General features: G+C 22.5%; 32 protein-coding genes across 32 annotated transcripts; 21 read left to right on the forward strand and 11 right to left on the reverse strand. All coding sequences in view use genetic code 6, as the record gives it.

The window, feature by feature from the left end:
• Window positions 1-670: 670 nt before the first annotated feature.
• On the reverse strand, window positions 671-5,769 carry TTHERM_00325570 (phospholipid-translocating P-type ATPase, flippase family protein; the record flags this gene model as incomplete). Its single annotated transcript, XM_001026419.1, has 6 exons — window positions 671-1,523; window positions 1,601-2,220; window positions 2,478-3,448; window positions 3,504-3,793; window positions 3,961-4,323; window positions 4,841-5,769. 6 exons carry the CDS (start codon window positions 5,767-5,769, stop codon window positions 671-673), a joined length of 4,026 nt encoding a protein of 1,341 aa, XP_001026419.1.
• Window positions 5,770-7,373: 1,604 nt separating this feature from the next.
• TTHERM_00325580 (2-oxoisovalerate dehydrogenase subunit alpha) lies at window positions 7,374-9,355 on the reverse strand (the record flags this gene model as incomplete). Its single annotated transcript, XM_001026420.3, has 6 exons — window positions 7,374-7,724; window positions 7,925-8,094; window positions 8,246-8,357; window positions 8,406-8,491; window positions 8,543-8,837; window positions 9,074-9,355. The coding sequence occupies 6 exons, from the start codon at window positions 9,353-9,355 to the stop codon at window positions 7,374-7,376; spliced, it is 1,296 nt and encodes a 431-aa protein (XP_001026420.2).
• Window positions 9,356-10,127: 772 nt separating this feature from the next.
• Window positions 10,128-11,307, reverse strand: TTHERM_00325590 (enoyl-CoA hydratase/delta3,5-delta2,4-dienoyl-CoA isomerase; the record flags this gene model as incomplete). The annotated part of the gene is made up of 4 exons (XM_001026421.2): window positions 10,128-10,475; window positions 10,636-10,711; window positions 10,769-10,842; window positions 10,975-11,307. 4 exons carry the CDS (start codon window positions 11,305-11,307, stop codon window positions 10,128-10,130), a joined length of 831 nt encoding a protein of 276 aa, XP_001026421.2.
• Window positions 11,308-13,722: 2,415 nt separating this feature from the next.
• On the forward strand, window positions 13,723-14,862 carry TTHERM_00325600 (integral membrane protein DUF6 containing protein; the record flags this gene model as incomplete). Its single annotated transcript, XM_001026422.3, has 1 exon — window positions 13,723-14,862. The coding sequence occupies one exon, from the start codon at window positions 13,723-13,725 to the stop codon at window positions 14,860-14,862; it is 1,140 nt and encodes a 379-aa protein (XP_001026422.1).
• Window positions 14,863-19,122: 4,260 nt separating this feature from the next.
• Window positions 19,123-24,117, forward strand: TTHERM_00325610 (kinase domain protein; the record flags this gene model as incomplete). Its single annotated transcript, XM_001026423.1, has 1 exon — window positions 19,123-24,117. The coding sequence occupies one exon, from the start codon at window positions 19,123-19,125 to the stop codon at window positions 24,115-24,117; it is 4,995 nt and encodes a 1,664-aa protein (XP_001026423.1).
• Window positions 24,118-25,548: 1,431 nt separating this feature from the next.
• TTHERM_00325620 (integral membrane protein DUF6 containing protein) lies at window positions 25,549-26,556 on the forward strand (the record flags this gene model as incomplete). The annotated part of the gene is made up of 1 exon (XM_001026424.3): window positions 25,549-26,556. The coding sequence occupies one exon, from the start codon at window positions 25,549-25,551 to the stop codon at window positions 26,554-26,556; it is 1,008 nt and encodes a 335-aa protein (XP_001026424.1).
• Window positions 26,557-29,532: 2,976 nt separating this feature from the next.
• TTHERM_00325630 (integral membrane protein DUF6 containing protein) lies at window positions 29,533-30,573 on the forward strand (the record flags this gene model as incomplete). The annotated part of the gene is made up of 1 exon (XM_001026425.1): window positions 29,533-30,573. One exon carries the CDS (start codon window positions 29,533-29,535, stop codon window positions 30,571-30,573), a length of 1,041 nt encoding a protein of 346 aa, XP_001026425.1.
• Window positions 30,574-31,819: 1,246 nt separating this feature from the next.
• TTHERM_000325631 (kinase domain protein, putative) lies at window positions 31,820-33,086 on the reverse strand (the record flags this gene model as incomplete). Its single annotated transcript, XM_012800677.1, has 10 exons — window positions 31,820-31,907; window positions 31,965-32,045; window positions 32,096-32,164; window positions 32,232-32,321; window positions 32,376-32,465; window positions 32,522-32,611; window positions 32,658-32,741; window positions 32,797-32,837; window positions 32,892-32,947; window positions 33,041-33,086. The coding sequence occupies 10 exons, from the start codon at window positions 33,084-33,086 to the stop codon at window positions 31,820-31,822; spliced, it is 735 nt and encodes a 244-aa protein (XP_012656131.1).
• A 1,391-nt stretch (window positions 33,087-34,477) lies between these two features.
• On the forward strand, window positions 34,478-35,215 carry TTHERM_00325640 (tetratricopeptide repeat protein; the record flags this gene model as incomplete). Its single annotated transcript, XM_001026426.1, has 1 exon — window positions 34,478-35,215. The coding sequence occupies one exon, from the start codon at window positions 34,478-34,480 to the stop codon at window positions 35,213-35,215; it is 738 nt and encodes a 245-aa protein (XP_001026426.1).
• A 1,746-nt stretch (window positions 35,216-36,961) lies between these two features.
• On the forward strand, window positions 36,962-37,447 carry TTHERM_00325650 (ribosomal protein L7Ae containing protein; the record flags this gene model as incomplete). Its single annotated transcript, XM_001026427.3, has 1 exon — window positions 36,962-37,447. One exon carries the CDS (start codon window positions 36,962-36,964, stop codon window positions 37,445-37,447), a length of 486 nt encoding a protein of 161 aa, XP_001026427.1.
• An 805-nt stretch (window positions 37,448-38,252) lies between these two features.
• Window positions 38,253-38,876, forward strand: TTHERM_000325651 (glutathione S-transferase, amine-terminal domain protein). The gene has a single exon (XM_012800678.1). It carries the CDS (start codon window positions 38,323-38,325, stop codon window positions 38,641-38,643), a length of 321 nt encoding a protein of 106 aa, XP_012656132.1. The 5' UTR covers window positions 38,253-38,322; the 3' UTR covers window positions 38,644-38,876.
• A 1,105-nt stretch (window positions 38,877-39,981) lies between these two features.
• On the reverse strand, window positions 39,982-42,084 carry TTHERM_00325671 (hypothetical protein; the record flags this gene model as incomplete). The annotated part of the gene is made up of 1 exon (XM_001471003.2): window positions 39,982-42,084. The coding sequence occupies one exon, from the start codon at window positions 42,082-42,084 to the stop codon at window positions 39,982-39,984; it is 2,103 nt and encodes a 700-aa protein (XP_001471053.2).
• A 2,376-nt stretch (window positions 42,085-44,460) lies between these two features.
• On the forward strand, window positions 44,461-51,102 carry TTHERM_00326680 (tetratricopeptide repeat protein; the record flags this gene model as incomplete). Its single annotated transcript, XM_001026431.2, has 15 exons — window positions 44,461-44,592; window positions 44,717-44,884; window positions 44,946-45,116; window positions 45,187-45,579; window positions 45,750-46,187; window positions 46,327-46,787; window positions 46,855-47,251; window positions 47,306-47,403; window positions 47,894-47,991; window positions 48,436-48,502; window positions 48,559-49,391; window positions 49,487-49,751; window positions 49,830-50,149; window positions 50,408-50,565; window positions 50,629-51,102. The coding sequence occupies 15 exons, from the start codon at window positions 44,461-44,463 to the stop codon at window positions 51,100-51,102; spliced, it is 4,473 nt and encodes a 1,490-aa protein (XP_001026431.2).
• A 950-nt stretch (window positions 51,103-52,052) lies between these two features.
• Window positions 52,053-52,472, forward strand: TTHERM_000326682 (hypothetical protein; the record flags this gene model as incomplete). The annotated part of the gene is made up of 1 exon (XM_012800679.1): window positions 52,053-52,472. The coding sequence occupies one exon, from the start codon at window positions 52,053-52,055 to the stop codon at window positions 52,470-52,472; it is 420 nt and encodes a 139-aa protein (XP_012656133.1).
• A 1,872-nt stretch (window positions 52,473-54,344) lies between these two features.
• TTHERM_00326710 (transmembrane protein, putative) lies at window positions 54,345-55,178 on the reverse strand (the record flags this gene model as incomplete). The annotated part of the gene is made up of 1 exon (XM_001026434.2): window positions 54,345-55,178. One exon carries the CDS (start codon window positions 55,176-55,178, stop codon window positions 54,345-54,347), a length of 834 nt encoding a protein of 277 aa, XP_001026434.2.
• Window positions 55,179-56,781: 1,603 nt separating this feature from the next.
• TTHERM_00326720 (small-conductance calcium-activated potassium channel protein) lies at window positions 56,782-59,036 on the reverse strand (the record flags this gene model as incomplete). The annotated part of the gene is made up of 5 exons (XM_001026435.3): window positions 56,782-57,135; window positions 57,274-57,367; window positions 57,425-57,772; window positions 57,825-58,290; window positions 58,472-59,036. 5 exons carry the CDS (start codon window positions 59,034-59,036, stop codon window positions 56,782-56,784), a joined length of 1,827 nt encoding a protein of 608 aa, XP_001026435.2.
• Window positions 59,037-60,847: 1,811 nt separating this feature from the next.
• TTHERM_00326730 (hypothetical protein) lies at window positions 60,848-62,563 on the reverse strand (the record flags this gene model as incomplete). Its single annotated transcript, XM_001026436.3, has 1 exon — window positions 60,848-62,563. Exon 1 carries the CDS (start codon window positions 62,435-62,437, stop codon window positions 60,848-60,850), a length of 1,590 nt encoding a protein of 529 aa, XP_001026436.3. The 5' UTR covers window positions 62,438-62,563.
• A 1,810-nt stretch (window positions 62,564-64,373) lies between these two features.
• TTHERM_00326740 (hypothetical protein) lies at window positions 64,374-66,161 on the reverse strand (the record flags this gene model as incomplete). Its single annotated transcript, XM_001026437.3, has 1 exon — window positions 64,374-66,161. The coding sequence occupies exon 1, from the start codon at window positions 66,027-66,029 to the stop codon at window positions 64,374-64,376; it is 1,656 nt and encodes a 551-aa protein (XP_001026437.1). The 5' UTR covers window positions 66,030-66,161.
• Window positions 66,162-68,157: 1,996 nt separating this feature from the next.
• Window positions 68,158-68,376, reverse strand: TTHERM_00326750 (hypothetical protein; the record flags this gene model as incomplete). Its single annotated transcript, XM_001026438.1, has 1 exon — window positions 68,158-68,376. One exon carries the CDS (start codon window positions 68,374-68,376, stop codon window positions 68,158-68,160), a length of 219 nt encoding a protein of 72 aa, XP_001026438.1.
• A 2,644-nt stretch (window positions 68,377-71,020) lies between these two features.
• On the forward strand, window positions 71,021-71,194 carry TTHERM_00326760 (hypothetical protein; the record flags this gene model as incomplete). Its single annotated transcript, XM_001026439.1, has 1 exon — window positions 71,021-71,194. The coding sequence occupies one exon, from the start codon at window positions 71,021-71,023 to the stop codon at window positions 71,192-71,194; it is 174 nt and encodes a 57-aa protein (XP_001026439.1).
• Window positions 71,195-71,849: 655 nt separating this feature from the next.
• Window positions 71,850-73,349, forward strand: TTHERM_00326770 (transmembrane amino acid transporter protein; the record flags this gene model as incomplete). The annotated part of the gene is made up of 1 exon (XM_001026440.3): window positions 71,850-73,349. One exon carries the CDS (start codon window positions 71,850-71,852, stop codon window positions 73,347-73,349), a length of 1,500 nt encoding a protein of 499 aa, XP_001026440.1.
• A 1,557-nt stretch (window positions 73,350-74,906) lies between these two features.
• Window positions 74,907-76,334, reverse strand: TTHERM_00326790 (hypothetical protein; the record flags this gene model as incomplete). Its single annotated transcript, XM_001026442.2, has 1 exon — window positions 74,907-76,334. Exon 1 carries the CDS (start codon window positions 76,227-76,229, stop codon window positions 74,907-74,909), a length of 1,323 nt encoding a protein of 440 aa, XP_001026442.2. The 5' UTR covers window positions 76,230-76,334.
• A 1,332-nt stretch (window positions 76,335-77,666) lies between these two features.
• On the forward strand, window positions 77,667-78,017 carry TTHERM_00326800 (transmembrane protein, putative; the record flags this gene model as incomplete). The annotated part of the gene is made up of 1 exon (XM_001026443.1): window positions 77,667-78,017. The coding sequence occupies one exon, from the start codon at window positions 77,667-77,669 to the stop codon at window positions 78,015-78,017; it is 351 nt and encodes a 116-aa protein (XP_001026443.1).
• A 1,451-nt stretch (window positions 78,018-79,468) lies between these two features.
• TTHERM_00326810 (transmembrane protein, putative) lies at window positions 79,469-79,819 on the forward strand (the record flags this gene model as incomplete). The annotated part of the gene is made up of 1 exon (XM_001026444.1): window positions 79,469-79,819. The coding sequence occupies one exon, from the start codon at window positions 79,469-79,471 to the stop codon at window positions 79,817-79,819; it is 351 nt and encodes a 116-aa protein (XP_001026444.1).
• Window positions 79,820-81,294: 1,475 nt separating this feature from the next.
• On the forward strand, window positions 81,295-82,541 carry TTHERM_00326820 (alpha/beta hydrolase family protein; the record flags this gene model as incomplete). Its single annotated transcript, XM_001026445.3, has 3 exons — window positions 81,295-81,907; window positions 82,100-82,381; window positions 82,444-82,541. The coding sequence occupies 3 exons, from the start codon at window positions 81,295-81,297 to the stop codon at window positions 82,539-82,541; spliced, it is 993 nt and encodes a 330-aa protein (XP_001026445.2).
• Window positions 82,542-83,378: 837 nt separating this feature from the next.
• Window positions 83,379-84,586, forward strand: TTHERM_00326830 (alpha/beta fold hydrolase; the record flags this gene model as incomplete). The annotated part of the gene is made up of 3 exons (XM_001026446.3): window positions 83,379-84,003; window positions 84,127-84,405; window positions 84,489-84,586. 3 exons carry the CDS (start codon window positions 83,379-83,381, stop codon window positions 84,584-84,586), a joined length of 1,002 nt encoding a protein of 333 aa, XP_001026446.1.
• Window positions 84,587-86,404: 1,818 nt separating this feature from the next.
• Window positions 86,405-88,354, forward strand: TTHERM_00326840 (Serine/Threonine kinase domain protein; the record flags this gene model as incomplete). The annotated part of the gene is made up of 1 exon (XM_001026447.4): window positions 86,405-88,354. The coding sequence occupies one exon, from the start codon at window positions 86,405-86,407 to the stop codon at window positions 88,352-88,354; it is 1,950 nt and encodes a 649-aa protein (XP_001026447.3).
• Window positions 88,355-89,308: 954 nt separating this feature from the next.
• Window positions 89,309-90,771, forward strand: TTHERM_00326850 (ser/thr phosphatase family protein; the record flags this gene model as incomplete). Its single annotated transcript, XM_001026448.1, has 4 exons — window positions 89,309-89,437; window positions 89,484-89,782; window positions 90,018-90,204; window positions 90,265-90,771. 4 exons carry the CDS (start codon window positions 89,309-89,311, stop codon window positions 90,769-90,771), a joined length of 1,122 nt encoding a protein of 373 aa, XP_001026448.1.
• A 627-nt stretch (window positions 90,772-91,398) lies between these two features.
• On the forward strand, window positions 91,399-93,792 carry TTHERM_000326867 (sperm-tail PG-rich repeat protein; the record flags this gene model as incomplete). The annotated part of the gene is made up of 11 exons (XM_012800680.1): window positions 91,399-91,486; window positions 91,573-91,663; window positions 91,720-91,804; window positions 91,893-91,966; window positions 92,021-92,290; window positions 92,422-92,814; window positions 92,864-92,932; window positions 92,982-93,115; window positions 93,282-93,405; window positions 93,458-93,690; window positions 93,749-93,792. Exons 1-11 carry the CDS (start codon window positions 91,417-91,419, stop codon window positions 93,790-93,792), a joined length of 1,587 nt encoding a protein of 528 aa, XP_012656134.1. The 5' UTR covers window positions 91,399-91,416.
• A 1,159-nt stretch (window positions 93,793-94,951) lies between these two features.
• On the forward strand, window positions 94,952-97,283 carry TTHERM_000326868 (hypothetical protein; the record flags this gene model as incomplete). Its single annotated transcript, XM_012800681.1, has 2 exons — window positions 94,952-95,346; window positions 95,450-97,283. The coding sequence occupies 2 exons, from the start codon at window positions 94,952-94,954 to the stop codon at window positions 97,281-97,283; spliced, it is 2,229 nt and encodes a 742-aa protein (XP_012656135.1).
• Window positions 97,284-99,196: 1,913 nt separating this feature from the next.
• On the forward strand, window positions 99,197-106,606 carry TTHERM_000326869 (C1-like domain protein, putative; the record flags this gene model as incomplete). The annotated part of the gene is made up of 1 exon (XM_012800682.1): window positions 99,197-106,606. One exon carries the CDS (start codon window positions 99,197-99,199, stop codon window positions 106,604-106,606), a length of 7,410 nt encoding a protein of 2,469 aa, XP_012656136.1.
• Window positions 106,607-108,020: 1,414 nt separating this feature from the next.
• Window positions 108,021-108,659, forward strand: TTHERM_00326870 (hypothetical protein; the record flags this gene model as incomplete). The annotated part of the gene is made up of 1 exon (XM_001026450.1): window positions 108,021-108,659. The coding sequence occupies one exon, from the start codon at window positions 108,021-108,023 to the stop codon at window positions 108,657-108,659; it is 639 nt and encodes a 212-aa protein (XP_001026450.1).
• Between the last annotated feature and the right edge of the window lie 470 nt (window positions 108,660-109,129).

Raw genomic sequence — 109,129 nt, forward strand, 5'->3', positions numbered from 1 at the left:
AACCCCAACCCCAACCCCAACCCCAACCCCAACCCCAACCCCAACCCCAACCCCAACCCCAACCCCAACCCCAACCCCAACCCCAACCCCAACCCCAACCCCAACCCCAACCCCAACCCCAACCCCAACCCCAACCCCAACCCCAACCCCAACCCCAACCCCAACCCCAACCCCAACCCCAACCCCAACCCCAACCCCAACCCCAACCCCAACCCCAACCCCAACCCCAACCCCAACCCCATTATTCTTTAAATTAAAGTTGTTCATTTTTAAAAAACTATTACTTTTAATTAATACAATCTTTATTTTTTCTTGAAGTTTCTAATAAAAATTTAAATTCTTATAATGTAATGTTTTTAAAATTAATGGTTAACCACTGAATTATTTTCTGCAAAATTCAAAAATTTATAAATTTTGAAAGAAAAAAGGAAATTAAAAATATTGTGTTTTATTTTTTGTTATATATTTTATTTATTATTTATTGATAAATATATAAAAATAAATCTATGATAATTAAAACGTAAGACTTTTATAATAATATTTAGAAAATCTATTTGAAGCCTTTAATATAAGAATAAACAATTTTTGATAATTTTAACAAATATATTTATATTAAATGAACGAAATAAATAAAATAAAATAGAATTTATATGATAGATTTTAATATTTATCAAACATTTATTTCCTTATTTTAAGCACCACCGTTTAAGTTTAGAGGCTTTTCTTTTTTGAATCTATTACTGCTAATTTTTTTTTCTTATTGTGGGCTTTCATCTTCTGAAGACTCGTTTTCAGATTCTACTGTATCATCTGGGTAGTCACCCTTTAAAGTCTTACGAATTTAATAAACATTAACGTTATCTTCATACAAAGGCTTAAAGGTCTTATCACGCAATTTAGCCTTATCTCCTTCTTTTTAATATCTTTCTCTATACTCGTCAGCAAGTTTCATAAAGTACATAAAGTCTTTATAAATAACTAAAGAATAATCTAAAAAGACTGTAGCACCCATAACTAAAATAAATACCAAATAGAAATAAGGTTAGCTGAAGATTCTAGTTAGAATATTATAAAGGTCGTAATTAAGATAGTAGTTTGCGAATATTTCAAGCAAGAAATAAACTAAGAAACTTAAGAATTAGATAATATATCCTACGGAAAAACTTGTATTTTGGTGAATGATCACTTTGAAGTTAGCTACAAATATGGTCAACATGAAAATTACTTAACCAATCTAAACTAAATCAGCTATATGATACAAATCCAAAACGGAATCTAAAGAGTACATCACAAAGTAGTAAATGATAGCTGCATGTGACAATCCTTGACCGAACCAAAGAAGGAATTCTTTGTAATTGAGGAATACTCCTTCAATACCAGTCTTATACAAATGAGGAGATTTAACCAATACTTTTGAAGATAAGTTTCTGTCTAAAACTGCGAAAAGAATAATAGGGAAGGCTGTAAACATAGCATTATACATTTAATAGATATAAATATCATATAAATTTGATCCAGAAAATCTATTTTTTATATTTAAAACAGTTAATAAAATAAATAAATAAAGAAATGAGTAAAAATTAAAAATACAAAAATTTACCCTGAATTAAAACCAAAAAAGATGAGAGGACACAGATACATGGTGTTTTTGTATAAATTGTAAAGGATAACTATAGAGTTTCTACGATAACACTCTCTTCCATGATAGAGCAACAATCTTCTTAGAATCTTGAACTCACCGATAGCATAGTCACTAGAACGAGCAGCTTGCATACCTTCTAAACCTTTAATACCTATACCGACATGAGCTTCAGTAATCATATTTACATCATTTGCACCATCACCAATGGCGAGAGTTCTTTTACCAAATCCTTCCTCTGATTTTCTATAAATAGTTACTATTTCCTTTTTTTACTTTGGAGAAACTCTACAAGCAATAACACTCTTGCATTTTGAACCAATACTAATTAATTTACTTGATAATTCCTTTTCTTCCAATATAATTGTTAGCATTTCTCCAGTAACAACTAAGCAATATGTTTATTTCTTATTCGAGGAAACTTCTAAAAGCATATCCTCCATTTATTTTAAAAGTGGGGTATCCTAATTATCTATGCATATAACTTTATCAGTAGTTTCTAAAACTTTAGTTGATAAACCAATATTGATGGCTGTTTCTTTTTTATCTCCTGTCAATATCCAAAATAAGATTCCTGCTTCCTATTTAAATTAAATGTTTATTAATCTTAAATTTCAATAAAAATTAATCTCAATTTTTTTCTTATTTAAATATTTCTTAAATTAATTTTTATAAATTTTCAAAATTGTTTGTTTGATTTTTTTTCAAGTTTTTTTTTAAGATTTTCAAAACTTCAAAAAAAAAAATAATTAAAATTAAAAGAAAATTTCTTTTTTTGTTTTTATATTTTTTAACTTTTTTTCATACAATCAATGATAGAATAAAAAAATTGTTTTACTTTTAGACAAGAAATAGTTCCTTCTACATCATCCTATAGTTTATCTTCAATAGCAGTTGCACCTACTATTTCAAGATTTTATTCTATTTCATCCATTAGGGTATTCATTCTTTCTTCTCTGTTTTAGAGAGAAGAAGAGGCTTATTTATAACGAGCATCCCAATTATCAAATTCTTATTGTGTTAATTCTCTTTGAGCTAGAAGCAAAGTTCTTAATCCAATTTTAGCATATTCATCAAGGCTATACTATAGTTATTGGACAAATTCGAGTCCTGATTATGTTTCACTATAGATTTACTTATTCACTCTTTTAAGAACAATCGAGTCAGCACCTTTAGTAAGAATCATGATTTTATTTGTCTAAAGATCTTTAAGTATAATAGACATTCTTTTACGGTCACTGGTGAATTCCAAGACATGGTAGGTTTAGAATTTTAAGGTTTAGGTTTTTTAAATATCTTCTTGGGTAAACATTTAGTGAGGCATATAATATTTCTTTTAATGGTTGTTGATAGTTATTACATCTTAGGCATCAGAACCCATATATTCAAATCCACTATATTTAGCAAAGTTTACTAAAGCTAAATCATCAGGAGAAGCTGCTTAATATTCATATTCCTTTTAGGGTGTATCTTGTTAAATTTAGCTATCTTAGTTTGAGGTTCTCTTTTAAATTGTATCTGAAATCATTTAAGATAGTCTTTTGGCATCTTGGGTATCTTATTCTTTTTCGCTAATAATAACTGAGTGGCAAAGTGATAGATGGAGTAAAGCAAAATTAATCTAATCATATTAATCTTCACTTGGATCTTCGATTATAGAGTAGAAAGCGGGATCATGGAAATTTACATTGGGTATTTTCTTTTATTCAACTATTTCTTCTTTTTTATGGTGACGATCTTGCATACTACCATATGAAATTCCATTAACAAAAAGACATTTAAAGTTCATGATGTTGCAAGTTAAGGTACCTATATTATAAATATATTTATTATTAATAAAAAATAATCATTTTCAATATTTTACCTGTTTTGTCAGAAAAAATGCACTAGATTTAACCTAAATCTTCATTAAGATTAGAAGATTGAACAGTTGGCTCAAACCCATTATAACTTTTCATTAATTTTTCTTTAGAAATGACAATAGCTTGCATAAAACGAACCATTTCAAGTGTTACCAATAAAGCAATAGGTACCATATTTAAAATAGACATTAACCAAATACCACTTGTAACAACTAAACTTAGAATAGGAGTTTCTTCAAAATCATCTGATGTTATATCCAAATAAACTAAATTGTCTTTTTGGAATGAGTACCTTTTAAATATTAAAATATTCAAATGAAATAATTATTCAATTAAAAATAATTAAATTAAATTTAATTAAATTTTTTATCAGAAATTATTATAAAAATCTTTCTTTTAAAAAAGTACAATTAGATAAATTAATTTAGAAATAGTAGATAATTATTTAGTAATAGTTACCATATGATGTAATATACTGCTCCGAAAAGACATAAGAAGAATTGGATGATACATACTACTAGAATGTACCTGCTCATTTTTTTTTCGACACTACTTTATTTAATATCTGGGGTGTGAGCGTTGAGCATGATTTTTGTTTCGTGACCTGTGTAGATAACTATACCATAAATCCATTTGGTATTTCTCAAGACACAGCCTCTAAGCATAATATTTTTTTCATCAAGACTAACTTAATTTCCAATAGGTCTATCAGTTTGTTCATCAACAACTGAAATGTTTCCATTAAATTTGTATAAAAGTGGATTTGGGCTTTCATAATTAATTTTAACTTTCTTATTGAGAAGAGATCTGTCATCTGGATAGCTAAAAAATTAAAAGAAGACTTATTATTAATATTTATTAAATTAAGCTTAACATTTTTAAAGATAGATATTTCTTCTTAAAAACACATTTTAAAACTTGAGAAAAATTTAGTTTTTTTGTTTTATTAATAATATTTGATGTAAGAGAAGGTATTCAATATAAAAATAAATTAATTTCATTTATTTTTTTTCATAAAATAATTTAATTTCTCATTTTTTTTCAAATGCATTTTTAATAATTTTTGCTTTCAACTTTATTTCAAAATATAAAATTTGAGTTATTTTGGAAAATTTAATGAGCATATTTATTAATTAGAATTTGTATTCTAAATCATTCAACAAATAATTAATTTTGCTTTGAGTATATTGATTGACTATAATAGGAGTATTTATTTGTATTTTATTTATTTATTATTTATTACTCATTTTCTTTTTTTATGGTGATTTTGAACTTAATGTATTTTTGATATTTTTTGGGTAATTAAATCTTGAGTTAAATGATAAAAATAAAAAATTACATGTTGTTAAGAATGTCTTTAGTAATAAATTTAGGCTTGAGATTAGTTTCACCATCTAAATTTTTTGTTTCAACAAAACAGCTGCCTTTGGGATCTGAGCAGCGCAAGACAATTATATCAGCTGGTATTTATTCATTTTAACGCACTTTTATTAGGTTGCCTACTTTAAGATTCTCGCTATAGGTATCTTAGAATTTACCTGATCCGCCAAGAGTTAATCTCGATGATTGACGGAAAGATGCATCTTGAATTTTAACAGCCTTATGAGTCATGTAATGGTTTTCGTCTTTGTCAGAGGAATGTCTTTTAAGATCTTCAAGTATATCTTTAAGGGCTGCAACAAATACGATGAAAAGTAAAGGAATATAAACTGTTGGTAGTTATTCTGAGTTAGAGATTGGCTTAACCATTTAAAGTAAACCCATAAGCAAGAAATAAATATTTGAGACTTTGGAAAATTGCTCAAACATATTTAGAGGTAAAAAGGAGATAATATTATATCTAGATGTCTTAATCTTGTTGTTGGGATATAAAATAACTTCTTCGCCTACAAAGATTGATCTGCCATCAGTATTTTCTTCCCAATTTACATCTTTAACATCAGTTAATTTTTCTTTAAGAGCTTGATAAACTGATTTTCTGGGCTTTGTAGCTAGGGATTGGGAACGTAATCTTTATAACTCTTGTTCATCTTTGCTTGACTTGCGATCACTTTAATTTCCAATTGAAGAACCTTGATTATTGTATTACTGTAACTCATTTACAATATTTTATACGTTTTGATTATCATGTTAAGCAATACTATTAGATTTCCTTTCTTCATCATCATTTATACTTAGATTTTTTTACACCATATTTTGATCCAAATTATTATGGCTCGAAATAAGCGGTTATTTTAAATTAACTGCATTTTCTTTTTTATCACTCATCTTTAACAAAAACAGAGTATTTCAGTTAAAAAAGCTAAATTTAACCTAATTTTTTTGTTTGTTGTATATTCTATGTTAAACAAATAATTACTTTTATTTCTTATATTTTTGATACCTTTTTTTATAAAGTTATCAATTAACAAATTAATTTCTCTTTATATATTCAATCCTCAAATTTCCCGATCATTGCCTTACCAAGGATTTCTTCCTAAATTAGTTTACAATCAAAATTGAAGTTTATATAGCATTCAAAGTGAACAAATAATCATTAACTCTTTATATAAAATATTTGAAAGAAGTTGAAAAGTGTAATGATTATTTGATAAGCGATGGTATTTATGCTCAAATAAAATTAAATTTATGCTCATAAAATTTTTCAACTCTTCTATGTATTAACTAACTCCAAGAAGTTTTATTTAAGTCAAAAAGACATGCTATATTTATTAAACAAAATGCACGTTTAATTATGCTTTTTATATTTTTATTTTTATAAATAAATTTACAGTTCTTAATTTTTGGTATGCTGTCTGATCAGTGGGATATTAATTTTGATTATTTTTTATCTAGTTTATAAAAATAAAGTAATGAATTAACATGCATACAAATGAAATAGATATTTTTTTATTATCTATTTCAATATTTTATTTATAAATGCAACAATTTTACTATCAAAATAACCAAAAATATAATTAATAATAAGCTAACTAGACTTATTAATATATAAATAAATATTTAAGCCATTTTCTATTTTCTTTAGTGATAATGTAAAGAAATAAAAGCAATTCTAATATTCTTTCTCATTCTTTTTAATCTATGAAATATTTTGAATTATTGATCGAATCATGATAGATAGAGTGGATAAAATTTACATAAAATATCTTTTTTAAAATAATTTAGTAAATAAAAAACAAATTACTAATATTTTGTTAATAACTATGTTACCTAGATTTTAGCTATTAAATTTAAATTAATTAAAAAAAGTTAAAAAAATGCAGATAAATTCTAATTTTATTTATAACCTGATCAGAGGTTAAATATATTTTGATTAAATCCAAATAAAAATAAATATTAATAGAAAATTAAACTTACAAATTTTAAAATAGAGAGTAATGTGTAATTCTTCTATTTGAAATATAAATACAAATAATAAAGAAGTAGATATGTGAACAATACAATATATTTTTTTTTAATTATTAATTAATAAATTATCATAATTTTTTAGATTATTAGATGCATATTTGTTGTAATAAACACCATAAAATTATTTTTCTTAGAATTATTAAATATTATTTAAATCGAAATAAATAAATTACATTAAATATTCTATTTTAATGTTTTTATTTCTTACTTTTTTCTTATTTATAAAATAAATATGTATGTAATAATATTTATCAATAAAATAATTAGAATCCTTTATGAAAAATAGAATAATTTGCCAATACTGAATGAATGAATAACTTATTCTAATTTGATATAAATTGATAGGATACAAACTTAATTATTAATTTTTTATAATAAAAATCTATATTTGATATGCATAAAAATGTTAACATTATTTCTGAGTAAATTGCTTGATTTATAGCCTACTTGCTTCATTTAATTGTTCAATTGCTAGCAAACTTTTGTAAGTTGTAGTGTTCACCGTATTCATTTAAATGTTATCTAAGTTCTTCCTTTTGTTCCTTTAAATTAGGAGTGAGTTAGTCATAAACATCTTCAAATAAGGTATTCCAAGCAGGTAACTTTTATTCGTTTGCTTCCTTTAATGCAGCAATAATATCTTTCTTTATAGCAGCACGTACTTCCTTATCCTTGGCTTCATCGAAGACTCTTCTGCCACTCTTTTTCAAGTAGAGACCTAATCTGGTGATAGGGTTGTTAGTTGATTTCCATGAAGAGATTTCATCTTCTGTTCTGTACATAACAGAGTGATCACTTGTGCTATGATCACCGATCTATTTGTTTAGTTAAAATAAATTTAATACTTGATGAAATCTAAATTAAAGATTTTCTCATAATTAATTAGCATAAATAATTTTATAAAATAATATTAAATTTTATAGCAATTATTAAAAAGTTTTTTAAAATTCCTTTTTAGCTCTAAAGTTTTGGTTTATTTCTAATTTTTTGAATGAATTTGTAAAAATTTATTTACTCTGTAAGTCATAAATTCAATAAATGCAGGAGCTTTATTAGTTACAATATAATTTCTAGCTTCCTTAACAGTATGATAAACAGCAAGAGCGTCATTACCATCAACTCTGTAAGTTTTAATTCCATAACCAATACTCTTACCTGCAATACCATCACCTCTGTATTAATCAACTATATTTTTTAACACATTAAAATTATCAAAAAGCATTCATTAAATAAAATATCAATCATTCATTCTATCTTTTTTATATCTTATTAATGAGCTTTAATTAACTCTATTTTGAAAGACTTTCTTAAAGTAAGTTAGTTATTATTTTTTTACCTACTGGAGTTGAGATAGCATATTTATTGTTTCTGCAAAGGAAAAGAGTTTAGCATGACAAAGTAGCAGCAAAGTTCAAAGCAGCATGCCAGTCACCTTCAGAAGCAGCACCCTTTAATAAAATATGATTTAAAAAAAATAATCTGTAAATAAAAATTACTTCACCAAAATAGGTAGCAGCTACTTTATTTTCGCCTCTCAATCTGTATCCATAACCAGCACCACTTGCTTAAGGTACCTAAGTTGCTATATAATAAATTTATTTTATTATTTTATTTTATTGTAAATTAATTTTACTTAAAGGGGAAGACACAGTAACAAAATTAAGAGCCTTAGAACCATAGTGAACAGGCATTTAACGACCCTTACCAAGATCGTGAATGTTACCAATACATTAGTTAAGCATATCTCTAACAGTATATCCTCTGTAAATAATAGTACCTTATTCTCTGTATTGAGGGAAAACTAAATCTTCAAATTCAAGAGCGGCACCAACACCAACAGTAGTGGCTTATTCACCAAAGGAAGGCATGTAGAAAGAAATCTTACCTTATCTTTGAGTCATATTTAAGATAGTATCTATTTCTTCAACCTAAATTATTTAGAATTAAATTTGAATAAAAAATATTTTTTCTCAACAAAAGTAAAATTTAAAAGTATGAAAAAAAAATAATATTTCAGATAACCCATTAGCATTTTTAAATTCGTTTAGACATATTTTCTTTTTACAATTTTATTCTCTGAGATATATTTTTTTTATTTTTATAATGAATGTTTGTTTCCATCTTTTGATAATGCATAAATTAAAAAAATCTTTTAATTAATTACTTGAACCATTGTGTCAAAAATCTTGTTCAAGATTTCATCAGGAATATTTTCATATTGGGGAGCAAGAACACTTCCTTACAAATCAATAACTCTAAATGTGGGAATAGTATCTGGTTGAGAAGCTGCGCTGAGTTAATGAGTGTAAATTTCTTCGTTATCATTGAAGGTTTTATGATGCTTGACATAGCAGAAAGCACGCTTGCTTAAATTTTAGAAGGAATTGGTCTTCAAAGCGCTTTGATATAAAGCGAATCTACAAACTTGTCTGAAATTCTTGATCATTTTTGTTCTCTATCTAACTAATTAACTAATTTGGATACGAAATGCTAAGATTTGAATATCTATTTTTAATTTTTTGATATAGTTGATACTATCAATTTATATTTAATATTTTTTATTTTAATTAATATTTGTATTTCTTCAACTTGATAATAAGATATATTTGATCGATATGAAGCAAAATATCGAATCATCAAAAGTAAAAAAGATACTTATCTATTTATTAATTATCATTATTTATTGTCTTAACACTTTATTTAGTTTGATTCCAAAACATTTATTTTCAAATGGATACATGTTTTTATTTCTTTTTCTTAATTACTTGATAATGAATGAATGTTACCCCTCCTTTTATTCTTGCTTGATTGTGCTTAATTAATCAATTAATTATTTTCCTTTTTTTAATTTTTCAATTTTCATTTTAAAAGGTTATTCATACGTAATTTCTGCTTTTTTGGAAGATCTTTTTCATCACTTTTTTTTGATATTTGGTTTCTTTGACACTCTTTAAGTGCTATTATTTTTTCTTTTAAAATTCTAGTAATTGAATTTGCCTTTATTTTTATCTCAAATTTTTGTTAAGTTTAATAAAAAAGGTTATTCACCTATAAATACATCTAATTATACGAAGAAACAAAGAAATTTCATCAGATTACATCAAAAAGTTGCAAACAGGCAAAACACAAAACTAAAAAAAAGCATTTATTTTATTACAAATTTATTTTACTTGTATTCTAAATTTACCAAAAGTAAAACTCTTTTTTAAGTGTTTAAATCATAATTTTGGGAATACTGCTTTTTTCTTAGTCAAAAACGAAGTTACAGATTCTTGCATATCAGATGTTTATATCATAGCAGCATTCACTCTAGCCATATATTCAAGATTAGGAATTACTGCTTTGTTAACATCGTGGTTTAAGGCCTATTTGATTGTCCAAACTGCAACAGGGCTCTTGCTTGCAATAGTTTGAGCAACTTCAATCAATTCTTTAATCATAGTTTCTTAATTTTCAGAAACTTTAGAAACAACTCCAAGTCTCAAAGCTTCATCTGCGCTAACAAATCTTCCAGTATATGTTATTTCTCTAAGCAAGCTGTCATTACCAGTTTATAAAGGAAGTCTCTAAACATTTAAAATAAAAATATATTAATTTAAACTTTCCATAAATATAAATAAATCAATTTCTTTCAAATTCTTAATTTATAATGTTTTAAATTTTAAAAATAAAAACAATTTTAAATAATGAATAACAATTAGTATAATAAGATATATAATTATTTACTTAAAGAACACCAATATCAGCACAAATACCTATATCAACTTCTTTAATTGAAATTTTAACATCTTTTGTACAATATCTAAATTATATTGATTATTTTAATCATATTTCTATTTTATTAAGATATAGATTATACCTAATGTCAGCAGAGCATGCAAAATTTATTCCTGCACCTACACAAGCGCCATGAATACCAACAAGAACAGGAACCTATTGAAAAATAAAATATTAATAGTAAATATTTATAGTTTCAGAGATCTTCTAAATAATTTTTATATAAAATTTAAAACCATCAAGCTAAATCTTTTAAATTTTAATCTAAATAAAGCTCTATATTATTACTCTGCATCTATTTAAGGTATCAATGGAATGTTGAAGAATTTTGATTGTTTCGTAAAGTTTAATTGTTTTTCTAGCAGTGTCATCTGATTCAGGCATAATAGCTTAGAAGGCTTCATTTAAATCTAAACCTGAACTAAAATGTTTTCCGTTTCCAGTTAGAACTACAGCTCTCAATTCTTCCTACTTATTTAAAAACTCAAATGCTTAAGGTATTTCTTCAAACATTTTTGGATTAAATGCATTCATTCTATCTGGACGATTTAATTAAATATGGAAAACATGAGGTGAAACCCAATTTCCAGATAACGTTTCATATTAAGGCAAAGCTGCCATCTTTCAAACAATTTATGTAAATTATTATATTAATAAATAAAGCTTATTAAATTACTTTTTTATTAAATAGAAAACAATTGCAAATCTTTAGTATAAGAATAATAAAAAAACTCTTAAACTATTTAAATGACGCAAATATCGATTAATATTTGAATTACGCCCTATATAACACATATTGCTGAATTGGAATCTTAAAAATAAAAAAAATTAAAGATATTATCAGTAATTTAGTTTGTTACATTTGAAAAGAATTAAAGTATCATTTCTAGAAAACTAATTCATCAATAGTATATATTTTTTAATATTAAAATGAAAATAATAGCTTATTTGCTTTAATCTACAACAAAATTTAGCAAAATAGGATAATTATGAATGATATTGAGTAATTTTTTTTATTTTTTTTAAATTAGAATGTTTTGTTAAATATATATTTATATAGAATAAAGTAAATTACAAATAATCCTATTTCTTGATTACTTAAGAAAAACATTTGAATGAATATAAAATCATAGCAACCAAATTATATTTGAATGTTTAGCTTAAAACTATAATAATGGCTGTAATTAATTAATACAGAAGTAACATCATATTTTAGCTCGTGATATAAATTATTCATTTTGTTAAATAATTTTAATTTTCCTAAAAATAATTAGATTAAATTAGAAAAAAGTAAAATTTATAATTAATTCTATATTAAATCTAGATTAATATTTCAAAAGGGTAAATATTTAATTATTAATTAGTTATTATATTATTATAAATCTTATTTTATGACAAAAAAATTAGATTAAATAATTTAATTAAAAGTATGTTTTATAAATTAATATTGAAATTAAAAAATTTTATTAACACAGTTTTTGAAAAATATTCTCCTCTATCAGTGTAAATAAAATATAATAATCTAGAAAGCAATTATAAATTTAAAAGTTATATATCTATTTAGTTTATTTTATTTAATATTTAAAATTTATGCTTTGATAAATAATTAAATAAAATTAATTAATGATTGATAACTAGAAACATAAAGTAAATTAAGCTTTATTAAATTAATTTTTTAGCTTTTGATATTTAATATCAACTTTTATTTTCATAAATTATTTTATCTATCAAATTTTTATCATTTGAAAGTAATATTTTAAGTAAAATATTATAATTAAATTATCATTAGTTAATAATTTAAATATAATTTAATTGATAATTGGTACTAAGAAAACAAAGCTTTATTATAAGTTTTAAATGAAAGCAAAAAATACTTTTAAGATTTCAATAATTTAATAATAAAATATGTAAAGATTTATAAAACTCATTCGTTAAAAATATTTTTTTCTATCTTTAATTCTACTAATAAAGCACTTAATATACAAGTTTTATTAATACTTAATAGAAAGTTATTTTAAAAAATCAAAATTCTAATTAAGATTAACAGCAAAAATAAATATAATTTTTTAGTTGACAACTAAAGATGAAAAAATATTATTAATTTGATAATTAATATTATTATATTTTAGTAATATTATAAATAGATGTGATAAATATTTAATGACAAATAATAAATCAATGATTCTCAAATAAAATTTGAGAAAAATAACTAAAATTTGACTATATGAATAAATAAAAGAAATATTTAGAGTAATACAATTAAATAAAGAAGAAAAAAAAACTACTTTATTCATGTTTAAAATTTTTAAAATTTGTTAATTTTTACTTTTAAATGTATAAAGAAAATAAAATAAATAATTCTTTATTGAATATGTGATTTCTTATCATGAATAACAATAGTATAATTGTTATTTTTTGAGCATCAATCAAATAGAAAGCTTTTAAAATATATGAGTAAATTTAACGAATTAAACAAATATTCTTTGTTTACAGAAATCAAATTCAATATTTCTTTTATTAATTATGAATTAATATTTATGTTACCTATTTTGTAATTTTATTTTAAAGAAAACTAAAGAAATTTCTTTTTAAAAGTTAAATGAAATAACTTATTTTTGAATATAATATCTTTAAATTTCAGTTAAGGCATTCATTTTTAAATCTAATTTTTATTTTTAAAATAACCGAAAGATGGCAAAACAAACAAACACAGTTATTATGCAAATTTTATTAAAATTGTATTTCAATCAAAAAAATTTATATTATTTATCTTTAATACGCATCAAATTTTTGACAAAAGAATGAAGCTATTTAAAAAAATTAGCTATTTATTAATGACTTTTGTTGAGATCAGTCAGTGATGCTATTTGAATAATAGAGCATAAAAGCTGTGAAAATTTTAATTTAATACTTAATCTAAAACAAAAATGTAAATTAAAATTTTTTTTAATTCATGCAATAATATTAGATTCTTATAATATAAAATAATTAATTAAAAAAAAAATATAGTCAAGAAAAATCTATCAAGTATTTGAAATGCCAAAGACAACTCATGGTATGGCTGCATATTAAGGTGAGATTGCAGCTTTAGTATCATCTTTAGCAATAGCAATAACTCCTTACTTTTTTATTCATGGATATTCTTAGAAGTGCTCTCCATACATTCTCAACTTCTGGAAGGGACTAATTTCTATCTTATTATTTATAGTATTACTTATAGCCACGCAATAGTAGTTGTTTCCTGAAGACTCATTTCGTACATATGCTTTACTTATAGCTTCAGGTTTTTTTGGTATTGGTTTAGGAGACACTTTTTATTTTTAAGCTTTTGAGACATTAGGCCCTAGGTGGGCTGTTTTACTTGAAACCATAACTCCTTCATTTACTGGAATTATTTCATATATATATTATAGCACAACATTGACTGTTTTGTAATGGATAGGAATGATTATCACTGGATTAGGAATTTATTTAGTTGCTCATGTATCTGATCAATAAAATATAGAATAGGAGCAGTTAGAAATTAATTAGAAATAGTAAGACCTACCAATTTAATAAATAATTCAAAAAGATCAGCAAGCAGACCTATATAAAACAAGATTAGATGAAGATATGTAAACACAAGATCAAATTGTGTTTCATAATGAAAATTCAAGCAAAATCAATATTATAGCTAATGAAATATTGGTAAAAGATAAAACTTGTTAGATTGAATTAATCAATCAAAGAAATAAATATTCAAAAGAATTCTTATTAGGAATCTTGAAAGGCCTTGGGTTCGCTTTTTGCCAAGCATTCGGAATGGTTTTTGCCCATGATGCAGCTGTTTCTGGAAAATTTACGCCACTAGAAACTACTTTTTTAAGGGTGTTAACTGGTTAGCTATACGTCACTCTAATAATGGTTTTTACTTGCGATAGACTCCATTGGCCTAGTAAGAATACTGAAGAGTCACTTTATTATCTTGCAGGAATTGCATCATGTTCCATTTTAGGAATTTGGGCATAATAAACATCTCTCAAATTTATCAGACCAGAAGTTGCTCAAACAATAATAGCTACGTCTCCTTTATTTAGCTTGTTTATTGGATGCTTGAGGGAAGACAAAATCCATATAAAAGATATTTTAGGTTCTTTAATTTCTATTATTGGAGTTTCGATGGTTATATGGCTTTGAATTAATTCATTTAAATTAGTTTGATTGTATATTTCGCATTACTAAAAAGCTGATTTATTTCTCACTATAATTTTGTGATAATTAACATATTAATCAATATAGCATAAAAGCTTTTATTAAATAATAAAAATAATTTAAATAAATATTTGTTGATTGATCAACACATAAAAGCAATTTTAATAATATTTAAATATATTTATTAAAAAATGAGAAATTAAATGTATATTAAACAAATAATTACCTCTAAAAATGTTTATTTTATATTAAAAATAATCCTTAATTTCTATTTTTAGCATAGATAATTTAATAAATATTTTTATATTTCAAAAACTTTTATAGTAGATGACAACTTATTTTATAATTAAAACTTATAATAATGAAATTAAGAATATTTACATTATTTTTTTTAATACTATTATGTCTATGATACACTTTGATCTCTTTATTTAATAGTTTGAAGTCAATTAGTGATTTATAAAAGTTAAATAAAATAAATACCTTCAAATTAAAGTGAAAAATAATTTTTAAAATAAATAAAAATAATGTAATACCATAGTATATTTTAAATTAATCTAATAATTAATGTTAAGCTAAATATTAATTTTACATAAAAAGGTTAATTATTAACACTTAATTTAGTTAAGCCCGGATTTAGTATCTATAAAAAGTTAAAAAATACTCAAAATAAATTTCAGGTATGTATAATATTTTTGAATAGTTGAATAACAGATATTATAAATGTTAATAAAAAATGGATATTAAAAACTTTTATTACAATTACAAATATTCATTTGAATTTCATTATTATTCAGGAATGAATATTTTTTACTTTTAGATAATCTCTTTCAAAAATGAAATAATTTATTAAGTATCAGTGAATTATATTCAAATAATTGATAAAAGGCTTATCAATTTTTTTCTATTTATTAATTAAAAAAGTAAAGTTAGTTAGTTAGTTATATGTTTTTTTATTTATTAATTATGTAAAAAAGCGTTTCCTAAAATTTTTGTTCCTAAATTAAATAATATTAACTATTTATCTATATTAGAAAATACTTACATAAAAGATAACAAGCTGATATTTTAATTATGTATTTTTTTTTATTTTAAAAAATAATTTTGAGATTAAAACTCATATTTAGCATAGTTAGAAAAAAAAGAAAGGTAATGCAGTTATTTTTAATCGAATATTGGTTAAAAAATGTGAAAAGTGGAGGATTTTTTTCAACCAGCCTTACAAGAAAGATTTAACGTATTTTACTCTTCATGTATTAGGTTTATTACTGTTCAAATAACATAATGAAGAGTTCAAAATCTAAAATTCACTAATAATTTTAATTTAGTGTATAACAATTACAATATAAAAGTGATTGATTCTTTTTCATAACAAGATTATTCTTAATTTATAATTTTAGAATGAAAATAATTTAAATAAAAATTATGAATAATTAACCATAATTTAATTGTTAAAGTAACAAACAATTTTTATCATCATTTAAAATTTTTAAAGATATTTAAGACAATTATTTATCCTTATTTATTAAAAACCTATTTTACAAAAAAAAAAAAAACATAATTTCATTTCAATAATAGTTTTTTTACAACTAAACCTAAAATAAAATATAATTATTAATTAAGATAGGAACTGTAGAATGAACCTGATTTTTAGATAATTCAAGCTTAAGCTTGAATGCTGAATAAAAATTTTATATAAGTTATTTTTTTTAATTTTATTTTGATCTTTTGATTAACTCATATATAAAATAATGGATTAAATTGATTAAAATTGGCAAAATAATAATATATTCATATTGTAGCATTATTTGAAAAACATGACTTAAAGTATTAATTTCTACTTAAACAACCCTATTAGATTATAACCATCATCATATTTTGAATTTTACAATAAAATTAATTCTAATTTAAGAAAACAACGAAATCAAAAAAGAAAAAAAAACAATCTATATATAATTATTAAGGTCAATAAGTTAGTTAATTATTACAAAAATTAATATATAAAATAAATAAATAATAGTAAAATTAATTATTTTGTAAGTAATAACTAATATCTATTGATTCATAGAAATGCTAACAATTGAATATTATTTTTTAAAAAAACCTCCTTCAAATTAATTTTATATAAAGTGTAATAAATATTTTACTTAAAAGAATTTTAAAGAGGGTTATTAAATAAATTGATATCAACAATATTTCTTTTTTTTTTAAATATATTTATACGCATCTTCATAATTTTGCTATTTATGTTTGTAAATTTTTAATTTCTGTTTTTTGTTTCTTTTTAAGAGTAGAGTTAGTTGAATAAAATCGAAAAATTTCTTCTTTATCGAAAAAAAATAAATAAATCAAGTTCTACCTTAACTAAACCAAAAACTTAAGAAAAAGCTGTCTTTTCTTTAGAGATTATCTCAGTTTAATTATTTTTTGTGATTAAATATATTCTCTTTAATTATTAGTATTCATTTTATGGCCTGTATAAAATACTTAAAACAGAAAAATAATAGAATTAAATAATATTTTACTAATTAATTATTCTTTATGAATTCATTTTATTTTACTCTTTTTATTCAAAGATCAAACTTAAAACAAAAAAATATTATAATCTCTTGCTTTAAACTAAATTATGATTATGAATAGCTTTGATGCTAAGATAAATGGTAAAAAGCTAGTAATCTACATAAAAATTATTTAATTACGATATTAGCATTAATAATATCATTAAACTTTTATCTGTAAAAGGATTTAAGCATGCTCGCTATTAATTGTTCATAACTTTTTTTAAAAAACTCTACCATTCTAAACAATTATTTTAGCTATCTTAGTAGTTCTTAGTAGTTTTTCAGCTTTTTAAAAACATGCATAAACTGAAAAAGCTAAAAAATTGCTTAAATTTAAATTTTAGTAAAGGAATATTTAATAAGACACTTCTTTATTATAAATATTCATAATTTTTATCAAGCTATGCTTCATTTGTATTTAAGTTTTTTAACATCAAAAATCTAGCGGAATTTTTTAATGATTTTTAAAGTTTCTATATATAATGAGGATAACTAAGTGAATAATTTATTTTTAAATATGAAATAGAATTAGCTTAACTATTTCAAAAAAATACAAAAGTATCTTATAGTAAAATTGTTTATACAAAAAATGAAATTCTCTCTAAACATTTTTAAAATTCTTGTTTACAACTTACATTTTTATTAATTTAATTATGTTAAAAAGAGATAAGTGATTATCAATCGACACACACCTAACTTTAAATAATCGATTTAGTTATTTGTTTTATTTTGATTTTTTAATAATATCACTCTAAAATTATCGACTATAAATCCAATCACTCTTCTTTTTCTTTAAATAAAAACTAATTCTTGTTTCAATTAATAAAAACTTCAGAATCCTAAAATTGAATTAAGTCTTTATATTCTTGTCTAAAAGATGATTTTTGATTGATCCTTTTAATAAAATTAAAATTTTAAATAAAATGGATAAAAAATATATTGAAGATTTAAAAAGGAATCACTTATTTTATATATATTAATTATTCAGTATTAAAGTTAAAAAAAAGAATTTAAAAATTATTTTTAAGAGTATTTTTACCCAAATAACCCAACATAAAATTGTCAAAAATAACTGGAGATAAATTGTAAAATTTACCTTTGATAAATAATTTGAAATAAATTGGAATTATTTTTACAACTCTTTTGAATAATTATTGTTATACAAATTAGAACATTTTTTCTATTTTTTTCCTTATAAAAAAAACTGAATCAAATTAAAATATTGATTAATAGAGACAAAGAAAGTTTGATGTAATTTGGGAAGAGAAAAACTAAATTCAAAAAAAATTAAGAGTAGATATGTATTAAAAAATATTTGCCATTATAAAATAGATTATTTTTATCTAAAATAAAAATTATTGACAAGAAAATAAGTATTGATAAAGGTAAAACTATGCCCAATATTATGAAATCGAAATATATGCCTTTTACTCTTCCTATCGTTTGATTACATATAACAAATAATAAAATCACTAATTAAGCAGAATTTATTAGATTCGTTTCAGTTTAAAATTTTTTTAAAAATTGAGATTAACCAGCTAAATGAGCTTTTAAAAATAATATGCTCATCTCCTAATTAATCTATTAAGTTTTGTATAGATTTAAAATGCTCGGAAATAAAGAAAAACTAAATATAAAATTTAAATAAAAATAATAATATTAAACTTCAAAGTTGATAAAAAGAATGATTAAAAGCAAATTTTATTAATTCTTAATTTTATTGTCTGTTAGCTTAATCTATTGCTAATAGCCATAAAACTGGCTCTTCTCGCCTTAGTATAGTTATATTATTAATGCGAAAGATCAGCAAAGCTAATTTTCGAAAATCAAAGTGAGTACTAAAACTGGACTTATATTTGTCTCATAAGGTGATGCAGGTATAATGGTGGTAGATCCCTAATAACAATTTTAAGTTATTGCTAGTTTTGCTACGACTGACAACATCATGGGGTTTACTTAAACCAAAGATTCTAATTACCTTTTTATGAGTAACAATGGTTATCTAACTGTATTCGATTTTTCCGACAGAAAAAACTTTGTTTAAGTAGCCTAAGATACTAGTAGAGTTTTCATTGTTGATGTAAAAATGAGCCCAGATGAATAAAATTTGTACATCTTTTAGATTAACGGAAATGTGAGAATACTAGATATTTCTACCAAAACATCGCCTTAATACGTTGGAAGTATTACTTGGTAGAAAAGTTAAATATATACAGGGTTGGTTACTCCAGATGAAAACTTTATACTTTTATGCCAAGATAGCTATGGATTAGCTATATTTGCCTTAAATAAATCTCCAGGCTCAGTAACTGGTACTCTAGCTGCCTCATTTCCAGGGCTTACGCAAGGATATTCTCATAACGTAATACTAACTCCAGACTCAAAGTACATAATAAATTTAGACTAAAGAAATGGTTTAAGCATTGGAGATTTTACATAGATTACTTCCGCTAATCCTAGCAGTTATCCTTTGACTGTAAATTACTTCTTAAACTAGTGGTGGCCATCTAGAGTTACTATTCCTTCTCCTTATTCTTTTTGTTTAAGTAATGATGGAAACTTTCTTTTCTTAGGAGTTAGATCTATAGGTATTTATACTATAGATATAACAAATAAACAAGCCCCAAGTGTTTATTAATGGTCATATTTCCCATTCCATGGAAACGCAATCGCACTATCACCCACTGGTAATTACCTCTATTTTTCTAATGCTGTCTCTCTAATGATTTTCAGAAAAACTGTTCCAATAATCGGGTAAAAATATGTTAGTCTGTATAATACTCTTCAAACAAGAGGTTTTGATAAATCTAACACGAAATTTTATTGGAGATGTGATTATGACCCAACTAGATAAGCCTACATTGGCGGATTTAATACTGATGGTCTGTGGGTATTAGATGTTAGTGATCCAACCTAATTTAATATTTTAAAGCAACAATATAAACCACCTGGCCAAAGCGCTCCTATTGATTCATTTTACTTTAAAGATTCGCACAAAACCCTATTAGTTTCAATGAACGATGGAATTAACTTCTTAGCTGTTATTGATGCATCTGATTATACAAATCTCTAAATCATATAGAAGGTTCCTTTAGGATAACCTTTCCCTGGTTACATCAAAGATGTTGATAGCAACAATGCTGATACTCTATTAGGTTTTTCGATGGATAGGACTATAGTTTTTGTAGACACTTCAGTCTTAGGAAGCTACTTTGTGCTAGCAATTTGGAATTTTTTACCTTCTATGAAAGGCTTTACTACTGGTGTTATGATATCTAGGAGTGAAAAACATTTTGTTGGTGCATGTAGAGGATATGGATATTTTGTACTTGATATTTAGGACTTTAATAACATCTAATTGGTAAACTACGTTAATTCTAATGGTGCTGAATAGGTTTACATGTCTGTTGCTTTTGCATACCAATATTACTTAGTAGATGGACTTGGTGGTCTTTATATAATGGATCAAACTAAATTACCAGAGTTAGTAGCATTTTCTTAAGTTGTTGTCGATGGATGGACAAACGATGTGACCTACTTAAAAGGTGAAAAAACTGTAATCATTTCAACCTTACAATAGGGCATGATTTATTTAGTGGATATATATGACAATAAAAACCCCTTCATAGTCTCAAGCTTTTAATATGGAGGTCAAAATGGACTTTTCACTTGTGCAACTGATGATTTCACAAGATTATTTATAAACAATAATGTCATGATGAGGTAATTACCTATGAGTGTCACTGCTTATCTTCACACAGATTATATTTAGATTTTAGGATATAGTCCATAAGGAGATATGCTTTTTACAATTATCAATGACCCTGATAATTTTTAATTTTCTGTAGGCTAAACTATAAAGATCAATTTATGTTATCTGTATCAACCATTAGATTTAGTTGTAAGTAGAGTATAACTCTACCAAAAATAAGTAGCATATCCTTTACCATACTGGATATCATATAATCCAGTTGAAGTATCATTGCAAATATAAATATTGAAAGAAGCAGTAGATCCAACAAACCTTGACCAGCCTTTATTAAATACTATTGTATTAACCTCTCTAAATCCTCTTAGTAGTAGCGATTTTACATTCACTGTAGGCAGTTGCTAAACTAATTCTGCTCAAGCAACTTCTATTTTTAATTAGCTTTAATCAGCTGGTACTATCGATGAAAATAATCTAGTTTCTCCAGATTTACACTATGACGACTATGAACAAATTACATTTTCAGATACTACCCTTTTTCCTAACACTAGTGGTGCTTAAAAAACTTATAATACCTGCGTTAGTGGCTTAGTGAAGTTCGCACTTTTGAATTCTATTCAGTTTACTCCAATCTATATGAGAATTTATCCTTCATTAGACCTTATTTTAGATAATTCTACCTAAGATTACATCTCAACTCAAGCTCAAATAGTTAATATAATTATAGAAATACCGAAATTTTCTGGTAGATTCATCTATGTAAACTAACCTTCAGTGAATATTTAGGTTAACCAAGAAGCAAACATATTAAGCATAACAGGGTTATTAGCAAATGTTAATTCATTTTTGAGAAAAAAAATTATTATTTTCCCAGTACCACCTTTGAAATACTCTTAAATAATAGCAACAGTAACCGTATCTGACTCTATGAATTATCCTGTCGTAAAAAATCTACCTGTTTCATAATTCCCATTCTTAGTGTAAAAGTAAAATATTGAAGTTAACCCCAAAAAAACTCTACAAAGCTAATTCAGTGATAATATCTTTATCTTAACATAATTTGGTTTCACCATAGATCCTTAGTCGTTTATAGTTCCTGACTTTAATACAACTATTACCTATAAAGTCCTAATCAGTAAAAACAACAAATTTTAGCCTTTTGATAACACAGACTGGCTTTAATACAATTCTGATGGATAAAACTTTTATGGTAATCCCCCTTAAACTGCTTTTTAGAAAAGTTATACTGTTTAAGTTACTGCAAGCGATGGATTTACTAAAATTTCAGATACTTTCACAGTGCATGTAAATCAGCTTCCTGTTCTATTTGTAATATAATGGATAGCCACTATTCTTGGTCCTTTGACTGGAGCATTAGGTGCCTATAAATTTAGAAATGTATTCTACAACATCCTTTACCACAAGAAAACTAGATACAGTACAATATTATGTTAACCAAACGAGTAATTTTACCTTAAAATACCACTTATCTTCAATGAACAGAAAGCTGCTCGTCAAATAATCAAGAGCTTACTAAAGATACTGGAACATAAAAAAATAACATATAACGATATTGTTCTAAACAAAGTCGATAGTGGTTCTTAACAATTAAACTAAGTTTAGGGATAAAATCTTAGAAAATTAGTCTCACAATAAAGTTAAGTTATTTTTGATGGCAGTGTTAATGATATTTATTCTTTGAGTTAATTTATGAGAAAAAAACTGCCTTCCCTTAAAAATTCTAGTAAAAAAACTAAGATAGAGGTTTTTTACCTGAAATAAAATGGAGATTTTAATTTTGAAGCACTTAAATAGGATCTCACCACTTACGATATTTAGTTCATTCTAAATAGTGTTTAGACATCCACTAAAACCTTAAAAGAAGATTTTGAAGATGAATATAGTACAATGGGTATTTGTATTAAATACCAATTAGTCAAGTCCTTAATCAAAATGGATTAAAAAAGTTATCAAATTTACAAGTATATCAAAAAATACTCGCTTCTACTTAATCCTTAGTTATCAGAAAGCGACTGGTACAAATACTACCTATCAATAGAATCTAATGAAGACTTAGATAAGTAAGGTCGTATTTATACATTCCCATTTTTATCACTCAAAATCAATCAATTTTTAGAACCATTCATAAAGCTACGTTTGATTGATCAAGAAAAAATATCAATCTTAGACTAAGAAAATATTGGAGATATAGAAAGGTAAAGTATCTACAATTCAGTTTCAAGCTAAGGAGTAAATTTATATCTTATAGAGGAAGCTATGAGGGGAAAAGCTTTTGGAGTTACAAATAAAGCATCTAGCTCGATATTCCCTAGCTATGGAGAATCAGTTCATCTTGAACCCTATTAAATTTCAAGTTTAGTTGCACTCAGATATGCACCAGGAGAAAGTTTGAAGTGGCTATAAAAGCTTTTAGGATTAGACTATAAACCTTATGGTCCTAAAGGTAACATGCAGTTACCAAGTTGGCTTACTTTAGATATGCAGTAAGGGTTAATTCTCATGAAAGGAGTACCAGAATTGTAGAATGTTGAGGATATTCTTATCAGAATCTATACACAATCTTAATGTATTATTAGACACTTTGTTCTAAGGGTAGAAGAAAATCAAGCTGAGGTCAAAAAAGTTAGAGAAGAATCTCATTCTAGGCATGAATATTCTAAAAAGGGATAAAAATAAAGAAGGAAAAATTCTTAGTAAATTGAAGGATCTTAATAAGATTCCCAAGAAGATCTTTATAAAGATCCTAACGGCTCTCCTTTTTCTAAAGTTTTACCTAGACCTAGTATATTTTTATCTGCCTAAACAAAAGGTTCTCCTTAAACACCTTTATATTAGATGGATGGTTTTAAAGAATAGAGTTAATTTGTAGTAAATAAATCTAAAGATAAAGATAATCATAATGAAGGTGATGATGATTTAATGAAATAAATTGAGAATTTAGAATTGTGATCTATATTATTTTTACATTCGTATTAAATTTTTAATTGATAACTTACCTACTCACTTACATATTTAATCTACCTTAAAATTTTGTAAAACAAGTTAAAATTTAATAAATTTTTTATTTTAAATTAGAAAATTTTTAAAAATAAGATAAAATTATTTTAAAAAGCCATAAAAAGCACTTAATTTAATTTAATAAATATACATCAACAAAAAAAGTAAAGAAAAGATAAATTTTTATTCCTATTATCATTTATTGTGTAAAATATATCAAATAAAATTGAAAAATATATCATTTATGATAATAAATAGATTCTTTCAATAGTTTTTTGAAAAATAATTATTAAACTTAATATTTTAGCAACTTTTTTTAGCTAATATTAAAACAAAATAAAATCATAAAGAATAAATTTGACAAATTTATTAAAGAATCTTAGCTAATTTTAATTTAATATTATAAATATATATTAGAAAGTAAACAATATTAAATTATAATAATTTAAAATTAAAATAGATTAATTAAATAGATATGTTATTTTATTTAAAAACAAACTTATTTATTTTCAAATTAATTAAATTTTTTCTCAGTAAAAATATTATTTTTGTTAGTATTTAATTTAATCTTTTATATATATCCTACAATATATTTATTCTCTTCTTTCTTCATTATTTTCCTTTAATATTTAATATCATAAAATAGTATATGGTCCTTTTGAATTATTTTTAGTTTCCAAAATTAGAAATAAACATTTTCAGGCCGAAGCCAATTATATTTATTTTAACAAAACATTTGGAAGATATTTTAATTTATTTATCTTTTATTATTTTTGATTTATAAATACTATATATCCTCAATAATTAAGATATAAAAATAAATTTCTCACAATAAATAAAATATTATGAGTAGTTTAAGGTCAAAATCTATAAAACGAAAAAATATAAAAAGGAGGATTTTGTGTATATTATTACTCATTATTTCTAGTATATTCATTAACTTTTCGAACATTAAAAAAAAGTGTACCGAATATTGAAACTATTGGATAGATATATTAAGATTTTTTATTAACAAAAATAAATGAATTATAATTGTGTTTAAGTATAAAAAGTTTAAAAAAATATGAAATAGGAAGATTGAAAAAAAAAAAGATATCAAAGTAATAAAAGAATATTTTGGATAACTTGTTTTAATAGCTACTTAAGAATTAATTAGTATGTGAATTATTTTGATACAAAAATAACAATAATGGATAATTTATAAAAAAATATAATAAAAATTAGGACTAATCGACGAAATTTCATTTTTGATTGCAAATTTTGCTGAATTGAAGGTTTAATCGCTACTAAAATCAAAAAATATCTGCCAATAAATATTATTTAATTTAATTGATTTAAATTTTTGGTAAATAGTAGGTAAAAAAAAATATATTATACAATATCATGATAGAAGGAGCAATAGCAGCATTATTTGCAGCATTTAGTTATGCAACCTCTTCTAATATTTATTCTTAAGTAGTCAAAACATGCACTCCTATATAGCTCAACTATTTAAGGGCTATAACATCCATAGTTATTATGTATTTTATGCTTTTGCTCACTGCTGATTCTATACTACCTGATGATTCATATCGTAATTACTCTTTGCTTGCTGTTTCTGGTTTTTTGGGAATAGGTATAGGTGATTGTTTTTATTTCAAGGCATTAAGTATTTTAGGAGCTAGAAAGACTATATTACTAGAAACTATGGCTCCTCCTTTTACTGGATTGATTTCCTTCTTTTATTATGGAAAAAGCCTCTCATTTTTTGGTTGGGTTGGTATATTTGTAGTAGCTTATGGTGTAAACATGGTTGTGAATGAATAATAATAAAAAGAACCTTAAACAGAAGCAGACTTAGAGTTATAAGTAGAGTTGTAGTCGTAGAATACACTTGAAAATACTCCTACAGAGGATAAGCATCATGCTTTTAACAAATAAAATTAAAAATAGAGTGAACAATAAATTGAATTTAAAGAATAATTATTTGGAATAGCTTGTGGAATTGCTTTTACATTTTGTTAAGCTTTAGGTATGGTCCTTTCTCATGATGCTGCCTAATCAGGAAAGCTTAGTTCATTACAGAGCTCTCTATTAAGAATTATAGCAGGTTTAGTTTGCTGCATTATTATCATCTTCTTTAAAAAAGATGAAAGCTATAAATGGCCATTTGATACTAAGGAAAAAAATAAGATATTTTTATTAGGTACTTTACTTGGTCCTATTTTGGGTATATGGTGTTAGTAAACTTCACTTTTATATACAAGACCAGAAATTTCATAAACCATATTGGCAACTACTCCTTTGTTTGGTCTAGCCATAAGTTGGTATAAAGGAGAATAAATGAAAGCAAAGTACTTTGTTGGTTCAATAATTGCGATTTTAGGTGTTTGCATAATTATTTGGGGCTGACTTGTTTAATAAACGCTCGGCTATTCATTCAAAAAATAATCTAAAACATTCTATATAATTTCTAGTAATAATAAAACTAAATTAATAATCAACAAAAATAAATAACTATTTTTCAAGAAAATCTACAATTAAAATAGAAATTCATTAAAAATAATACTTGATAATATATTCAAATTAAATACATTGTAATGTGTAATATTTATATTTTTATATTTTTATATTTTGAAAAATTGATAATCATTTATATTTTAAACTCAATTAGTTTCAAATAATATTTTTAAAAAATTAAATTTACTAGAAGATTTTATTTTCAGCTCTATTTTATTGGTTAAGAAATTATAGTTACACTAATTAATATAAAATTTAAATAAAGTTACTTATTTTCCATTTGAAATTTAAAATATTTATTTATGTTTTTTTATTTTCTCTGATTACTTTTAATCTGCCTTTAAGATAAATTAAAAATATTTTAAATATACTGTGTATCCTGATAATGATCTAATAAATATTCATTAAACAGGAAATATTTAATACTCACTTAATTTGAATCTTTAAGTTTTTAATAGCATTCAAGGTGTGATAAAAATATGAGGATTTACAGTAAAAAAGAGCTTAATAAGATAAATTTATTCCAACCAGATATTGGTAAATACTCTTCTGTTTTACAAATAATAAAATATTTATAGTTTTTGTACCATTTTAATTTAATACTTATTTTATTGAAATAAAAAATATGTCTTGTATTAAAATATTTTGCTTTTATCTTTCTTAAGATAGTAAATTTATTAAATTAAAAATCTTTAATAAATTAGTTTAAAATATTTTATTTATTATTTAAATTGAAAGTCAAGTCCGTTTTAACATATTTTATTTGGAGTTAGTTATGTAAGATAAATTATAAAAAAAATTAATTAATATTAATTTTACTTAACATTTTTGCAGATTTATAATGAATAAATCAAAATAAAAGGTAATTCAATTTTTATACATTAAATAAATTAGTATAAATATAAAATTAATGTTATTGAAATTTATATTGTTTAAAAATAAAAAATAAAAAATATGAGTAAAATAAAAAAATAATTTAATATTATTTAAAACTTAACCTTTTTAGATATCTTTTTTTTTAATTAATTTCTGTTTTTTTAATTTATAAATCTTTTTTGCTGAGCTTTTTGAGGTTCTATAATAAATTCTTCTCAAGTATTTATTTTATTTATTAAATATAATATTCACATAATTTTAATTATTGCAACTTTAAAATTTTTTTTTCTATTCAATCAAAAATTGAAATGATTAAGGCAGAATATCCTTCAGTTTTCAGAAACTAATATTGAGAGTTATTTAATGGACTTTTTAATGAAACTTAAAATTATGTGATCTAATAATTAATATGATTTTTATTTATTGTTTATGCCTAAAATATTTTCCTTAGATTTTGTTAATCGATTTATATCAAAATAAATTGTTATTTAAATTCCTTTGTAAAAGTAAAAAAATAAAAAATTTTCAGATTTAATTGTCCTTACTAACTTGAAATACCTATCATCATGAAAAGGTAGGAAAGAAAGTACTTAAGATACTTTTTGGTATAAAAAATTCATTTCTTAAAAGCTTTAAAAGATTATTTATGATAACTTCTTTAATAATTTTTTCAATATATTTGATCATAGTATTTGAAAGATCAAAAAATTAATACTGACTTTATTTGATCCATAAAAAGTTAAGTACATTTATATTTTTAAAATTGTCGAATAATAGAAGTAAATATTTTTGTACTGCGTATTATTAACGTTTTTAATTTAATATTTGCTATTATTTATATACTTTTTTTAAAAAAATGCAATAACTTACGTATTATTGACTTAACTCAATCAAAGAGAAATCAAAAGAAAAATCTGGTATATCAATTAGTTATTTACATTTGTAAGGTTTTTTTGTTTTCCTAAGTTAAATCTTAATATTATTTAACCTAGAAATAAGACGGCTTTAACAAGTATAGTGATAAAAAATAAGAAAGAGTATAATCATGCTATAGTAATATCATAAATAAAAATATTTTATGAGAAGTCATTCCAAAAATATTTATTTTCCTGAAATTTATATGTTAGATCAAAACTTGTTTTACCCTTGATTGATATTATATGTAATACTGTATTGTAATATTTTTTTTAATTTAATAATTCACAGAAGTAGAGATTTATCTAAATCAATCATTATTTTTTGATAGTTAAGCTGTAAGAAAAGAGTTGAATAAAATTTTTAAAATACAGTAAAAAAACGGTAAATAGGTAAATATTAAATAACATTATTATGTGTCTAAAGTAGGATTTAATTTCTAAAAAATTTTATTTTTGCATGTAAAAATATTTGAGAAAAAATAAATAGATTTGATTTAATAAATTTGTCTCTTTTACAATAATTTGATACTTCATCTAAAGAAGATATGTATATATACTCAAAATTTTTGTTAAGGTTTTTTTTCAAATTAATTTTTTCCAAAAAGATATCAAATTTTTCTTTTTTTGAAAGAAAAAAGTAAATTTTATCATTATAAAGTGATACTACACTTAAATGATATTTTCCATCTAAAATTATCAAAAACTCATTTTTATTTAAAATAATTTTGTCTTTTAAGATTTTTACTCATTTTTTATTTGTTTTTTAAACTGTTTGTTTATCTATTTACAATTATATAAAATTCAAAATTAGCTTAATTTCTTGAATTCAAGAATTCTGAAGAAAAAAAAAATTTTCAAAAAATTTTAGAGAGTAAGTTGTAATCGAAAGAAAGCATCTTACCCACCAGAAATCATAGGTAAATTGGTAATGATACGTATTTTTGTATCAGTATGTAGTACTAATAATATTAAAGTGATTAGAGTTATATGTATAAATATTGCACCTAATATTTAAGTTTTCATTATAATTATTTAATTCATCTTAAAATAATAAAAATAAAATTTTCCTTAAATAATGTCTTGCCTAGGTGAAATGGCTGCAACTCTTGCAGCAATAAGCTATGCATCTTCATCTAATTTATATTCACTTTCTTCTCTTTAAAAATGCTCTCCTTTCTTACTTAATTGTATGAAAGGTTTGATTTCAGGTTCTGTTATGTTTTTGCTTCTTACTTTCTTTGCTGATTAAATATTTCCTTAAGATACCTTGAGAAATTACCTTCTATTGATACTATCTGGTATTTTCGGTATTGGTATAGGTGATTCTTTCTATTTTAAGGCTCTTAACCTCTTAGGTCCAAGATAAACTATCTTGCTTGAAACACTTGCCCCTCCATTTACTGGCTTGATATCTTACTTTTATTATGGATCCACTCTTAGTTTAATTGGGTGGATAGGAATATTCGTGACTGGCTATGGAGTTTACATGGTAGTAAACAAAGGAAATGACGATGAATCAAACAAATAGGATGTTCTTGTTGTTGAAACATACTAAAATGATATTGAATAGGCAACTCAACTCTCTAATTAATCAAATGAGGGTTCTGATTTTCACAATGTCTCTCCAATGCAAAAGCCATTACTGATAACTAAATCTGAAAAATCTATTAATTATTGCACTAAAGAATAATTTTGGGGCTTAATTAATGGATTAGCATTCACATTTTGCTAATCTTTAGGTATGGTATTTTCTCATAGTGCTGCGGGATCTGGTTAATTTACTTCTCTACAGAGCTCATTAGTAAGAATGATAGCAGGATTGCTTTCTGTCATTATTATAATGCTTTTTCAAAGAGAAAAGTTCTACTGGCCTTGTGAAAATAAATAAAAGTCCTATTTCTTTTTAAGTGGAATAGCAGTTGGACCTTTCTTCGGCATCTGGTGCTAGTAAACCTCTCTACTTTATACGAGACCTGAGATAGCCTAAACAATTATTGCTACTTCACCACTTTTTGGGTTAGTTATAAGCTGGCTCAGAGGCGAATAAATGAAAGCTAAATATATTATTGGTTCTATAGTATCAATAGTAGGAGTAAGTATGATCATTTGGTTCTGATTAATAAAAACCTAAAATATTACTAAAAAAAATGAACATTATTCTTTGAAAAAAATTATATTTATAAAAGAAAAATTTATTTATTTATTGTATTTTAATTATTAATTATTTTTGTATTTTATATTATATATTAGTTAGTTAAATTTTATTGATAATTATTGTAGAAATATTATTTTACTCAATTAAATTTTCTTTTGAATATGTTTATTTCTAGAGTATTCTTAAAAAGTTATTAATGAGTAGTACTAAGAATAATAATAAGTACTAATAGGAAAATTAAGAAACATTAAATTAATGATAAAAACAAAAACGAAAAATATTTATTTATATTAATCCTATAAGTATATTTTAATTACAGAACTAGCTTTACTTTTATTAGAGCAATAATAAATACACTGCCTAAATTTCTTTTTATATTTTTTTAATAAATTTTAAAAAACGTAAATTTACTATTTTAATTAGTCATGTAAAGTATCTAATTCGGCATCAAGATTATTTATTTATTTTTGTTGAATTTAGTTAAATCTTAGATATTTTATGAAAAACTTTCAAACCATTTAATATTTATACAATATGATTAATATTTTTCTATATTTTGAGTTACAATATTAAATTATAATTAAAGTTGCTTACTTTTTTTTTATACATTTAAAAATATTTAATTATTTATTTCTATTTCATATGTATTTGAGGTCTACAAGTAATAATTTTTTTTTAACAATATAAAGTTAGCCCATTAATTATTAGTTAAATTATATTTGTTCTTTTCTTGGAATGGATATTTTAATTGATAGAAATAAAATATTTAAAGTGAACTCAGAGATTAAATTAAAAGTAAAAGATACTAAGAAAAAATTATTATATTAATTTGCTAGTAATAATAAAAATAATAGCACTAATATTAATATAAGTAAAAAATTGAAGTAGTTGTTAAAAACAGTTAAAATTTAATAACTAAATGAAAGTAATAATAATACAACTAACTGGGTTTTGTAGGTTTTAAAATATTACTGGTTTCTGATTATAAAAGCTTCTAAAAATTTTTATCAAATTTTCATCAATAATTCCAAATTTTAATAATAAAAGTAATTATTTAGATATTAAAGTAAATATAATTAAACAATTAATTTTTGGTAAAAAAATAATTTCTTATAAAATTACTTTTTTTGATGATAAATCAACATATTCAATAATTATTTATTAATTGATAAATTATAGTACAGATAAACAAATATTTTGATTTTAATCAAGAGAGACGATATTTGACTAATCTTTTACATTTTCTTAGATTTCTGTTGAGTGTATTTATAATTCCTTATTCATAAATATACATCCTTTTCAATAAAACAAATTAATTGTGGTTTAAAGAGTATTTTTTATAAAAAATTTACATTTGTTATAGGTGAATAGAAATAAAATAAAGTATCTTTAAATTCCTTATCTTAGCAGTTAAATTTGAAACATTTAGTTTGCTTTTATATAATTTTGAATAGTAAATAAATTTTGAAATTGAATAATTTACTGCATATCCAAATCTAAAATTTAAATATTTTAAAGGTTATGAATTTTGTCTAAAAGGGGACTAATATCACTTTATTTATATAATATAAAAAGTTAAAATAAATAAAAAACTATTTAAATTAAAAAATTGATCATACTAATAGGCAATTTTTAACTTGAAAAGACCTTTCATCTCAATAATTCCTTCAGCTATCATACTAAATCCTTGTTTATGGTCACTATTCTACCTATAATTAATTACAAAATGTAAAGTTGAATATTTTAATACAACCAATTTCTACATTAAGTTTAGGCTTAAATCTAAAATGGTAGTGCATTTCTTCAATGAATTTCCTAAGCATAGCATAGACATCTCAGAAAGTTAGATTTGACTATATATAAATAAATTAAAATGTTTAAAATCATTTTTTGTTTGAATTAAAAATACCTTAAATTTAAATTAAGAACACTCAATTTTATACATTTAGATAACGATTGGCAAATCTATTCGAATCCTTTATGTTGAATATAGCCTTTACTAATAAATTTGTGATTAAATAAAACATAAAAATGTTAAAAAAAACCTCAAATCGATTTCAAGAATGATCAAATTTTTGCAAAGCGATAAATCATTAACTAATTTAGGTATTTCGAATTGGTAAAGAGAGCTATTTATCAAAAATAGTATTAAAATGAGACTTTAAAATTAAATATAAAACTTACTCAATAACAATAGTTTTAATAAAATTATGATTGCTCTAAATCTATTTTAAATCATCAATGAAGTAAATTTTATTCAATTAATAAAGAATTTTTACATCCTTGAGTTTGTAAATTTTGGAGTACTTCATCTAATGTTGAAATTCTCCATATTCTAAAATTAAAAATGAAAAATCCTTAATTGTATTTAAGTCATTTTTAATTTTAAATTAAAGTTATTTAAGTTGTTTTCTATCAAATTATTTACACAATAATTGTTCTCTTGATAAGTATTCTTTGTTTATGCATTCCATTTTTTTCAAACTTTATTTATATTGAGAAAGTTTAATTAACTTTTTTGTTTTTATATTAAAATATAATTTTTTTAGTCAACATTTAAAATTTAGTGTTAATAGATTTTAAAGATATTTATTTTATTTAAAATTTTAATTAAGAAAATTAATATTATTGCCTAATTAGCCATTTTTTTTATAAAACATCATTTATTATTTAAAAGCTTGAAATTTTTGTTATTAATATTTACATAATTAAAAATTTTGTTTAAAATTTGAAGCAGAAAGTAAAAAAACTTAATATTTTTAATGAATAAGTAATCTGATATTTAATTTACAATAAATTATGGCATTCAATTATAAATTGAGGTGAAAAATAATTAAATTACATTGTAGAGAAATAATCTGAATAAAATTTTGAAGTTTAAAGCTTAAAAATCTTATTTGTGAAATATCAAAATATAAAATACTAGTGTTTTTACTGAGTAAGTAATAAGAATAATCTTTTATATTGATCAGAAGAATTTTTTTACTTGATTAATTCTAATAAAAAATATTTTAACGAAATACTAAATTTTCCTGGTTGATTAATCTAAAGTGGCAATTAAATTAAGAAAACTAAATTTTTCTAATTAAAATAGAAAGTAAAAAATTTTATTCTTGGTCAGTAATAATTAAGTAGCCTAATTTGATTAATCCTGATAAAAAATATTTTAGTAACAAGGATATTTATAATTATTTATTTGCTAATTAGATAAATTATTTTGCTGTCTACTTAAGCTAATACCCAAAATTATTCACAAACATTTTGTTTAAGTGATGATTTTTTGATTTAAATAAAAACTCTAAATTATGAAAAAGGTAGAGTTTTTTTTTTACTGTTTATGTAAAATTTTACGTGGGAAAAAGTTTATTTTTATTCAAAAAGAATTTTCGAATTAATATTATTCTTTTTAAATTTTTCTGAAAAAGATAATTTTTTATAATTTATTTAGTTTAAGTGTGTTAATGAAGGAATGATAAAGGATTTTGTTAATACATATAAAATTTTTATTATAAATCTTAGTAGAGATTACTTGAATTTATTTAATGTGGGGATTGATTAGCGAGCTTTCCCGACCAAAAATTAAAGTTAAATTTGTTAGTTTTTGCTAATCAGAAATGATAATTAATTATTATAATTCCATATAAAAGGATTAAGTGGCTAAATAGATTTATTGAATTTAAAATAATAAATTAGATAGATTACTCTGAATATTAGCTGCAGTATTTATCCCATAAATAAGTTAATACAAATCATTATAAAAATTATAAATTAAAATACAATAGTTAACCAAAATTAATTATTAAATAGCTAAACAAAGGTTAATAAGCATAAATAAATATTAAACATTTATTCTTAGACAAATTAAATGGTTGACTCCCCAGCTGACAGAGAAAGAATAAAAAATATTAAGGGTATAGCTGTTAAGCATTTTGCTGCAAAATAGAATGCACAAGCTATTTTCATTCTAGAGAAGTTGCTAGCTTTCGCTCCTAAAGATGATGAAATTTATCAAATGATAGCTTAAAACTATTCTGATTAAGATATGAACGAAGAAGCCATTCATACCTTATAAGAAGCTATTAAAAAGATAGGACCTACTAAGCGTCTCAATTATAGTCTTTGTGTCTTGCTAAAAGATGACGATTACAACCAAGATTAGTTCAAAAAGTATCTTTAATAGCTACTTTAGTTAGATCCAAATGATATAGATACTCTCTTCTTGTAAGCGAGTGTGATGTAATAAGAAAATTAGCTTCTTTAAGCAATTGAAGTATACAAAAAAATTCATAGTTTGGACAAGAACTGTCATGTTTCTCTTAGAAACATAGCCATGAACTATAAGACTTTAGGTAAATATGCAGAAGCCCTTGAGTATGCTTAAAAATCTCTTAGTGTCTGCAAAGAAGACCACCTTGCAACAGTAATAAAGGCTAAGTGCATGATCGCACTAAACCAAGATGTTTAAGCTGCCCAAAAGCTACTAGATGACGCTGAAACATATGTTGCTAACAGTCCTTCAATAAAAAATAAAAACAATCTTAGAAATTCTTAAACAACTTTGATATCTGAGCTTAAATAATAAAAACTTTCATTTAGTGTGTGATTATGAAGCTTAGAACACAAATAATTAGAAAGATCTATCTTAATATTACTAAATTATCTAGTACCTTATATAGAACAAAATTATAGATTAAGAACTTACTTCAATTTAAATAATAATCCCATAATCAATCAAATTCAATTAATCAACCATAATACCATTAAAAAAAATTATTTTATGATTATACTTTAATGATTATAGATATTTATAGAGTAAATTGGATTACATAAAATAAAATGAAATAATACACATAAAAAATAAACAATAACTTTTATAAATTAAAAAGGTAATCTCTACCTGATCTAGCAATCAAAAGCCTAATGTAAATTCTAATTAAGTGGATAAATATATATTGTAATAAATTATATTCTTATATTAAGTTTATTAAAAAATAATGCTTGTCTATAAAATATATTATATAAATATTGTCTGAAATAAAGATTTATTTAATATTAATTTATAATTTAAAACAAAATAATTCTATATTTTACAAATTTTAGTGCTTTTATGAAAATTCATTTAATCTTTTTTGTTACACAGTGTTGTCATTGTTTTAAATTATTAATTCTTTTACATGTCAAAAAAAAAAATTATTAATAGATTACTCAATTAAATATAAGCGACAAATTAATTTTCTTTGAAAAAAATATCAAATCTAATTAAATTAATTTACTTATTCTCTCTCATAAAAACCAAATCAACATTCTTCTGATATTTTTTAAATAAAATAGATATTTTTGCTTTTTAAAATCTATTTAGTTTTAATAATTTTAGTTAATTTCAAAACAACTAATAAAAATTTTGATAATTATTAAAATAATTAAAAATATTTTTTTTTAAAAATAATATACTGTGCTGGTAACACATTAAACTGGACTTGGATAGAGTTGCTACATGGTACTTATATTTATAAATTATTATTAAAAGTACTAGGTAATCTGAGGTATAGCTGTAGGTACTACTCCAAAAACAAGAAATTAATTGAATTAGTTAAAAAAGTTTTGATTATTTATTTTTATCTTTAAAATATAAGTAAAACTAAGTATTTCATGTCAAATATTATACATCAAAACTACTATAAAATAATAATTATTTCCTAAGAAAAATCAGTAATAAAGAAATATTTAATTAAAAATTAATAACTCTAAAAGAAATTACTTAGTAAAAAAATAAATAGAAATACAAAAAATAATATTTTTCTATTAATTTTTATTTTATTTATCTTTCAATAATTTTTTTTTTAATATGTAAAAAAAAATTTTTTTAATTGACTTAAAAAAAGTTGTTACAAATTATTTTAATAAAAAAATATTTTTTTATTCATTTATTGTTTATTTTCAAAATGTAATTTATTGATTTTGTTGTTTATTATTATGATGATGCAAATTATTAAGTTTTAAATTAAAAAACAAATTAATTTTTATTAAATAATTTGTTGAGTAATTTTGAAATAAAATAATTATTTGAAAATAAAAATTTCAAAACATATTAAAAATATAAATTTTTAAAATGAAATTTTACTCAGTTGCTTTAAATGGCTTTTGCTGAATGAATGAATTAGCTTTTTGATTGCCAGAAAAATAGTATAAGCCAAAAGAATATAAAGTTAAAAACCAATTATTTTTGTTAGGTTGATTGAAAGACACATATAGTTTTAATATATAAAAATATATTAAAGAATATCTTATTAATTTCATAGAATTTAAATAAATTTTTATATCATAGTTAAAATAGAATTATAAAATATAAATGGACTCTCAAGAATAAGAAATTTAAAAAACTGCTACTAATGGTAATGCAGTTGAAGAAAAAACAAACGGTCAAGCTGAAGAAATTAAATAAATCAAAGAAACTGTAGAAGCTTAATAAATTAAACCATATCCTATTGCTGAGCCCAGATTAACTGTCAAGATTTTAGATTTAATTTAGTAAGCTATGCATTATAAGTAATTAAAGAAGGGAGTTAATGAAGTTTTAAAGTGCTTAAATAAGGGTGTTAGTGAATTAGTTATTTTAGCTGCTGACTGCGACCCTCTTGAAATAGTTATGAATTTACCAGGTGAATGTGAAGAAAAAAATGTCCCATATTGTTTTGTGAGTTCAAAATCTGCTCTAGGAAGAGCTTGCGGTATTAAAAGACCTATCGTATCAGCAACCATCATTCTTCATGAAGGTTCTTAATTAAATACATAAATTTTAGAAATGAAAGACACTTTTGAACAGCTTTTCATTTGAATTAGTTATTTAGTATTCTTATTTATTTTATATCCTTTGTATATTTCAGTTATCAAAATGAGTTTTTACTTTTCTTTTAAAAAATCAATAGTATTTATTAACTAAAAGTTTATTAAAAGTAGAATATACCATAAAAATATTTTAGTTAGATTCTAAAATCAATTTTAAAAAATGATTTAAAATTTAAGTAAATATTGATATTTAATTTAGTATTTTTATTAAAATAATATGAATAAATTGCTTCTAATTTATGATATTTTAGTCATTCAGCAAAATCATTAAATTTAATTACTTTTCATTTAGAAATATTATTTTTACTTAACAAAAATAGATGAATTTAATGATATATACATTTTAAAAAGAGCTAAATGCCTTAAAATAATATTTAAAAAATAATAAAAAGATTTTTGATAATAATTGGGATAGGCAGTGTGTGAGTTTTTATTATAAAAAAAAAAAATTATATGAAAAGTTATGAACTTCTTTTAAAAAATACTTTTTAAAAATAAATTGAATTTAATACCCTTTGGATTACTTTAAATAAAATATTGTTATTTAATTGTTAAAAATTACTAAAAATGAATAATAATTAATATATAATTTTTGATAATTTACATAGTTATTTAGTTAAAATATTCATTCATAAATTTATAATTTATTTAAACTAATATTTACATTAGATTTTTCATATAGAATAAGAATTATAAGTTAAATTATATGATAGTTTACATATGTATGAGTAAAAAAACTTCTTTTTGTTTTCTAAACTGATCTTACATCTACTCTTCTGCCAAAAAGAATAAATCTAGAATCTTCAATTTGTGTTTAAAAAAAATAAATAATGTTTTTATATAAGTAAAAATTAATAAAATTAAATGCAATTTAGAAAACTAGGATTTTAAGTATTAAGATATATGGGTGGCAAACAATCTTTTCCTAAATCAAAAAATATAGCAAAAGAAATAAAAGTATACGGAACAAACACTTGTCCTTATTGCGCAAGTGCTAAGAGTATGTTTGAAAATATGGGAGCAAAATATGAGTTCATAAATACAGATGACAATCCTCAAAAAAGAGATGAACTTTCTCAAAAATATGATTGGGATACTATTCCTATGATTTTTGTAGATGGAAAGTTTTATGGAGGATATACAGATACCAAGGAAAAGATCTTATCTGGCCAATTAAAGATATGAAAACATTAAAATTTTATAGCATGAAATATAAAACTTAAAGCTTTTTTTTTTGAGTCTATAAATTTATGTATTGTAAAATAAAATAGAACTTAATAAATTTGCAAAATATATAATAAGCTGCTTATTAAAATTTGATAGAAACTAATTATTATGTTTTTCTAAGAAAAGTTATCTCAATTCATCAAAAAATTTATATATAGTATTCTTGCAACGTAAGTAAATCATTCTGATTTATTTTAACTTTTATAATAAATATTTTATCAAAGGTTTTTAAAAAATTAATCAGTGATAGAAAAAATCTTTGGTAGCTGTATTAAAAAATGATTTATATAATGAAAAAGCTTATTTTATTTTTAAAGGTTTTTTATTTGAGAAGTGATCTTATGTTAACATAAATGTTTAAAAAATTAGCTACTTATTAATTAAAAATATCTTAATTTTATATAAAAAAAAGTAGTAAATAAATGTAATAAAAATCTTTTAACAAATAAAACTAAAAAAAGAATTAGTTAGATAAATAAAAATATTAGAATAATTATAGACACATTCTTATATATTATATACATTACAAAATTAGAACTAAATATATATAATAAGTTCCAAAAGCGATATTTTTTATAGTGAAAAAGAATAATTAATTATATATAAATTCTATTCATTTAATTAAAAGATGCTTGGATTATTAGTAGAGAATAAATTGGCTTAAATAAGATTCTTTCTTTAATTAATTACATTTTTAATCTAATTTAACTGAGCAAAGATATTTAACGAGTTTTTAAATTAAACAGACAGAGTCAAATTTTATTAGTTTATATTAATTTTGTATTTAAAAAGTTTTAGAATATATAATAGTTTTTATATGGCAAGAATATACTACTGAACAAGATGGTTGTTTATATTATTTATTATATTAATTTATTTATTTATGTATTCATAGTTGATAGATATATTAAAATTCACTGATTTTTATTAATTATTTGAAGTAAACTATAAGTATTGAATTGTTATAATATTAATTATTTTAATTTGTATGATAACTTAATAAAGGTTATTTATTTATTAATTAACTGTTAGTACTTTAATTATTAAAATTGTAATATAAGTTGTTATTTTATTTCTTTTATTTCAACATTAACTATTAGTCTATTTATTTTTGTTTTCAAAATAATATTTCATTTATTTAAATTATTTCTAGTTTAAATTAAAGTTATACAAGCACATTTCAGTTCAACTTTAAGTAAAACTTATTTATTACATCTCACTCATTTGTAGCAAAAATATCTTGAAATTCTTTTGGAATAAAATTTAAGAAATTTCATTGTGTTTATGGAATTTCTTTCAATTCTAGTTTACATTAGATTATTTGCTTTAATTATTTTGAGGTATTTTATCGTGTTCTCTAATAGGTTTAAATACTTCTAGAGATTTAGGACACATAATACCATATAAAAAGGAAGGAATACACTTTAAATGAATTTCTTTTTTGTCTAGCTTACGAGAATTGATTACGTATTGATAAGCCCACTCATTAAAGAACTCCCAACTTATTTTTCTGAAATATTTCTTAGTCTTTAATTCTGTATTATCAGATTCAAGTATTTCGTCTTCTTTTTCTGTAATAAAGTAATATTCTTAAGTTTTATCTTCATCGTTCTTATTGTGATGATCATTTTTTTATTTTTTACTGTTGGTGCTTTAAGATGCATGGGATGCTGTATTTGGCTCAGTCTTTAGAGTCCATAGAAGTTATAACTTTTCTTTCTTTTAGATTGGTAGGGTCTACTTAGTATCTTTGTCATTCAAACCTCCTGTGAGCTAATCCAAAAGATATCTGTATTCGTCTTAGGTTAGCTCTTTGCAAGTTTATTGTTTGCAACGAACAAAACGTAGCAATTCTTTTCCAAAGTTTTTATAAACATTTTTGTGTTAAGATTGACGACTGCTTGATTTTTTTTCTTGGCCTTCAGTATTTTATTATTTTTCTTTGTTTTTCAATGGCTTTACTTCAGAAGAGAGGGCTTCCGATACTGCCTATTCATGGAAGTCTTCTTCTTTAATTTAAACATTTTTAATTTTAGACTTTTCTATTTTTTCCTCCTCTTGCTTTATCTAGAACTTTACAGCTGATTTAGCATTCTCCTCGCAATTCAATCCTTAGGTTTCATCAGAAAAGTTATGATCTCCACTTTATTTAAGTGTATGATCATCTTTTCTTTTCTTATTAGGTATTTTTTCTTCACCAGATAAATTTTACTTTTTTGAAATTCTTGCAGATTTTTTTACCTTTGAAGCCGACACATTATTTTATTCCTCTTCTAATTCTTCTTTTTTTATTTCCTCTACTTTATTTTGATTAAAGAGAATTTTCTCTATATTAGTTTTGTTGTTTGCAGAGCTTTCTTTTTATGGTACTTTTTGATCAATTTATTTAGAAAGAAATTCATACATATTCGACTATTTCACTTAATCATTGTTCAAATTTTACATGCCAAATATTTCGTTTTAATTTAAAATATTTTCTTATTAATTAGAGTCTGAGGACTGCTTGTTAACAACTGCAGGAGAGTTGATGTTTTAAGCTTAAATTATGATAGTGGTACCTCTTTTAGTAGAGTGGGTGCGAGAAGAAGAGGAAGATGAGCTAATTTTGGTAAATGGCTCTTTATTCTATGCCATATCATTACTCAAAATACTTTGATTTGGGTTGAACCCATTATTTATAAAACTTGAGATAGGATATTCATTACTCAAAAGAGGTTTATTAAAGCCTTGTAAATTGCAGTTAAAATTGCTATTGCTAGAGCTAATACCTCTGCTTAATCCATTTTGGATACTCTTGTTGCTGTTGTTACTGTTATCATTGCTATTTAACAAGCTATTGTTGATGTTACTTTGATTCATGCTTAGTAGAGCACTATTGTTATTATTTGATGAGCTATTATTGTGATTGTTGTTTGAATTAATTGAACTGACGTCTTTTATTTCAAAACTTAAACCCTATAAAGGTGACTATTTATTAGTCTTAACCTGAGGAAAGCTGGAAACAGAAGGAAAAGAGCTTCCTAAATATTATGGATTCACCAACAAAGATACATTATTTGCATTATTACCAAAACAACTTAAGAGATCTTATTAGCTAGAAGGAACTTAGCTAAGATTATTATTATTATTACTAAACTAAAAATTTTCAATCGAAGATTTAAATAAGTTAGCAAGGGGATTGCTTGGATCATCAAACATACTCTTAAACAAAAGATAGCTTTAATCTGGATATATGTTATTACTAATCATATTGCTTGACATTTTTTCTAGTCCTCCTGTATAAGGAACTGGCTAATTTTTATTCAAACCAGTTAAATTAAAATTATCTGAAGATACCCTATAAATTGCATCATGCTTGCTATTTTCTTAAACTAAATCGTTATTTGACTCCCTTTCCATTATTTATTACTCTGTCTGCTAAGCTTTCAGAAAATTTAATTCAGTGAACTAATTTTGCTTGTTATAAAATTTGACTTGAAGCCAAAAAGATCTTTTAAAAACTAAAAATTTTGTGTTATTTCTCTCTGTTTTCTTTGGAGGTATTTAGGAATGAGTGGATAGAGAAATTTATCTTGTATTTACAATAATAAAAGAAACCTATTTGAATGTCTTTATTTGCTTTGATTTCTATATATTTGATGTGTACAATTTAATTTTTGTATTTTGTTATTTTTTAATTGATTAATTAATTCTTTTGCAATCAAAATTCAATTTACAAACAAATAATTCTTTCTTTAAAAATTTTCTTTGCACTAAACAAATTAATTATTTTTTTTTATGTCATTCATTTCTTTTACTAAAAAAATTATTACCTTTTTAAAGCCCCCTCCAAAAAGCTTATACAACACAAAAGTATTTTTTCATTCATTCATTAATAAGTATCGTCTCTTATTTTATTCTAAATTTTCTATTCCTATTTTTCTTTATAATTAAGTTAAGTGTCTACTTATTTTCCCCTGTTAAAATTTAATTTTTACCTAAAAAAAACTATATTTTTGTTACAACAGTATTTCTTTCTGCTGGAATGGATTTGTTAATAAATCAATTCCTAATCTATTTTAAAATAAAAATCAACTTCCGCTTCACTCATAACTAAAACTTTTATTATTTTTTTTATTTTTAACTTTTTAATTTAGTGCTAAAATATTTTTAATTACATTTAATTGCTATACCCTTTTGATCACTCAAATTTTTATTTGAAAATTTATTTAATTATATAGATAGATAATTTTTTAAAAGTTTCAAATAATTAGTATGAATTGTAATACATTTGCATCTAAATAAAATAATTAAGTAATAATAACTAACTCGAGAATTAACACAAATATTTAAGTTTAAGTTTAGAAAATAATGGTTTATGATTTGATTATGGAGAGCCTTCATAAAAAAATAGATAGTTAGAAAAAAAGATATTTCCTCAAATTTACTTGTTAGAAAATAATGATCTGATCTTTCATCTATTTGAAAAACATTTCATTTAATTTTAAATAATTTTGATAATTCTAACTTTAATTTTTGACATATTCTAAAATAAAAAATCATTCTAATTTTAAAATTCTTATTGTTTTAAATTTATTAGAAATAATTATTATTTTTGTAATTAATAATTAATTTATGGCTTTAAGTTAATTACTTTAATATTAATTAATTTAAAATTATTCAAAATTATAAAATTTATGTAAAGATAATATCTTAATTGTGAGTTTTATTAAGAAATTTCTTTATTTTTAAATAAAGATTAGCAAAATATTACAATATATAAATTTTAAAGTAAAATTTAAAAAAATTACTTAGAAAAATTATTATTTTTTTAAGAAGAAAATAAATTTATTTGATATAATTATTGATTTATTTTTCTTTATATTATCAAAAAAAAATCAGCTGTTATTAATTATTTTCAAATTACTTTTAATTTTGTTTGAAAGTATTAATTCTTTAAGAATTTTTTGAAAGTTATAAGAAAATAATTATTTGAATACTTGTTAATAAAAATTCAAATAATATTTATTCATAAGAAATAGATCAAAAAGTTAATGATTGAAATTTAATTTAAAAAATTTTAATCTAACTCAAATAAATGCTGCGTTTTAAAGTATAGAAAATTTTTAATTACAATTCAATTAAATAAGCTAAAACTATTAAATAATTTTATCAAACTTCTTTTATCTATTGGCTAATAATTAAACAGATTTATTTATTTAAATTACAAATAACTTAAAAAATAAATAATAATCAGAGAAATTATTTAAATATTTTATTTTAAACATTATTTAATATTAATTTTAGTTATTCCAATTTGTAAAATATGTTGATAGATAAATTATATTCTAATTGAGATGATTAAATTTTCGTTTTTACTAGCCTAACAATAATACTTCTTCTACAATATTTAGAAGATGGAAAGAGGTTGAAAATATTGAAATTTCAGCATAATATTCTTATTTTGAAGGTGTTTGATTATTTTATGTATCTAGTTTTAAAATACTAATGGATTAATTGTTTATTATTATATTTTGTAGCTATTCTATTTTAGAATTATATTAAAAAAGTGAAAAAATCTAATATGATGATTATTTATCATTCTAAAACAAATTTTGAGTGATAAGGAAGTATTGTATCTTTAAGCTGATTGGTTATTTACTGGAGTTCTTTTTGTTTTATATTTTAAGGAGAAAATCAACTTTGATTTTTAATATTAATTATTTAAGATATAATAATATATTATCAATAATTTTCAAAAACAAATAAATAAATAAAAGGTTACATCGGTATAAAATGTCATACCAAATTTAATAATAGATTAAAAATAATGCTACTGACATAAGGAAGTATGTAGAAGACCTCTATGATTGGGAGCAGAAAATGGAACAGTAAGAAAAGAGCAAGAAAAACACATAATCAAAAGAAGTATTTTACTTTTTTTAGCAATAATTATTGAAACTCATAGAAATAAATTAAGCTGAAAACTTATTTTACGCTTTAAATTGAATGTAACGGATTATTGTAATTTTATCATTCATTTATAAACTAGACTAGTGCTCCTATTAGAGGCAAAGCAGATATCTAAGTTAGTGGATCAGAGGATAAGAAAGAATAAAATTCATAGCAAGAAAATTAGACCAAAGAAAAGAATTAATAATTGATTAGAGATTAAAATTCTATTAAAGATTATTATAAGGCATGGGATAAGTTTGATGTCGTAAGCAATTCTAATTAAAAACCTCCTTTTTAAAATATTAAAAAAAATTGTTTATCAACAGGATTAAGAAATAGAAAGTCTTGAACAAAAGCAAAAGAATGAAGAATAATCTAAATTTGTAAATCCCTATGAATCAATGCAATCAAGTAAACCTAGAGCAGCACCTAAAACTTAAATTAAAATAAATAGTCAACGCTCTACAATAGTCGATATCAACTCTTTGAAAGATAAGGTATCCTTTGAATAGATTTAATTTTTAAGAAAAGCAATTATCATTTAGTATCTTTTCATAAAAATAATAGGCAAATCTTTCTTATTAGAGCTTAGATTATAAAACAGCAAATGAGTTATACACTTAATGCATAAATCAGCTAAAAGACTAATAAGCTCTTACTAGCGATGAAAAGCTACTTTTTGCTAATATTTATTCAAACAGAGCTATGACTAATATTAAGCTCCAAGAATATGCGCAGGCCGAAATAGACAGCACAAGTGCAATTACAATAGATTCAAATCACGTAAAGTCATATCTGAGAAGAGGTACTGCAAGAAAGAAATTAAAAAAGATTAAAGAAGCTCATGAAGATTTTAAGAAAGCCTTATAAATATAACCAGATAATAAAGAAGCTCAAAAAGAAATAGCTTTAATAGAGACAGCATTAAATGAAAGAAAGCAAAAAGCACTGCAAGGATTAGTAAAAACTTTCTAAAATTATTTTTGATGAATAATAAGTAAAACTGATAATCACAAAAAGATAACTTGAAATATTTAAATATAATTTTATAAAAAATTTTTAAAATTTCAATTAGAAATATTATTAAAATTGCAATTGTTTATTTATTTATTAATTAATTTACAAAAAAGATTTTAGATGGAAAAGGAGATGAAGATCTATATGAAAAACTAGAAATATAAGATATTAGTGATAGTGATATAAGTGAAAGCGATGATGATAATGAAAATGATGATAAAAAAAAGGAAGATGATGATGATGATGATGAAGAAGATGTGCCTATAGTTCAAAATAGATTCACTCGTTTAAGTATTATTGATAAGTCTGCCCCTCATGAAAATTAAGATGATAAAAAGACTTAAGATGACAGAAAACGCTCTATACTCTTCAAAGAATAACCAATAGAGCTTGATAATGAGAGGTAGCATTCATATCATTTAGATGAAGTTCCTGATCACTCTATACTCAAGAACTCTCATGACTTAGGTCACTTGGTCAAAAATATTGATTCTAAACTCATTAAGCATGAAGAAGAGCCATAAGGTTAATCTGAGGAATAAAACAATACTGTAATATCTTTAAATAGGTTTTATCAAAAAAAATTAAAATAATATATTTTTAACTGTTTTTTATTTAAAATATATATTTTTTAATAAATAAAAATTGATTTAATGATAAAGATATTAAAGTATGTAATTTAAAAAAAAGGTAAAGTTTAAAGGAGCTGAAATTCCTACTTAAACATTCACTCCAAGACATAACTTAAAACCTAGAAATTCGATTCTAAAGAATAGCCCTTTAGTTGCTGAGAATTTTCATGCTTAAATAAAAGATATAGACGGAAGAATTATAAAACATCATTCAAAGTTCAAAAACGAAGATGATAGAGATCCTTAGGAAGAAAGCTAGCATGAAGTTCATTTTAAGAAGAATATAGCTTAAGATGCTTAAAAGGGTGCACATCATCATTTTGTAGATCATGCTCATTCACCTAAAAAACACATATTAAAACATAATTTAGAGGATGAAAACGAAGTTGAATAGCTTCATAACAAATACTTTTAAGAAAAACCTCATGAAAAAGTAGATGAAGATGAAGTTTCTTTTGCTTTTACTCACTTGAAAAATATAGATGGTAAACCTTCAGAGCATAATAAAAGATCACCTAGGTATAATTATTTACTGTTTTACAAGTAAATAAATAATTAATTAATTTTCTTCCCCTAAATTTTTTAGACATAAACCTCAATTCAAAGAAGTTAAAGATGAAATAAAACACAGTCATAATACTCATGAAGACGAAGATGATGATGATAAGAAAGTACATTTTGGTTAGGTTTAGAGTTTAGGAAAAACTGTAGATGTTCCTCACAAAGAAGCTAAGCCTAGACATAGCATTTTGAAGTCATAAGGAAATTAAAACAACTCTATTGAGGTTTAACAAATATTAAAATTGTAAGAAGAGTAATAGAAAGAAGACAATAAAATAGATAATGCAATAGAAATAGGTAAATAAAAAATTAAGGAAGTCATTATTGAGCAATCCACAAAACAAGAAATTAACTCGACTAAATTTATGAACGAATGGAATCATATAAAAAGCGATAAGCATACATCTTTCAAATATCTAATGGTAAATAAATAAATAGTGAATTAAAAATATTAAAATATTTTTATATTATAATAGCAAGTTGATTCTTCATAGCTTGTAAATGCATTCAAAGAAGGACTAGAATTGCATACTTTAAAAGAAATATTTGAAACACTCAACTCTTAATATTCTTTGTAAATATTTTATTTTTTTTAATTTTACTAGGAAAAACACAATAATAAATAATTAAATATTTTAATCAGTTTTACATTCAATAATTTTCAATCTTAGAGCTAAATGAAATGCATACTGAATATGAAAAATTTTGTATAAATTTTTGGGAAGAATATTAATTAATTAATAAAAAATACTCATTTCTGTAAAAATAAGATTAACCATAAAGATTATCTTTGGGAAAACCAATAATTTTTTATTACATAAAAAAAAAAACATTAAATTCAAATATTTTGATGCCTTAAAATATAAGCAGAGATATTTCAAATAATTTACTTTTTAATTAATCGGTATCATAATATTAACCACAGAATTAAATTATCAATTAGTTTTACTGTAGCCACAAAAACTGTAACTTTTATCTGATAAAGAAATGTTTAAATGAAATTAACCATAAATATTTTGTTAATTTTTAAAATAAATAATTTACCATTCAAAAATAATTAAAAGGAATGACAATAAGACTATAAAAGATTACATAACTCAAATACCGAACTTAAAAAGATTTAAATTATCAATAGGATTATTTACAGCCAACGATAAGAAAGGTAAAATATATATTAAAAAAGTAAAAATCATCATCATTGTTAATTAATTATTAAATATATAAACTGGAAAATAGATATCAAGGAAATAATCTAAAAATTATCCAACGATGGATTATTAAATCAAGAAGACTTGCATAATACTAATGAATTGTACAAAATTAAATGAAAGCTTCTCATACTTTTTATTGAATATAATTAAAATATAAATAATATCCTATTTAATCAGAAGTTATTCAATGCGTTAATAGAGTAAAGTCTAGATTGTTACTGGATTTATTTAATAATTCAAATTTTTATTTGTAAATTTGTAATCAAATATTTATGTAATTATAAGGTTAAATCATTTATTATTAAAAAGTATCATAAGATATTTTAAATAATTCTAAATTAATTAAATAGTTTTTAGTCAACTAAATTTTTAAAAAACCTATTTTTTGTAAAAAGTACTTTTAGCTAAATTATATATGAGTCTTTATAGCAAGGTCAACCCTAGGAAAGATAAAATCGGCTTGTATGTTCATTTGCGAAAAATTAATATTTACTTTATCATATTAAATTTTATCAAAGAATAAACTCAGTTTAGAAGCTTTAATATCAAATGTTTTAGGATTACAATAACCCTGAAGATTAGCAAAAAAGGTAAATATTTACAGAAAACTCAGAAAATATGTCTAAATGTTCTAATTGCTAGCAATTAATGTCTGTAATTAAGAGACTTACCTTAGAGAATTAGAATTTAACTTATCAGATTGGGTTTAAGGATATAGCACTGAAAAAAAGAGAAGAGATGATTACTACTCTATCAAAGGATATTAAAATCTCTAAAGAGCATATAAGATAGTTAGAAATGAGAGAAATAGTGAGGGCAAGTACAGAGTATAGTGAAGGAATGAAAACGCCAAACAAAAGTATAGTAACTGAAAGGAATAGCAGCACAAATTCTAGATAGCATTCACTTCCAAAATTAAAATAGCTTTAACTATAAAAGCATAATGCACTCTAGAGTTAATTAAAGGAATTTACAATTAATTAGAGTAGTTAGCTAGTGATCCCTAAAGATAACTTCATCAAAAAGCAAATTACTTTCTAAGAAAAACAAGCGCCAATACTTATAAGCAAAGAAAGCTTTTAAATTCACCATGATGAGGGTATATTATCTCATAAAAATAGTGAAGATGATTTGCTTAAAAAGAAAAAATCTAATACTTTAATTATTAGAGTAAATACAACTTACAATGAGAATGAATTATATAGACCCAGTAGTTAAAATGAATTACCAATATCCTAACAATAGTCCTTAATACTCGAAAATAAACCTTCTTTAAGTAAAAATAACTCTGTGTCATAGATATAATATCCCTATAATAGATAGTCAAGTTCTTACAAATAAAACTTAAAAAGTAAGAAATCAAATTCATTTGATTTACATTTATATTACTTAAATTAAAAGCTTCTAAATATATGTAATAAATTATTAAAATATCATAACAAATAGGCAGAAAACTAGATTTCTTTTAGAATAATTAAATATACAAATCACTCGAGTAGCTGAAGGCTTCTAAAATTAGCTAATAAAGAAAGTTACTTGAAGATTAAGTTAAATCAGTGGACGATTTTGCAGAAAATATTGTACGTGAGCCATATCAAACAAGATAAAAGATTGCAGAAGACATAAGACACTTGTTAAGAGACTACATAAAAGTGCTTGATTAATCTATAGTTCTTAAAAAATTAACAATATCCAATTAAAAGATATACAGGTAAAATTATTAAAATTTAATCAAAAATTTTGTTAATTAAATTAATTAAAAATATCTTAACAAAATTTACATTATTAGATGTTACCGTGCACAAGAAGTTATAAATACAATAATGGAGGAAATAATGAATAACATAGAGTGTGATCATGCTGTCTTTTACATCAAAGATTAATACAACTAATAATTATGGACTGCAGATAAAAACAATGATAATTAAATGGTAAAAGTAGATCCCAAAAAAGGTATACTAATGCACACTCTAAACAGCGAAAATATTTTGAGAGTTGAAGATATCGAAACTGATCCCAGATTTGTCAAAGAATATGATGGGATTTTCCATAAAAATATAAAAAATATGTTATGTATTCCAATTAAAGATAAACAAAATATAGTGAGAGGTAAAATAAATTTGTTTTTTTAATTTAAATTAAAATAAAATCTTAATGTTGAATTTTAATAATTTTATTATTTTTTTACAGTCTACTTTATTTATTTTTGTTTTAAAAATAAATTATTATTTGGCATTTATCAAAAGTAATTTTTAAGTTTCAAATCTAAAAATAATTTTTTATGGAAACTTATTTTTAAAAAATGGAGAGATAATAATTTGTTTAGTGATTTTTCATATATCATGATAATATATATATAAATAAAAGGTATAATACAGATAATAAATTACAAAAAAAATGATACTTAAGTTACAACAGACGAAATAATTAGACTATTAATAGATAACATAGGATAGTAGATCATATCTGTATTAGAATTTGAGCAGTCTGTCAATAATAATAATAGGATCATGAAATTAATGAAAGTACTTTTTTATTGTTTAGTTTTAATCAAATCAATGAATATATATATTATTATAAATATAAAGACAACTCTAGAGCTTAATTATATTGACGATGTAAGATTATTAATCAAAAAAGCTCAAGAATTACTAACTGAGGTCTTTTTAACTCCTTAAGCAGTTGTCTATTTAATTAAAGATTCTAAAATTTGCATAAATAATTTAGAAAAATACCCTCTTAATTCAGGAGTAATTGGAGAAGCACTAATTTAGATGAAACTAGTAGAGACTCTTGATCCCTTGAGTCACCCAAATGCCAATTTCAACGTTGATATCGAGACAGTATTACCTGTTGTTAGCGTGCCTGTAATATCTTAAGAAAATGAGCTTATCGGAGTCTTCTAAATTGTATAAGACGCTTATATTAGATCAAATTATATTCCAAGAGAGCAAATATTCTACTTGGAAAGCCTACAGTACTTTGCTGATTTACTAGCTTTTAACATTAAGAGATGCTTTAAATATAATTAAAATATTCAATTAGATTAATAGTAAATTTGAAATATAAAAGCATAATTTATATTTTTAATAATTTGAATTTGACTGTAAAAAATATTTTACTTGCTTCCAGATACATTAAAAAATGATAAAAATTCTCATAGATTGTTCATAAAATATTTATGAAAGAGTTGATATAAAATATGATATTGTATTTCATTTTTACCAATAAAAATTAATAATAAAATTTTTAGATTAAAGAATCACTTCTAAATTATTTTTCTTATTATAATTGAGAGAAAAATTGGAAAATAATTCATTTTTCAGTATTTATTTCTTAATCGAAATAAGAAAAAATAGCTCTAATTAATTAATAAATAATTAGATCTTCATCTATCTGTTCATCTATGTGAATTTCAAATTATTTGATAACTCATTCTTACTTATCTCTTAAATATTATTCTTCTTTATTCTTCATTATTAACTTTCATGAAAACGATTTAATTTAATAATTTCTTTTTTAATGAAGAAAACAATATTTTTGTTTAGGTTTTTCTGAAAAACCTACCTACTTTTTTATTGAAAAATGTATGTAAATCTACTTCAAAAGTAAGAAAGAACAAATACTAATTAGTCTTCATAATAAATATGTTACAAGTTAATTAAATTAATATTATCTATATATTATAATGAATGAATGATTGATTGAGTTAATATTATTTGCAGACTTAATCATTAAATTAAGTTTTATGTTAGTAAATTAGTGCAAATTGATTAATAATTAATATCAAAGCTGCTTGTTTTCTTCAATATCAAGCTAATCTTCATCTAAGCTTCTATCCAAATAGTGCTTATGAAAATTTAATCTAGGATTAGAAACTCCATAAGCAGGAGGTTAGTATCCTTAGTAGCTAGTTCTGTTGCTATTTAAATCCAAAGTATTTGATTTCTCACTGTGAATATTTTTCTTTGAATCTGAGAATGTGATATAGCTAGGTTACCAGCTGTGGTCAATGTCACTCTATGAGTCTTCTGCTTGGGAGGAAGAAGCTTCTGTTCTAGCATATGAACTGCTCCAAAAAGATGGTCTACGAATTTTAGAGCTCTTTTTAGCTTCCTATTTAACTTATTCTGTAGTCTACTTTTTGGTTGAAGCTGCAACCTAAGAATTGCGAGGCTTAGATATTACAGTTATTGAATCAGGAAGTTTACTGATTGTGACTGTACGGGAGGGAATCATACCGTTAGGTAATTTTTTAGGAGCAGAAGAGAAAAAGGAAATTTTATTAGATTCTTAGTCTTCGATATCTGAAACAGTTCTACTGCGAATGCTTCTGATTCTTTCAGAAAGAACTTAAGGGTATCTGGTCTTTAAGAACGATGAAGCTGAAATACCACTGAGAGAAATGAAAGCAATAATAATGAGGGCTTGAGCGCACTTGATCATAAAGAATAGAGATTCACTAAAATTGCAGACTAGATTGTGGTGGTACTAGAATTGATTTGGCTCTTCTGAACAAGTAAGTAGAACTTATCTTTTCTTTTTTTCGAAATCAAATCCATACTTGCTATGAGAAGAAAAAGGCCATATATTTTAGAAGGTAACAAGGAGTTAGAGAATCACTAAAACCATCTGTACAATGTAATATTGTTTATATTTTTGATCAGAAACTTTCAAGGAGATGATGATAAATAGCACGAGCTCTGAAAGAAGGTTAAAGCCGAGCTTGATATTCATGTAAAACCAAAAAGTGCTTTGCTTATAGCCGTTTGTCAAGTAGTCAAACTATTGATTGAGAGCTTCTCTCTACTCTGGCTAGCGATTGTATTGGAAGTGGAAAACAGCAAAAGAATTGTACAAACTGAAAGTGTTACCTGCTAGTAAAAATAGCAAAAAGGCTATCTCACTGTATTTTTAAACTTAATTCATATGAGTTTATTTGCGCTCTCTTCTTTCACTTTAAGTTTAAGAGGCTGCTTGGAATATATTGAAATCGCTCCTCAATTTAGCTGATTTTTTTTATTTATTATTTTGGTATCTTTTTAAGTTTTTATTTGATATTTATTTTTTTACTTTTGATTATTTTTTTAAAAATTAACAGCTCGTTTCTGTATTTAAAGTCCGCAATTTATTTATTTATTGTCTGTTAATTTTTATAAATAAAAATATTAATATTCAGGATTCCTTGTTGAAGTACTCCGCATTAACTAGAGTGTGACTCATAAACCTAATAAAATTTCTCATTAATTTATAATTTACTTCCCTTTGCTATCAGACTTTATACATTTATTATGTCTTAGATTTTATTTATAAATTTAACTTATAAATAAATTCTAAATTTATAAAAAATAATTTAAAAGCTAATTTTTCAAAAAAATGAAATTAGCCAAAAATTTTTTTAATCAAAATTAATTTCTTATAAATAAAATAATTTGATAATTGAAAAATAAACAAAATAATTGGAGAGTTAATGAATGGCTCATAAAGATTATTTTATTTATTAAATTTAAATTTATTTATTTGAGATAAAATCATTTAATAATAATAAAATAAAGATAATGGAGGAGTTAATGATTCGTAAACATTATTTTATTTTTTAGATTTGCTAAAATTAGCCCTAATATTTTAAAGAACAAAAATAATGCGCAAAATATTTCTTATAAACTTTAATATATTTTTGCTTTGAAAGCTATTTCTTCATTTAATTTTATTTTCATCAAATTTATGGCATTTTATTTTAAATTTAACTTAAAAATTTGAGTAAAATCACTAAATTTGCAAAGAATAATTAAAAATAAGTAAGAATGAGATGAGTTCTTAAAAAATTATTTTAAATAATAACGAAATAATTTAATTCATTTGATTCTTATCTCAAAGTCTTTGATTAAATTTATTACTTAATATGAAAGTATTTTTTAAATTGAATAATAAAATATCACAAAAAACATATTAGAATTAAAATCATATAAAAAAAAGTAAAAAATTAGAAATTTCATTTAACTTTTTTATTTAAAATGTAAAAGTTTTTTATATTTAAACCTAGTTTATTTTAAAAAATTTACAATTTGTTAAATATTTTGAAGAAAATCAATTATAAATGACAACACGAAGTATAATTTTATATAGGGATTTATTCAATAAAAATGAAAAACTAGATCTTAAGCGAAAAATGTTTTGGTTGGCAGATGATATTAAATGAATACAAAAATTATACAAAAACACCAATTAATTATGAGAAGATATTTGAATTATTTTTTATTAGAATATAATTTTGTAATTATGATCAAACTATTCAATAGCTAATTCAAATTAGCTCTATAGTGTAGTCTTCAAGCTTTTATTTAAGAGGGTGCTTTGACAAGCTCCAAGTCTGGCAGAAATAATATGTCATGTTAACTGTGTGTAAAAGACACATGCTAAGTCCTAACAAATTAATCAAACCATAACTAACTCCTGATTAAACTGTAGTGCTACCTTCTTTTATGCAAAAAGAATTGTAAAATTAATCGTCATCAATGACTACATTTTTTTGATTGTCAACATAAACAGCTAAAACAATCATAAAGTACATTGATATCAAAGATCCTATGAAATTCATAAACTTAGAGGAAACATCAAATTTGTAAATTACAAGAGGAACTATCATTAAAGCTACAGCAGAAGAAACATAGACAACAGGTGATGTTTATTTGCAGTTCACTAAAAAGACTGATGCAATGATTGTTGTTGAAAGACCAAGAAGAAAGCAAGGAATGATTCTAGCCCATTAGTCCATATCTTTAATTTATGAAACAGATTCACCTTGATAAGGAGGATTATGAGGTTCATCAGAATGTTATTAACTCTATTTAAATTCACTAGGAATACTTTATCTATCTTGACTGCCTAACATTTGGGGATAATTTTGTTATTATTGATAGTGTTACTATTAGTATGGAGGTTGCTATTAGTAAGGAGGTTGCTATTAGTAAGGAGGTTGCTATTAGTAAGGAGGCTGCTATTAATAAGGAGGAGGCTATTAATAAGGCATTTATTATTAATGCTACTACTACTAATAAGGCTACTCTTAATACTAGTTTTAGATAATTTAAGGATCTTGCTCATTAGTATGTAAAGGCTATTGCAAATCTTGTGACATCTATATTAGAACTGATTTTCTTAAGTTTGATTTATCTTTTTAATATTTTTTTAGATATAAAAGTTGATTTTTTAATTGATTATGATTAAATTAGGAGAGAGAATATAAATTTTTAAGAAAATCCTTTATTAGCTTATAAAAAATTCAATAACAATGATAATACTAATAGTTAAAAACAAAGGAAGTGTAAGATTAATTCATTTTGTAAAAATTTAATATCTTTTTTCATCAAATCAAAACCGCATAAGCTTTCAACTTCACAATTTTTATAATTAACTCTGTTTCTGAAAATATAGATTATGTTTCTTGATTTTCTCAATCCTGCTCTAAATAGCTTAACTTTAGCCATTAAAAAAATAAATAATAAAAATTCTCAAACCATAATAAATATATTTTTTTTTGACAATCTTTAGATTGCACAATTATTTAAGATAAATCGTGATGAGTAAAGAGCCCCCTAAAACTTTAATATCTATTAGGTGGTATATCTTTTAAAAACCTTACTTATTTTCTCTTATAAATATTTTGTTTTTAATTAAACGTAGCTAATATTTTTAATTTAAATTTTTTTATTAATTTAATTTAATTTAAATTTATATAGCAAGATGCCATTCAAAATTCCGTCGTTTGTATGTCATTTATTATGAAATAGATTTTTTAGTTATTTATTAAAAAAATCTGAATTTTATACTTTATAAATAGAATAAAAATTAATAATTTAATTTATTATAATTTCAAAAATAAATAATTTTTTTTACATAAAAAATTTTAAATTTAGCTAAATTATCTGAAGTGGGGTAGCAAAAATAAATACAAGATTTTGGTGCAATTAATTTCTGTCGTGAAACATGTAATTTTGAACAATATAATAATTATATATATAAAATTTTCCTACTTAAATGAAAATATTTCTTAATGGAAATACATTTTAATTTAAAAATATTTAATATTACTTTTAGGATAATTTGAGCAAGTTTTTTTAAAGATTTAAAAATAAAAAAATAAACTTGCAAATAAATTTAAGATGTTTATAAACTAATATAATAACTGAAAATAAGAAGAAGAAAAACTTTTTGTCAGAATAAATATTTTAAATAATTCTTATTTAATTATTTTATGAATACCTAAATTATCTAATTAATTTATGAATACCTAAATTATCTAATTAATTTTTATTTAAACTAATTTAAAATTTTGTAAGAGATTGTTAAAAGTATATAAATAGTTATTTGATTATTATTATTTTATATTCTAACAAATGCTTTTTTTATATGTATGATAAATAAAATAGCTAAAAAAAATATTTTATTCCTACTTTATATATTAAAATTAGTATTTTTTTTATTAAGTTATTTTTTTCTTATGAATTATTTAAATTATAAATTAATTTCTTTTTTTAACAAATTAAATAATTTCATTTTGGAAGAAAATAAAATTGGCTTGTTCATTAACAAAAATGAAAAGTAAATAAATAAACAAGTTAATATATTTTAATAAATATTACTCAATTTAAAGTATAAATTAATAGCTAAAGCAATTAAATAAAGTTGGAAAATGCTTAATTATTATAAGTGAGTTTATTAGTTTTAAAGTCTTTTAGAATTCATTCATCAGTAAAAATATTTACCACATAATCAATTTTTTAATCTGAGAAATCTCTATAATTATTTGTTTAATCTTAATGTAACAACTTTTAGTTTGAACTAGGAATACATTCAATTTTAGGGGAATTATTTCTAGTTAAAAAATCTAAGTTTGTATCTATATTTTTTTCATTATTTTCATTGCTGCTTTTCATTTAGAGCACTGAATTTTTTGATAAATGTTTTGCATAATACTCTATTTACTATTTATCTATTTACAATTATTGCATCATTTAAATGTTTTTCATCAGCATTTCATTTTATTCTCTTTAAATTTACATTAAATCTTCATTCAAAAAGTCAAATTGCCTGCCCTTTTTACATACATTAAAAAAATTATTTTTTTTGGAACAAAACTCATTTGTAAAATAAATAAAATTTATTAATTTCAAATTATTTTAAAATTAATTATTTTCTGTATAAAATTAAAAAATTTAAAGATATATGCATACCATTTCTTCATTAATGTTGGTATCTACAATACTCTTATACGCTCTAAGTGCTTTCATAAATTTATTTAAGGCATCTCTAAGTTTCGATTGTAATCTTTTTTTTTTTAAAAAAAATCTAAATTTATAATTTTAATAAAGACTTTAATTTTACTCCTTCTTATGTTAACCTTAGAGCAATCCTTTTCTATTTGCAAGGCCTATTTTTGCAAGTATAGTTAAAGATCTGGCAGCATGATTTTTCATTAATTCCTTATAACGCAATCTCTATAGAACGGCGATAGATTTTTCCTCAAGAGTTGTTAATTCTAAAGTTTTACTTAAAGTAATTACCATCATAGAAACAATAAACACTCCCCAAATACAGACTAAAAATGTAATAAATCTCCCTAAACTAGTTTTAGCACAATAATCACCATAACCAAGGGTTGTCATAGTTACTAACATAACCCAAAGACTGTTCGAGAAGCTGTAAAGTAAAAGTTAACCATCAGTCTAGTTTCTATTTTTGAATTAATTAATTTTAAAAGTAACTTAAATAATAAATTAATTACCTGTATAAAGGAGCTTCGCATATTCTTATCATAAAACCAAAATATAAAATAGATATAATTAAAGCACTAATAATCAGAGCATATGGCTGTGTTTCCATAATTCCTTTAACAGTAAACAAATAATCAACTTCTACAGCATACATATTACAAACTCTTTATGTACGATTATTATACCAAACAGAACAAGTTAAAAGAGTTCTAACGATTAGCAAGACTCGCAAAAGCATTATCAGTAAAAATATTTCATTAAGATGATAGTAGGCTGTAGCTTAAGTAGGATCATTGAAAAAACTAAGACGAACTTACCATGTCCAAGGCATAGGATGCACAGCTGATATTATAATTTCTATGATCATCGACTTTAAATATCCAGAAGTAATTAAATTGGCTTTCTAAGAAATTGCTTATCTAGTTTTCAGCCATTCCAATTTAGCTTAATATCTAATAACAGTGAGAGTGATCATACCTATTTAAAATAATTTATTTATTTATTTTAACACATAAAAGGAAAATAAATATCCATAAATTTAATAATCTTTTTTTTCAGCTTATAAAAGAATCATTAAAAAAAAATTAATAAATATCTTTGAATTTAAATTATTTGTTAATTTCTAGCATTTATTTTTTTAGACTTTATAATAATTTACCAATTGTGAGTAGAAAAGTCATATAAAGTAAAGCTTTAGCAATAAATTCTTCTCTTGCATTAAATTCTAGGTCGTACTCTAAGACAGCAATAATTATTGATAGGACAGAAAATGAAGATATTGCTTGATCTATGAGAATAAATCTTGAATAATATGCCTTTGTTTTTCTACCATCTTCGAATCTACCCAATTAAATATTTTAATCTTCTTCAATTTGTATAAAATCTTAAATAGTTTATTTTAATTCAGCAGAAGCTTATTTCTTATCAAGATTTTGTTAGTCTAATTCTTAAATTTTGCTCTTTTCATTTTTTAAGTTTACTTCTTATGGAATTTAATTATTTTCATTGCCTTCTTATGAACTTTTTTATCCTCTGCTTAATTACATTTATTCACTACAGCCATCTGCACTCTATAAATATGCAAAGTGTGGTTTTTTATCAAATAGTTAATCTACTTGACTTCTTTTTTTTGATTGGCTAAAAAATGGATTAATAGGGATTCCTAGAGTACCTAAATTTCCTCCTCCCCCTTTTTTTCCTGACACTGCACTAACTCCTTACATTTTGCTAATATTAAAACATTAGAAATAATTAAAAATAAACTTCTACACAATTTTTGCTAGTTGCCTAAAACTGCAAAATGTTTTTTCAGCTAAAACAAATAGATTATGCTTAAAACATTTAAAATAATTCGAAAAAAGGATAATTTATGTAATTTATTTTCTTAAAATCTTTAAAAATTACTTGCTTTCTGATGCTGTTTTTTGGTTCCTAAGTCTACTTACTTTTAATAATTGAAAATTTGGTTATTTACTTGCTACTTTTTATTTCTTTTTTGTAAGTTTAATATGAATTAAAACTGAAAATAGTATTAATAATTTTTACAAATATTAAAATTGGATTAAACAAACATTAAAGTAATTTATATAAGTCAGCTGATTAGTTCTGCATATTTAAAAACAATATTATAATATTAAAAGTTTCAATGATTATTGAAAGAGATTTCTATAAAAACTAATTCAATTAGTTCTCTTTAACCAGTATTTAGTTCGTTAATAGTTGGCTAGGTACGAAGCTGCAATAAATTCAATATTTACCCATGATCATATTAATTAAAGATTTCTATTAATTATTTTTTAACTCTCTTTTATCCTAAATATTACTAAAAGACTGGTATTTTTTTAATATAATGGATATTTATCTGTTATTATTAACGTTTTATACAAATACTAAATTCAAAAAATAGTTACTAAATTTCTTATATATTCATGCAGTAATTAAATAAATTTTTACTTTACATTTTTAAATTTAGAAATTTGATTTTAATAAATTGGAAAAAATAAAATTGATAAAATAAAAATTTATTATTTATTTTTAATTAATTTTTAACATAGTATAAAAAAATTATTTTAGAAATCAATTAAATATTGTAATAAATAAATAAATATTAATAAAAAGCAGAAAATTATGGAGTACCTTTATTGAATTATTAACATCTAATTAAATATGTTTTGGAACTTTAATTTGATTTTAAAAATTGTAATTATTTTAATTTTACAAAATTTATTTATGATTTAATTTATATTAAAATTTAAATATCATTAGGACTTTTTATTAATAAAATAAAGAAAATAAATTTAAACAATTTTTTAAAAAAGGTAAAATTTAATTTTAATTTAAATTTTTAATTAATATCTAAATTATATAAAAGAAACAAACTTACTTTTAGCAATAAATAAAATACATATAAAATAATTAGAATTAATTAATTGTTCATTTTTATATAAAAATAAAAAAATATTTTAATTAATAATCTAATTATATTCACACATGCACATGATATTAATTATATATATTTTAAATTAACTTTAGATGATAATTTTAATTTCTGAATGAATATCCAAATAGATATTTTAACAATAAAAAACATATAAAATATTTAGAATCAATTAATTATTCAATTTTATATTTAAATAAAAATTTAAAACATGCACTACTATTAATTATACTTTTTTAAATTATCTTTAGATAATAATTTAGTAAACAAAAAAAATATGTAAAATATTAATAATTCATTAATCAAGTATCACATTTTATATTTTAATAAAAATTTAAATATTTGAAGTAATAGTCTTATGATATTCACACATGATAATCGTTCAATTTAATATATCTTCAATTATAAATTTAACTAATTAATTAACCTTAGATACTAATTAAACATTTATTATTATTTTAATACCTGTTAATCATCTAATTAATTTTGTAAATCAGAAACACAAAAATATTTAGAAATAGAATTTGAGACAATATGAAAAGCTATATCTATTATTTTTTGAATATATTTATAAATTTAATTTGTTTTATTTATACTTCAATTATTTAACTATTTAAAATAGTGTTAAATATCATTTAGTTTATTTTTTATTAAGTTTAGGATTTTCTACTTGTATTAAATTGTTTAATTATCTGCTTATTAATGTTTTTAATTTAGTAGACGAATTTCTTCTTGATAGAATTTTTAGAATTAGTTGAATATATAATCATAGTGTAAACTATCAGGATGAGTTTCTTAAGCCTTTTGATTATTTTATTGACCTAGAATACTTAAGTTTAATTTTTAATCAAACTGATTAACATTCATTTCAATCAAACTTTTATTTCGATCTATGTAATAATTAAAATTTTCTTCTGTTTTCATTTTCTTTGCCGTATTTTCTTCTAATAATTTATAGTTGCTCATATCTTTTTATAGTTAGGGCTCACTTTAACTTGAACTATTATTCATAACTGACATATTTCGTTTTTAATTGATTATTATCTTTTTGTTATCTTTGGCTTATTTAACTCCTCCTGACTATCCTTAATATGTTAATAGAGGTGGTTAAGGATAGTTTTGCTTTTCAAAACTAACTTCATTATTCAATTATTATTGTTAATCTATAAATTATTTATTCCCAAACTAATTTAATTCTTAATTAGTTTTTTATACTTTATCATTTTTTTGGTGTTCATCACTACTTGATTTATTATTTTATTTTTTTTACTCATTGCATTTTTTTGGCCTTTAATTAGAAATATTAAAATCTTCATCATAGTAGGAATTTTCTTCAAAAGAACTGGTTAGTATATCAGAGCTCATTTCATATTCAAAATTTTACTCAAATGTAGCAGTATTTTAATCAAGGTTTAGATGTTTATTTTTATTGTAAGCATTATCCTCATCAAATTCATAATTAGAATTTGAATTAGTTTTTTAAGTTTTAATCCTTTCACTTCTTCTTATTTATTCTTCTTAATTTATGTCTTGATTTTTATTTTATTTAACATTTTCACATTATAAATATAATCTTTAAGCATTTGTTTTATATTCTAATATTGTCTTAAATTACTATTAAGCATCATCAGGCAATTCATCTGGTAATTAAATTGTAGTTTTTTAGTTATTGTCAAATGTGGTTTTATACAATAGATTAATTTCTTCTTTTGATTATCCTTTTTCCAAAAGTTCAAAATCGACTTAATTATCAACAAGCTTATCCTCTTTCTAAGCGTTTTGTAGATAGTTTAATTATTTTTTTTCTTTTTTTTCATAATAAAAATGAACAATTACAAATCTCTTTTCATAATTATTTTTAACAACTCTAGCCAATAGATTGTTTCTCTATTTTTATCTGCATTAGACATATCTTAAATCATCTAAAGATCTAATTTAACAACTACTCTAACACATAGTGCTAAAATCATAAAGCAACTCTTTCTTTATTTTTTATAGATCTAATTGAGTTTCATTTCCATAATATAAAAATACCAAGTCTTCTTTGTAATCAAAATTAGGTTTTTATCGTAGGACCCTTAAATTTTTATAGCAATTTTAAGAAATTTCTTGATAAAATTATAAGATCTATTCTTTGCTTTGATTAGGATCGAATCTTCTAAGATCAAAATCTTACAATCTGTTCATTTTTTTGCTTATTGTAAATATTTGGTATTATTTTAATTTTTTATGTGAAATTATATTTTCTTATATTTTCTTTTCCTCTCTCTAATTTACTAAAAAATTTATTTGTTTTTTTTTTTTTCTTTTTATGATTTTTTTATGATTTTTCTTTTCTTTTGAATAATAAAATCAAAAATTTTTTATTAATTACGCATTATATATTTAATTAGAATATTTCATAATCTTCTAACAAATTATAAAATCTAATTATTAGTAACTTTTTTGATATCAAGCAAGCAAATTTAAAAAAATAAATAGCTCTCAACATAAATTGATCAATAAATTAGTAAACTAAATATTTTAAAGATAATGAAGATAAAACTAAAGCTTAATTATAGACACAATTTATGATTCAGTATAAAAAAATAATAAGTAAATTGCAAACTAAAATAATTCTTGATTGTAAGAATTAAGTTTCTAAGGTGTTGTTTAAATCATTACAATTAATCTATCTAAATATTATTTTGAATCTTCTTATAAAAAATTATTTTTTAGAATCTAATAAATTTTATTTGATTAACCAATAAGTTTTTAGCCTATTTATAAATTATAAAATTTTATGTATTTTAATTCTATTAAATTTTCTCAAATTGTTATTTTTTAAAAAAAAGTAAAAATTTAATGTGATTTGTATCAATTTTCCAATATTTAAAAATGAATTAAAATTGATTTTTTTTATTTTAAAACTTTTTTTTATGATTAGACTTATTTATTTTTTTCATTAATCCAAAAAAAATTGATAAAATAAAGAAAGCTAAATTTTAGTAGGAATTTTTTCTTTTTCTTTTTTAACGTTAATTCTAAAATTATTTTTCTCAAGTTATTATCATCTTTTTTATTTTTAAATATGATATAAATCAAAATTAATTACATATTTTTTTTAATGTCCATATTTATTTTTTATCTTTAAACAATCTTTTTTTTCTTTAAATTTATTAAAATCTGAGCTCATTTTTAAACTTAAAATCTTAGAATTTTTGTGCTTCTTTAATTCGATAAAATAAATTAAAAATTATTTTTTAAATTTACTGATTGTGCTTGAAATACTTAAATTTTTACTTTTACGTGATCTATTATAATAAAATTATACATAATCTCTATCTATTTTATTTATTTTATATAAAATTTATTTATGACTATCTATTTTGGTATATTTAATTTCATTCAAATTAAGAAACTAAATTCACAAATATAAATAAAAGATTCTAAAAAATGATTAATCATTCTATTTTAAATTAAAATCAAAGTTAATATTTTTATTTAATATAATTTAAATTAAATACTGGGTTTGAAAAATTGATAATAAAACCTTTAAAAATATAATTAATATGAAGACTAAAATTTCATTCAATACCTTTATTAAAAAAACAAAATTCTTTCATACTTTTTATAAATTAATCTTTATAAACAAATTTATAAATGAATAATGATGATGTTTTCTATTAAATAAAAACAATAGATTTTTATTATGAAAGTGAAATTAATTAAATCAAAATTGCTTAATTAATAATTCATTTATTGTCATCATATTTTATTTTTAAAAATATGTCAATTATTTGATAGAATTGTTAAGAAGTATTAAAAAAATGCTTATTGATATTAAATCTGCATTAAAAAATACAAATTAAATAAAATTTTTATATTTATACATACAACCTAATTCAATTTTATTTTTCTTAATTATCTTAAATTCATTCAAATTTTTAATAAAAAAGTAAAAAAAATCTTGAAGAGTAAAAAAACAATAAAACCATAGTTTGTTTGCAGTTCAAATTATTAATTAATATTAGCAGCCCAGATTACTTTGTAAAATACATTTGCCATGAATTTATTTCTTATTACAAAAATAATGGGTTGCGATAATATCATTTCTTAGACGAAAAAAAGTATTATCTTTTTTTCAATCTAATTAAATTCGCTCTTGCTATTCTTCCTCTATTTTAATTGATGGTTATTCTTCATATTAAATTTTCTTTTCAATTGAAGCAGAGTATTTAAAACCATTAGCTCTTAACTAATTTAATTCCTATTTTACTAAAAAAGATCTGAGCTGCAAGTACATATCTTCAAAATATAAAGCTTTATATCTTTCAGAATCTAGCTGATTGGTCAGATCGCTGACTTTTCTTTTTAAACTATTTAATTATTCTGCTTATTGTCTTTCTTTTTATGTTTATGACTAATTCAAGTTAGAGCTATTCATAAAAGAATTATTCAATTACTAACTTTAGCTTTATGATTGCTATTAATTTTGCGAAGAGAACTTATCCATAAACTAAACTTTTTTACAAGACTATTCTAACTATTCTTTTTTTATTTTTTTATAGCTATTTTACATTTACAGGCTCTGATTTAGAGAGGTGCATGGGCTGGATGAATTTGAGAATAAATAAGATTAATTCTATTGTATTTGAGAAGGTTTATTTTTTTAGCATGTTTCGAATTTAGTTTAATTTTAAAAAGATTAATTAGAGAGAACTTTTTAATACATTTCTTATGAGCGAGTTTTAGTAACTTACTATCGAGAATTTTAAGCTACACTTTATTGTTTATTTTCAGACGCACTTTATTCTTTATTATCAGACACACTTTATTATTGCTTATCTTAAGATACACTTTATTGCTTATTTTAAGACGCACCTTATAGCTTATTTTCAGATTTCATAGGAGTGCTACTTTCAGAAATTTATTCAGAGGTATTATTTTCTTCCTTCATATTTAATTAATCTTCTAAACCCTTATTAGAGTTTTATTTGTTTTTATCTGCTCGTTTAAATTTTTGTCTTAATTTTCTTCTGTATTAGGTCCTTTACTCTACATAATTAGAATCTACATTTTCTGCTTTCATATCATTCTCTGTATAGCTTTCACTTAATTTATGTATGCTCTTTTCTATTTTTTTCTATAATCTCCTCTCTAGTTTTCTCTATTTATTTTAATCATATTCTTTTTTATAAGCTAACCTAGGGTACTTTTCTTTTTTGTAGTAGTGTATCAACACATAAGGGTAGAAGCTTTAATATTCTTGATTCAAACTAGAATTTTCTAAAACTCTAATTACTCTTATTCCAGTTGAATGATATTCTCTCAAATATCCATCAAAATACTAAAAATTCCCAATTATTGAAATGCCCTAGCTGATTCTAGGATCATTTTTTATACCATTCATCAATTAAATCGCTTTGCCCATATTTGATATAATTCCTCTTTATACAACAAACCCTTACCCAATCTGGAATGTTTCATTTACAGGCATAAAATCAAACACTTTAAGCTAAGTATTTTAAATCAAATTGAGTAATTATCTATACTCTTTTAAGTAAATTTACTCTAATTAGCTTTGATCTAATAATGTTGCTTCATCATAATTTAAATGAATCGATTTTTTTTCTACTATTTAATCAGATAAACAATTTTGTGCATCTTTTTCAGGCTGAATTACATCCTAATCTGGTTTAGATGCATCCTATATTTTTTAAGTCTCCTCCTCCATTTAGACATGATTTTCTAAATTTTAAGGTGCTTAAACCTCGCAATTTTAGTCTAATGTTTCCATTTCCTTAAAATTTTGTTTCTTTAGAAATTTTACAAAATATAATTTTTTAATCAATCTGTCTGTTTAAAGTAATATAAAAAAACTTTAATAATTGGAAGAGATTTCTTTTTTTTTAGTTAATGTGAAAAATGAATACAACGTATATATTATACCAAATATATAATTAATTAATTAATTTAACTAAAAGACTTTATTTAAAAGCAATCAAAATAAATCAAATTTCTTTTTTAGGTAAAAATTCAATATTAGAATAAGTTAATATTTTAAAATCTATACTATAAATCAGCAAAAATTTAATAATAAATTATATTTTATTTTAGTAAGATTCCCATTTTGATATTTAATAAAAAGAATATCTTTCCACCAAATATTCTTAAAAATATCTTTTTTATTAATTTAAATTAATATCCATTAATTTCTTGATGATATCTTATCTATCATTTTCACAATTTTTCAAGACATTAAGTAAAAAAAAAAAATGAAAATTCTTTAATACTTTAAAAATTAAAAATTAAAAATTAATAATAATTTTATTATATATAGTAAGATGCAATAAAGAAATTTGATCAGGTTAATATTTAATTATTAAATTATAGCAAAATATTTGATTTTCATTTTTTTATTTAAATATTCTAAAATAATTAGAGTTTTTTTATTAAATTTATTATTTCATTTAAATAGAATTTTTTTTACACCTTTAAAATCAACAAAATAGCTTTGAATAAAAATGAGGTCCTATCAAATTAAAAATGATTTTTGCTCATAATAAACTAAAAAAACTAATATTTAACAATATATTATTATTTAATTAATTTTTTTTTTGTGATTATTTTCAACATTTTATTTCTATTTATTATGACAAGTATTTTATAAAAAAATTATTATACAAATTTTAACTTGCTAATTTATGTAAAATTAGCTTCATAAATGAAATTCATAAATAAATTTTATGAGTATTTCCATAATTATTTACTTATATATTTATATATTAGCTAATAATAAAGGATTTTATTTTAAATATTTAAAATGTTATTGTTGTCACTTATTTTTTCCTATGATTTTTCTTTAAAAACGAGTTTTTATATAAAACAAAAATAAATGAAAAAAATATTTTATATATTTACCAAGCATATTCTAACAATATTTCTTTTAAGATTTTTTAGAATAATTATTTTCTATGTCAAAGCAAATTATTCATTTTTAAAGATTTTGATAAATATTTGACTTAAATCAGATATTTTTTTTATTTTAAAAAAATTCAAGTCTAATAAGAATTTTGTTTAAAATTATTAAAACTTATTATTTTCAAATCTATTTTTATTAATGCTATTTATAAACTAAAATGAAAAATGATTTTATAAAATATTCTTATAGCTATTTTATTTAACCCACAATTTATAATATTAGTACTTGAACATGATCTAAAATTTATTACTTATAGGTAAGCATACTATAAATAATTAATAAGATTTAAATAAATTTTTTAAATTATTACGTTTTAGATAAATCTTAATAGTATTATTTTTTAACTAAATTGAAGGTTTATCGTTATTCATTTATATTAATAACTCTTTAAATTGTTTTTTAATGCAATTAAATCATAGATAATGCTCCTGTTACATTTTATTTTATATTGTTTTTGCAAGTTAAACATGGATACTTTTTATTGATTTTAGATTTGAAAGAAATTTAATAGAAAGATAATTTTAGTTAGAGGATTATATATTATGATACAATAATTCAAAGAATTTATATATAAAATGAATAACATTTTTTTGAAAATTTTTTCAATCAATAAATTGTAATATAAAATTAAAATAGTACTTTCTTGACATCTTTTTTTCTATGAAAAAATTTGTTAGTAGTCTTCTTTGAACGCATATTATTAATTTAGCTGCTATTACGTTATGGCATTATTATTGCATCATACTTTTTTCATCAAATTTTTTCTAATTAAGTTTTTGAATTAAAATCAAAAGAATATTGTGTGATCGATATGCACTTAAAGTATTTAAATATGAATATTTTATAGAATAAAATGCAAATTAATGCTATAAAATATTTAAAAATTTTCATAGTTTATTATTTTAATTTTTACTCAAAAACTCTTTTAAAATTAATTTATAATTCAATTCTCCCTTTTTGACTTTGAATTACTCCATTTAAACCAAAAATAATAAACAACATTTCTTGAAAACCAGGACAGTATTTGTTTTTAGTTAGAGTTTTTTTAAAATTAAAATTATTCTTATTCATATTTTTTGTTATTTAAATAGTTTTAACATTTCGTACAGTAATTTTAGTCATCAGTGAGCTCATTTTTGACATAAATAATGAGCTTTATCATCTTTTTAGTTAAAAATAAGTTTATTTTATGCAAAATATATCAAAGGATTAATTATCTTTTAAAAAATAAGAAAATCAAAAAAATAAATTTTGGGAGAATTAGAGTAAGAAAATAGATCAATTAATAATATCAAAATTCTAATAATTTTATAACTGAGGGGTATTTCAATTCATAAAATAATCGAAAAGCAAAATTTAATTAATTAATTAAATAGGATTCAAGGGTATCAACAGATGAAGGTTGTTAATATTATTTTTTAAACTATTAACTAGTTCGAATAAATGAACTATTTTTAATTTTATTTTACTAGTAAAATAAATGCGATGTATATTAATTTATCAAACAAAAAATGAGATATTTTTTTAACTTTCTTACTCGATATAATAAATACCAATCAATATCTTAAATTCATGAATAAATTTAAGTATTTTTATTTCGTTTTTTATTTGAATTTAACTTATAAATAAATAAACATGTTGAACCTGTTTAACAATGAAATAAGCTTAAACCATTAGCATTTGTACCTAAGTAAAAAATTGGTTTTTGTAGTATTTAATTTATCTTAATTATTCTAAATCACATAGAAAAGATTGACATATTTATTTATTTTTTTCAAAAATGTAAATTTGTTTAATCAAAATATCTTGATCGCCTTAATTACAATTTTGTTCGAGAAGGAAGAAAATCTATATATTTAAAAATAGTACAAACAAATAATTTGATTAATTTCAAAGCCAACCTTAGGCTACATACTACTTAATTTACAGTATAAGTAATACTGTTTTATAAAATTCTATGTAAATTTTTAATGAAGTATAAATACTTCAAACAAAAAATTACAATACATTATAAAATAAATAAAAGAAATATCTAATTTTAGAAAATATTTCACTAAAAATTCTTTAAATTAATTACAATTTTTCTTTATATTACACTGCATTTCTTGATTTTGACTTAATAAAAGGTTTTTCCTTTATAAAATTACAAGCTAAGAGTTAAATAAAAATAATTAAAGTATTGTTAGAGGGTAATTATATGAATGAATGAATGTAAAGATAAAAGCTCAATTGAAAAGTTTTGCAATCATTTTGTCATAAGGAAGGGTTTTATCTATAAATTAACTTGGTTTCGAAATGTCAAAATAATAAATTTTTATACTAACGCAGTTATTTATTAAAATTATGTTAAATATATTTAACAGGATTTGAATTAAAAAATTTATTTACAATCAATTGATTAGATTTTTTTCTTTAAAAACGAATTATTAGATATTAACAATTATTTTTCATAATCATTTCGAATAGAAAATATTTTGTTATAAAAACATATTGCAAGTAGACTCAATATGATAAAATTTATCTTAAAAGTAAATATCAACGCTAGATGTTAGGGTATTTTTTATCAAAGCCTGAATTAATTAATTTTTACAAAAAGAGTTAGTAATATAAGTTGCAAAGCAATAATTAATTAATTTAACTTTTTTCTTTTATTCATTTTACTAGTAGAATGAATCAATATTATATGTTATTCAGACTAATTTAGATAAAAACATCTAAATAAATTCTTTGATTTTTCGATGATATTTATTTATTACTTATCCATTTTTAAAAAATTAAATAAACTGCTCATATCGTTATTTAAAAATAGAAAATACTTAAAAGCTTTGTAAAACATATTGTTTCGTAATAATTTTAGTGTTAATTTTATGCTTTTTGTCTTCAGAATTCTTTTTTTGCTTTTTTAAAATTTAAATGCTTATTTGGGAACAAAATTTGATTGAAGGAAAAACTGCAATTCATACTAAACTGTAAAGGAAATACAAATTAATACTTTTAAGTGCGTGTTTAGTATAGTAAAACACTAAGTAAATAGCCAGCTTTCTTTACCTTCGGATGTCTATTATTAGAAAAAATTAACCATTTTTCAAACTCTTAAAGCCATATGAATTTACTTTAAAAATTGTATAAATTAAAAAGCAGGATTGATTCGAGCATTTAAGAAACATGCTAAAATTATATAATTTTAGTTTATTTAGAAATTTTTTAGTTGAAAATTTGTGAATTTTGTAGAAAAATTGTTTGATAAAAATTGACAGCTTTACTAAATTAACAAATACAAAATTATAATCCTTCATTTGGAAAAAAAGGCGTCTGAATTTTAAAATAAAATAAAATCAATTAATCAACAGTTATTAACCATAAATTTGCCTAAAAAAACTCTAAGAAAATACCTTTTTTCCTTTTGTTATTCAATTTTTTTTCTTTTAATTGTTGGTTTTATAAAGAATTTTTTTTGTTTTATAAAATTAATAAAAATATTTCCATTTTTTTGATAATAAAAATAATTATCAACTTCTCTAAAAAATCTGCTAAATTTGAATGCAGTTTGTTGAAATTTATTTTAAATATTTTCTAATTTAGTTAAAATTTATTTGTATTTAGAATTCAGGTATTTTGATAATATTATTTCGAAGACTTTCTTAAGATTAAATATTGTAAACATAATCAAAATTTTTTTTTATGAAAATCAAGTATAAAAGTGCGAATTAGCTTGTAAAAAATACAAAATAAAGAAAATAAATATGATGGCATAACTGTCTAAATTTTTTATTTTGGGAAAAAAAGTTTACTACAAATTTATAAAAATGAAAATAACTTTAGAAGCATCAGAAAAGTATAAATTAGTTATTAAAGCAGATTAAATGGTTATTTAATCACCAAAAATAAGCTTGTGTAATACTACCGTATATAGGAAATACCAATTATTGAAAGAAAATTAATGGAAAAATTTTTAAAAGCTTATTGAAGATAATGAATGACCTTAATGCTAGAACTGATCTACCTTAGAAAAATTATGTTTGTTTGATCAATGTCTCAAAAATACAAAATTTATTTCTTATTAACCAGTTTTAATCAAAAATTTAAAGGGTTTAGATTTTATTGGTATGATTATAAATTGAAATTATTTCTACTAGCTGCGAAATAAATAGATAAAAGCAAATGTTTAAATTTGCTTCGATAACCCAAACGCTGAATTAAATTTATTGAAGGCTAATTTAAATTTCTTCAGCTCAATCAGCTGAGCTGTTGCAGTTTTTTATAACAAAAGAACAGCGCTTTTTAATGAATAGGCACAACTCATATTTATAATTTTAATTAATCATCTGAAGAGTTAGTTAGTCGAACAGTCGATAGCCTTTTTTGGAAATTAATTTTTAGTTTTAGATAAACAATAGTCAAGTACTAGTAATTTCATACTCTTTAATAAAATACCTTTTTGTAAGGTGATAGCCACAAATTTCAAATTAATTTAAAGAACTAGCCTTTCATATGTAGGAATTAACCACCTCTAAAAATGTAATTAATTATTAAGTCATAAAAATAATTATTGCGATTAAACTAAAAAATAAATACGCAACATCTTGAAAAATAAAGCAATCAACTTCTCATTCGCCTTAACTTTTCTAAATTAAAATGTCAAATCCTCAAATTGAATAGGGATTACCTGTGTTGTAAGAATTGCCCTCACTTCAACAACAACCTGTTTCAACTGTTCCAATAATCACTGATAATGCAATTCCTGAAGACTACAACCTTAAGGACAAACCTAATGTTTATCGTACTTAATCTGAAGCTTTAACTGCTTCCGCCTATGCCTCAGGTTTTATTTAAAAAGAAGAACCTAAAGGTACAATCTTGACAGCCTCTGCAAGTCTCTTAAAAAGTGGTGTAGGTACTGGTATTTTGTTCTTTCCCAGTCTTTTCAAGAGCTGTGGTATTGCTTTGAGTATCATCTTTTGCTGCATTACATCTATTTTTTGTTACTTCTGCTGGTCTCTTATCAGTAAAATGATGAGATTCCAAGAAAGCACTGACCGTAATGACCCTAACAACTAGCATCTTACCCTTGAAAACTGTGGTGGTTTATTCTATGGACCTAAATTCAAGAAACTTTTACAAGTTTGCACTTATATTTATTCTTATTCTGCTTGCTTTGGTTATGCTATTTTTATTTACAAAGCTGTTAATCCCACTTTCCCCAATCACTACCACACAATGCTTATCATGATGGCTATCTTCCTTCCCTTGTCTATGTACAAGAAGATCCACAAGCTCTCCTTCTTCACTTACTTTGCATTGACTGCCACCACTATTACTTTATTGACAATTGTTGTCAAATCTTGTTATGTTATTCATAACACTGATGTTCACTATAGCTCTTTAACTCAATTCGATTTTACTTAAATCCCTCTTTCATTCGGTGTCTTCACATTCGCATATGACTGTAATGGTGTCTACACTGAAGTTCACGCTTCCATGAAAGATAAGAGTTAATTCGACACTGTCTTAAAAATTTATTTGAGTATCTTCACTCTTATCGGTGTCTTAGTTGGTACTATGGGTTACATTGCTTTTGGTGAATAGACTCAAGCTGCTATTTTCACAAATATTGGATCTATGTAAGGATATGGTACAGCTTTATCTTTCCTCTACAGTTTTGCTGAATTAGCCAGTATGTTACTTTATATTTTCTGCGTTGTTAAATTTTTCGATAACCTTGTTGGAGGATATGTTGTAAAGAACCCCAGCAACAACAAGTTCGTAAGTTTCTTAACTGACTTTGTTGTTAGAGCCTTAATTTTCCTTTCTTTCGCCTTTTTAGCTTTGTATGTCACCTAAATGAGTGATTTCTTCAATATCATGGGTTGCATCCTCTGTAGTTTCCTTACTTATCTTTGTCCCCTTATTCTTTATATTAAGGCTAAGCCAAAAAATGATAAGCTCTTAAAATAAGTTTAAAATGGAAATTAAGATGTTGAAAAGAACGTAAAGGCAACTCCTAATAAAATTGATTTCTTTAGTACCACTAAAGTAGTTACTGCAATTGCCATTATATGCTTATTGTTTGGTTTACTTGGTGGTATCTCTGGTCTTATATCTACAATTATCTAAATCAAAGAAAAAGGAGAGTGAAATTTTAATCGAATTAAAAGTGTAAAAAATTCAAACATTAATTAAGTTTATAAAAAAGCAAACAAAAACATATAAATATATATTAAAACCTACCTACTATACTTAATATTTTCTCATTAATTACTATTTCTGTTATTATATATGAGTCTGTCTTCTAATTCTTACTAATTTTTCAGTTCAAAAAAATGAAACCATTTTTAAAAGAAAGCAACTTGAATATAAGTTTTTTTTTTATCATACTTGATTGATAGTTTCGTTTAAAAAATTTTTTTATAGTGATAAGATTCTTATTTGATATAGAAAATAAAACATATAATCGAACGAAGTAATTGATAATATTTTAGCCAAATGTTTTAGATTTTTAAAAGAAATGGATATGTTTAAATAATTGAAATTATTTGAATTTAAGAAAATGGAAAATTTTTTAAAAGGATAGGTAAAAGAAAGAGAGATGATTTCAAATTCAAAGCTTTCTCCTTTTTTGACTTTACTGGATTAAAAAAATAATTAAAATTGATCTAGTCATAGTAAATGCATACTTATTAAATAAATAATAAAGCTTTTGAATTCTTTAATCATCAAAAATTTTAAATCATAAACTCTTTAAAGAAAAATAAATAGTAAACATTTTTACCATAAAATATATTCGTTTGTTTTCTTAATTGCTTGCTTCTTTAAGAATTTGTTGAGAAAAAAAAAATTAGATAAAAAGGTAAATTAAAAATAAAAGTGATAAATTGAGAAGAGTGGTTAATTCTTGAATGATAATAATATATTTTATTAAATAATAATAGTAAAAATACCAATAAAATTCAAAGGTAATTTTATTTAATGGTGGATAAACATTTTGTGAAAGCTATTTGATTTCAATTTAATATTTATAATTAATTAATTAATTATTTTTTCCATGCAGAATAAATTTTAAAAAAATTGAGCTTAAAATGAAATTAGTAAAATATTATTATTTATCAAGTGTTTAAATTAAAAAATTTATAATATTTCATTAAAATTTATTTTTTTAAAATTTCTTTTTTTAAAGCAAATTTGATAGTCCAAATAAAAAATAATTTTCATATTTGTTCATTTTTAATTTTTGTGTTAAATAAAGAAAAGAAATTTATTAATTAAGATGCTATCTAAACTTGTCTTATAAAGAAAATCAATAGAAAAAATGTCAATATTTTCATATTTATTTTCTTGATTTCAAAATATTTTTTAAAATCCACAAAACATATTTCAATAACTTTAATAAAACAAAATGAATATAAAAAAATTTAAATTGATGACTACTGACTCATTTATTCATTAATTTATTTAAAAAGTATTCAAAATATTTGAAATATCAAAATGGAAATTTAATTAACTAATTCATATTTATTTTATTATTTAACTTCAACTCAAAAATATATTGATTTATTTATTTCAGATTAACTGATGAATTTACAAACTAAAAAATTAAAACTTTATCATTAATTAATTAATTATTTAAAAATAAACTTTTTATTTAATACAATTTTTTCTGTTTTTTAGAATTAGATATTTGATTTATTTAATCAATCAATATGATGGGAAGAAGTAACTCTCTTCAAGACTATCTATAGATATATTCATGTTATTATACATATTAAATGTAATTACGTATTCTGTATCTTTATCAAATGAAACATAATCAAATTTTGACACTACATTTTCATAGTCAGGATAAGTGCAAAACTAAAGAATATTGTCTGAAATACTGAATCTCATTTCGTATTAGCTTCCGTTTTATACACTCTAACCAAAATCTATGCCTTTCACTACTTCTGAGCAGTCTTATGTGGGGCTCTAATTGTAAAATCTCTTAAATATATATCCAGATGTACCAGAATACATATAATTGGTTTTGACTTAATCTTTTCTGAACAAACCAACAAAGTGATAGTTATTATTAAAACTGTTAACAGTCCAACGAAGAGTATATTTTTTATAAGGATCAATCTCAAAATCAAGATGTACTTATTATTAGTAGGATTTTGCTTGACTTTAGATGTTAATAGAACCGTTTTTGTATGACCATTTTAACTTTTTCTAAGTTCTATAATTTTAGCTTAGTCCTTCTTCAATTTTAAGATCAGAAATATCTATGCTTCTTCCACCTATAAAAGAGGAATTTATAGTCTATCTTAAAAGTTTATTTTCTTCACTAATTGCCTTAACCTAATCTCTCAAATATTTTGCCTTTTCTGAGATTCCATTCGACTTGAAATTGTTATCCTCAAATAAAACATATGATTTAATATTCTCAAGTTCATTTTATATGTTTTCAAATGTTGGCTCACTGATTGCTTTTGTAATACTATTGGCAATAGAATTGTGGGTTTCTTCAGGGGTCTTATATGTCAATATCTCTTTTTTGATAACCAATTCGATTTCATCAAGCTTTTAATTATACAAGTCAATTTAGGCAAAAGCTTCTTAAAGTTTTTCAGTATTAATTCCTTATTCCCCAAAAGATGAATTGAATTTTGTTTCATTCAAAAAAGTGCCAAGCTTTATAAAGAATTCTTCAACATCTAATTCAGGTTTTTCTTTACATTCGCTGTGTTTTTAGAAATGGCATTTACCGCAAATTAACTCAAGATAATTGTTATGACCACACTCTGCATTCACACAAATACGATCTGCATTTCTATTTGGGCATTTTTTGCAAGCGGGAGGTTCGAATTAATCACATAAATCTTTAATGTGCTAAGTAGTATTTGCATTTTCAATGTTAAGCATAATTTATTCTTGCTAAACCACAGCCTTGCTAGGTTTTTTTTTTGGAGCTTTCTTTACAGGCTCTTTTTCTTCCTTTTCAATAGCTTTTTTAATGACTCCTCCAACTTTTCTCCTGCTCATTTACTCTATTTTATAATTAGTTAGTTTATTTTGTTAATTTATGTCTAAAACAATAAAATAAGGTTGTTTTATTCTAAATAATTATATAAAAATTATTGTTTAGAGATTTATAAAGATAAAACATTAGATATTCAATTTCTGACTTATTCTTATTATCTGATAGAAACAATAACTTACCGCTAATCTTTATTTTATAATATAAATCTGTTTATTTCTTACTTTATGTGGTAGTTATAAAATTGGCGCGATACTATAAATTTTATTATTACTTTATTTCAATATTTATTTTAGTAGAAAAAAAATTCAAAATCCCTTAAGTTGAATATTTAAAAAAATAAATTAATTTTATTATTTTAGATATTAAATAAATTTACAAATTTAGAGTATTAAGAGTTTATATTCAAAAGAAAAAATTAAATTTTTAAATTTTCTAAAAATAATAAATACTTCTTATTATTATAATAATAATAATATCCCCAACAAACTAAGCTATTAATTTGTAAAATAAAGGGTCTTTTATCCTAATTTTCAATAAATTTCAATCCTATAATAAAAATAAACTTATTTTTAACCTTTAAAATCTATTTTTCTCAAGTTAAGACAAAATTAATTTAATTTTTGGAAATTAAAGTTCGTTTATAACATTGATTTATATTTCTTAAATAAATTTTAGTAAAGAAATTAATTGAATTTTAAAATGCTATAATATGATTTGAATAGAAACAGGAATCAAAAGTTTAATTATCCTTAAAATAAATAGAAATCTAAAATCGAATATAAATTATTATTTTCAATTTTCCTTTAATTTTAAATATACAAACTGTTGATTCCTATCTATAATTTTGAAGTAAATTGTTAGTCTCTTAAATTACTCTATGTGTATTAATCATCATAAGAATATGATTATAAAAATTAATGTTGACTAAGCCAATAATGAATTTAAATTATTTTTTATGAATTGACATTTTAATAAGCAAAGATTAATTCAGTTTTTACAAGAAACAAAGTTTTTTAAATTAAAAAAAAATTTAATTTGAAAGAAATCTGATTGTTTATTTTTATAAAAAAAATAGTTTAATAATTAATCATTTTATAAACAAAATGAAATGATGTATATTTTCAAAATAATTATGTCTTCATAAATCTGTATTCCAAAAATGATTTATTAAGAAAAAAATAATAATAATATTTTGACTTAATTATTTATTTAACAAAATACTATCTCTGATAATTAAAACTTAAAAATTACCTTACTTTTTTTATTTTAGAAATAAATTTAAAAATAATTAATTTCTTATATTTTCTTACTAAACATACACCAATTAATCTTTTATTAAATTTTCAATCTTTAATTAATTAATACTCACATATTTATAACAAAAATAATAAAAAAATCATAAAAAGAAAAAATAAATAATCAAATATTTTTTTAAAACGATGAAATTAATTGGAATCCCTATTTTTTTATCAGTCTTACTCCTCCTTTCTGCTTCTGCTTATCTTGTTATACATAAGAATAGTAGTATACTGATAAACTTAGAGTCTGGCTTTGAATATTCTAGCTGTTTGAATATCGAAATTGTTTAAGTTGGACATGCTTATCCTACTTACGATTTATATGCTTTAAATATTTGTGAAAAACCTAAAAGATTTACTTTGGTCTATAGTTTTGCAGGAAATCCTCCTAAAACTTTCGTATCATAATGCTTAGAGTAGAATTAAAAAGAAGATACTCCTCTCATTTACTAGTTTTCTGTAGTAACTAAATCTTCTTAAGAAGATTGCTGAGCAAAGCAAAACTTAAATAAATAAATAAATATTAATATAAATATATATATATATATATATATTTAAAGAATTTCTAAATTGTTTTATCAAAAAAATTTATATTTAATGTTTGAAAATGTTAACAAAACCACCAAATCTATCACTAATAAATCCACTTATATTTAATTTTATTATAAAATAGCTTTTTTATTGAAAAACATTCTTTATATTTTTATAAATTGAAAAATCAATTTCCAAATTTAATTAATAAAAGAATTTTTTTAGATCATCGATAGTCTTAATCACGATATAAATTATTATTATATTAGCATATTTATTTCTTTACAAATTAAATAATATTATACAAAACTAAAAGTATAAAATATAAAAGAAATTGATTGTCTTAAGATTTTATCAAAAAATTGAGGTTTTTAGTTAAATTCTTTTATTAAAAAATTAAATAGTTTTCTTAAAGTAACTTAAAATTAAAAATTAATTAAATTACATATTTTAATAGCAATTATGTTTTGTGTGATTTGTTGCATATTTTAATACACAATTAATCTCTCTGTATTCATTTAAATTATTTAATTGAATAAATAAAAGACAATAAAGTAGTTTTCTAAATCTAATTGATCTTTAAAATGTTATTTATTTACTTTTGTAAAGTTTCATAATTCAAATAGAACGTGAGAAATTATTACTTGAAGGCATTTTAAAAATTGAATTTAATTTAATAAAGATTAACTTTCATAAAAGATTTAAACTGATTTAAATTAAATTTAATGAGGAAAAATATGTTTTTAATTAAGTGTATTCTTCTAATATAAATAAAATTACTCCTATGATAGTGTATTATTATGCCTGTTTTATAGTTTGCTGATTAAATAAGTAAGCAACTAATATATTTTTCTATTTCAAATAATAATGAAATTACTTCATATCAAATGATTTTATGCACAATTAACATTAGGATGACACCAAACATTTTAATATATGGTTGGTAAGAAAATAAAGAAGTTTTTTGTAAGGTAAATTTTTAAATGTATTCTTTGGTTTAATCAATAAGACTGTTTTTGCCTTAAATGTTTCATGAACTTGACTTTGGAATTATAGTGAAGATTGTATATATTTGCAAACAAGCAAATAAGTAAATATAATCAATATATATCTTCACATTAAAAAATAAAAAAATTATAAAGTTAAAAGTAATGAATTAGGTAAATTAATTATGCCCTCTTTATTCTGTCAATTTTACCACAAGGAATACTAAGAACTAAAAGTTAAGAAAATTTAGAAGCAAAATAAGAATTTAAAAATAAATAATTTCTTATATTTGCTTATAAAGCATACATCAATTAATCTTTTATTAAAATTTCAATCTTTAATTTATACTCACACATTTAAAACAAAAATAATAAAAAAATCATAAAAAGAAAAAATAAAAAAATAATCAAATATTTTTCAAAGCAATGAAATTAATTGGAATACCTATATTGTTATCAGTCTTACTTCTCCTTAGTGCTTCTGCCTATCTTGTTATGCATTAGAATAGCAGCAGAATGATAAACTTAGAGTCTGGTTTTAAAGATACTAGCTGTTTGGATGTCGAAATTGTTTAAGTAGGACATGCTTATCCTACTTACGATTTATATGCTGTAAATATTTGCGAAAAACCTAAAAGATTTACTTTGGTCTATAATATCCCAGGATATCCTTCTAAAACTTTCAAATCTGAATGCTTAGAATAGAATTAAAAAGAGGATACACCTCTCTTATACAACCTCTCTGTAGTATCAAAATCATTTTAGGAAGATTGCTGAACAATTCAAAGTTAAATAAATAAAAGTATATAAATATTTATTTTTACAGAATTACTCTAAAGTTTTATCAAAAAAATTATATTTAATATTTGTAAATTTTAAAATAAAAACCAAATTTATCAATAATACATCCATTTATTTTAAACTATATTATAAAATAGCTTTTTTATTAAAAAGTATTATCTTTTTAATTTTAGAAATTGAAAAATCTATTTCCAAATTTAATAAATAAATAAAGGAATTTTATTAGATTCTTAATAAAGTTAAAATTAAATCCTTCTAAATAAATAAAAGAGTTTGGAATATGAAATATATTATATTCTTAATAAGTATGATATAATTAATAGCTTATTAAATAATTATTAAATTAGCATATTTATTTCTTTACAAATTAAATAAAATTACACAATACTAAAAGTTTAAAATATAAAAGAAATTTTCAATAGATTTTATAAAAAAATGGATCTTAATAGGTATTCTTTGATTTAAAAGATAAATATTTATCTTAAAATAATTAAAAATTAATTCAACCAAATATTTTTTGTATATTAATAGCAAATTATGTCATATTTTCTTTAGTATTTAAATTATCTGTATAATTTTTTTTAATTCATGTTTGTTTTAGTTAATTTAATTTTAAATAATTGCCTTTAATTTATTTTAATTAAATACCCATGAATTTTTTAAAAAAATTTCATTCTTTGTTTAAATTATTCATTCATTTGTGTGATTTTTTGCAGATTTTAATACAAAATTAAGAAGCTCATACTATTAATCTTAAAAATAGCTATTTAAAAAACTTTTATGTTAAAAATTTATTAGATTTTCAAAAAAAATAAATTTCTTTATATTGTTAATAAAATAACAAAATAATAAAATAAAATAAATAATCTATTTTGAAAAAAAAGGATTTCTTTGTTTATAAAATAATTAAAATTTAATTATTCAGCTAATTACTTAAAAATATAATCTCTTTGTATTCATTTAAATTAAATTTATTTGAATAAATAAAAAATAATAAAATAATTATCTTAATCAAATTGATCTTTAAAAAAATATGTTTTGAATCAAGTGTATTCTTCTTATGTAAACAAAATCACTAACATGACACATGTATTATTTATTATGTTTGTTTTATAGTTTGCTGATTAAAATAGTAAGCAGCTAATTTTTTTTTCTATTTCATATAATAATGAAATTACATCATATAATAAGATTTTATACTCACGTAACATTAGGATGACACCAAAAATTTTAGTATATGGCTGATAAGAAAATAAAGAAGTTGTAAGGTAAATTTCTAAATAGATTTTTTGGTTTAATCTGAAAGACTTCTTTTGCCTTAAATGTTTCATTAACTTGACTTTCGAATCAAAAGTGAAGATTGTATATATTTGCAAACAAACAAATAAATAAATATAATCAATATATATCTTTGTATTAAAAAATAAAAAAGTAGAATAAAGTTAAAAGTAATGGATTAGGCAAATTAATTACACCCTCTTTTTTCTGTTGACCGTACCACAAAGGAATACTAAGAATAAAAAATTAAGAGAATTTTAGAAGCAAAATAAGATGCTAAATGGGATTTCCCCAACCCTCGTGAAGGCACAGCTTTTCCTGAAATGAATTTTATGGATTTCAAAGTTATTTAAGATAAAAAAGAAATCAAACTAGCAACCTTTAGATACAAACCAACTAATGGCTAAGAACCTAAAGCTCTTTTTTTGCTTTTCCATGGTATGAATAGTAGTGTTACTCATGGTTCTCATATTGCCAAAGCCTTAGCAGATGTAGGATTTTGTGTGGTTGGTTTCGATCATAGAGGTTATGGAGCTAGTGAAGGCATAAGAGGATATTTAGAAAGTTTTGAAATTCACTTGTAAGACTGTAGAGCTTTTGTCAATAAAGTAGAAGAAATGTATGGAAAATAAATTAAGAAATTTATTGGTGGTTTATCTATGGGAGGTATGTCATCCTATAACATGTCTCTTGAGAATCCTCATAGATTTGCAGGAGTTGTTCTTTTTGCTCCAGCTCTTAAACCTGTTTAGAAGGGGTTTGCAGTCAAGTTTGTTAAATCAATTGGTAAATAATTTTATTAAATGATTGTATAAATTTTATTTAATTAGATTTATTATTGACTCGATTAGTCTTCGATCCATTTTCTATTATAAAACATATTTTTAGCTAATTTTAAACTCTATGATGTATTTTTGATATTTATTTGATAATTATATACTAATTAAATCTTATAAACAACTTATTTTATGCAAATAGTTGGAACTTTAGCTCCAAAGTGGTGCTTTGTTTAACAGACAGGTAAGAATGCTCACAGAAGCCTTAAATTAGCAGAATACTAGGCAAAAGATCCCTATTCATATATTCACAAATTATCTGCTGGCAGTATAAAAACAATTTACACTGCCATGGAAAAAAGCTATGAAACCTTTGGATAATACAATGCTCCTTTCCTTGTCATCTAAGGTGGTCTTGATAAATGTGTAGACCCAGATCTTGCTTTCGACTTAATGGAGAAATCACCTAGTAAAGACAAGCAAAGTAACATATTATTAATACAATAGAAATGTGAGTTTTAAATTTGTATTTTTTTATATAAAAAGTTATCTATTATGAAGGTATGTGGCATGATATCTGGCATGAGCCTGAAATTTATGAAATACTTCCTCAAGTTGTCGATTGGTGTTTAAAGAGAGTATGAAGTAGCTTTTAAAACAATTAGAATAAAATAAAATATTATAAATATAACCTTAACAAAATTACATAAGAAAAAAAAAAATAATAATAATCAAATTATGAATTAAAAAGAAAATTTTATTAAAAAATTACATTTTAGCAAAAAAATAAAATCATTCATTTTGATATTAAACTTAACAAATCAAAAACAAAATATTTTTTCACCTTCATTTTTATTAAATCTTGTTAAAATTTAATTTAAAATTAATTGTATTTGATACTAAACATAATAATTCAATTTTATGTTAATCTCAATTCAATTTTATTTATTTTAAGATTTTTTAAAAAGTTTTTAAGAGAATGATAAAATAAATAATATTAAATTTCAAAACAAATTATGAAAATCAAAAAAAGAATACACCAACAAATTGTAATTAAAAAGTAAATAAAATGAAATGAGAAAAGTATTAAGCTCAAAAAAAAGTTCATGGAAAATAAATATATGGTTATTAAATCTCCTTAAAATGATAAACAATAATATTTTTATTAAGATTTGATATTAAATTCGATTTAATAATATTGATATAAGTAATATCAATAAATAATTTCACCAATCATTTTTTGAAACATCTTAACTAGTATTTGTATTTTTTGATTACACATATATCTAAAATGTGTTAAATTTTATAAAAAAAAACAGATTCAAGCTAAGAAATTTACCAAACAAAAATCAAAAAAAATATTTGATTTCACAAAAGATAAGTAAAAAAGAATTTCAAAACCTATTCTGTATTATAAAAACTGAATAATATATTAAACATATTGTTTTCAAAATAACTTAGAAGTAGAACAAAATATATAAATGGAATCTAGTAAAGTTATAGACTGTAATAATGTTTAGCATACCTAAGTTGACAGAAAAAATAAATTATATTAGGAATAAAAAAGAAAAAGAGTGATAAGTGCAAAGCAAGATCCTAAATGGAACTTCCCTAACCCTCGTAAAGGAACTGCTTTTACTGAAATCAATTTTATGGATTTTAGAGTAATTTAAGATAAAAAAGAAATAAAATTGACAACATACAGATATAAACCAACTAATGGGCAGGAACCTAAAGCTCTGTTTTTGCTATTTCATGGATTAAACAGCAGTGTTAGTCATGGGTCTCATATTGCCAAAGCTCTTGCTGATTCTGGTTTCTGTGTGGTGGGATTCGATCATAGAGGATTTGGAGGTAGTGAAGGAAAAAGAGGATATTTAGAAAATTATGAAATTCATCTATAAGATTGTAGAACCTTCATAAATAAAATAGAAGAAATGTATGGTTAATAAATAAAAAAGTTTATAGGAGGGTTATCAATGGGAGGTATGTCCAGCTATAATATGTCACTAGAACTTCCATTTAAATTTGCAGGTGTTGTATTGTTCGCTCCAGCAATCAAACCTTTTATCAATGGTTTCCTTGTAAAAGTAGCAAAATTTATTGGTAATTTTAATATTTTGAATAAAAAATTAAAGATGAAAGCAAGATTTTAAGATTTTGAGTTTAAAGAAAGAAATATTTATTTTAAATATACTAAAATATATATAAATTTACTTTAATTAAAAGCTGCTATTACACCTGAATGGAGATTTATAAAATAGGCTGGAACAAATTGTCATAAAAGCCCTGAAATGTCTTAGTACTAATCAAAAGACCCAAACACTTATTCTAGTAAAATGTGCACTGGTACAGTAAGGACAATCTATAAGGGCATGGAAAGCAGCTTCAAGACTTTTGAACAATATAATGCCCCTTTCTTAATTATTCAAGGTGGTTTAGATAAATTGGTAGACCCTGATGTTGGTTATGATTTGATTGAAAGGTCACCTAGTAAAGACAAAACACGTAAAATTTTAATTAAATCATAAAATTCAAATAAATTTTTCATTTTCATAAATATATTTTTATTTGTTATAAATTTTATATAGATTGGTACTATGAAAATATGTGGCATGACATATGGCACGAACCAGAAATAGTTGAGATACTTCCTAGAGTTATAAAATGGTGTGAAGAAAGAATTTGAAACATTCAATTAAGGGTTTATTTGTAAAAATAAGTAAAGTCATTATGGCATTTATTTCTTTCTTTTGTATATTTATTTATTTGATTATTTTTAAATTTGCCTATTTATTTATAGTGCTTTAGGTGTTTTATATTAAATCATCTAAAATTAATTATCATGTTATGTTATTCACACAATTTATTAATTTTATATTGGTCTATCCACATCTAAAATGTGTATTTTATTCATTATTATATTTCTCCAATAATACTTAATTTAGGTTGTTCATATTTTTTCACTAGCATTCATGTTACTTAATGAATATATTATTAATAAAATTGTGTTTATCATTCATTTATTGAATATGTACAGTATTTTGTTTATCTCATTAAAATGTAAATTAATCAATTTTGAATTTTTTTAGATCTCCTAAATGTAACAAAATTATAAATTTGTTAATATTTGATACATAGAAACAAAACAATTTTTGACCAAACTAAGATATAATATTCTATTTTTTTAAATAATGTCTTTTTAGTTCGACTTATAGACAAAGCTAAATAGGTTTTCTGATCAGTTAATTTTTTTTTTAGATGTTAATGATTAATTAAGATTACAGTTTTTAAAAATACCTCAAAAAATCACTAATTAAAATATCTTCATAGATATTTAAAAAACATTTAAAATTAGTATATATTATGTAAGTTAAAAACCTAAACTATTCATATCCTTCTCAGCTTATTATTCTTTCCAAAATGATGTTTTAAATAAATAAAATTCTATGTTTGTTAATTAACTTAAGTAATTTCGTCATTATTTTATCCCTTAATTTGCAGCTAAAGTATGAGAGCCCCTACTAACAATAAAATGAAAATATATTTTATTTTATGTTTGTTGTTAGCTAATTTATCTTTAAATGCATACTTTAAAAAAACAGATATTAAAAAATTCTTTGGAGTAATCTAAAAAATGATACTAAAAAAGAATACTAATAAACTATTATACATTATTGACTAAGGTTGCTGATTTTTGTTTTTTTGTTTTTAGTAAAAGTTTTATTTAATAAGAGAAAATAAAGCTTTTAAATATGATTTTTATGCAAATTTATCTATTATAATAGGCAAGTTTGAATTGAAAAAAAATTTGCTTGTTTTGTTACAAATGCTTCAGATAATTGCTGAATTACCTAAATACCTACCTACCAACCTATTTTGTCGAATCAAAAATTTTATTAATATCTCATCAAATTTATAAAAAATTATTTACGCGAATTTAATAAATGATAGTGAGTACTATTTGTTAATATTAATTAACAAAATGAATGCTTTTTTCTTTTCTTTTTGTTATTCTAATTATTTTTGCAAGTACATTAAGAAATATTAAGAGATTAAGGAAAAATTTAAATAATTTATGTCAAACTTTTTTTATTAAATTACTGTAAAAAATAACTAAATTTGAGAAGATTAAGAAATAGATTGACTTTCTTCATATAAAAAAAACAAGTAACTTAGTTATCAATAGTACTTATTAATTTATAAGTTAGTAAGTAAAAAATATTAAGTGGATAAAAAATAACAGTAGAATACAAACATTTTATTTTTTAAAAAGTAAGAAAAGTAGCTAACATTAGTTTATTAAAAGAGTATAGTTTGATTATTGTTAAGCTAAACAGGATCTGTTAAAATGAGTGACAAAATTTAGGAATAATTATAAAAATAGTTAATTACAAATCATGTAAATGATGTATAAAGCAGCAATACAAATTAAAGCAATTAACTATAAATTAATGAGAAAAAGAATGAAAATAGTTAATTATAAACAAATAATTTAGCAGAGTAAATGAAAAGGACAAATTAAGATACGAATGTTTCCTAAAATAGACCTAATTTACCAAATTTGTCATAATAATCATCTACTCAGTCTTAATAAAGTAATTCAATCACTGATAGATTAAAAGAATATGAGAAAATTAGAGAGATAGGACGAGGCGCTTATGGAATCGTTCATAAGGTAAGAAATAAGAGAGGCCAATATTTAGCAATGAAAGAAATCAACTAAACCAAATTGAATAAAGATAAAAAGGCACATTAAATATATATGGAAAAAATAATGAAGTATTTTAAATTTCCTGGAATTCCAGAATTATACTCCTGCTTTAGGGATAAATCTTAGTCTACAATCTACATAGTAATGGCTTATGCAGAAGGAGGTTAATTTTAGCGGATAATAAAAAAATATCACTAATATTTTACATTTGAAGTAGTTCAGTTTTTTGTGGCTGAGATGGTTTTAATTTTGGAGTATATACATTCTTTGGGTTTTTCTCATAGAGATTTTAAACCAGAAAACCTTGTTCTAACTAAAGATGGGCACCTTTAACTTATTGATTTTGGAACACTGAATGATTATTGCAAGAAACTTATTCCGTAAGGAGCAATAGATGAAGTAAGGATAAAAGATGACTACCGCAGATAAAAATTTGAAAGAGAAAAAATAAGGGAAATTAAAATGAGATAGTAGGAAGCTATTCATAATCACGAAATGGGCAATGCAGATGCACCAAACATTAATTAAACTAGCTTAAATGATGGTATACTTCAGCCTTCTGATATAGAAGAAATAGAATAGCGTTTAAGATCTTAAACTTTTTGTGGGACTGCTGAATATCTTTGTCCAGAAATGCTGGAAGATGACGTTTGTTATATGAATGGAGATTTATGGGCATTAGGTTGCATCATTTACAAAATATTCACTAATAATACACCTTTTGTGGATTCTTAGGAGTTTTTAATATTCAATAAGATAAAATAAGGAATATACAATAAAAATCATGAGTAAATACCTCCTGTTGCAAACGATCTCATCTCTAAATTGCTAGTTTTAGATCAGTATGAAAGACTTGGAAGTGTAGTAGTAGATGAAAACATAACTAAAGAAACAGTACATGAAGCTTATAAAAAGCTTAAATCACATCCATTCTTTGATGGTGTTGTTTGGGAAAATCTTTATAAATAACGTCCTCCAGAAATGATTTTACAAATTATATCAGGATAATATGATGAAATAAAAAAACAGTTAAATGAAAATTAAAAAGGACCTAATCAAGGTCAAAAAAATCAAAATGATGATAATAATGACGAAGATGATAGTGAAGATGAAGATGATTAAGAAGATTAAGAGGATTAAGCAGAGTTGTATATAAAAAATTAGATTAAAATGAACGAATAAAAAAACTTAGAAAATATGAGGAAAAGTGCTCATATCCCTACTGGGTATATTCAAGAAAACGAAGAAAAGTCTGCAAATCAAAATCAGGTATCAAATTCGCTAAATGGTAGAAAAACATGCTCTGAAGAATTAGCATAGTCTCCATCTAAAAATAAATAAAACTAATCTATAGGAAAATCAGATAATTAAAATACAAGTTATTTAAATGTAGTAAGTAGCTTAAAGCCTCCATTTACTGAAGCTAATCTCTATTATTAAACTTTAATAAATAAAGTCAATAAAAAGCTATTTTTTATTCCAGTTAAAAAACCTAGATAAATTCTTTTATTTAATACTGATCCAATAAGAATAATATATTATATACCTTTCCGTTCTAAGCTAAATTTAAAATATATTGTGATAGATGAAAATGCCTCTATTAAATTAGAAACACCTTAAAGAATCATTATAAATGATCATAGCGATAAATACGTTTTTGAGAACATTAAGCAAGATACTGCTTAGCAGTTATACTAAGCTATCTTAAAACTCTAATAATTGAAGCAGTAGTAAAATAATTGAAATTAAATTCTAATAATAATAAATCATTCTTCAATCTCCAAAACATTATTCTAACCAATTTATTATTGAGATAGCATAAAAATTATGCATATTACAATTTATTAATAATTTAATCCTCTTAATCTCTCTTATACAAATTTCATTCATCAAAAATGTATTTATGGTCTTTCTTTAACAAATTTTATCAAATAATTAAAATTATCCAAAAAAACATTATTAATTATAAATATGTAATTTCATATGTAAATTAAACGTCTATGAAATTAACAAAACATAAATAAAATAAAACCAATTGATCATTATTTTAAATATATATTAAACAAACAAAACAAATAAGTATACAAAAATAAATACAAATGTTTATCTAAATTAATTGAGATTTTAATTATATTTTTTTTTACTCATTAGAAATACGAAATTAAAAATGTACTTTAATCTCTTTCTTATGTTATTTTTTAAATAATATTTATTTTTATTAGACTGTAAATATTTGGTATAATTTATTTTAAAATATCAAAAAAAGTAAATAAACACATCAAAGTTTGTTTATTTAATTTGATTATGAATTTTAAAATAATTTGTTTTTTTTAATTTTAAAAAGCTGAATGAAATTATTTAATAATCTCATTTTTAAATGGAAATATTGAGCTGAAATCTATATAAAATATTATTGTTTGAGACTTTTAAAATAAAAATACTTTAGAAATAATTATTAATTGATTTATTGATTAATTTTAAATTAAAATTTGTGATTTTATAGAAGCTATATAAATTAACTTTGGAAATTCTAATTTACTTTAGTATTCTTTTGCTTAATAATTGGGGATTTGGTTGATCTACAAACAATAGATTTTAATCTTTTACTTTATTCAAAGTCATACAAACTTAGAATTATTAAATTACAATAGTTTGTCAATTAATTGATTTTTAAAATATCTACATAACAGTACAACTATGAGAAGATATCTTCAATTTATAGTGCTACTAGCAATTATATCTTTTTCCTAATGCTTTTAAAATATAGATTCCAATTTTTCTTCTTCAAAGAAAAGACTTCATTTTGATGAAAAAGGCGAATTTAAAGTAAATTAACAAATAATTTATAAAAATTTCATTATTTTTTTTAAAGGTGATCTAATTTGCTGATCTCCACTTTGGTGAAACTGACTTAAAGGATCTTCTATCTGTTTCTTTGATGAATTATTTGATAGAAAAGTATCATCCAAATTTTGCAGCGCTTTCAGGTGATATGGTTAGTGGATATGCATGGGATAATACAACAACATTTTATTAGCGTAATTGGAAGAAATACACAAGTCCATTTGGATTACATAATCTCTCTTATTCAATTATTCTTGGAAATCATGATGACCAAGCTAACCTAAACCGTACTTAAATTATGGATTTAGATATGACTAATCCTCACAGGTAATAACTAACCATCCCTTTTGATTAAATATTTATAAAAAATTTTTTTTAAATAACAAAAAATATCATCATATAAATTAATATCAGAGCATAAATTCATGAATATTTTTTAGGATGAAATGTTTTTTTTAGATATAAATTCTTTGAAATTAATTGGCATTAAATAGATTTTTAAAGACTTATAAATATTATAAACAAACAATAAATAAAATCATATTTTTAAAAATATTATTAGTCATTCAAATAAAAGTGTTCCTGGTTTGCCTGATGGCAGCAATTATTACTTAATCATATATGAGAATGCTACAAGCAATGTTCCAAAAGCTGTGCTCTGGTTTTTAGATACACATGATCACGAATGTGAGGATAATACTAATTCTTGGGGTTGTATTTCAAGAATTTAAGTTGAATGGTTTGAAAATGTAAAATTATATTGAAAATAATTCAATTTTATTTTTATTTTAAAATGGTTTTTCAAATAGGAAATTACTAAGTTGAATAAGTAATATGAAAATTTGCTTCATATTGCTTTTTATCATATTCCAATTCCAGAGTATGTTACATTATATAATAATTACAAAGTCTATGGAACTAGAGGAGAATCTGTTGGTTGTCCATCAATTAATACTGGATTCTTTAAAGCTATGAAGGAAAACAATGTTAGAGCAGGTTTCTGTGGTCATGACCATAATAACGATTATGGAGGTTTTATTGAAGGAGTTGAGTTAGTTTATGGTAGAAAAACAGGATTTGGAAGTTATGGACCATAGGAAGATAAAATGAGAGGAGCAAGATTTCTTCATCTGACCCTTCAAGGTAATTCAACACCCACACTATATCACGAAATACTTTAATCTGATGGCACTAGAAAATAAAATGGAGAAGCCACTTACAGATACGACAAAGATGAAGAGGGTTGTGGAGTTACTCTTGGTCTATAATAACCCTTAGATACTTATCCAAAATTAAAGAAAAGAGTTGAATTATGAAAATTTTATAAGCTACATAAATCAGTCAAATAACATTAAATTAATTCTTTAAACAATAAAATAAAGTTTAAAAGCTTCATTAAAAATGTTCATAATAAATTGATTGTTTTTAAATGAATATTATTTTTTTTCAGCATGTTTTTAAATTTGTAAATTTGATCTAATATTTTTACTTTTAATAAGAAAACAATTTTTTGTATATAAGTGTAAAGAAAATTGATATTTATAAAATAAATTAAATCAATTTTAAAGATATTTTTAAATAAAAACTAATAAATGTGATTAAAATGATCAAAAGTCCAATGTTATACTAATTAAAAGTTAGAAGTTAAAATCAAAATTATTGTGTATTTATTTCTTTATTTGCTTCCTTTTTAGTAATCATTTTTAAATGCTTGATAAAAAAATAAAAACTATATCACTAAATTTCGAGTAAAGAAGTAAATGTTTGTTATTTGACAATGCTCTTAAAAATTCTTAAAATAACAAAATTATTAAAGTGAAAGAGGATTTGCATTGATAGATAGATAGATAACAATTAATTGAAAAGAGTTTATTTGTTTTTATCAAATATTCCATCAGAATCTGTAAATAAATAAATACGCAAATAAGTTAATAAAATTAAACTTAATAATAATTAATTAGATGTCTTAAGAAGCTACAGCTGCTTATTCTACCTTTTCTGCAGCGTATTCTATTGGGTTTTCAAAGAGACGTATATAAACTATTTTAAACTAATTTTTCAAATCGAAAGATATTAGTTTAATCATATAAATAATTTAAAATTTATAATAAATTTAGCTGAGATATTTTAAGATATTGAATCACCAGGCCCTCAAGCTTATTTGAATATTAATCTCGATTTTTTGAAAACAAAATCACCATAATGGAGGTAAAATTCTTAGCTTCTAATTCTAAGAATTTATATTAAATAAAAAAATAAATAAGGATTTCTGAATCCAAAAAAGATTCAATTTTTGAGGTAACTTAGAATTTGCCTCCTCCTGGGAATTATGAAGTTTAATCTAGTATAGTAATATTTCTCATTTTGATCAACTTTAAGCATGATTTTTAAATACCAAATTTTAAATAAAATCATTTACTTATCTATTTTTTTATAGGGTAAAGGGATTTCTTATAGCATACAAAATCCTATCAAGAAAAAGTTCGATCAATCTAAGGTTAGCCCTGCAACGTAAATATATTTAATATAAATATCTTATATAACAATAACGTTAATAATAATCAGATACACTCCAAATGTTTCATATGTAAAGAGAAATCTACCTTGTGTTTCTATGACTTCAAGATCAGTGCCTATGATAAAAAAAACATTTGAAGAAACACCAGGTGTAGGGTCTTATGAGATATCAAAATAAAAACCTATTACAAAGGGATAGCATAGTATTTTTGGTACTGCATAAAAAGATTCTATTTATAAAAGCGAATAAATAAAAAACCCAGCTCCTAATTAATATAATGTTGTTGATGCTAATAATATCTAATCTCCTTCTTTTAAGTATTTGCTTTAATTTAACTATTTTATAAGAATAAATTAAGCTAAATTTAATGCTATTATTCTTTCTTAAAAATATTTTAAAATTATTGAAAAATTTCACAATTATAAAATAAATTATAAATTTTTTTTAGATTTCAGTAAAGCAGGAGAAAAGAATTAATAAATGCATAGTATGAATAAAATGGCCCTGGTAGCTATAATATCAATAGAGATTTTATACAAAAAAAATATTCCAGTTTTACACCTAAAAATATGAGAAGCTAAAATCAATCTACTCATTAAATGCACAATTAAAGTTAAAAATCTAATTTTGGTGATAATAAAAGTGATTCAGTCCCTGGACCTGGTGCATATGAGCACAATCTTCCTAGCTTATATAATAGTTCTTACTTTAAAACTTGTAGATTTGGAATGTCTCCAAGATAAACAGATATGTTAACTAACAGAAATCCTGGACCAGGAGCTTACAATTTAACAAACATATAATAAAACGATGAAAGTTAAAAAGAAAATGCTTCCAAAAAGTAAATTTAAATCTCTACGATATAAAACTCACAAATTTATTTTCAAAAGGGTGTATACTTTTGGTGAAGCCAAAAAATTGGCAAATGGTGACTCGTAGTAAACTCCAGGACCTGGGCAGTAATTAAATAATAAATAAAAATAATTTTTTAACTTTTAATTAAAAAAGATATGATATCCCAAATGTAATTGGTCAAGGTCCTAAATATGGAATTACTAGGAGTTCTTCTAATTTACCTAGTTTTATTAAAAAAACTGATAGCCCTGGACCTGCTGCTTATGTTTTGAACGAATCCTAGATAAGTACAGATATTTTATTTTATAATTATAAGAGATATAATTCATTTATTTTAAACAAAAATATCTAAAAAATGTTTAAAGCTCTTTGGTGGATGTTAATTAAAATTTTAATTTTTAGTATTTTAATCAAGAATCTAATTAAATTTAAATATTAAATTAATTTTAATAGGGCCTTCTCCTTTTTCAGTTAAATTTAATTCTAAAACCGAAGGAAATGAGGCACATAAATCATATATACCAGGACCTGGCTAATACGATTTACCAGATAATAGTTTTAGAACTTCTAAAATATCGTAATTTAAAAGAAATGAGAAATATTTATAATAATTATTTATATTAACATAGTTTTACTTAAAGTGCTTTAAGAGATGCCTTTATCATAAAAGAAGGTCCAGGACCTACCTCTTATGAAATAAAATCGTAGGTAGCTGGATTACCTGAATACCATAAGAAATAAATAGAATATTTCAAAAATTAAATTAAGATAATGAGAGATACAATGAAAAATAGTAGTTAAGGTTTACAATCATCTAGATTTTCATCATAAAAGTCACAATCTGTGTAAAAATCACTATCTAGTAATAAATTTATTTACTAAATTTTAAGAATAACATAAATTTTGCATAATAAAAATAGATTACAGAGATAATACAAATTTTATTGAAGAAAAAAATATTTGATGAAATCAGTAAATATTTTAGAACTTTTAAAATCATTATCAAAAATTAAAAATAAATTGATTAAAAAAAATATTATGAAAATGTTGAGTTGAAATAAAAATTAAACAAACACTTTTAATTTATATATAAAAATAATTTGTTTTTTTATGTATAAATTAGAATAGCAAATCATATCTTTAACCCAAAATTACTTAATCAAAATTCTCATATTAAAAAATAATTGAAAATGCTCTTTATACAAAAAATGTTATCAAATGTTTAGATTTTATTTAAATAATATTGCTCTGTTTATTTAAATTTTATTCCATTTTTTTTTTTCAAATAGCTAAAATAAATTTAAAATTTTTTGAATATAAAAAATACTTGTAAATAAAAAAACTAAAGTTTTACAAATAATATTCTGAGCACAATAGTTTTGTTTTATTAGCTATTTTAAAATGAAACATAAATTAATTAAATTTTATATCATATTGTTTGGTATTTAAGATGTTTAAATAAATTTTCAATATACAAATTAAGATGTTTACATAAATTTTCAATATACTTGTTAAGAATTCACAAAGTAATTTAAAACAAAATAACATGTTGTAAATTTAAGAGGTTTAATTTACTGTTTTGAAATTAAATATATTTCACTTATTTAATTTTTTATGTAACATTTTTTTTGTAATTACTTAGATAAAATTAAAAAAACTTATTATTCATAGATATGTTTGCTGTTTATAAATCATTTTCTTGTAATTTTAAATTAAAGCTTTATTATTTAAATAGTTTTTTTTTAGATGAAAATATTTTTTAAAATATTAAAAGTAAATAGTGTAAATTTATATTAATTTACATAAATTATTTTGAAGAAGTTATGCTTACTTTTTTTTATAAGCTAAGTGTCAATTACAGATTTTCTTTATTCAGCTTAATTAAAAAAGAATTAAGAATCTAAAGAAACATATAAAGAAAATTTACCAATATTTGTTTATATTTCTAATTCTGATTTCTTTAAAGAAACAGTAAATAATTCTTACTATAACTCAGGTTTTAAATCTATCCAAAAGGAGATAAGCATATAGTAAGAGAGTATAGATTCTTTTCAAAGCAACAAATAATTAACCATCTCTCAGAGTAACAGGTAGAAGAGAGATAAATAATTTTTAAGTATAATATGAAGGTATCTTAATCATAGGATAAATAAGAAAGTAATCAATATTAACCTCAATAAAATAGGGTTAAATAAGAGATAAGAATACTTTTATAAAATAAATATATTGATAATAATGTAGCCTGTTCAACTTATAGAAGTGGAGAAACATCTGATGCAGATGGAACTTAGCTTAATTCTGATAGGAGCCATTACAAATTACTATTGAAACCTCGAGAGTTTTCTATAAATTCTACTAATGAAAAATCTAATTTATAGAATTTGATTGATCCCATTTTAAATAAAAAAAATATTTAACACCCAATAAAACTGCTTCTGAACTCACCTTCAAGCATCGGTTTTAATAATAACAACAACAACTCTACTTAGCTGATTTCGCCTTTTTCAGGAATAAATTAGTAAAATAAAAAAATTTGAAAATTTGATCATAAATTTATTTTCTACTCATTCAAACTGTTATGCAAAAAATTAAATGAATATTTCACTTTTTAACAAAACTAGATCAATTTAACAAGGACCAGCTAAGCTCTCAGAAAGAAGCATTACTGACAATTTCGATAGATCTAATTTAACTAAGAACAACTACTAGGAATACATATTAACTGAAGCAGATAATTCGAAGCAAAATGGTATGCAATTTAACTTAAGGCGTGGCATTAACTCAAGCGTTATGAATATTTCAAGAGACGTTTCTGAAAAAAATTAAAAGGCTATTTTCAATACTCGAGCAGTAAAAACTGAAAGAAATTCAATTATAGATATTGAAAATTATATTTTAGAAAACAATCATTTCTACAATAGAAAAAAATAGCAAAATAACTCTTTTAAAGAAAATCCTAATTATGAAACTTATCAAAATCAATTGCTTGCATACTCGATGCAGAAAGCTACTAATCATAAAATAAATCCTGACTATTTCACTTTGGCATAGTAAGTCTGCAAAAATCAAAACTTAATGAAGCTCAAACCTACTCATAATCCTTCTGCATCAACTGGATAATCTCCTCGAAGAGATAACTAAAATCATGTAAACGATATGATGACTACTTACAAGTAAACAGTAAAAAAGCTTATCAACGATAGAAAAGAATTAAATAAGAGCAAAGCGAAGATATTCTCTAAAACTAATACTATTTCTTTTAATAAAATATCATAATAAAATACTCCACTTGGCTCCTAACAGGTAATCATGTAAGATTAGCAATAAGATTTGAATTTTTAGAACCTGTAATCTTATTAAAATATTTAATCTTAAAACATTCAATCTCTGATAAATCTAAAAAATTTGACATAAAGTACAAATCTTTAATAGCAATAGCCATCATAGTCTTTAATGTAAAAGTAAAATAGCTACAACTTAAATGCTATTCAAATTTCTAACAACTAAAGTTAAAACACAATACAAAACGAAAATAATTCTAATGTTAACACACCATAAAAATAATAGCAAAATTCAAATTTTGCAAGATTTGCTCTTGAATAAATTTAAGACGAAAATTAATAAAAAACAGAAAACGATAATTTTTTGATTTCTAATTTTAACAGAGTATCTAAAGCTAGCTCTTAAAATTTTAATAGCCTCTAAAATACTCCAAGATCTCGACCTTTTACAAATTCTTAAAAAAGAATCTAGAGATAATAGCAATAGCTTTAAAGAGAGTATTTCTCTTCTTTATTTGAAGATAATTACAGAAATGAAGCTGCTTAAAAGTATTTAAGAATTATGAGTGTTAATTAAACAGAAAAAATTGATCATAAGTCTGAGAACTTTAAAAAAAATAAAATTAATTAACTAAAAAGATAGGAAATAAGCCAAATAAAGAAGTTATCATAATAATTAATTGAAAATGGTAAAGTAAATGCATAGGAATAAGAGCTACTTGAATCGAAACTTAAAATATAAAAATTCTTCCTCTAAAAGGATGTTTCATTAATTCATAAAAAATAATGCTTTAAAAAGCTGATTACTGAGTTTAATCCATCAAATTAAAAATATTCTTAGCAAAATTCATCTCAAATTACTAAAATGCTAACAATTATGAAACCATTTTACTTTGATGAAGTTAACAACCCAACAACAAATTAATATTCTCATAAAATAAAATAACAAAGCAGCGAAAATAAAAAAAATTAATCTTTCAAAGCCTCAAAAACGATTTCTTCATTTGGTAATACAGAACAAAATTTTATTTCCTAACTAACAACTTTCTACAACTCAAAATAAAACGATTTATATCAAATTAAGTAATAAAATTAACCAAAGGGGATAAAATTTAGATCAAATCCAAACTTACTGAATTAAAAGAATTTCAATAGTTTATAACCTAAAGAGTGAATAAAATTCATATATAAGATATTATGTCTAAAATATATTCATCTTATTTTGTAAAATTAAGTAAAAAATATATATTATTTTACAAAACTTAATTCAATATTGAACTTAAATTAATCATTATGAGTTTAAATTTTTTAGTTTTTTTTATTACAAAAGACATTCAATTTATTTAACAATAATAATTATTGAAATTACAGCTTAAATAATTATAGAAAACTTTTTTATTAACATTAATATTAAAAATTTAATAACATAGAAAAAAATTTTAAATATTGAAAATCCTTATTAATAAATTTAAATTTAAAAACTTTTAGATTAAAAAGTACATTTTAAAATTTATCTCAACATTCTTTGCCTCATAAAGACTCTAAATTGCAAATCATTTGATTACAATTTAAGGAAAATATACCGAAATTTAAAATTATTTACATCATAAAAACAAAATTATTATTGCCTAAGTAACATTTATTGTATTTTAATATAATTATATTTTACCTAATAATAATTAAGTATAACTTTTACTTGTTAGTGTATGAATATATTTTCAATTATTGTTGATAGTGATTTATTAAAATTTTATTATTTTCTTAAAAATTATTTTGAATAAATCATATTTTTTGATTAAAGAATTTTAAAGGTTATTTTTTTAAATTAGATTTCTAAATTTCTGATATCTAATTTTAATTTATGCTTTTAATATTTTGCTTAATTTAATCTAGAAAAAAATATTATTAAATAATTCGTAACACTTACACTCTATAAATAATTTGATATAATCTATATTTTATAATTCTAATAAATCTTTAATCAAAATCCTATAAAATCTATTTAACCTTCTTGAAAAGAGTAAATAATAAATAAATATATTAGATTTAAAGAAATTATAATAATTTTTTATGAATTATAAATAGGCTTTTCGTTTATATAAGCTTATGTCAATGCCTTTGGGATAATTTAGACATAATAGATAAATAAAATAGAAACAATTCATAATTTCTCATATCTTATTTATTTGCTTATTTGTTCTCAATCTTTTTAAGGTATTAATAAAAGAAAAATTTAATATATTTAGAAACAGATAGTTTTTTTATTAAATAGTTTAGATAAATTATTCAATATAAAATTATATTATATAAATCATAGGCTAATATAAAAAAGTACATTTTTTGAAAAGTTATTCAACACTAAGAAAATTCCTTTTTGAAAAGCCATTTAATACTGAGAAAATTAATATTTGAAGAGTAATAAAGATCTTTGTATTTTATCAGATATTTATCTAATCTTTTTTGAGAAAATAAAATTTTAGAAAGATATTTCACAAAATATTGATTGATTTAGGCTAAAAATAAATTATTTGTCTACCGTCGATAGATATGTGTCTGTAAAAACATCTTTTTAACAAATAAGCAAAGTATTTTTATTAGCTTATGTTTTTTTAAAATTTTAAATAAATTTTTATTTTTGAAGTAGAGTTGATTTGTATGTGGAGTGCTATTTAAATTATTTTAGCTACTATTTGAAATTATATTGGCTTAAAAAGCTTTATTCTTTCATTATTTCACATGCCTGCTATACTAAATGTATCAAAAATATGATAAATGTAAAACCTAAATAACAATTAGCCATTATTTTTATGATCAGAATTTAATAATTAATTTAAATTAAAAGTCAATAATTTTTTGGTCAGATTTTGTTAAAATAATATAAAAATGCTTGTTAATAAATAAATTAATTAATAAAATGAATATTTACCAATAATAAATGAATTATTCTCACTATAAATTAAAGTAAGATTCAATTAATTCCTGATTTAATTCTAAAGCTTTTGTTGGCTTTTAGAATCTTTAAAATTAGATCACAAGCTGAATCTTTCTAAATTAATAAAAAATAACTAAAAACTTAAATTGGATAGAATGAATTTTCAGATAAATCTAAGCTGCTCCAATCACCCTTAAAAGAAGGTTGAATTTTTTGCTTATAATTAAACATCAAATAAATATGAATTAGTATGCTCACGCTGCATTAGTAAGCTACCAAAGGACTTTGTCACTATTGATAATGAAGAAGTCTTCTCTGAAAGTTAGAAATACATCACTAATTGGCCTCCCTTAAAAAATGAGTAATTGTAGCAACAAATACAAAAAAAACTAGAGAATTAGGATAATCAAGAAACTAAAACTGATAATCCAGGTAAATGTGATAACTAATAGTTATTTACTAAAATGAGTGAACAATTTTCAACTTTTCTGGTAGATTTCGAAGAAAATTTGAAAAAATAACCTTAAGGTAGTTAATTAATCTAATAAAAGTATTAAGAAATATCTTAATCGAAGTAGCTTCTCTCTTTCATTAAGCAGGAGGTTAGTAAAAAGGAGAAATTTTCAGGTGTATCTTAGGATTTTAAAAGTTTTTTATAATAACGCTGCTAGGATAACTCAACTGATAAGTAATTGGAATAGGCTTTAATTAAATAAGATAAAAATGCTTAAGAAGAACAAATCGTTAAACTGTAATAAGCACTCAAAATTTTTTATAATAATTACAATAATTTACCATAGAAGTTTTCAAAAATCTAAAGAGCTTTAGATTCTTAAAAAAAATAATAAACTAAGTTAGAGGAAGAAAATGAAATGCTTTCATTATTTAATGAGAAAAAAAAACCTGAAGACGAATAATGGTTTTGCAACATGAATCATTTCTATTAAAAGTGCTTAGGAAAAAAGTAAAGATTTACTAAAGAACATTTTAAGCATTTGTTAGAATTTACTTTAGGAAAAAGTCAATATTGTACTAAATGTTCAAGAGTTACTAAAAGCTACTATTGGGCTTGCTAATAATGCAAATATTATTTGTGCTTAGACTGTTCTTAAAAAAAAGATTAATTTAATATATTTTATGACAAACTTTTAAACTCAAGACTTTAAAAAAATATTCGTGAAGATAAAAATGAATTTGGATATTTTTTCGTTTTTGCATTTAAAAGTGATGGTAATAGATTTGCTTATTGTGATAAATGTTCAAGATAATTAGTAGATAAGAAAAAATATGCTTGGTATTCAAAGTCTCAACAATTTTTGTAATGTCTTGTCTGTTTTTAAGGTGCTGCTGACATTTTTATTGACAAAAATTACTATGCTAAACCAGATATCCCATCAACATTTTTCAATCCAGGTTACATGCAAATTCTCTAATAAAATTAACAATATGTTATTGAATTTTTTGTTAACCCTGCAAATAAATCTTTAAAAAAAGATAACTAATTACCGTACATACATTTTTAAGTAGAAACTTAACAAAATTCTAAATAATAAGATTCAAATAAATAAAATCAGAATTAGCCACATAAAGAGTATTAGATTGTTAAATAATCAGAATTTTAAGGAAGCTTGCAAAAATAAATAATTCCAATACAAGACAACGCTATTAATTAATCTACTAATAATATAAATTGGTCTAATAGTAATAGTGATAATAACAATTCTAATAATTTAAATAATTTGAATGTGAATCAGAAATTAGACATACCAAATAGTTAAATAAATCAGGTTAAATAAATAAAATCTACAAAATAATATGACCAACAAGATTAAATTATTATTATTAATTTTTCTGAATTTTTCAAGAAAAATCTCAATGTTTAGAAAAAGTTCCCAAAAATTGATTTTAAACATGATTTGAAATTTACTGAAAATACTGGTAAAAATTGCAAATTATGTAATAGATGTATCAATTAATATTGTTGGTCTTGCGATTTATGCTAATACTATGTATGTATAGAGTGCTTATCAATAGAGACATTTACTTAATTTTACTAAAAACTAATTAATTCTGAATGCGATGAAAAAATTGGATTACACAATCATTCTAAAATGCAGTTTAAAAAATTTACTAATATGTATTGTGGATAATGTAGAAAAGATTCTAAAACTCTACTAGGATGGGAATGTTCTGACCCAGTAAATAAATGTAATTTTTGTGTTTGCTTAGATTGCAGCTCAAAATTTGGTGAAATTATGGTAGATTCAATAATCTATAGTTCAACCCCTGATATTCCTGTTTAAACAAGTTAAAATTAATTTTAGAATTAACAAGATGATGAAAACTTTATGGTTGTTAATTTCTAAGAGTTTTTCAAGAAAAATCTAAACATTCAGAAAAAATTCCCAAAAATAGATTTCAAACATGATTTGACATTTGCTGAAAATGCTGGTAAATACTGCAAATTATGTAATAGATCTATCAATTAATTTTGTTGGTCTTGCGATTCATGCAATTACAATGTATGTTTAGAGTGTATTTCAATAGAGACATTTACTTAGTATTACTAAAAGCTAATTAATTCTGAATGTGATGAAAAAATTGGATCACACTAACATTCAAAAATGTAGTTTAAATAATTTACTAAAATGGAATGCAGTTCATGCAGAAAAGATTCTAAAACTCTACTAGGATGGGATTGTTCTGACCCAGTAAATAAATGCAGATATACTGTTTGCATAGATTGCAGCTCTAAATTTGGTGAAATTATGGTAGATACAAAAGTCTATAATTCAATCCATGATAGTCCTGTTTAAAGCAGTTAAAATAAGAATATTAACGAAAATTAATTTTAGAATTAATAAGATGATGAAGACTTTATGATTGTTAATTTCTAAGATTTTTTTAAGAAAAATCTAAACATTCAGAAAAAATTCCCAAAAATAGATTTTAAACATGATTTGAAATTTGCTGAAAATGCTGGTAAATACTGCAAATTATGTAGTAGATCTATCATTTAATATTGTTGGTCTTGTGATTCATGCAAATACTATGTATGTATAGAGTGTATTTCAATAGAGACATTTACTTAATACTACTAAAAGCTAATTAATTCTGAATGTGATGAAAAAATTGGATCACACTAACATTCAAAAATGTAGTTTAAAAAATTTACTAAAATGGAATGCGATTCATGTAGAAAAGATTCTAAAACTTTATTAGGATGGAAATGTTCTGACCCAGTAAATAAATGCAGATATACTGTTTGCATAGATTGCAGCTCTAAATTTGGTGAAGTTATGGTAGATACAAAAGTCTATAATTCAATCCCTGATACTCCTATTTAGAGCAGTTAAAATATGAATATTAACAAAGGTAATAACCAGTCAGAATATTTATATTAGAATTAATAGGATGATGAAAACTTTATGATTGTTAATTTCTAAGAGTTTTTCAAGAAAAATCTAAGCATTCACAAAAAATTCCCAAAAATAGATTTCAAACATGATTTGACATTTGCTGAAAATGCTGGTAAATACTGCAAATTATGTAGTAGATCTATCATTTAATATTGTTGGTCTTGTGATTCATGCAAATACTATGTATGTATAGAGTGTATTTCAATAGAGACATTTACTTAATACTACTAAAAGCTAATCAATTCTGAGTGTGATGAAAAAATTGGATCACACTAACATTCAAAAATGTAGTTTAAAAAATTTACTAAAATGGAATGCGATTCATGTAGAAAAGATTCTAAAACTTTATTAGGATGGTAATGTTCTGACCCAGTAAATAAATGCAGATATACTGTTTGCATAGATTGCAGCTCTAAATTTGGTGAAGTTATGGTAGATACAAAAGTCTATAATTCAATCCATGATACTCCTGTATAAAGCAGTTAAAATATGAATATTAAAGAACATTAATTTTAGAATTAATAAGATGATGAAGGCTTTATGATTGTTAATTTCTAAGAGTTTTTCAAAAAAAATCTAAACATTCAGAAAAAATTCCCAAAAATAGATTTCAAACATGATTTGACATTTGCTGAAAATGCTGGTAAATACTGCAAATTATGTAGTAGATCTATCATTTAATATTGTTGGTCTTGTGATTCATGCAAATACTATGTATGTATAGAGTGTATTTCAATAGAGACATTTACTTAATACTACTATAAGCTAATTAATTCTGAATGTGATGAAAAAATTGGATCACACTAACATTCAAAAATGTAGTTTAAATAATTTACTAAAATGGAATGCGATTCATGTAGAAAAGATTCTAAAACTTTATTAGGATGGTAATGTTCTGACCCAGTAAATAAATGCAGATATACTGTTTGCATAGATTGCAGCTCTAAATTTGGTGAAGTTATGGTAGATACAAAAGTCTATAATTCAATGCCTGATACTCCTGTTTAGAGCAGTTAAAATAAGAATATTAACGAAAATTAATTTTAGAATTAATAAGATGATGAAAACTTTATGATTGTTAATTTCTAAGATTTTTTTAGGAAAAATCTAAACATTCAGAAAAAATTCCCAAAAATAGATTTCAAACATGATTTGACATTTTCTGAAAATGCTGGTAAATACTGCAAATTATGTAATAGATCTATCAATTAATTTTGTTGGTCTTGCGATTCATGCAATTACTATGTATGTATTGAGTGTGTTTCAATTGAACCATTTAATTTATATTATTAAAAACTAATTAATTCTGAATGTGATGAAAAAATTAAATCACACTAACATTCAAAAATGTAGTTTAAAAAATTTACTAAAATGGAATGCGATTCATGTAGAAAAGATTCTAAAACTCTACTAGGATGGGAATGTTCTGACCCAGTAAATAAATGCAGGTATACTGTTTGCATAGATTGCAGCTCTAAATTTGGTGAAGTTATGGTAGATACAAAAGTCTATAATTCAATGCCTGATACTCCTGTTTAAAGCAGTTAAAATATGAATATTAACGAACATTAATTTTAGAATTAATAAGATGATGAAGACTTTATGATTGTTAATTTCTAAGAGTTTTTCAAGAAAAATCTAAACATTCACAAAAAATTCCCAAAAATACATTTTAAACATAATCTGACATTTGTTGAAAATGCTGGTAAATATTGCAAATTATGCAATAGAAGTATCAAACACTATTGTTGGTCTTGCGATTCATGCAAATACTATGTATGTATTGAGTGCATTTCAATTGAATCATTTAATTTATATTATTAAAAACTAATTAATTCTGAATGTGATGAAAAAATTGGATCACACAGGCATTCGAAAATGTAGTTTAAAAAATTTACTAAAATGGATTGCGATTCATGTAGAAAAGATTCTAAAACTTTATTAGGATGGGAATGTTCTGACCCAGTAAATAAATGCGGATATACTGTTTGTATTGACTGTAGCTCGAACTTTGGTGATTTAATGGTAGATATTAATATTTATAAATCAATCTCTGATTTTATTCCTTAAATTGAAGATAATGAAGAAGACGAATTAGTATTAGATTTCTAATTTTTATTTAAAAGTCTAGTAAATATAAAACACAGATTCTATAGCTTACACTATACACATGATTTATGCCTAATACAAGGTTAAGGAAAAAATTGCAATTTATGTTGGAAATCAACTTTGAATGTCTGTTGGAATTGTTAAGAATGTTAACTTTTTGTGTGTCTTGATTGTATACCTTCTACAAAACTTTTTAGAGGCCTTTATGATAAACTTCTAAATTCAGAAGCAGAAGAAGATCTTAGAAATTTTAGACATAAAAATTTTATATTTACTAAAAATATTAAAAAAGAATCTTGTACTAACTGTCAAGATAAGCGTAAAGCGGAATATGGATGGATTTGTAGAGAATAAGGTTGTGGTTAGTTTGTTTGTTTAAACTGCTCTTCTAATTTTTAAGAAATAAATGTTAATAATTCAATAGGAAAATAAGAATCAAATTTAATTACAAATATCTTCAAAATTTTAAAAAACAAACAAAATTTGACAGATTCTACTATCTAGGAAATAAATCAGTTTAATCGAGACGAAGAGGATGAAAAAATCGTTCTTTACAGCTTTGATTCAATATTTAAAAATAATATTAATCTAAAAAATAAATCAAAATACCACAATGATCATGAACTTGAACTGGTAATATCTAATGAAGGCTACTGCAAAAGGTGTGTAACAAATACAAAAGGGTTATATGTATGGAATTGTGAGTAATGTAAAATAAAATATTGTATAAATTGCACAACTTTCGAGTCTGATTTAAGATATTATTATGATAAATTTATAAACTCAGAATATGATTAAGTAATTAAAAAACATAGACATATGAAATTTGTTTTCAGGAATAATCAAAAAGGAAAATCAATTTAGTGTGACCTTTGTAATTCAAGACCAAGTGATTAATTCTACTATTGGTCATGTGCAATTTGTGATGATAGATTTGAAATATGCTTAAGGTGCTCTCTAACCTTTGGTGAAGTAAAAATAGATTAAAAAATTTATTAATCAAGCCCTGATCCTCCATAGAGACTAGCTGTTCAATAAAAATAATAAGAAGAGTAAAAAGAAGAAGAAAATATTAAACTAAATATAAACTAGTATTTCTAAAATTGTATCAATTCAAAGCAACAATTCGATTCTCACAATGCTCATGAATTAGTTTTCTCAGATATATAAAAAGGTACTTGTAGATAATGTGATAGATCTCTCAAAAGCTACAGTTGGAGATGTGAGTAATGCAACTACTCATTGTGTTTAGACTGTTCTTCAACTGTATAATCATTTAAGTACTTTTACAATAAAATTGTTAAAGCTTAGTATGAATAGTAAGCACATAATCATAAGCATACTTCATTTTCTTTTGTTAGCTTTGCAGATGGAAAGAGTGGTAAGAGATGTGATATTTGTTCTAGGTCATTGTATTATTATGGATGGAAATGTGGCTAGTGCTCATTTGATTTGTGCCTTAATTGTTCTGGAAAATTTGAAACAGTAAAACTAGATTTAGAAGTCTATAAATCTCAACCAAGTATTTCATAAAATCAAATTAAAGAGTCAGAAGTAACAGTAATCAATTTTAAATAGTTCTTCTAAAACTGCTTGAATGTTAGGTAGATATTTGATTCCCATAAAGATCATGAATTAACGTTCACAAATTACTAGAAGGGATGTTGCAGAAAATGTGATAGATAATTAAAGACCTATAGCTGGAGATGTGAGCCTTGCAACTATTCACTATGTCTTGACTGTACCTCTACATTGAAATACTTTTAATTCTTCTACAATAAGCTTGTAAAATCTTCATACTAACAAAAAATAGATAAACACAATCACTAATAAATTGATTTTATTTAATATCCCGACGGTAAAAGTAAAAGAATATGTGACGTTTGTTCTAAATCAATTTTCTATTACGGATGGAAGTGTCCATAATGCGCATATGATGTTTGTCTAAATTGCTCTGGCTAATACGAGAATTTAAATATAAATATGGAAGTATATAATTCTTAACCTAATGTTCCTTAAGTTTTCACAAGTTAGTGATCATTTATTTATCTTTTAAATTATATTTAATGTATTACATTTTTTTATTTTTTAAAAAGCATTTATAAAATTTTTAATTGATTTCATCTTAGATTTTTTTAAGTGAAAATTAATTTTGGTTGTTTAAATTCATAAAACATTTTCTTTAAATATTTAAAATTCATTGATAATTATTGTATATTAGTTGCAAATTTTCTTTACTTTAAACAAACATTTTAAATTAAAATATCAATTAAGTTTTAATGAATGTGAATTAATTTAAAAAATTAATATTTATTCTTATAATTCTTCTTTTTGAAATTAATTTCATTTTCTTATTTTTTATTGAAGATTTAAGCAAAATTAAAATATAAAAATATACAAGATAACTTAAAAAATTTAAATACAATAAGAATCTTAATTGTACCCATTCTTTTAATGTATTAAGAGTGGTAGGGAGGTGATAAAATAATCTACATGAATGAATTTTTTTAAATAAATTATATTAAATTTTTAGAATTATTTTAATAATGAAAATCATTTTTAAAAAAATTAGCTTAATTTACTAAATAAAAAAATTAATAACTTTAAAATTATAAATAAATTTAAAATATTGGTAAAAGCAAATAAAAAATCATATATATTTACTTCTTTGCTGAATGATATATTCTAACATTCAAAAATTATTAGAATTTAATAATTTTCTTAGAGCTTTTACATAAAACCCATAATTAAAATATCTAGCTCTCTATGTATTGTAAGAGTTGAGAATATAAATTATAGATTATTATGTTTGTATACGAATGAATATGTTAATTTCTGATCAAAAAAAAATTAACAATAAAATAAGAGGAATAATAAAACTAATTGATTGTTTTTTATTTGATCTCATAAAGTATGCAAAAGAAAAACCAAATAAATTTAATTATTTTATAAATATTAAAAACAATTTTTAGCTTTTGTACTAAACCATATGAATTTTTTTGCTAGAGCAAATGATTTTTTATCTATATTGTTCTAAAATTTTAACAGTTAAGATGTTTTATAAATTAAAAATAAATGGATCTAGAGTTTTAAGTGAATTTTAAAAAGCTTATCTAAAAATAATTGCAAAATAAATGATATTTAATACGAAATATAAAATTTTTTTGATCAGAAAGTGATTGATGGATGGATGTTTGGATATTTAAATTGCATTTTATAAATAAAACTTTCTCAGCTATATCTAAATTTAATTATAATAAAATCTTTATTCTCAATATCATGTTTTGATCTATAATATCAATATTCAATCTTCTCTTTTAATTATCTATCTATCTATGTTTGTATTTGTCTGGATTTTATTTAGATTGATTTGTTAATTATTAATAAACAATTAAAAAAAGTAGAACTAATAATAGATATCAATCTAATAACTTAAATGAAAAATCATAAGATGAGAAGTAAATATGAAAGCCATAATTTATTTGACGAAGGATAAGAAAAAACTGCCCCAACATCATAGCTAAAAAGCTTAGACTGGAAAGTTTCTTCAGAATACTATTTAAATTCAATAAAGTAGTAATAAGACCATTGTTAAGGAAACTATTAATAATTCTTTTAGTCATAAATTTCTTAAAAAAAGAAATTTACATTTAAATCCCATCAACATGAACTGGCCTTTACTTGCAAATTAAATTAAATTTTCTAATGCAGTGTATGTTAAAGTCCTGTGCTCAGATATTTTTGGAAATGTGATTAATGCAAATACTATATATGTTTAAACTGTTCTGCTGATGTCGATACATTTAAAGAATTTTATGAATCCTTGACGAAACCTCAGTTCTGTTTTATTGATTATTATAGAGAATAAGAGAGTAAGTTATTATTCATAAAGCATTTAGTGAAGCCCAATGACGTATGTTATATATGTCGCTATCCTATTAAGCTTTATTCGTGGAGTGATTTAAAATTGGGCAAACATGCTTGTTTAAATTGTGCAAATTCATTTAATTCTGTATTGCCTGTAGATCCACTTACATATAAATAGAAATTCGAAAAACCAAAATAAAATTAAATAGAATTAAATTTATGAAAATTGATATTAAAAAATTTAGATGTAATTTGATGATACATGTATGAATGTATGATAGATAATCAAAAATATAAAATTGATTTTCTAAATTAAAAATTAAACTTTTTTTTATCTTTAGTAAAAAAAATTACTATAAATTAAATTGAAAATAATCTAATTTATAATACACAAACAATTTATTTTATTTTAAGTTTAACAATAAATTAAGATTTAATTGTTATAATAACGTTCTGAAATATTTTTAAAGATAAAGGTATTCATTCATTTTTTAATTTTATTTTTTCTTCATCTAAACTATATATAAAATTTATGTGAGATAAAAGTTTGCATTGTTTATGTATGATTTTTCATTTATTTATTTATCACAATTTTTAAGTTCCAAAATAAATGTAAAACTTTTAATTTAAATGTCATAAAAATTATTTAATATTTTAAAATAGTAATTAATTAGTTAATTTTTTTAAATCTTG

The sequence above is a fragment of the Tetrahymena thermophila genome (assembly GCF_000189635.1).
Source record: "Tetrahymena thermophila SB210 genomic scaffold scf_8254010, whole genome shotgun sequence".
NCBI lineage: Eukaryota > Ciliophora > Oligohymenophorea > Hymenostomatida > Tetrahymenidae > Tetrahymena > Tetrahymena thermophila.